This window comes from Mesoplodon mirus, assembly GCF_964341445.2.
Source record: "Mesoplodon mirus genome assembly, chromosome: 10".
Classification (NCBI taxonomy): domain Eukaryota; kingdom Metazoa; phylum Chordata; class Mammalia; order Artiodactyla; family Ziphiidae; genus Mesoplodon; species Mesoplodon mirus.
In genome coordinates, this window is record NC_138986.1 from 88,536,801 (window position 1) to 88,680,979 (window position 144,179).

Consider the following 144,179-nt stretch of genomic DNA (forward strand, 5'->3'; position numbering starts at 1 on the left):
AGGCTGAAGAGCTAGTGAGGAGCCGATGAGTGTGGGAGAAGCTAGTTAGTGTCAAATATGTGTGGCAGTACATGGTGTTAATTTGCTTTTCATAGACACTATTTTCCCCTGGATATCTTCCAAAATTAGACAACTCAAAGCCATGAAATAATGCTATTGTTTATGAAAAGGAGGCTTTAAAACACTTTTATCACAAACCCAAAAGATTAAAATTCGTACTTGGTTTCTAATTTAAGAGTAGAGAGCATGTTTCTTTAAAAATAAGGATCACTAGATGGTAATATTCTCTTATAAATGAAAATCAAATCATCATAATGGTGAGCCCATAAACGTCTCAGACTATCCCGGTGAGGTTTAAGAAAATGAATTATCATAGCCTAATTGACATTATGTAAGGAAACATAACAAGATTTTTTTTATTGGAATGGAGATTTCAAAATATTTTAAAGGAGTCACAAATAACAAAATGTTTTTCAGCTACAAAGTAAAATTTTAAAACTAGATAAGCCAGAATACATATATCTTGTGCAAAATTAAATCTTCATGTTTCCAACATCAAAAAATCTAGAAACAATAAATGCTGGAGAGGGTGTGGAGAAAAGAGAACACTGTTGCACTGCTGGTGGGAATGTGAATTGGTACAGCCACTACGGAGAACGGTATGGAGGTTCCTTAAAAAACTACAAATAGAACTACCATATGACCCAACAATCCCACTACTAGGCATATACCCAGAGAAAACCATAATTCAAAAAGAGTCATGTACCAAAATGTTCACTGCAGCTCTATTTACAATAGCCAGGACATGGAAGCAACCTAAGTGTCCATCATCGGATGAGTGGATAAAGAAGATGTGGCACATATATACAATGGAATGTTACTCAGCCATAAAAAGAAACGAAAATGAGATATTTATAGTGATGGATGGACCTAGAGTCTGTCATACAGAGTGAAGTAAGTCAGAAAGAGAAAAACAAATACCTCATGCTAACACATATATATGGAATCTAAGAAAAAAAAAAGGTCATGAAGAACCTAGGGGTAAGACGGGAAGGGAGAGGCAGGCCTACTAGAGAATGGACTTGAGGATATGGGGAGGGGGAAGGGTAAGCTGTGACAAAGTGAGAGAGTGACATGGACATATATACACTACCAAATGTAAAATAGATAGCTAGTGGGAAGCAGCCACATAGCATAGGGAGATCAGCTCAGTGCTTTGTGACCACCTAGAGGGGTGCGATAGGGAGGGTGGGAGGGAGGGAGACACAAGAGGGAAGAGATATGGGAACATGTGTATATGTATAACTGATTCACTTTGTTATAAAGCAGAAACTAACACACCATTGTAAATCAATTATACTCCAATAAAGATGTTAAAAAAAAATCTTCGTGTTTGTAAGAAGCCCCTAACGGAGCTATAAGCCCAGCAATAATTTATCCTTAGTGAGTGTAACTCATAGAACTGAGGGATAGGATGGTCCTAAATGAGATATTTCCCCTCAGATACTGTATCATCAGACTACCACTCGTGTGTGTCATTGCCTGTGCCAGCCCACTGCACAGCCCAGTGTGGCATCTCAGAAAAGGAAAGTTAATATCAAATGAAAACATTTGCTCTCTCTACACTTATGACTTACATTCAGTCTCTTGAAAAAGTACCAGTTTTTTCTAGCTCTTGAGATAGGCTTATCTACCAACCTCTACTCAGTCCCCTTCAGTTCTTGTAATTGTTTGGTTTGGAGGTACATTGTGAACTCAAAGGCAAAGGCAGATGGTTTATGCCACGTGCCCTTTCTCCCCTACAACCAACTAATAAAACAAAATTAACAGTGCCCAGGAAGTGAATCTATTTGAAAACCAAACAGCCCTGCTACTTCTGTAACTCATTGGACTCAACACCCAATCTGATGATGGGCATCTCAGTCCTTTGATTTCGGTGACTCAGGGATCACTCTGGGGTTTTAGAGCTGGAGGGAATTGTAGAGATTATACAGATCAGTGGTTTCCAAAACTGACTCTGTTTCAGAGTCACTGGAGGAACTTTTAAAAAATTCATACGACTGAACTCAGGTCAGATCTGGTGGAGTTGAGTTCTCAGGCGTGGCTCTGGCAATCTCCCCTGGTGATTCTGGTTTGGGGACCAGTGATCTGGGCTTACATTTTTACTTAATAAAGGTCTGCAGAGATGGGATTGTGTATCATGGAAAAATTTAGATTTAATGGAATTAAATGACTTGTCCAAGGGTTGGTTAGGGGCAGAACCAGGACCAGAACTCATATGTCCTTGATTCCAATTTTCTTTTCATACCACCATCCACTCCTATGGCCAGCATCACCAGAAAGCACATAATTTGTACCCATTTGTGAATAAAATAAGTGTACACACACACATACAGACACACACACACCAGACCTTTCTTGGGCTTTCTGATTACCTTTGACACATCTTCCTCCAATTCTATCCCTCGACATTTTAATCATCTCCTTGACAATGTTCCTTGAGCTCCACCTTCTCTTTGGCTGTTTAACTCAGTCTCCTCTGAAGGCTTCCAAAGGCCATTCATCTGTTTCTACTCATTTTCTGCCAAGACTGTTACTCATGGTAGAGCTGGTCTTTACCTTGTCTCACCATCTTCCATTCTGTTCCTGTCTTCCATTCTGGAGGTGTTTAGGTCTCCTGTATCCATCTTCCAAGTGGTTCATTTTCTCCCTGGTTATTTCTATATCTTTATCTGCTTGCTTTGAGCTTTGGGATATGTCTTCCACCTAATTTTGTGATTCCCTAACCTGGTTCTCCAACAGGACCTTCTTCCTCTTCAATTCACCTACAGAACGTTTTAGTCCTTAGATGCTTAGTTCTTAAGTACATATATTTATATTTTCTCTAAGGAATTGGCTTATTTGACTATGGAGGCTGAGAGGACCAAGATCAGCAGTTGACAGGCTAGAGACCCAGAAATACCAATGGTGTGGTTCTGGTCTGGTTTGAAGGCTTGATGACCAAGCCATGCGTAAGTTACAGTCTGAGTCTGAAGACAGGAGAAGACTGATGTCCCATCTCAGAGAATGAATTCTCTCTTACTCAGCCTTTTATTCCATTCAGGTCTTCAAAGCATCGGACGAAGCCCACACGCATTGGGAGGGCAACGTGCTTTACTCAGTCCACTGATTCAAACGTTAATCTCATCAGAAACACCCTCACAGACACACCGAGAAATAATGTTTAACCAAATATCTGAGTACCGTGTGGTCCAGTCAAATTGACACATAAAATGAGCAAGTTCACCCCCTTGCGTACTTGGCATCCATACACAGCTCCTTAGCCCACACTCAATCTCCAAAAAAAGACAACGAGGTCATAATTCTGCCTTACAGGATACAACTTACTGAGTACAACTGGAAACTCACTAACCCCTTCTTCAGAAGCGATTATTCCCTAACCTCTTCCTTTCATTTTACCGAGGATCAAACTAGAGCCTACGTACAGCTGTCTTTTCAACAGAGAATTAGATTCTTGCACCACACCGTAGTGTCAGGAGTAGATATGCCGTTAGTATTCACAGCAAATGCAGTGACCAGCAATCATATGTTTACTAGGTCACTAGGTCTTCATTTCAAATACAGGACGTCACCTTTTAGCTGTTCCTCCACAATGACCTTTTTAATGTATCCCAATTAATTAATGACTTTTATAATCACCTGCCCGATTATGATTCCTTGCCCCATTCTGGAGTCCCCACCAACTGACAGTGACAGCGGTTAAGAGGTCAGTGTAGGATGACCTCTGTGCTGTGTGGGGGTGGTCAGGATGAGCAGTGGTGGTTCCAGCAGAACCAGTGGGCCTGTGGGCTCTGGGCCCCCAGTGTCCCTGCTCAGTGACAGTGCTAGGCCCTGGGTACCATTTCCATCCCATTTTGCCTCTTCAGTCCTTCCAACATGTCTACAAACAAATCACCGTCACAATTCTGTTTTCATATTTTTGTTACTAATCACTCCGTTTGAAATAACCGGAAAACGTTCTCTTTCCCTGGCTGGAAACCAACTGACATATTTAGGTAATGAGACTTCTAGAAAAGAGTCTTGTTTACAGTGAGCTTGACCATGTTATCAAACAGAGCCATGGGTCTTTCAAGCCATACTTGGTAGCAATTCCTCCACGAGCGGATTCTTTTCCCATGGGTCAGTCTAAGGTAATTGCCCCTCGCAGAGGCAGCTATGCAGTTTCCAGGGGCTGATCTCTTCACATGGCAGCTCTGCTCTCTGTCCCTTCCCCTGTTGGGTAACTGCCCTGTCCCTCATGGAGGCCGTTCAGGCCGAGGTCTCTGGCTAGCTGACAGCTTGCATCCAACAAAGCAGTGAAATAGGAGAAAACGTTGTGTCCGTCATCTACACTCATGATCTGACTGGTTAATGTAGCAATGACTTTCAGTGCATGGTAATCTTCAGTAGGTATTTTCTTTTTAAGCGTTTAGTCTCTGATTTGGAATTAAAACCTTTTTCCACTGAAGGCATTTTAGGCATCAGGCAGAGGTTTTTCATCAGTGCACACTCCAGGGATACTGTGGTACCACACTACTGGCCAAGCCAGTTCTGAGTTTCACCCTGAGGGGTCACTGCAGTGTGAATCCTTTTGTGGGAGAGAGGGGTTGATGCCCCAGGAAGACTGGGAAGGTGCCAATGGTGACCTTTTCTCACTGATTCACTCGTGAGAAACAAATATTTACTAATCTTCATATGCAGCAGGTACGTGCTGGGCACTTTTTGTTTTGCATATTCAAGGTTATATGCAGCCCTATTTGATGATAGTTTTCTACAAAGACTCCTGTCCTCATATCTTAGACTTCATTCCTCAGCCTCTTGCATTATTTCTACCTGTGATAATGAAGCTTCTCACAAAGCTGTATTCAACAAATTCTCTTTACTAGTAATGATATTCCTGTATAAAAATTATTTTGGGGACTTCCCTGGTGGCACAGTGGTTAAGGATCTGCCTGCCAATGCCAGGGACACGGGTTCGACCCTGGTCCACGAAGATCCCACATGCCGCGGAGCAACTAAGCCCGTGCGCCACAACTACTGAGCTTGCGTTCTAGAGCCCACGAGTCACAACTACTGAGCCCGTGAGCCACAACTACTGAAGCCTGCATGCCTAGAGTCTGTGCTCCACAACAAGAGACGCCACCACAATGAGAAGGCTGCATACCACAACGAAGAGTAGCTCCTGCTCGCCACAACTAGAGAAAGCCCGCGCAGCAACAAAGACCCAATGTAGCCATAAATAAATAAATATATTTATTAAAAAAAAAAAAAAGAGTGGCGATGGGGCGGAGAGCTGCGAGCCTTGAAAAAAAAAGTTATTTTGCCAAGATAATGCCAAGGCACTGCTTAGTAATCAGATAATATTCATAAAGAAGTCATCTTTGACGTTTCCCGATGTAAGACAAAGTCTAAAACAGCCATTGTATCTGGTGTAAACTCTATCTGCTGCCTGATCCCCCAGTATAGCACATTTTTGGATTTAACACAGGATTGCCGAGGAGGATCTGGGGGAATGTCAGTGGCAGCGACACAATGACGGCTGTATATTCAAAACTTCCCCAAACAGCCTTTAAAATAATAACAGAAGGAAATAAAGTCACACTGCTGCTGGGAATATTTATATAACACTACTCCTTTTCTAAATTAAAATGTGTCCCTTCTATAATATTAGAATATTATAGGTCATAGTTATAGATTTTTATGGCTATTTGACATCACTTTTATTTGCCAAAATAGACTCTATTTCCCTGTATTTCAGGGCACCCCTGAAATCAGAGGCTGAGGAAAAGGGGTTAAGGTAGTCTATGTCAGGAGTGAGCTTGGAAGTGAAACAGGGAGAGGGAAAGCCCAGGCGAGGATGCAATCCTGAGTCAGTGCTGCGAGGGACTGAGGATGCACCACTGCCATCCTTGGGCATTGCAGAGGGTGCTGGTCAGAACTGCCTCCTGGGGAGGAAGGGGAGGGGCGTCTGATCATCTGTGCTCCCATTGGCTGAGGGTCGCCAACCGGGTGTTGAGTCCCCCGCAGGTGCCTGGGGGGCTTGTGGGGGCTGAGCGAGCCCGGACACTGGGAGGTGTTTGGGGGAGAGGTGCTGTGAGGTGGGGCTGGGCAGAGCCCTAAGGGGCTGCCGGTGGTGTGTCTGTTCCCCCAGGGGGCACAGGAGGCCATGGGGCCGGGTTCCAGAGTGTCCAACATAGGCTACCAGCTACCAGTTGAAAAAAAAATTAGATCAAAGGACAAAAATTGTTCATAAGGAAAACGATCCCACTTGAAGATTGTCCGCTTTCCTTAACTGCTAAAATCTGTATTTCCATATTTCCATATAAAGACAACTCATCAGAGTTAGAGAGATTAGAGTTAGAGTTAATGAAATATAATAAATCTGCTGTTTGAACACCAGGTAGGGTGATTAATTCTGTATTCCCTAGTCTAGCCTCATTTGAAACAGACCCCTGGGACACTTCGTTCTCACATTTATAAATTATGAACTCAGTGAACCTAATGTTTTGCTGATAATGGGATATAATACATTAAGGTGTGCTTGCGTAAACAGACATTCTTCTTCGGACCAGTTAGGACGGGGAATGTCTCTTGTGGTGGTACATCTTATTTTCAGGCTATCTCGTAATTTAGCTTGGTAATTATAGGATCGTTAAAGCAATGTGAATGCATTAACCCTCACAAATTTGAACAAAACAATTATAAAAATGAAAAGAGGAGTGAAAACTGGAATGGAAAGATATGGTGAGTGAGAAAAAGAGTGTTTCCCAAGATCCACGTAAAAGAGTGGATTCGGAGGAAAGGACGGCTCACACATCGGGAGAGAGGTCTGTGTTACTCTGCCTTTTACACCATTCAAAGTCCTCAACAGCTTCCTGTGGTTTTTCAGAACAAGCCCAGGGCATGTCATTTCAAGGACCTCAGCAAGCCGACCCCAGTTTACCTTTTCAGACCGGATCCCAGAGCTTGCTGGCAGGCACTGAACCTGCCGAAGCGTCTAGGAGGTGCTGAGGGGCATACAGGTGAGTGACCTGACCCAGATCATCAGCTGGTCGCTGGGGCAGCCAGGATGGGGACCCAGCCTGACTCCGGAGTCTGGGGTCTTCCTGGTCACATCCCTGCAGCGCTGCTTTCCTCATGTAGATGGTGGTCCTCCCTCCTTTCTGCCTTTTGAAGCCCACTGGTCCTTCATGGCTGAAACCAAGTTCTACTGTCCTCCAGAAAGGCTCTGAGGCTGGACGGCTCCTGGTCAGCCATTCTTCCTTGGGTTATAGAGACTGCAAGTGGGCATGGGTCCCCTGGTCCCCATCACCCCCACCACCACAGAGCAGGATCTGAGTCCCGGCTCGTGTGCATTTCTCCCTAATCTGGACCTGCCCTTGTTGAAGGGAGGCCAGAACCTTATTTAAAACAAGTCGCTTTCACTTTGCGGCAGAGTTGAAGTTGAGGACACCAGGACCCCAGAGGACAGGGCTTTGGCAGGGTCACCTCTTGGGCTTCCTGTCACGCCCACTGCCCCCTCTAAGTTGTGCATAGTTAGTGTTCAGAATTCATGAACGTGAAGTGGAGTCGGGAGCTGTGATGATTCGGGCAGCCACGGCTCCATTTCTACTATTTATTCAAATGAAAGTTTAATATGCGTTCCAGATTCAAAATAAGTGCAGAATGGCAATTTGAATACCAGAAATGACAGGTAATTTTAAAAGTGCTAAGAGTTGCAGTGTGGGCCTGGAAATGCTTCCTTACTCTCCTTTTCCAGGGAGAAATTGCACTTTCACAGCAAGCGGCCAGTGGCCACCATAACAGTAGTAATTAAAAGTATGCAGGCTTAATGTAAATGAAAGACAAATATATATTCAGACACTCAGATTTCCAGTGGCTTTTCTGAAGGGAAAATGGAGAGAGTTGAAATACACAAAGACAGCATCTCTTGCTCATTTCCTGTCTGACACTCTTGGTCCAAAAGCCAAAAATGCATATGTGTGTCCCACGCCTGGCATCTTGGTGGGTCCAGTTTGCCTGTCTTTTTTCTTGGCATCAGCGTTTCCAGGGAAAGGGAAGGCAGGTGACCTCGAGAGGGTGGCAGTGGATTTGGGAGGATGCTTTCCTCACAGAGATTACTGTTTGCATCTCAGCCCCTTCCTGGCTAAACCTATTTATTGCGCCGCATCTGATGAGAGTAACAATGGCACTGATGACCATCGACTCCCCCTGCTTTGCGGGGAACCACAGCACACGTTCCAGACCTGGTCTCTGGTGCCCGTTCCCTTCTTCCTTCACTAGAGAACCTGGGAGAGGGCTGCTCAGACCACCTCTGTCAGGCCCACCTAATCCCCAGGCCCGGGTGCAGCGGCCAAGGTCAGTTACTATTTTGCTAAGAAGTGACTCTCTCGCTGGTAATTTCCAGACCTCACAAATACGTGGTTAAGGCTCCTTTCCTCAACCGATGTTTGCTTTTGTCCCTTTTCCTCTGCCTCTGTAGCTGTCCCTCGCAAATTATATCACCTTCTAGATACAGTGAGCTCCCTGAATGCAGGGTCTGAGCCTCCTAGTTTCCCCTCCCCTTTGTGGGAGAGGCTCTCCAGAGAGAGAGCAGCCTCGCAGATGTGTGGGGTGGGACATATGTCATTCCCAGCTATGAATTTCAAGTACCATCAATGGAGTAAGAGAATTTTTTTATTAACTTTCCACACGTTTGGTAACTTGTAGGAAATAAAGTTATCTTGAAAAGCTTTTCTTGGCGGTGGGGAGGTCAGTATGATTTTTCTTTTCTTTTTTTTTCTTTTTCTTCTTTTTTTTGGCAGGGGGTGGGGTCAGGATTGCTGACCTCAGGAAAGAGTGCTTCTCAGCCATTCTGACAAAAAGATGTTTTCCACTTGTTACCGGGTATGTGTATATATGTGTGTAGGGGGGCAGTGAGGCTGGGAATTTATTTCACCATTTCCCCTTAATTAAAAATTATACTTCTTAATTCTATACAAAATTTAACTGGATACAGAGAAAATTTCTTAGAAGCAATAGGCATACCTATTTAAAAAAGGCCACTTGTCATATAACCAAGAGATTCTCAAACATTACTGTTGATATGACTCACCTGGGATCTCGTCAAAACGGTTTGGAGTCTGTGGGTCCAGCATGGAAGCTGCGATTTTGCATTTCTAACAAGCTCTGGGTGATACTCCACCCTGAGCAGTAAGAAGCCACACACGAGCCAGCATAAGCCTTTATTTTAAAAGAATTTCATCATTATGGCAGCATTTGTGGGTTTTTTTTAGCCTATCTGTGGTGGGTTTTGCATAGGTAGTAACAGTCCGCCTTCCTAGGTTTGCGGGAGGACTCAGTGATGTCAGCCCTTGGTCCGCACAGTGTACTCTGCAGGTCAGGACAGTGGAGATACTGGGAGCCTTCCAGAAACTCTGACTCCCGGACCCCGCATGGGTGGATGGACCCACCCGCCTTTCAGTAAGATGCCCAAATCTTGTAGGCACAAGGATGCTTGGGAAGCATGGACACAGTCCAGATGCATAACCGGTGCCTGGGAAATGAACAGCTATCCTCTGAGTCCTTATAACCATCTGAGTTCATTCATTTCTCCATTTACAGGTGAGAAGACTGTACCCCAGTTAGTCACAGGACTAGGGCTCCAACCCTGTGCCCTTAAGAGAAGTGAGTGTCCTGAGCAGCGAAGGCCTGGGTGACTCCCCATTCTTCCAGCCCCCTTTGGCCCCTGGGAGCTCAGGCCCCTGACTGGTCCAAGTCCAGCTTCTGCACACGGGGTCCTCCATGGAACCCTGTCCCCCTTTCCCCAGGCGGAGACACCTGTGCCTTGTCCCAGAGTTGAATATTGCAGTGGACTTTGCTGAACACTGACTAGGTCCTGGGCTCACCTCCCAGTGAGTGCGCTTTACACAGGGTTTTCTGAATATAACCATTTTGCTCAAAAGAGGCACTCCTGGGGGGGAAATTCTAGACTTTGTAGGACTGGTGAGTGTGTACTTTAGGACATAGGGTGTGTGTGTGTGTGCGTGTGTGTGTGCGTGTGTGTGCACTATGTGTGTGGAGTGTGTGTAGTATGTGTGGGTGGAGTGTGTGTGTAGTAGGTATATGGAGTGTGTAGTGTGTCGTGTGTATGGAGTGTGTGTGTGTGTGTGCACTATGTGTGTGGAGTGTGTTGTGTGTGTGTGGAGTGTGTATGTGTATGTGTGCGTGCGTGTGTGTGTCATGTGTGTGTGTTGTGTGTATGTGTGCGCGTGTGTGGGTGTCGTGTGTGTGGAGTGTGTATGCGTGCGTGCGTGTGTCTGTTGTGTGTGTGTGGAGTGTGTATGTGTGCCTGCGTGTGCCTCGTGATGGTTGTGGAGACAGCTCCTAGCGTCCCTGCACCCCAGCTGGTGGCAGGCACCTGCCCTGTCATGTGTGTCTGGCCTTGGGTGTCCAGATGCTTGGAGAGAAGATGTTTTTGCAGGAAAAGTCAGAACAGAAATGAAGATAGGGGGCGAAGGGAAGAAAGGACTACGGCTCTGAGGTCTGAGCAGCAACATCCAGGGCGTGAAGGACGTGATTTGGGGCCAGTGCTCTAGGGGAACAGATGTATCGTGAAGACTCTTCGTCCCACCCCAAGTATGCCATTTTCAAATTTAAATGCCATTTTTGTTTCTGGTTTTGCTTTCAAGTTTTCAGAAACAGGCTAATCGGCTGTAGGTGCACTGTGATCTGTTCAGCCATGTCTCATGGTCTTAACTGCTTTTTATCTAAACTAGAGGTGCTTCCCAATTTGCTCATGTTTCTCACCTCACGGGCGCTGATTGAGTTCATTTCTTTTTGCATTTTTGCTAATAGGAATCGAATGAGCTTGCTGATTCTCATTAGGCCTGTTTTGATAGCTTCATTTAAAACTGGGCTTTGACTCAAAATTTTGGTTTATTCTATGGTTTTGTCTCTTGGATCAAGACCACTTGCCAGATGATGAATTCAGAGCCTGGAGGAAAACAGGTTAGGTCTCCAAGTCTTTCTATCCCTTTTGGTTTTGTTGTGATTTATATGTTGATGTGTCTTTTTAAAAAAATAAATTTATTTATTTATTTATTGGCTGCGTTGGGTCTTCGTTGCTGCATGTGGGCTTTCTCTAGTTGTGGCAAGCATGAGCTACTCTTCGTTGTGGTGTGTGGGCTTCTCATTGCGGTGGCTTCTCTGGTTGCAGAGCACAGGCTTGAGGTACAAAGGCTTCAGTAGTTGTGGCTCACGGGTTCTAGATATGCGGGCTTCAGTAGTTGTGGCTCATGGGCTCAGTAGCTATGGCTCGTGGCTCTAGAGTGCAGGCTCAGTAGTTGTGGTGCACGGGCTTAGTTGCTCTGTGGCATGTGAGATCTTCCCAGATCAGGGATTGAACTCTTGTCTCCTGCTTTGGCAGGTGGATTCTTAACCACTGCACCACCAGGGAAGCCCTGATGTGTCTATTTAGGAGTTTGCAAGCATGTCTTGGTGTTGGTGATAGCATACGTGGAGGAAGAGATCATTTCGCAGGTATATTTGGGCAGGTATGAGGTATGAAAACCAGTTCACTACCCCTGTCCTAGATCAACTTGGAAAGGCATTTATTTAGGACTAAAATGTAACAGTACAAAAAGCTTGCCCTCGGTGACTGTGAGAGACTTAGGCAAATCTGCTGGTCCGCATCAAACTACTCTAGTTCCAATGATTTTTTTGTGAACAAGGATGGCCTAGGCCACCATAATGAAGAAGTGGAGAGAACCACTTAGTGTGCATTCAGATTCTGAATTAAGGGACTCAGAGGCGCATCTTTCTTCCCCTGACATCTCTCCTCCTCCAGCCCCCATCAGCACCTGTATACATATACACAGACATATGCATATATTCACTCCTCTGCCTTTAGTACAAAGCATCTTATAGGCTGTTTGAATTCAGAAATCTATGGGAATTACTTTAATGATGTAGCACATTGGACCTGTCATATAATGAAACATGAAAAGAACTGTCATGTGGCATGCACACACACTGTGTGTGCATGTGTTTATTTGTGGTGGGCTGAACCTCAATCCATAATCTCAGGTGGGCAAGGAATGTAACCTTGTATTCTACAACCCAGCTTCATTTTTTGATCTTGCGCCCTGGTTTGCTGGGAGTAGGTGAAGTCTCGACACCAGCCCTTCCTGGAGTTCTCCCTGCTTCCCTCCCTGGTGTTACTCCATCATCCAAGGTCCTTCCAGTTTCAGGAGCTGAGCAGCAAAGGGGGATGGTCCCTGGCCCCTGTATTCCCACTGAAGTCTCAGGGTCCTGGAGCCCCTGGCCTTCTCACATACAACTTCCCGCTGCCTGGTGCCATCAGTAGGGAATCTCCCCTGCCTTGTCCATGGTCCTGTTTCCTAGTTGCACAGCGCAGCCGCCATCTCTGGGGTCTGGCCATTTCTCTTTTCTCTGGGGACTCCCGCTCTCTGTTCTCCTTGTCCCTCCTTCCAAGCTTGGTCTGAAATCCATCTTTCTTCATGGTATGCCTGCTCAATCCTCTGCTCTTGGGCTTTTGGGAACTGAGGCTGGGGTTTCAGTGGGAGGGCCCATTTGTGCCCTCCTGAGGCACAGGACCTGGATGTAAATGGGACTGGGCCGGAGTCGGTGGGAAGAAAGGTTACCCCAAACAGAGGGAAGACAGCTCAAAGATCAGCTCTGTGCAATCGTGTGTGTTTCATTCTGTAACAGCTATTCCAGAACACTGTGCTGATGACTTTTCCTTTAAGTTGCAGTCTACCAGCAATGAGAAATCAACAAGTGTCCACACACCCTTTGTCACTTATCAGATAGCCTATTTGGTAGAAGAGATCCAAATTGTAAGCTGTGCAGTGAAATTACCTTTCTATTGTAAGTTTCTAAGGACAATTAATTTTAAAAGGTGGCTGGCAAATACACTGTGAAAAGAAGTGGATTGTTAAGTACCTATGTGAGGCCAAGTTGTTTTTTTTCTTCTAATAAGGCACTTAAAACCTTACCTTTTAAATACACTGCTTGATCAATGTGAATTATATCTGCAGCCTGACAAATATTTTTCAAAAACAAAGAATATTCATGGAGGGAAATAAAAGCAGAAGTAAATGGATGGGTGTGAAATTCTTTCATTACTAAAATAATAGGATAATTTATGCAACACCTCAAGCATCCAAATCTTTTAATGGCTTTTTTGAAATATAAAAGACTGAAAAAAAATCAGTTATGCCCGTTCTCTCCTTCACTGAGTGTTTGTTTGAAAAACTCCTTGTTCAGTTAATGTTGTCTTGAAAAATAATAGTGGCCCTGTCTGGAAGAAACAGGGAAGGATTGAATTCTTGTGGTTTTCTTTTCAGAAATTTCTACAGTTGTTTTGGGGAAATGTTTTCCCAGTTAGTCCTTTTTTCTTCCAGTATTCCGATAACAGCTTATGATGTACATCCTAGTTCAAATCTTCAGCATGACTTCAAATCTGACGCACCAACTTCCATCAGATTTCTTTTTTCACTTTGAGACCCACAATGCTGCACGTCTGGATGTCCACGGTAGCTTCTCAAGCAATCCGTGGTGAAGGACCAAGTTCCTAAACCTGAACTGCTGTTCCTGTACTAACCTCCTTACAGATTGGACACAGCAGCTGTCACTGGTGCCTGGCTACACTTGGGGTGTTCCGGGGTCCCATTCTGGAGCCCACTGTCTCTGCCTTCCCCTCCTCCCCTGCCATCCTGGATACCTCCCCCAAAGCACTGCTTTCTGAAATGAAATCCTTGCTCAACCCTGCCTGCAGCACCTGACAACACTTGGCCTGTGTCTTGGCCATTCACCCCGACCTTCTCTGTGGCTCTTCCCTTCCCTGGGGAAGCAAGCCCTCAGCACCCAGCTAGAGAGAAACCTGTGTCCACTACACTTGGCTGCTGTGATTTCCAGATGGCCTATAACATTCTGAACCACAAACGCCGCTCTCTAATTGCCTTATGTTTTCAAATGGATTGCTTATCTTAATTAATGAGTCACTAATGAATTTGACGGGGAAGAAATATGTAGTGTTTCCAGTCAAGGGCGGAGTGGGGCAGGAAGCAGACCACTGTCTGTACAGGGGGCAGGGGTGGTGGTGTGAAGATGGACAGGAATTCTTCACCTGGGCTCCTTAGGACGGCCCCAGGGATAGTCTGGGGAGAGTCCACCCCTGATTTGAAGAGGCGTGTGGGGCAGTTATGAGGACGTGCATGACAACTGGTGTATAACCTTTTCTTAATTGCATTTTTATTGACATAACTAGACTCCCGTCTTGGCTGTAATGCCAAGACATCCCACTCGCCCTGCCCGGCCCCGAGTGCAGCTCCCTGGCTGGGCAGATGTAACACAGCTACACTCAGTAACATGAACAGGACGTCACCGTAGATTCAACCCACCAAGCAGATGCAGATTTCCCCAGGTTGATGTGCACTCACTTTTGTGTATGTGTATATTCTATGCACGTTCAGCACATGTGTAGGTTTGGGTGGCTACGATCAGAGTAAAGATATAGAACAGCTTCATCACCACAAGGACCTGTCCTGTTGCCATTTTAACCCTCACTTGGTCCCTCCAGCCTCACCCTACTCCTCAGCCCTGGCCCCTGCTGATCTGCCCTCCATTTCTAAATTTGGTCGTTCCAAAAATGTTACGTACATGGAAGCATTCCGTCTGTAACCTTTCAGGATTGTCTTTTTTCACTCAGCATACGTCTTTGGAGATTCACCCTAACTGTTGTATATATTGATAGTTTCTTTATATTGCTAAGCAGTCTTCCATGGTATGGATGCATTAGAGTCTGTTTAATCATTCACCTGCTGAAGGACATCTGGGTTGATTCCAGTTTTAAGCGGTTACAAATAAGGCTTCAATGAGCATTCATGTACAGATTTTTGTGTGAACATGATTTTTTATTTCTCTGGGTTAAATGTCCAAAAGTGCAATTCTGGGTCACACAGTAGTTGCATATTTTGTTTAATCTTTTAAACTCATTATTTAACGTTGTCTTCCTACTGTACATTTTTGTATCATGATGCAAAGTCCAGTTGCTGGAGCAGCTATGGCTCTGATGTTAATCCCTGGATAAAACCTTCTTCCTTTCTTAGTCTTTTTGCCTCTTGGAAAATAATCTTAAAACTTAGATCTCATTTTATTCTTAAAGTAAATCTATAAGCTCAATGGCATTTTACAGGAAAACTGAGACATAGAAATGTTAAGTAACTTGGTCATACAGGGAATTAATGGCATGGTCTGAAGAAAATCCCCAAAACCCCTAAAATAGAATTCTTTAAACCATACCTGACAACATATTAATGGGTCATGAAATCAACAAAGTCAGTCTCAAAAAGAATGTTTTTATAAAGAAAGCGACTAGACTAGAATACAAAATACCATAGTGCATCACACATAATAAGAGTATGTACTGTGTACTCTTTGTTGCATTTTTACAAGACTAGTGTTCTAACCCCTGAGCTGTGGAGCCACTTTGTTGCATGTATATATGTATATATAGTATGTGTATGTGTGTATATATATATAGTATGCATGTGTGTATGTAAGTATATACATATATACGTATATAGTTGGCTGATAGTTAAAATATATGTATATAAATCAGCGATGGTTAAAATCTATATATTTATATAAAATCGAGCAGTGGTTAAAAATGTTAGAAACTCTATCCCTATAGATTCACTTTTTCCGTTAAAACCCACATATATTTACCTTACATTTTCCCTTAACAAGGACTTGAATACTCCAACTAGAATGGAGGTTTAATTAAGAATTCCTGGTTAATATTGGTATAAATGTAGGTTTGAAAGGAGATCTTATCCGATGGGAATTTGTCAAACTCTTATTTGTCACTTTATAGAACTTTATTTTCTTCATCACTTGAGACAAGCCTCATGTACAAACCCTTCCATATTATAGGAAAAAAGAAAACTCCACCCAGCACATTTGATAAAATTACCTTCACATTGATAACAAGACATTCTGATGGCAATACAAGGAGTCAGAAGTTAGAGGACGTCCCCAAGGTCACACATTTAGAAATGACTGGAGCTAAGACCCGAGTCCGAATGTCCAACTCCCAATAATATGCTTCCCCTGAGATCTTACCCTGGTTCTCTGTTGTGGTATTTTCAAAGTAGTTACATTGATTTTGTTATGAGTAGTCTGCATGTGCCAGGATTTTCATACAGAGATTAAAGCTGCAACCAAGAAGCCTAGGGAAGACAGACGGACACTCTGCAGATACCGGAAGGGCTGCCATGTAGGAAAGGTGGATAGAGCTTCTGTCTTACAACAAAGGCAGAAGTAGGATGAGCGTTTGGCAGTTAGGACGAGGGAAATGGGTCCATCCCAAGGAAAATATTTCTAAGTAAACTATCCAGGAAAGAGAGAGCTGCCTAGCGTGGTCTTGAACTAGCCAAATGAAGAAGTACTCATGGACTCATCAGGAAACCATCTACTCTAGCTGCAGGGAGACAAAATTCTGGGATTAGACCAAATGTTTTTCAAGACCTTTTCCAAATGCAACTTCCTAGGAATCTACTGCTAAATGACTTTCTACTCTGTGAGCCACTTGTCTCTGCAAATTCTGCCCACACACCAGATTTCCTTGCAATCTGTTTAGAGTTAAAGAAATTATTTCAAATCAAAACCTTAACTACAATGATTTTATTTCAAATAGACATCACTTATCAAAAACTGAGCTTGGGGAATATGGTTTTTTCCCTCGTTGTATTTTGAATTGGGTTATAAATCAATTAACTCATATTGTGGAATGGAATAGAACAGGATATGTGGAATTCGGTGTTAATGTGAAACGGAGATTTGCCCCATCATAAGCCTCAAGAAGTAGGTAGTGGCAGGGCTTCCATGGTGGTGCAGTGGTTAAGAATCCGTCTGCCAGTGCAGGGGACACAGGTTTGAGCCCTGGTAAGGGAAGATCCCACATGCTGTGGAGCAACTAAGCCTGTGCACCACAGCTACTGAGCCTGTGCTCTAGAGCCTGTGAGCCACAACTACTGAGCCCACGAGCCACAACTACTGAAGCCCATGTGTCTAGAGCCCGTGCTCCGCAACAAGAGAAGCCACCACAGTGAGAAGCCCGTGCACCGCAACGAAGAGTAGCCCCTGCTCGCTGCAACTAGAGAAAGCCCGTGTGCAGCAACGAAGACACAATGCAGCCAAAAAATAATAATATAATAAGTTAAAAAAAAAAGAAGTAGGTAGGGGCAGAAATTCCAACAGGGGGAGAAAAAGTCAAGGTCATGGAGCTAATAGGTGATCACACAGCTAATATATTGTCATACAGCAAATGAGTCCTGGGCTTGCTAACTGCTCTTTGGTGACTTCTTGAATAAATATTAAACTTTCCACAGGAGAATATGCGTGAAGGACACTCTTTACTTCTAATAAGAGCATTTTCAAAGGGTTATGAGTCCAACTGTGAGTGAGTTATTGTTTACATAATAAAACTCACCCCTGCTTTGCTTACTAATATGTTGCTAGAAAAAAACAGAAGCTACTCTCCCCTTCCATGGGGTTTTGCCTTATAAACAGACTCTTCTATTCCGAAAGCAAAACACTCTAAATCATAAGATTTTACTTCGTGGTTTTACATTTCAAGTCCCTATACAAAAGATATTGAAGTTCACGTCAAGTACTGTCAGGAAAAATGTGAGTATATAACTAAAATGTTCAAGTAATCCAATCCGCACCTTTTTACACTGTAGTGTCAACTAGACAACAATATTTTCATTTCTTTTTCTCTCACTTGGTTTCCATTTCATCTAGTTGTATTTGAGCTCAAACTCCTGTGTGCTGGCACCCGAGAAAAGAGCAGGTGTCGGCTCCAAGGTCTGACAGATGTTTTTCATAATGTCTCCGGGCCTACAGTAATAAAAGGAGGTTTGGTTAGCTCTGATTTAGAAAGTTCTAGAGATTTGATTTGAAAAAGCCTGCACGGAGAGATGAGGGAGTTGTATTGTGAGAGTGAGTGATTACTGTATATGTGCAGGGAGTGACCTAACAGAGAAAGGGTGGCCAGGCTCTGGGGAGAACCCTATTTTCTGCCGTTGGACTCCCCATCTCTACCCTGGCTGTGTGGCCCCTTGGACATTTTAAGACGTGCACAGGCAAAGGGGGAGACGGCATGGAGGCCAATTTGGAAATCAAGGCTCTGCTGCTGCTGTTTGAGCCTGTCTTCCTAGTAAGCGAACCGCTGCTGAGGGCATCATAGGTCTGGGCCTCTGCAGATCCCTTCCAACCCTGCCTAGTGTTGGGGGAATTTTCAGAAATTTGTCTTTGGGGCTTAAGTCTGTGAGAGGTTTAATAAATCCTACATGTTGCCAGCAACCCCAAGAAGCTACTTAGGCAGAGTCCAGTGGACACAACTCACCAAGAACTGACTTTCAGGGGTTGTTTCGGGGGCTTTTGCACTTCTTTGCATCAAGAGCTGTAAGGAGAGTGAGTTCTGTGTGTCTGGGGGGAGGGGTGCTTAGCTCCCCTGTCCTCCCAGCCCACCATCCCCATCCCCTATCCCAGCAAAACCGGAGCAGCGGTTTCCACGTCTTACTTTTTGCAGGAGGAATTTTGGTGATTAAAGGAGGGAGCAAAAGTGGATGCTTATGTTAAATTCTTTTGTCTTTACCCAGAAATTTTACATAACTTCTAAAAGTTCCCTTTAATTTTTAAACATTCTTGATCATTTTTATAGTCTCTTCTTTAGTCTACTCTATTCTATTTATTTAAATTGATTTGTTTTTTAGAATGGCAGATTCACAAGAAGTTGTAAGAAATAGTAGAGAGATCCCAGTTTCCTCCAGTGAAAACATCTTATGAACCTCGAGCAGAATATCACAATAGGATATTGACACGGACACTGTCAAGATAGAGAACATTTCCATCACCACAAGGAGCCCTTGTACAGCCACTTCCTACCCACCTCATCTCCTCCTCAACCCCTGGAAAACACAACTCTGTTCTCCACTTCTGTAATTTTGTCATTTTCAAATGGAATCTTATATAATAGAATCATATGATATGCAACTTTTGGGGCTGGCTTTTTCACTCTGTAATCCTTTGGGAATTCACCCAGGTTGGTTGTGGGTATCAATAGTTTGTTTCTTTTTATTGCTGAATAGTATTCTATGATATGGATGCACCACCATCCGTCTGTGGAAAGACACCTGGACTAACTCCAGGTTTTGGCTAACATGAAAAATCCACTAGAAACACTTGTAGACAAAGTTTGGTATGAACATAAGTAGTGTCTTGCCAAGTTTTATCAATCTTTTCAAGCTCTTTGGGGTGTTTGCTTTTTCTATTGATTTCTTTTCTCAATTTCAGTGATTTCTGATTTTACCTTTATTATTTCCTTACTTCTACTTGCTTTCAGTTTATTTTGCTTTCCTTTTTTTTTTCCTGGGTTCTTGAAATGGGAGCTTAAATGATAGATTTGAGACTTTTATTCTTTATAATATCTTCACTTAGTGCTATCAATTTCCCTTTCAATACTGCTTTAGTTATGTCCCACAAATTTTTATATATTGTATTTTCATTCAATGTATTAAAAATATTTTCTTGAGACTTCCTCTTTTACCCATGGGTTATTTAGAAATGTGTTGTTTAGTTTCCAAGTGTTTGAAAAATTTCTTACTCTTTCTATTTTTGATTTCTAGAGTGATTCGAGTTTGAGAACACACTTTGTATGATTTCAATCATTTTAAATTTGTTGGGGTATTTTTATGGCTTGGGATATAGTCTATATTAGCATATGTTCTGTGGGCACTTGAAAATAATGTATTTTCTGCTGTTGTTGGGTGGAGTGTTCTATAAATGTTGATTAGATTGTGATGATGTTGAGTTCTTCTATATCTTGCTGATTTTCTGTCTGGTTGTTCTATTAACTGTTGAGAGGAAGAGTTAAAGTCTCCTACTATAACTACAGATGATATACTTCTCTTTTAGTTCTATTAGTTTTTGCTTTACATATTTTCCAATTTTTTAATTTGCTGCATACACATTTGAGATTTTTATATCTTCTTGGTGAATTTAAGTCTTTTATCATTGTATCATGCCCTTCTCTGTCTCTCATAACTTTCTTTGCTCTGATGTCTATTTTATCTGATAGTAATAGTCACTTATGCTTTCCTTGATTAATGCTTATATGATATGTATTTTCTCATTTTTTAAACATTCAACCTGCCTATATTGTTATATTTGAAGTAAGTTTCATGTGGACAGCACATAGTTGAGACTTGTTTTTAAATCCACTCTGCCAATTTCTGTTGTTGTTTTTTAAAACATCTTTATTGGAGTATAATTGTTTTACAATGGTGTGTTAGTTTCTGCTTTATAACAAAGTGAATCAGCTATACATATACATATATCCCCATATCTCCTCCCTCTTGCATCTCCCTCCCACCCTCCCTATCCCACCCCTCTAGGTGGTCACAAAGCACCAAGCTGATCTCCCTGTGCTATGTGGCTGCTTCCCACTAGCTATCTATTTTACGTTTGGTAGTGTATATATGTCCATGCCACTCTCTCACTTCATCCCAGCTTACCCTGCCCCCTCCTCCTGTCCTCAAGTCCATTCTCTATGTCTGCATCTTTATTCCTGTCCTGCCCCTAGGTTCTTCAGAACCATATATATATATATATATATATATATATATATATATATATATATATATATTAGATTCCATATATATGTGTTAGCATACGGTATTTGTTTTTCTCTTTCTGACTCACTTCATTCTGTATGACAGACTCTAGGTCCATCCACCTCACTACAAATAACTCAATTTCGTTCCTTTTTATGGCTGAGTAACATTCCTTTGTATATAAGTGCCACATCTTCTTTTTTTTTTTTTTTTTTTTTTTTGCAGTATGCAGGCCTCTCACTGTTGTGGCCTCTCCCGTTGCGGAGCACAGGCTTTGGACGCGCAGGCTCAGCGTCCATGGCTCACGGGCCCAGCCGCTCCGTGGCATTTGGGATCTTCCCAGACCAGGGCTCAAATCCATGTCCCCTGCATTGGCAGGTGGATTCTTAACCACTGCGCCACCAGGGAAGTCCTGGGAGTCGTTCTCTTGGTACCTTGGTACATCAGTGTCTGTTAAGATGATGCTTTGCTCCATCCAGGGTTCTTGCCCTGAATTCCAGTCTGCTCTCTGACATGTGTCCTGGAAGGTGCTGCCTGCTTGATTTAGTGGTCTTGCCACCTCGGGGCTCTGGCTGTGACTCTTGTGGGGTCATCCTCGCCTCCTGGCATTGGACTGGCAAAGCCAACCACCGCCTCTGTAGTGTTTCATCATAAACTCTACTGGCCACACTGGTCTTTCTCCCAGAACTGTGACCATTTCCCCATCACCTTCAAGTCCAAGACCTGCATCTGGGATCACTGTTAGGAGCCTTGACACCAGCTGTGTGACTTATGCAAGTTACTTAACTCCAAGCCTCAATTTTCCCATCTGTGAAATGGGGGAGAAATGTAGGCAATCACTGTATTTTGTCTCGTTTGGTCATAATGAGGACTGAATTAGCAGGAAGTGTAACCTGTAAGTTTCGCACCCAGGGTTTCTGGGCTTCCCTGCCCATCTCAGCCCTCCAAGCTGCTCTATACCCTTGAGCTCCCATAACGCTTATTCTCCAAACCACTCATTTTGGATTTAAAGGTCCTCTCTGGCAACGGTAGTTTCCATTTTTTAGGCCCACATCTCACATCTCCAGCTATATCGTCAGCTCCTTTAGGTAAAAACAGTGTCTGGTGCCACGTTGTATCTTCCAAGCCCAGCCCCATGCACTGCATATACCAGGTACATCAGAAATGCTTACTCTTTTTTTTTTTTTTTTGCGGTACATGGGCCTCTCACTGCTGTGGCCCCTCCCGTTGTGGAGCACAGGCTCCGGACACGCAGGCTCAGTGACCATGGCTCACGGGCCCAGCCGCTCTGCGGCATGTGCGATCTTCCCGGACCGGGACACGAACCCGTGTCCCCTGCATTGGCAGGCAGACTCTCAACCACTGCGCTACCAGGGAAGCCCACTTTTTTATTTTTTAGTACTGAGAATTCTAAGAAATGAGGAAGAAGAGTGAAATATGGAAGCAAGATGTCATGAGAACACATTAGTAGCTAATTTGTTAAGCATGTCAGGTAGTTTCTTATGAGGCTGTTTGTCTTAAGCATGGACTCCTAAAGATGTTACCCCAAATGTTATCTCTACAGAGGGGCGGATAATGAAGAACCAAGGGCCAAATGTCTCTCAGAGACAGATAATCTCCAGATCGAAGTGATCATTGTCGGCATGCTCGGGGCTCAGAAAGAAATTGCCAACATCAGACTGTCCACCTTCCTCCAAGAGAAAGTTCAAAAGTAGCGTTCAAAGAAATAGAGTTCAAAGAAGGCATATAAATAACTGACCCAAATAATAGCCTTCGGGGGTCTCCAAAGAGGCTTCCTTAGTGAGACATGCCTCTAACACTTTTGCAGAAAACTTCATCTTTCTTAACGGTGATAATAACATTAAAGCTTCAAGAAGTACTTCTAAAGTTTTGGGGAAAAGCCCACTCATCCAGAGGCAAGAAATAGCTCATGTTAGATGATCCATTAACCCCTGAACCAGGCCTATAAATGAAATGGTTTGCAGAGAAAGGAATTAAAGAATTTACAATCTTTGTCAAAACCCCCAAATAACTCCCGTTATTTCTCTGTTTCAAATAAAGATTCATAGGCAGATCCAAAGAGTAATGATTTTTAAATTAAAAAATTTTATGAGCTTTTCAAGCAGAGAAGTAAAACTAGAGGGTCAGGCTCTTTCTCTGCAGAGAAAAAAGAGAAGAGTGGGGAGGGGAAGACAAAAGCCATATTCAGAGAACAACCATATTTTTCGGAGAGCTCCTGAGAACATATTTATGGTGGACAATAAAACCACTGAATCCTGACTTTGTGTTACTTAGAGAACGGTTCCCTAAGCAGATTAACAGCATAAAGACCATTCCAGGTAGGACCCAGAAGTTAATTATGAGAAGAAGTCATGCTTATCATTAACAGCACAGTTTGCAAACCAAAAATGTCTCACTCGGTGCTTCTGTGTTGACAACATAAGGGCTGGGAGCAATGCTACTTGACCACACTTTGGAGGGTCGTCAGTTGGAGTTACAAGTTTATAACAGGAATCATAGATTTTAGAGAGTGGGGGACATCACAGAAAACCTAAGTTGATTCCACCTCTCCATGTGTAGGTGAGAAAATGTTTAAGGTTACAGCTAGTTGGTTAAAAGGGTCTAGGATTACATTTTAGAATGTCTTGCTCAGGTTTCTCTTCTCTACCATAATGGTGGTCTAGGATTACATTTTAGAATGTCTTGCTCAGGTTTCTCTTCTCTACCATAATGGTTTACTTAAAGCAGTCATGGAATCAGAGCATTTCACTCAGGTTGGAAGAGGTCTTGAAATTCGTCCTTTTGGTAACCTTCTCATTGATGTATAACACACATACAAAAAAGTGCACAAGTCATAAGAATACAGGAAACACATCCACCTCAGAAGGGAAACAAAACCTCACCCCGACTCCAGGAGATAACTTGGGCCTCTTCAAGTCATGGCCCACACCCAGGGTCAGATATCTCTGTGCCCAGTTGAGGAATCAACAAATTGAGGTCCACATTGGATAAACGATTTGCCCAAAAGCACACTATTAGTGATTTTGTGCCACCTATGTCTGTACTTTTCCACTAAGTTAATTCCATCTAATTTAACTAAGAATACAAAGCTTAGCACAGTGTAACACTGCAGTAAGAGTCTCTCCAACGTTTGTTGAATGAATTAATGAACTCAATCTGGACGTTCCTTCTGTTTCATACGTCACTTCTGTGTCCTCTGTGTGTTTTGACATGGCCTCCCCCCGACATGGCAGGTCTCATCATATCTCCTTGATGATTCTGGGCCATCCACATGTTTCTGTGAGAGAATTGAAGCTGTGTGCATGGCTGGTGTCACCCTTTGTAGGGCTTTTCTCTAGGGGGTGGAATGTGACCCATTTCTCTGGGTAAACTCCCATGTTGGGTCTGAAGACATTTTCTCTGGGGTTATTTTACTTTGATAGTAAAGAATCCTTCCATTGCCGGGGGACACGAGGACTGCTAGTATTTTACAAGCAGCATGGGAGAAGGAGTGGTGACCTGCTCCTCAAGCCGGAGATTTCACTAAACCCTGTTTCCATTCCTCCCTCTCCTTTCGCTTTCCTCTGGGGGAGACCAAAAGTTGATCTGCTTTTTATTGTTGCCATGTGATAACAGTTCCAAACAATGGCAGTAATAAAACACCCTTCTGCCCTCAAACATTAAATTGATCTGGTTCTAAATAACTGTGGTTGCTATTCATTGTTTTTAGCTTTATGGAGATTTAATTGACATACTGTAAAAGTCACCTACTTCAAGTGTACATGTAATGACTCTTGGACCTTGCACACAGTTTGATGAATTTTGGTAACTGTACTCAAGATATAGAACACTTCCATCACTCTGAGCAGTTTCCTTGTGCCCCTTTGCACTGGAGCCTGTGCCCCGACTTTCAGTCCCCGGCAACCACTGATCTGCTTTGTCTCAGGATGCTTTTTACCTTTTCTAGAATTTCATATAATGGAGTCAAGTGGTATGTAGCCTTCTGTGTTTGTTTCCTTTCACTTAACATGGTTTTGAGATCCAACCATCTTATTGTGTGTATTAGGATTTTATTTCTTTTATTGCTGAGCAGTGTTCCATGATATGGATATCTTACAATTAGTTTATCCATTCACATGTAGGTGAATGTTTCAGTTGTTTCCAGTTTTTTTTAAATTAATTTAATTAATTACTTAATTAATTAATTTTGGGGGCTGCATTGGGTCTTCATTGCTGTGTGCTGGCTTTCTCTAGTTATGGTGAGCGGGGGCTACTCTTCATTGTGGTGTGCGGGCTTCTCATTGCGGTGGCTTCTCTTGTTGCAGAGCGTGGGCTTCAGTAGTTGTGGCACGTGGGCTCAGTAGTTGTGGCTCACGGGCTCTAGAGTGCAGGCTCAGTAGGTGTGGCACATGGGCTTAGTTGCTCCACAGCACGTGGGATCTTCCCAGACCAGTGCTCGAACCCATGTCCCCTGTATTGGCAGGTGGATTCTTAACCACTGAGCCACCAAGGAAGCCCTGTTTCCAGTTTTGGACAATTGTGCATAATGCTGCTGTGAATGTTTGGTACAAGTCTTCATGTGGATGCACAATTTTATTTCTTTTTGATAAATGCCTAAAAGTAGGATTGCTGGAACTTGTGTTTAACTCTGTAAGATACTGTGATATCAACTCAGAATGGCTGTGCCACTCTGCATTCCACCAGCAATGGATGACAGTTGTCATTGCGTCATCTACACGTGGAGTTGTCAGTATTTTTAATTCAAGCTATTCTAGTGGTGTGTAGTGTTATCTCATCATGGTTTTAGTTTCATTTCCCTGATAACTTGTGATGTCATGTTCTTATTCGTCATTTATCTTCTATTGTGAAGTGCCTGTTCAAGTCGTTTTTTGTCTTCCTATTATTGGGTTGTTTGCCTTCTTATTACTGAGTTGAAAGAGTTCTTTTTATACTTTGGATACAAGCCTTCATCAGACATATTTTGGAATATTTTTTTCCTAGTCTAGACTTACCTTTTTGTTTTCTCAGTTATGTCTTTCTAAGAATAAAGTATTAAATTCTGATGAAATCTATTTTATCAGTTTTTTCTTTCATAGGTCATGCTTATGGTGTCCTATTTAAGAAATCTTTGACCCAGGCCACAGAGATTTTCTGTTTTCTTCTAAACGTTTTACAGTTTTGCTTCCAATGTTATGGTCTATTACTCATTTTTGAGTTAATTTTTATTGGTGTAATGTCTGGATTGAGGCTAATTTTTAAAATAAAGATATCCAGTTTTTCCAGCATAATTTAAAGACTATTTTTCCCTGTGGAATTACCTTGGCTTGAAAAGGACTTGGCATATTCCATAGATAGAAAGGAGGTCAGTGTGGCCTGAATAGAGCAAGAGAGGAGGAGATGTTGTATCGTGTTTTTGGAGAGAAACACAGGTGCCAAACCTTGTAAGGTCTTATGGGCCTTGATAAGAAATTTGGATTTTATGCTGAAAGCTACACAATTGCCTCAAGGGTTATAAGCAGGGGTGCTGGAAGATCTGATTGATAATCTAAATGAAAATTCTTTATCTGTCTGTACGAATCCATTGCACCCACTCCAAGTAAGGTAGGTCATTACTGACCATGCAACAGTATGCCGAGTTTGATGAAGTTTTATTGTTTACTCCGTGGGACAAAATTTGACCCATACCTCAGCAGTTCTTAAACTGTCAACTGCACATTCGCCTTTCCCCCTCTCCTTGTAGGAGTCTCTATAAAACCAGAGCTAATGCACTTTTCTGAATGTTAGCTTATATGCTGCTACTGCCAGGAATTTTTGCCAGGGATATTAAAAACGCTACCTGGTGTTTTATGTCCTTTGGTTTCTCATTTTGCTCTTTCTTTATCACCAAGGTAAACACTGTGCTAATGCCAACAGGAAAAAGCTTCAGGAGACTCTTTAGTTATTAGAGATTGCATATCCCTTGGTGATTATTACCAGCTTAAAGTATGTGAAATTAACTAAACATGTGGATAGCATTCCTAGAATAAAGAATATTTATGATGTACTGTGAACCTGAAAATGATTAAATTAGCTTAAATAAAAAGAGAGATTTTGATACAGAAAATTTTTCTTCTGTATTAGAGCAGGTTATGAGAAAAATTATAGAGATCTCTAACAATAGAATCGTTTTGGGAAAACTTGGTGATGAATGGTTAACCAGTTAAGTTATATCTAGATACTCTTTTCAGCTCAATTCTCAAAGTCTCTTTATTTAAATGTATATCTGTGCCTAATCTATAGCAGTGTTAATAGATGCTTTATTTTTAGAACATTTTACATATTGAAGTTAAGAGAGAAGAAATGAAAGTTAAATGAAGTTGTATAAATAGGTTATTATTATTTCTTCTTCCACTGAATGAGTTCTATATGATTAATATCACAGGTTGGGCTGATCAGTTCAAAATTTGCATCATAATTCATAATTTGTCTAACACTGTGAAAATGCTGGCTAGGAGGAAGGACACTTTATTCAATAAAATGTTGCTACTAGTCTTAATAATCCTGACATTCCTTAACTTTACTTTCTTGATATGAACTCTACAATAATTCAAATTTCATTCAAAAGATTTAAAATCATTACATGTGGAATATAGTTTTAGTATTCTCATTTATTGAGATAGCCTTGCTAGAATGGAGTTGAGAAATTTTGTAATTTAAAGAGATGTAGAGAAACTCCCACTTCTTTTGGGCTAGATATTGTGAAAATTCTCCCACTAATGGCATCTGGAAGTTATGAGATGGATATCTTCAAGGAGAAAATGGAAATTAGAGTGGTAAGCTAGCACAGAAACTCTGATTTCCCTGGCAGTGTTTACAATACCAGAAACATAGACCAGGGTTTTGATAGCCTCATAAAGAAATAGGGTGCAAGAACCTTTGTCTAGCAAGATGAGCAAATAACTAAGACTCAGGCATAAAGCTAGCATGCTTAAAGGGCTAGACCCCCAGTGAAAGGCTGAGCTGGGAAAAATATCCATATCTTGTTGAAGGGATTCAAAAGGGAATTTTTAAATTTTTAGTTCTTGAAGGGCATAGAATTGCTTCTCTATTCCTAACAATATTCTCCATTGTGTTACTGAAAATGCAATTTTAGCAAAGAGGTAGGTTCTGTTTTCCAGGTGAAACTTTCAGCTCCATGACAGGCCAAAATAGCCCATAGTTATCTGTGTACACAGTTTACAGCTACAAAAACTGACTTTGGTACTTATTACAGAAAAGTGCTCAGTTAAATGTAAGTGTTATTCCTTCAGCTAAATATTCACTGACCCAAAACCTTGGGTGGCATTTTGCAGAGCCCACAGTCTGATGCATGTTTATACAGGTGGGTTTACACTGTCTTAAGAGGATGAGGGCCTGCCCCTGAGATATTACCTCATTATGCAAAAATAACATATCCTTCATGACTATTTTCACAGACGTTTAAGACACATCTGATGAAGTTCAACTTTCAGGAACCAAGGACTGCCAGAAAATATTAGCCTCTACATTATGCATGCATTTAGAAGCTTACCTGAAATCTGTCTTTTATAAAGGATTAGTATGGATAAGTTGAACTATACATTTTTTTAAACTCCACTGCCATTAAAGAAGAAATTATAAGGTTGCAACAACAACAACAAAAATAATAAATAAATTCTTAGTCCTTGGCTTCAGGGGGGAAAATATCTTGCCTGAAAATTAATTACCAGCCTATCTATACATGATAATTTACAACACACATACAGTTAGAGAATCACCATGCTAACAGTCTAATTTAAAGTACTTCCAGGTAGGTAGTGTATCAGTGTGGTAGAGCAGCAACCAGAAACAAATATATATTCATTTGGAGAAAGGCATTCTTAACTTGTTTTCTTCAAATTAAGGTCAGCAAAATAGGAGGAAACAAACCACAGTGAGCAGAGTCAACAAACTAGCAAACAGTGAATTACAGACCTGACTTAGGACCTGATAGAGCACATAAGATGTGGAGATTACCTAATGCAGAATGTAAAATAAGTATGCTTAAAATATTTCTGTAAATAAAAAATGAATATTGTAAATATGACCAAGAACTAAGACTGAGAGAACACTTTTTACAATTATATACGTTTGGAAAGGAACTGGAGAGAATTTGTAGAAATAAAATGTATTCATTTAAATTAAAACTCTGGGGATGGGTTAAACATTAGATAGAGCTTCAGATAAAGCTGAAGAGAAATTAATTAAATAGAGAAGAGATTGGTAGAATTCTGCAAAATTTAGCAGAGAGAGAATAAGAAAATACAGAGGACAGGTTACGAGGCATGAAAGACAGGATAAGAAGGTCTAACACATGCTTACTTAGAGTTCCAGAGCAGAAGAGGGGGGAGAAGAGGAAGAGAAAGTATGTTTTTAAAATATTAATATTTTAAAAAATGAGACTTCTCCACGTTTGAGAAAGACCCAAATTCTTAGATTTAGGAAAACAATAAATCCCAAGCAGAATAAACAAAAACTAGTCTTAATCCTGTCATATTGTAGTCAAAGTGAAACCATTAATGACAAGAGAAGATTAAAAGCAACCTGTTAAAACAGGCAACCTACATTCAAATAACAATTAGATTGATGTCACAGCAGCAACAATGGAAGTTGGAGAGAATAGAAACATATCTTCAATGTGCTGAGACAAAATAAAAGTTAATTTAAAACTGGAAAGTTAGTTATCTTTCAAGAATGAGGACAAAATAAAGACATTTTTCAGACAAACATGAATTATAGGAATTAACCACAATAGACTTCACTAAAAGAATTCCAAAAGGATGTACTTAAGGCAGGAGTAATATGATCCCAGATGGAAGGTCTAACATTCAAGGAAGAATGGTACAAAAAAATTTGCTAAACATGAGGGTAAATATAAAGATGGACTGGATAAAAATTGAAATAACTTTTATTTGGGGGTAAAGGTATAAAAATCTCATAATAATAACTTTTAAGACGAGAGGGAAGTTACATGTTGAATTGTATTCCCCCAAAAAAGATCTGTTGGGGCTTCCCTGGTGGCGCAGTGGTTGAGAGTCTGCCTGCCGATGCAGGGGACACGGGTTTGTGCCCCGATCCGGGAGGATCCCACATGCCGCGGAGCGGCTGGGCCCGTGAGCCATGGCCGCTGAGCCTGCGCGTCCAGAGCCTGTGCTCCGCAACGGGAGAGGCCACAACAGTGAGAGGCCCGCATACCGCAAAAAAAAAAGATCTGTTGGAGTCCTAACCCGCAGGACCTCAGAATGTCATTTTATTTGGAGATAGGGTCTTCACAAAGAAAATCAAGTTAAAATGAAGTCATTAGGGTGGGCCTAATCCCGTAGGACTGGTGTTCTGATAAAAAGAAGAAATTCAGACACAGGCAGCTCACAGGAAGAGAACCATGTGAAGATGGATGCGGAGATCACAGTATGCTTCCACAAGTTGGGGAGCACGAGATTGGCTGCAAACCACCAGAAGCATGAGAGGCATGGAACAGACACTCCCTCACAGCCCTCGGAAGGAACCAACCCTGCTGATACCTCGATCTGCAGCTTCTAGCACCAGAACTGAAAGACAATACAATTTTGTTGTTTGAGTCACCTGGTTTGTGGAACTTTGTTACAGCAGCCCTTGAAAACGAATACAGAAGTGTTCAGAGTCAAATTTCCAATGTGATGAGAGTTCTAAAATCTTTACATTATTTACAAAGATAGGACTATATATTTTTAAGCAAACTATGTAGGTTAAATTTTTCTTGGAAGTCACTAAAAATGGAAATATAATATATATCTTCTGCAGCAAGAGAATAAATGAAATTTTTAAAAAGTATTCCCATTGGAAATATGGCTGATTCTACTACGTCTGGGACAGAAAATGTACAAGATGATTCTGGAGTATCTTCATACCAGAAAGCAAAGAAACTCAAAGACAAAAGGATTTGTGAACTAATCTGATTAGGCTGCACTGCCCAAAGATGGGAAAACTTAAGTGTCAACAAAGGTAACAACTGTGATGGATTGAAGCACATCAAATTATTTAAATTCAGAGATTCAAAATGATACTAATTATTTTTGATTTATAGAAATAAATAAATAAATTCATTGGTCGCCTTTGGAGGGTGCTAGAGAACATTCTCATTATTATGGAAACTAATAAAAAAAGAAAAAAATCAATAATTAATCCTAAAAGTATTTCCTAAAAGATTTTCTGAGTCTTCAGACTGTGAAAATTTGTTGTTCTTTATAAACTTATTCTAGAAAATAAATGTAGAAGTTAAAACAATTTTAATGGCATCATTTAAAAAACTCCTGATGAATAAATTCATGTAGGTAAAGATCATCAATGGTAGACAAGACCATAGAAAAGAGAGAACCCAAATGTCACATGTGACAGTAGAAGTGTATGAGGTGGCCTTGCCAAAGTGGGGAAATTGAACCAAAATCTGGAGAAGGCTCTAGCTCTAGAGAACAATTTGAGGAAACACAAAGGGATGGAGGGATGTGTTGAATGCACCACGTGATGCAATAACAAAACCACGCCATAGGAAACCAGAGGACAGACGACTAGCTTATTCAACACATTAAATTAAATTAAATTAAAGGACGGAAAACACACAGATTAAAAGAGACTTAGGAGACATACCAACCAAGAAGTATAGACCCTTGTTATTATTATTATTTTTTTGCGGTACGCGGGCCTCTCATTGTTGTGGCCTCTCCCATTGCGGAGCACAGGCTCCGGACGCGCAGGCTCAGTGGCCATGGCTCACGGGCCCAGCCACTCCACGGCATGTGGGATCTTCCCGGACTGGGGCACGAACCCGCGTTCCCTGCATCGGCAGGCGGACTCTCAACCACTGCACAACCAGGGAAGCCCTAGACCCTTTTTTGATATTTATATTTTTAAGAAAAAAATGTATAAAATCATCAGGGAAATAGGAACATCGGCTAGATATTTTATGATGTTAAAGAGTCAATTTTAAAAGTGCAATAATGGTATTGTGGTTTTGTTAAAGGAAGAGCAGTTTAAAATAATCTGGAGATGGAGCGTTTGGGGGGACAAGTAAAAGTCTAAATAGAGAAAAACTGGCCATGTATTGATAATTATTGAAGCCAGGTTACATTGGGTTAATTATATTATTCTCTCTATTTGTATATATGTTTGAAAATTCTGTGATAAAAAAGTTAAGTGAAAAAATAACAATCCCTACTTCACAGGGTAATAGGAAGAGCAAAAAGTTAATTATTGTATTTATTAGCACAGAGGTTCCTGTGTAACTTGTAACCAATTTTCTTTTTTTTTTTTTCAGTACGCGGGCCTCTCACTGTTGTGGCCTCTCCCGTTGCGGAGCACAGACTCTGGACGCGCAGGCTCAGCGGCCATGGCTCACAGGCCCAGGCGCTCCGCGGCATGTGGGATCTTCCTGGACAGGGGCACAAACCCGCGTCCCCTGCATCGGCAGGCGGACTCTCAACCACTGCACCACCAGGGAAGCCCCAACGCTAGTATTTTTAAACCAGTGTTTTCCTTGAGCTGATACACCGTAAGAACTTCTCCAAGTTGCTTTATATGTATAAATATTGATATCTCATTATAGCATATATTTTTTACTATGAATTTGATGATTACTTTGCATAATGTGCTACCTTGGTGTGACATAACTTTTTCTAAACTACTCCCAAGGATTAAACCTTATTAAATAAAATTTTCAGAAAATCTACTAAGTACAATACTTATACTGGAGTCCGTGTGATTAAAAAGATCCCAATATATTCCTATTTATGCTCACTTGTTTGCAATAGCGACTTGAAATTTAGGTGACAGCCTTGGTATTACATGAGCTTGGCTGAAACATATTATAAAAGGTACACTCTCTGCTGCCCTGTGACTAAAAAAATTTTTTCAATGTTGCCGACACCGTATAATCTCCATTCACATACACATTTAAGAAGAGAGTGGATCAAATACCTTAAAATCATAAAAACCCAGATGAATTTAGTTTTCCATTATCCTACTGTGATGGGAATCTGCCTCTAGCCCTGAGACTTGCTCTCACAGAGGCATATCCTATTCCTATTGCCAGGACCTCTATGGCTTGACTTGACCACCTCATCCACACAGAGACAGGAAGACAGCAATTTGGTGCATGTAATTCAAAAGGATTTCTCCAAGAAATTTCTCCAAGACTTTTTTGAGGTAATATCAGAAAGTTCCCATTACTTCCATCTCGAAAGAAAATTGGATCTTAAATTTAACTCCACAGAAACACATCTTCTCTAGTGTCACAAATAAAGCAGGTTTCCTGCCTGGGGACACCTGCTTATTGCTCTAGCAGATTTCACTCACTGTACTATGGAGAATAGAGCATTGCTACATTTATCTGCCTCAAAAACTGCCCCAAGAAGGATGCCCTCGTCTCCACTATTATTTCATGTCAAATTGGGAGTGTTAAACATTGCATTCAGACGTGACGAAAGGAGCAGAGGTATGAGAATTAGGAAAAATAAAGAAATAAAACTAGCCTCATTTGCAATCGATGATATTCTTGGAAAACCCGAGAGACCCATAAGTTAACACAACATAAGTTCTGTGACGTACAGAACACAATTCTAACCTACAAAAACAATAACCTCATATAAATAAACAATAACAAGCTAAAAGACATAATAGAGGAAAAATTCCATTTGCAACCATAAAAAATAGAAAATACTTACATATAAACTTAAAAAGAAATGCCCAAAATCTATATAAGAAAAGCTTTAAAATATACTTGAAAAGCACAAAAGTACATTTTACTTTATTTTTTTTCCCAAGTGAAAATTTATTTTATTTAAAGTTTTATCTGAAGTTGAAAATCATATGTACATTCTACACACACACAGACATACACATATACATATATCTTGCTATATAACCAATCAGAAAGAGGCTCTTGTTCCAAAGCCTTAAGGCTGATCAGAAAAAGGAGCTATTTTTTTCCTCTTATGTGCATTTTTTAAAACAATTCAGATAACTATTTCACTGACTTCTATATACATTGAAAGAGTCTGGATCACTCCTCTTTACATTTTCACTGTTACTGTAAATTACATCATTAATGTAATTAGTGTAAGAGTAGGACATTTGAGAAAATGCTGAATTAGAAAAATTTTATTGGATTATAGTTGATTTACAATGTTGTGTTAGTTTCAAGTGTACAGCAAAATGATTCAGTTATACGTATACATATATCTGTTCTTTTTCAGATTCTTTTCTCACATAGGTTATCACAGAATACTGAGTAGAGGTCCCTGTGTTATACAGTAGGTCCTTGTTTGTTATCCGTCTTACGTATAGTAGTGTGTATATGTTAATCCCAAGTTCCTGATTTATCCCTCCCCCTACATTTCCCCTTTGGTAACAATAAGTTTGTTTTCAATATCTTTAAGCCTGTTTCTGTTTTGTAAATATGTTCATTTGTATCATTTTTAAAAAATTAGATTTCACATTGAGTGATATCATATGATATTTGTCTTTCTCTGTCTGACTTACTTCACTTAGTATGATAATCTCTACGTCTATCCATGTTGCTGCAAATAAGTGGGATTTATCCCAGGGATGCTAGGATTCTTCAATATGTGCAAGTCAATTAGTGTGATATGCCACATTAACAAACTGAAGAATAAAAACCATATGATCATCTCAATAGATGCAGAAAAACTTTTGACAAACCTCAACACCAATTTATGATAAAAAAAACTCCCCAGAGAGTGGGAATTGAAGGACCTCAGCATAATAAAGGCTATATATGACCAACCCACAGCTAACATCTTTCTCAATGGTGAAAAACTGAAAACATTTCCTCTAAGATCAGGAATAAGACAAGGATATCCACTATTGCCATTTTTATTCAACATAGTTTTGGAAGTCTTAGCCATGACAATCAGAAAAGAAAAAGAAGTAAAAGGAATCCAGATTGGAAAAGAAGAAGTAAAACTGTCACTGTTTGCAGATGACATGATACTATACATAGAAAATCCTAAGGATGCTACCAGAAAACTATGTGAGCTCATCAATGAATTCAGTAAAGTTGCAGGATACAAAATAAATGCACAGGAATCTCTTGCATTCCTGTACACTAATAATGAAAGGTCAGAAACAGAAATTAAGGAAACAGTTCCATTTACTATCTAATAAAAAAGAATAGGGCTTCCCTGGTGGTGCAGTGGTTGAGAGTCCGCCTGCCGATGCAGGGGACACAGGTTCATGCCCCGGTCCAGGAAGATCCCACATGCCGCAGAGTGGCTAGGCCCGTGAGCGATGGCCGCTGAGCCTGCGTGTCCGGAGCCTGTTGTTCCACAACAGGAGAGGCCACAACAGTGAGAGGCCTGTGTACCACAAAAAAAAAAAAAAAAAAAAAAAAAGAATAAAGTACCGAGGAATAAACCTACCAAAGGAGACAAAAGACCTGTGTTCTGAAAACTATAAGTCTCTGATGAAAGAAATCAAAAATGATACAAGCAGATGAAAAGATATACCATGTTCTTGGATTGGAAGAATCAGTATTGTGAAAATGACTATACTACCCAAGGCAATCTACAGATTCAGTGCAAACCGTATCAAATTACCAATGGCATTTTTCAGAGAACTAGAACAAAAAAATTCTAAAATTTATATGGAAACACAAAAGATCCCGAAGAGCCAAAGCAATCCTGAGAAAGAAAAACAGAACTGGAGGAATAAGGCTCCCTGACTTCAGACTATACTACAAAGCTACAGTAATTAAAACACTATGGTACTGGCACAAAAACAGAAATATAAATCAATGGAACAGGATAGAAAGCCCAGAAATAAACTCATGAACCATGGTCAACTAATTTATGACAAAGGAGGCAAGAATACACAATGGAGAAAAGAGGGCTTCTTCAATAAGTGGTGCTGGGAAAACTGGACAGCTGCATGTAAAAGAATGAAATTAGAACACTACCTAACACCATGCACAAAAATAAACTCAAAATGGATAAAAGACCTAAATTTAAGCCCAGACACTAAAAAACTCTTAGAAGAAAACATAGGAAGAACACTCTTTGGCATAAATTACAGCAAAAGCTTTTTTAATTTTTTTTAACAGTAGGTCCTTGTTGGTTATCTATTTTAAATATAGCAGTGTGTGCATGTCAATCCCAAATTCCCAATCTATGCCTCCCTGCACCCTTCCCCCCTAGTAACCATAAGTTCATTCTCTAAGTCTGTGAATCTGTTTCTGTTTCATAAATAAGTTCATTTGCATCATTTTTTTAGATTCCCCATATAAGTGATATCATATGATATTCGTCTTTCTCAGTCTGACATACTTCACTTAATATGATCATCTCTAGGTCCATCCATGTTGCTGTAAATGGCATTATTTCATTCTTTTTTATGGCTGAGTAATATTCCATTGTATATATGTACCACCTCTTCTTTATCCATTCCTCTGTTGATGGACATTTAGGATGCTTCCATGTCTTGCCTATTGTAAACAGTGCTGCAATGAACATTGGGGTGTATGTATCCTTTCGAACCATGTTTTTCTCTGGATACATGCCCAGGAGTGGGATTGTTGGATCATATGGTAGCTGTATTTTTAGTTTTCTAAGGAACCTCCCTACTGTTCTCCACAGTGGCTGTACCAATTTACATTCCCACCAAAAGTGCAAAAGGGTTCCCTTTTCTCCACACCCTCTCCAGCATTTATTGTTTGTAGAGTTTTTGATGATAACCATTCTGACTGGTGTGAGGTGATACCTCATTGTAGTGTAGATTTGCATTTCTCTGATAACTAGAGATGTGGAGCATCTTTTCACGTGCCTCTTGGCCATCTGTATGTCTTCTCTGGAGAAATGTCTATTTGGGTTTTCTGCCCATTTTTCGGTTGGGTTGTTTTTTTCTTTTGATATTGAGCTGCATGAAATATCTGTAAATTTTGGAGACTAATCCCTTGTTGGTCACATTGTTTGAGAATATTTTCTCCCATTCTGTGGGTTGTCTTTTTGTTTTGCTTGTGATTTCCTTTGCTGTGCAAAAGCTTTTGAGTTTCATTAGGTCCCATTTGTTTATTTTTGTTTTTATTTCCATTTCTCTAGGAGGTGGGTCAAAAAGGATCTTGCTGTGATTTATGTCATAGAGTGTTCTGCCTATGCTTTCCTTTAAGAGTTTTATAGTATCTGGTCTTACATTTAGGTCTTTAATCTGTTTTGAGTTTATTTTTGTACATGGTGTTAGAAAGTGTTCTAATTTCATTCTTTTACACATAGCTGTACAGTTTTGCCAGCACCACTTATTGAAGAGGCTGTCTTTTTTCCATTGTATAGTCTTGCCTCCTTTGTCACAGATTAACTGATCATAGGTCATTATTCTGAATTCTTTTTATGGCAGGTCGCCTATCTCCATTTCACTTAGTTGTTCTTCTGGGGTTTTATCTTGTTGCTACTTTTGGGACATATTCCTCTGCTGTTTCATTTTGTCTAACTTCCTGTGACTGTGGTTTCCATTCCACAGGCTGTAGGATTGCAGTTCTTCTTGCTTCTGCTGTCTGCCCTCTGGTGTATGAGGCTATCTAAGAGACTTGTGCAGGCTTCCTGATAGATGAGGATGTGTTCCTGTCCTGTTGGTTGTTTGGCCTGAGGTGACCCAGCGCTGGAGCCTACAGGCTGTGGGGTGGGGCCAGGTATCGGGGAGAAAATGGTGGCCGCCAGGAGGGCTCATGTCAGTGAGTACTTCCCAGAACTGCTGCTGCCAGTGTCTTTGTCCCCACGGTGAGCCACAGCTGCCTACCACCTCTGCAGGATACCCTCTAATACTAGCAGGAAAGTCTGGTTCATTCTCTTATAAGGTCACTGCTGTTTTCTCTGGGTCCTGGTGTGCACAGGACCTTGTACATGCCCTCTAAGAGTGGAGTTCCTGTTTCCCCATCCTGTGGAATTCCTGCAATCAAACCCAGCTGGCCTTCAAAGCCAGATTCTCTGGGGGCTCTTCCTCCTGTTGCCTTTCCTCCAGGCTGGGAAGCCTGACATGGGGCTGAGGACTTTCACTCCTGTTGGAGGGCCTCCATGGTATAATTGCTCTCCAGTCCATGGGTTGCCCATCCAGTGGGTATGAGATTTGGTCCTATTGCTTTTGAGCCCCTCTTACTGTCTCGTTGTGGCTTCTTCTTTGTCTTTGGCTGTAAGGTATCTTTTTCGGTAGGTTCCAGCACTTTTCTGTTGATGGCTGTTCAGCAGTTAGTTGTGATGTTGGTGTTTCCATAAGAAGGTGTGAGCCCATGTCCTTCTACTCTGCCATCTTGAGCTCAGCAATAGCTTTTTTGATGCACCTCTTAGAGCAATGAAAATGGAAACAAAAGTAAACAAATGGGACCTAATTAAATTTAAAAGCTTCTGCACAGCAAAGAAAACCATAAACAAGACAAGAAAAAAACAACATACAGAAAGGGAGAAAATATTTGCTAATGATGTTTTTTGGAGACCCATGTTTTCCTTAAGAGAGGAGGTACTAGTTTGGAATGAGTAGAGGTGTTGGGATGGGATTGTAGCTATCAGCGTGAACTCCTGATATATATATATAATATATATGATATATATACATATCAATATATATTCATATTTTAGCTCTATGCACTGAATTGGTTTAGAAGAAGGACATTCACTAGCCATCCACACACCCCGCATCCTGATCTCAATTTCTAAGTACATTCCCCACTAAAAGGAATCAGGGCTGCTCCTTGCAGAAATGCCTGGTTCAGAGAAGGATCAGGAAGGTTCAAGGTGAGTCTGGGACATCTTTTGCCAGAAGTATGAGGACATGTCAGAAGGACTCAAGAGATGTTTTAATAGAATTTTACTTGTCACATTTTGGACAATTAGAGTATCAAAAAGAATAATGTAGGTAATGGATTACAAGGTAGTGAACGAAAGAAGAAGCCATGAATCCATTGCAGTACTGATAATAAGACAGAAGTGTATGAAAAGTACTTCTTTACAAAAGAATGCCAACTAATTAATGTAGAAATAATGAAATAATTAGATATTTTTCATTTTTCAAACACCAGTATAATCATTTATTCACGCAAAAATCATGAATGAATGGTAAAAAAATTGAGTGAACATTCTTGGGCATAGTATACTTACAGGGACTCCCTGACACATTATCTCACAGATTATGTATTAATTTCAAAGTGTAAAAGATTCTTTTAAAATGTGGAGATCTGAGGAACACCACCATAACTAAGTAATTAATGTTAGTATTTCCTATAATGGGACAAATTGACATTCTATACTTCTTGACGTGAAGCAGTGAGAAGTATCCTTACAAAGTATCCTTGCCAAAAATGTCTAACATGAATTAAATCATAAGGAAACAATCAAATTGAAATTTGGGACACTATATAAGAAAATTGGCCTGAAATGTTGAAGAAAAAAGAAACAAATGTCATGAAAGATGAATGAATGAATAAATGAATGAATGGTGAGGAGGAGTTTCCTGTACTGAAGGAGGCTAAGGAGAAAGGAACATTACTTCAATGAATGGTTCTTGATTAGATCTTGGAAAATAAAACTGATATAGGAGACATTTTAGAATAATTGAGGACATTTGAATATAGATTTCAAATTTGATGGTGTTACTGTATCAGTGTGAATTTCCTTGTGAGTGACAGTCTCATGGTATTGACACAGGCTGGGACCTGGGACCCTTTGCTGCAGTGCTTGCACCTGGACACACCTCTCCTCAAGCAACAAAATACACAGAAACTACATGGGACTAAAGACAACGGTGTGCATGCACAGTTAGGGCAAATCCTGGACAAAAGATACAAAGAGACCAAAAAACCCAGCTGCCGCTTTTGAAGAGCCTGGAGCAAAAGCAGGGTTCAGTGCATGCCCCCTGCTCACAACACCACCAAAGCGGTGTGCACACCACCTAAGTCACCCCTCTGGCCCGACCCCTGGACACACTCTTACCCTCACCCCATACAAGGAACAAGCTCGCCTCCCCTCAGGGAGCGAGCAAGCAAGGGAACCTGTTGTTTGTTCTCGCTCCCCCCTTGCTGCAGCAGGGGCCCAGGTAAAACCTTGCCTGAATTTCTTGTCTGGCCTCTAGTCAATTTCTATTGATTGCAGAAGGCCGAGGACCCTGGTTGGTATCAGTATTGTCGTTGGGAAGATACTGTGCTTATGAAGTAAAATGCCTGTTTTTAGGTGACACATGGCAAGTACTCAGTGCTGAAGTACTGACACAAGTGGAGAACTGCAACTTATTCTCAAATGTTTCCAGGAGGCTGAGGTGGAGGGGGGTAGGGGGAAGAAATACATAGGGAGAAAAAATGAAACAGCGAAGTTGGCAAAATGTTAAAAGTTGGTGAATCTAAGTGAAGGGTATATGGATATTCATTGTTCTCTACTTTTAACATTTTTTTCTTGGTTTGACTTTTTTAAAATAAAAAATCGAGGAAAAACAAATCACACTGAAAAAATAATGTTTTTTTTTTTTCTGAGCGTGTTTCTATTCTGTTGAGCATCCCAAGACAATTTCACATCATTTACATTCAAGAAGTATGTAGCAACTTTTCCTTAGAGACTGCGTTCAGATTGGCCCCATCCCAAATTACAAGAGTGGAAATTTATATTCTCATGTTTGTGCTTCCTTTCCTCAGTCCCTCACCTCTGTCTTCATAGACAGCAAGGCCCTCTTCAATCCCTAATGCCCAGTTCTAGTTAAGGAGGGAAGCTATGTGATAGAATTTCCCTAAAATGAAGAACCTTCATTTCTTGTCATGCCTCTGAAAAGGTTTTACATCTTCAAAGAGACTGTGGAAAAGATAACAAATGACTCTTAGATTGGGAACACATTTTTGAGTGGGTCCAGCTCTTCTCAGTGTGCCTTTAAACAAAACACCCATATTGGAAGAATTTTACATTGATTTAAGTATGCTTGTCTCTTTGACGCATATTTCTTACCCCGTAGGGGCAATTAAAGTTGATTAGATTAGTAGTTTGCACTTTAGAAAATCATGAGCTGTTCCATGACAATATATGGTCTCTGAGTGGCTGGTTTCCCTAACCTTATTTCTTTAGGGTTTTTCCTTAAACGTACTCATCACTTCTCCAAATGGCAAAGTGTATGATATGAAGCCCATGTAACTCATGACCAGGGCCAAATTCATGTGTGTGGAAGAAGTGAGCTGTCCTTTTGTAATTAGTGACCACTAGCCTCGCCAGTGAGATGAACCAGCAGGTAGACTACGCTTCAATTGTTTTCCCTTTACCAATCTTCTCAGAATCAATTGTGATCATCTTCTTTGTGAGAAATCAGATAAAATGTAAAACATTGTTAAAATGCAAAACATCGTTAAAAACTTTGAGACTGTTTTTATTCTACTGAATCTCAGAGTTTCCCTTTTTGTAAATAAAGTAAGTCCTCTACACACGAACAAGTTCCGTTCCAAGAGCACTTTCGTAAGTCCAACAAAGTCAGTCTAGGTACCCAACTAACACAGTCGACTGTATAGTACTGTACTGTAATAGGTTTATAATACTTTTCACACAAATAATACATAAAAAACAAACACAAAAAATAAAGCCTATTTAATCTTACAGTACAGTACCTTGAAAAGTACAGTAGTATAGTAAATCAGCTAGCATACAGGGGTACGTTCGCATCTTTGAACATGAAGGTTCTTATGTAGGGGACTTACTGTAACATACAGTCCCAAAGCATGGTGAGGGGTGGGGAGGAAGTCTCTTCTAGTCTCTCTTTTAATTTTTGTCTTTTTGTCCAGGACTGTGCCTAACTCAAAGTAGAATGTCCATCTGGGCTAGTGGAGATGTGTTGTCACCAACAGCATCAAGGTTTTCTGGAGCCTGAAGTTTATACGATTTTTGTTTTATGATTCATTTTCAGAAAAGTAATAAAAAATTATGAATAGAAAATTAGGTACAAATATGCATGTTTATTTAGGATGGGAAAGAAGTCACATCTAAGTATAACTTTTAAGAGCTAACTAGTAAGGGGACACGGGTTCAAGCCCTGGTCCAGGAAGATCCCACATGCCGTGGAGCAACTAACCCTGTGCGCCACGGCTACCGAGCCTGTGCTCTAGAGCCCGCAAGCCACAACTACTGAGCTCACGCACCTACAGCCCGTGCTCCGCAACAAGAGAAGCCACCGCAGTGAGAAGTCTGCGCACTGCAACAAAGAGTAGCTCCCTCTCTCCGCAACTAGAGAAAGCCCGTGCGCAGCAACAAAGACCCAACACAGCCAAAAATAAATAAATAAATTTATATAGAAAAAGAAATGGAAAATTTAAAAAAAAGAGATAACTAGTACCAACAATCGGAAAAATCCTGAAAATAATATTTTTATTAGTCAACTGCATAATGCATATTTTTATTCTTTGGCTGTTATCTTTTAACCACCTTTTCATGGAACATCAATTTTGGAATATTTTCTACAAAGACAATAGAAAGTTGAATTCAGTCTTTCCTTAAGCACTGCTGATCTAAATTCATATAATTCAATTTCTCAAAAATGTTCTGCTTCCACAACTTGTTATTGGTAATGTCCTTAAGTTTTAAGATTGCTGTCAAGCTTGGAAACATCTCTACCAAGTTTCTCTTATGTATGACTTGTAAGATATTAGATCATTACTGAGTACACTTTGGATAGGAGAGAACTTGTGTTTTGACTAAGAGTTAATAAAAGCCAACCCCTCACTCATAGTTTTATTGCATCTTGTTATTGGAAGAATCTGCCTCAGACTAATTTGTGTTTCCAGATGTCTCAAACCTCATTTCTCCTTCACTACCCACCCAGTTCTGGACTAGGAATTGTGGGCAGCTTTGTGAGTTGTTACAGGAAATGATGGGAGTTTTTCTGGAAGCAAGTCCTCGGCAGGGTAGCTGGTGGTGACTGGGCATGGAGTTGATCGTGAGTCACGGAAGTCTATCCCCTGAACCGGACACCTTCTACAGCGGCTCTAGGACCTCCTGCCAGGAGGGAGTGTATGATGCAGGGGACACTGAGGCAGAAAATGACAATAGTCTTAACTGATTATAATACAAGTAGCTTACATTTGCAAATTTTTCTAAAGCATGTCACCATGTGAACACATTACTAAGGGTTAGTCTTCATTATTTTCGCGGTAAACCTATCTCTGGCTGTCACTGCAATACAAAACGGTCCTTTCCCAAGTCTTCAGTAAGATCTGCTGAGCAGCCAGGGATACAGGAACCATGATTTGTGGCCCTCTCTAGCCACCCCACGCCATGCACAGTTCCGTAAGAGTAAGAGGAAAAGATACTTTTGCTATTCTGTTACTGTATCTTTCCTTAAGTTGGCCCACTTGCAGAGGTAGGGATGAGTGAAATGAGCAAGCTTTGGGGGTTACATAGTGGTTATAGGGCCTAACAGAACATTGTTCAGAAAATTTTAATTACAGAATCACTTGGGTGCTTTATAATTATACAGAAAAACATTTCAAAGAACATTTTCAAAAATAATAAAATTTACTATCCAACATAAAATTAAGTAGAAGGGATTCATTACGATCTCAAAGAAAAATGGGAAGGATTAAATACGACGACAAAGGCAGAACTATGTTAGCACAACACTACAAAGTCCAAGAGAAATATTTGTAAAAAATAAGGGTAAATAACACTCTGTGCTTTTCCCCTCATCCTAGGACAGAAGTAATTTATGTAGAGTCAAAAATCTGATGGGATATTTTCTGTATGAAGGAGGTGGCAGGTGGCTGTCTGTTGGAGTGTGAAAAACATCCAGAATCATTTGGATGCAACCTGAAAAAATTAATCAAATGACAAAAATTCAAGTGGGGAACGATCTTCCCCTCCTCTTGGAAATTTTTCTGTGTAGAAATTTACAAAGGTATTGGAATTAGGGGAGACGATTAACTATGCACCTAAGATCATAATTGCCAACATAAAAAAAGATGAATTGTTCAGTAATATAGACAATGAAAAGATTCTTATCTTTCACAATACATTCAATATAGTTTTTTTCTTTACCCATGCATTTACAAATTACACAAGTCTCCTGAAGCACAGCACATGCAATACTGCAATATATTCTCATATTACAGCCCAAAGAAACTGGATTTCCTGATTTCAAAGACCAGGATTTTACTTGAAATCAGTAGAGTCTGATAAGCCCTTTCTGATTTTTTTTTAAATGCAGGGAGCATGTGTGTGTGTGTGTGGGTGTGTGTGTGTGTGTGTGTGAGAGAGAGAGAGAGAGAGAGAGAGAGAGAAGAGAGAGAGAGAAAGCCCCCTCAGACCCCATCCTCTCACTGCTGAAACTGCAAAAATACCTGCATCCTTTTCTTCTTCTTTCCTCTTGTTACAGTGTACACGGTGTCCCTTCTCCAGTGAAAAGCAACCCTCTTTACTTGGGTTTGTAGCCCCATCTTACTCATATTCTCAAGGGCTTCAAGGCTTATAGCCTCTTCCCTCAGCATCCCTGAAGCCACACACTCCTGGAATGTAATCTACAAATTGTTCTCTTTCTCCTCTCAATTCCTTTCCAGGGTTCCCTCCTCCCTCCAACCTGTCATTTTGGGGCTTGGTCCAAGGTCCTATTCTATTTTTTTCAATCCCTGTATCTAGGAGATTTCATACATTCTCATAGCTTTACATCCCACCTATTTGCTGACAAATCCCAAATTTATATGCCCATCATGGACTTATCTGAGCTTCAATTTGTGTAAGAAACCAACTGCATGATTACTACTTGTGTGTTTCTCAGATATTCAAGGTTAGGTCCTATAAAGCCGAACTCTGGACTCCTCTCCACCTCTCTCAACGCGGACACAGAACAATACATTTCCATCTCTCTGTGGCCTCCAAGCTCTCAGGAGCTAGAGTGAGGAACCTCAGCATCACCCTTGATTCCCCATCTGCCTACCATCAATGTTCGAGCCAGTGAGCCCTGTTTATTCGCCCTCTAAAACCACATCAGGAATCAGGCCGCTTTCTCTTTGTTCCCAGTGTAAGCACCTAGTCCATGCCACTACATTTTCTCAGGTGGGCTCCCTGCTTCCACTTTTATCCTTTTATAACCAATTACCCTCCCAGCATCCAGAGTATAAAATAATGATGTCACTGTTATAAAAGTGATATAAAGGTACAAAGTATCCATAGAATACAGAAAGATACCAATAGCAATGTAAAAACTCTTCTCAAGTCCCACCATTTGGAAATATTAGATGAATATTATTGTAAATATCTCTTGATACATTTCTTTAGGTAGGTTAAAAGACAGCAGAAATTATTTTATAAAAAGAGATGCTGTTTAATAGGATTTTTTATTTTTATTTTTGGATGTTTAAAATACTAAATGATTAGTCATGAGATTTTGGATTATCTATTTTATTTTTTATTTTTATTTTTTACTTTTTTATTTTTTTGCTGTACACAGGCCTCTCACTGTTGTGGCCTCTCCCGTTGCGGAGCACAGACTCTGGACGCGCAGGCTCAGCGGCCATGGCTCATGGGCCCAGCCGCTCCACAGCATGTGGGATCTTCCCGGACTGGGGCACGAACCCGTGTCCCCTGCATTGGCAGGCGGACTCTCAACCACTGCACCACCAGGGAAACCCTGTTTCTACTTTTATATTGGCAAGACTGAAAAAATTGCCTTCTGTTCTATAACTACAGTGAAGTTTTCCATGCTTTGCCTTTGTCTAGATTTTAAAAGTTGAAAACTTGACAAGTATTGCTTCACATGATCATAACTATGTCAGTGGGGCTTGTTACAAGCAGTGATTACATGATAACATGTAATTCCTCATTTTCTTTCTTCTTTTTCTTTATGCAGTCTTTAGATTTGTTCTTCCAGTTTGAAGGATACTGTCAAGTCCATGGAACATTCTCCCCTCCTTTTTAAAAAAATTTTTTTAACTGCATCCCTATTTCTAGAGCCCACTTGGGGACCAATGCTGCTGCCCACTGATCACCTGAGGGCTTCTCCTCAATCCTGTCCCAGGTTAGAATCATTGTTTCCTGCATCTTTTCTCGTTCTTCCTGATTTTCTCATTTTCTGACCCAGCCTAAGGAACCTTGTGAAAAAGGATGCATGGGAGATAAATGTTTTGAGTTCTTAGATATTTGAAAATACTTTTATTCTGTCATCATACTTGATTAATAATTTGGGTAGCTCAGGAGTTTTAGGTTCAATATTGGCTTTCATTGGAATTTTGTAGGCAGTGCTCCTTGCAAGATTGTGGTCAGTGTTGCTGTCTTTTCTCTTTGAAAACTCCTAGGATCTTTTCTTGAATCTAGTTCTCAAATCTCTCAATATTATATTTAGGAATGGATGTTTATTTCACTTGTGTTGGACGTTTCCTTGGTCCTGTCAATCTGAACACCTACATCTATCCTCAGCTGTGGGGCTTTCCTGCCCACTACAGTTTTGATATTTTTCTTCTCCCTGGTCTCACTGTTTTCAATAGCCATATATTAATTTTCTAAGTGTTCTGTTTTGCTGTTTCACTGTTCCTTTTTCCTAGATTCTATTCTTCCTATATGCATGCAAAATCTTCTCTTATATTTCTAGTATATTGATTAGAATATTTTAAAAGTTCTTTTCCATTTCTTAAATTATGTTTGTTTATCTGAGGTAGTTTATCACGTTTATCTTGGTCTTGTTCTTTAACCATTTTCCCTCACATGTCAGATAATTCGTAATTGTTCATTGCTTTAGAATAATGGAAAACTGGACTGGAAATTATGTTTAAGTTGTTTCCTTAAAAGAGGAATGGGTGGTGATCTGGCATTCAAGCTGAGGAATTCATAAATGAGAGATAGAATAGGTTTTATCGAAAGTGTGGACATCTCACTTTGGGTTTCCCAGACTATTTAATTTTTTGGAAAAGAAGCGTCTTGTTTAGTTTTGACTTGTTTTGGGGCTGAGAGTAGGGAGGAATATGAGGTAGCTATCTATCTTTACACAGTTGATTTACCATGTTGTGTTAATTTCTGCTGTGCAGCAAAGTGATTCAGTTTTACACACTCACACACACACATTTTTTTCTTTTTCATATTCTTTTCCTTTATGGTTTATTACAAGATATCGAATATAGTTCCCTGTGCTCTACAGTAGGACCCTGTTGTTTATTATCCTATATATAATAGTTTGCACCTGGTCACCCCAAACTCCTAATCCAGCCCTCCCCCAACCCCCTCTCCCTTGGCAACCACAAGTCTGTTCTCTATGTCTGTGAGTCTGTTTCTGTTTTGTAGATAAGTTCATTTGTGTCATATTTAGATTCCACATATAAGTGTTATCATATGGTATTTGTCTTTCTCTTTCTGACATACTTCACTTAGTATGATAATCTCTATGTCCATCTATGTTGCTGAAATGGCATTATTTCATTCTTTTGGGGGGCTGAATAATATTCCATTGTATATATGTACCACATCTTCTTTATCCATTCCTCTGTCCACAGACATTTAAGTTGCTTCCATGTCCTGGCTATTGTAAATAGTGCTGCTAGGAACATTGGGGTGCATGTGTCTTTTCAAATTACAGTTTTCTCCAGATATATGTCCAGAAATGAGAATCCACTTTAATCCAGTTTTGGGAGAGACAGTTGACCAATACAGGTGCTCAGCCTGTCATCTTGAACAGCACCAGAATATACATTCTGCTTTTAATGAAAAAATAATTAACTTCACTTTACTTGATATTAAGACACTGAAGTTAAACGTTTTAAAGTTTTATGACATATTATGCTTATGCTTTGTAACCATAAATCTCACCATTCTTTCCCCCTACATCTTCATTCCTAAGCTCCAGATTTTGATTCTCCTCTTACTGGATGGATTTTATTTCAAGGAGTTTATTTTAAAAAATACTATAACACTATTCCCTGAGTTCTTTCATGCTAGAGCAGACATGTGTCTATTGCCTTTCTACCTGAAGAACCACTTGGCAGGTTACAGAACACGTGGGTCACACTTACTTGCTCCAGGATGCTGTGGAATTCAACATGGTGGAACACCTCTTACCATGGGTCTCTTGTCAGCTCTTGATTAGTTAGATTCTATCACCTAGTCCTTTTTTCCTCCTCCAGAAAGCTGGTGTATGATGTAACCCTTGTATTATTCCCTATTTAGAATATCTGTTTGTGGTCTTTATACTTGAATGGAATCTTGGTTGGACACAATATTTTTCATCACATTTTTTTCTTTAGAGTTTGGTAGGCATTGCTCCCAATGCCTCCATTCTGGAGTCCTATTCTGGAGAAGACTGAGGCCAGTCTGTTTTTGTTCTCAATTATAAGAGACAATATTTGTGTCTGAATGTCTGAAGGATTTTTTTCTCATCCTCCAAATGTAATAACAAGAATATGATTTAGAATTGATAGTGTTGAATGTATTTGTCTTTGAATATATCGTTTTCAATATTCCTGTTCCTGTATTTCAGAATTATTTTTCTATTTTCTATTGTTCTGATTCATCCATTGAGTTCTTCACCCTTATCATCCTGTGTAATGTCATCTTTGTCACTCCTCTATATCCATTAACTTCTATTTCCATTAGTCTTTTTCCTTTGATTTTATGGTGCTTATCTCAAGTCTTTCCTTTGTGTATTTTTAGCCATATCCATTCGACTCCTTTCTGTATGTAATTTGTTTATTAGTTCTGTAATGGTGTTATTTGAATTTCAATTTCCTTATATTTTCAATTTCCATTTTTATTTCATTCTGTTGTTATCATCTTACATTTAAACTCTTATTTATTCAATTCATATTCTTCATAAGCTTTTCTATAGTATGAAACACTGGTGAGATGTTTTCCTGTGTTCTTTAGACTCTGGTTGCTATAGAATTTCTTTCATAATTATTTTTTGTTCCGGTTGCATAATTCTCAGGTTGTTATTTCTCACCAACATCATGTTCCCAATGAGTCCTATATCCAGACTTTGTTTTTGTTATTCTGGGTGAATTCTCCTTAAGTCCCTTCTCACACTCTCTGAATCTGAGAATCTTTCCTTACAAGATATAGCTTGAGAGCTGGTTATGGAATTCTACCCACTTCTCAGTGACCTGAAGGTTTGGGAAATGGGTAGGAGTAGGGAGCGAGCTAAGCTGGGCCTGGGTACAGCCTAGCTGTTAAAATATTCTATGTTCTTAATAGTTTTTTCTACTTGAGCTCTATATTTCTTATTGAACGGTTTGGCACTTCCGACGATAGTTCTGGATTTGTCAATTGTACTTTGTAATCCTGTCAGCTTGCTCTGTCTAATGTAATATTAGGTGCAAAATTGTTTTATTGTCTTGGTGATTATTGTCTACTTTTTGTAATGAATCTTACTATAAAAGCTAGTTAGTTTTTCAAAACCTAATGTTCAAATTTTCTTTTTGGCTTGCTGTTAAGTATGCCTTTTATAGCTGAATTTATATTATTGTTATTCTGTCTGATAATCTCTGTCTTTTAATAGGTGAATTTTATTTATTTATCAGTACATTCACTCTTTGGGCTTATTTCTACCACCCCTTGTGTTTTCTGTGTACCATCCATTTTCTCTTTCCCCCCTGCTATCCTACCTTCTGTTCCATTGATAAAGGGCTTGGTATTTTTTTGTTTCTTCTTTTTTTCTCCCCTCCTCTTCTTTCTCCTGCTCCTCCTCCAAATCCTTTTACTCTGTCCTCCTTTGGATTCATCTAGTGGTTTGGAAGGTATCAAGATGATTTCTACTTCTATATTGGTTACCTGGGGTTTGCCTTTCCCCTCTTTTATATATAGCAAATATACAGAAATGAGCATATTTATATGAATAAGTGTATGTTAATGAGTTTTCACAAAGTAAATACACCTGTGTAACAACGCAGATCAAGAAGTAGAACATCAGGGCTTCCCTGGTGGCACAGTGGTTGAGAGTCTGCCTGCCGATGCAGGGGACACGGGTTCGTGCCCCGGTCGGGGAAGATCCCACATGCTGTGGAGCGGCTGGGCCCATGAGCCACGGCCGCTGAGCCTGCGCGTCCGGAGCCTGTGCTCCGCAACGGGAGAGGCCACAACAGTGAGAGACCCGTGTACCGCAACAACAACAACAACAAAATCTGCTTCCCAGAAAAACTAAACTCACTCAGTTGTTGGGATCACAGGGCAGAGGAGTTGCCCACAACTTGCAGCTAAATGTATATGAATACAAACCTACCTAGACAGTGTTCCAGGTGAGAAGATGGGAGTTGCTCTGACCTCTTTTATTACTTTCCACGGGACAGAAACTATGGCCACATGATGACATCCCATCACTCAGTTATATCAGCTGTGTCATGGAGGGGAAGAGTAGGCTTCTGTTTTTTAGAAACATAAAAAGCAAAGCAGGGCTTCCCTGGTGACGCAGTGGTTGAGAGTCAGCCTGTCGATGCAGGATACGCGGGTTCGTGCCCCGGTCCGGGAAGATCCCACATGCCGCGGAGCAGCTGGGCCCGTGAGCCATGGCCGCTGAGCCTGTGCGTCCGGAGCCTGTGCTCCGCAACGGGAGAGGCCACAACAGTGAGAGGCCCGCGTACCGCAAAAAAAAAAAAAAAAAAAAAAAAAAAGTAGAACATACCATCACCAAAGGCCCCCCCCATGTTCCCTCCCAGTCTCTCCCCTCCCCTTCCTAAGGTTAATCACTGCTCTGTCTTCCTTACCATAGATTAGGTTTGCCTGTTTTGAACTTTATATAAATGGAACAGTAAAATATGAACTGTGTGTCTGACGCCTATTGCTCCATGTCATGTTGCTCGGCTCATCTATACTGTTGGATGTACCACAGACACACCTCACTGTTGTGGAGCATCCCACTGTATGAACACACCACAGTTTAGGTATCCATCCTGCAAGTGCTGGCTATTTACACTGTTTCCAGTGTTTGGGGATTATGAATAATACTGTTTTGAATGTGCTTGTCTCTGTCTTTCATTCACATTTATGTTGGGTAAACCTGTAGGAGTGAAGTATTGGAATTGCTGGGTTATAGGCTACGCATATGTTCAGCTTTAGTAGCTACCACCAAAGAGTCTTCTGAAGTGGTTGTACCAATTTATAGTCCCATACATAGTGTACAATCTTCAGTCCCCTGACGAACAATAATGTTGAGTGTTTCATATGCTTATAATCCATTTATCTAATGTCTTCCATGAGTTAGCTGTTCAGTGTTCAAATTTTTGCCCATTTTTCTATGGCTATTTCATATTACTTCACAGGAACATTTTACATATTTTGGATAATAATCTTTTGTCAGATAAAATATTGAAAGTATCTTCTCCAGTTTTTGGCCTTCTCTTTCATTCTTTTACTGGGGTCTTTTGATAAACACAGGTTCTCAATTTTAATTATGTCTCATTTATTAATATTTAAAAATGATTTGCCTATCCTGAAGTCAAGATATTCTCTGTTATTTTTCTGATGTTTTATTATTACCTTTCACGTGGACATATATCTGCCTTCTGCTCTGGAACTGGTTTTTGTGTGTTATGTGAAATAGGATATCAAGATTATTTTTTCCATATAACCAATTGACCCAGCATCATTCTTAAAAAAAAAAAGTTATTTTTTCATTTGTCTTATACTTTATCATCAAATGGTCATATGTGTTTCTATTATGTTCCATGTGTCTATTTGTCTATTCTTGTGCTCATACCACACTGTCTTATGTATTGTAGCTTTGCCAATATATATTGATAACTCTCAGAGCAAGTTCTTTAATTCTTTATTCTTTAAAATTATCTTGGCTGGTCTTTGTCCTTTACATTTCCATGTATAGATAAATTAGATCCTATTTGTTAATTTCCATAAAATAGCTTAAAGTTTTCAACATACAAGCTATAAATTAATGGGTAAAATTTATTAATTATAAGTAAACTATAATTTTTTTCTAAAAATATCTTAAGTTATCTAGAATTATCCTCCTCTCAACCTGAAGAAACTAAGAATGTCGATTATAGGTTGAATATCTATTTTCCAGAGTCTTGTTTTTGTTGCCTAGTTAAATGGGTATGATATTCTAAATTGACAATTCCCCTCATTATGTTGAATATATTTCCATATTGTTTTATGGCATCTAATGTTGTTTGTGGGAATCCTGCTTGGTTTAATGTTTAATTACCATTTTTGTTGGTAATCTCCCCTTTTCCTGGTAGCTGGTAAGAGTGTCTCTTAATCCTTGATGTCTTCCAGTTTCACTGTGATGAGTCTAGGTGTGAATATATTTTAATAGATCCTTTTGGCTCTTATAGTTCACTTTCAATTTGAGGACACACATCTTCATTCAGTTTTGGAAAATTCACAACTCTTTTTACTTCAAATATTACTTGTCGGTGATTCTCTCCATTTTTTCATTCTGGCAGTCTTATTTGTCTTTCCATCTGTGCTAGATATTTTTAACACTTGGATGTCCACGTAATTTATTGTCTAAACTGGGACATATTTAGGAGTTAAAAGGAGTGTCACTAATAATGACATCAGGACACAGGTGTAAACTGGAACTCTCCCAGATATGCTGGGGTGTATGATCTCTCTACCTAACATTCTCTCATAATTTATTCCCTGTGCTGTGAACCTGGTGAAAACCTCAGTAATATTTTCCAATTTATTATTTTCTCTGTTCCAAAATGTACTCAATCTTTTGATTTTTTTTTTTTTTTTTGTGGTACGCGGGCCTCTCACTGTTGTGGCCTCTCCCGTTGTGGAGCACAGGCTCCGGACGCACAGGCCCAGTGGCCATGGCTCAAGGGCCCAGCCACTCTGTGGCAAGTGGGATCCTCCCGGACCAGGGCACGAACCCGTGTCCCCTGCATTGGCAGGCGGACTCTCAACCACTGTGCCACCAGGGAAGCCCCATCTTTTGAATTTTTTATTTCAATCAATAGATTTTTAATTTCTAGGTTATCTAGTCATTCTGCTTTTGATTTACTTGATTTGTTTCATTTTTTTCATATTTTTGTTTTCTAAAAAAATTCATGTAATGTTTTTCATTTTTATCGTTAAGCACTGAAAGCATTCTTATTCTAAAATTTTGGCTAGACAGTTTCCTAAAATTTCACCTGTAATGAAATTATGTTGCAATTGATGATTTTTGGCTGGATCACTTTCACAGCATTAGAATTCTCCATGCTTTTTGAAATTTTGTTTTGCAGCCTCATTTTGAATGAAAGATTTCCCCTTCTTTCTTTTTCTTCACACTTCTCTGTCTAGTGGATTTGCAGCTTCAGTCTCTCAACTTCCTCAACCCAGATATTTTATGGATTGCAGAGCACCTGCTCACTGTCTGAGCAGAGATATGACATCAGGTCCCAGGTGAGGGGCATTTGGTGCAGCTCCTCGGGTGCAAGGTGTGGTTTATCCTGTTGCTTGTGAAGCATCTACAATATCATGGCCCCAGAAGTGGGTGGTTGCGGATTTTCACCCTCGTTTCACCAGAAGGAGCCCCACCTAGCCCCTGTTTACAAGCTGGCTGCAGTCCTCTGATTTCCACAGGACACCCTCAGTTTTCCTTCCCTTGAATTCCAGCTGCCTCTGCCGTCTTCAAGACTCGAGCCCAGCACGGCTGCAGCCTCAGTTCTGCTCAGCTCTGTGTTTCTCCTCTGTTCCTGGTGCACAAGGATGCTTAATAGGCTTTGAACCCAGACATGTGTTTTGGGTTTTTCCTTTTATCTTTTTATACTTTTGCTATGTGTTGGACCAGAGGAGGCATATTAAAGCATGAACTAACTGTTCTATTTTGACCAGCGTACATAAAATTTATAAGTGAATAAGTAAATTGCATTTTTTCTTAAGCTGAAACAGGTGATCGTAAAATATCCAGATTTACCAAATTTTGTAGGACATTCAGAGACAGATTTTTTTTTTGTACAAGTCCCTGAAACATTTTTTTAAATGTACAATAGTGGTGGTACTAATGAGAAGAACAGATACTTTTGTCCATACGGTCATTTAAAATATTTTTTGCTTATCTGCAATTATTTATTTTTCCTAAATTACATCATATAGAAATCTTTTCCTGAGCTGAAGCACTTTTTGTTGTTATATGATATTGTGACTTGTCTATTTTGAAATTAGACATATTTCACTCAGTTAAAAAAGACAAAAGATTAAATTTTCCACACACAAAAAAATGTTGTAACGTGCAGAAAAACCAAACACAACTTCCCCCTGCCCCCCAAAAAAAGAAAAAAAGAAAGTGAGGAAGAAAGAGCACATTCACTGCAGTGCTTTGAATAGTGCCTGGCTCTTAACAAATATTTGTGGCCAAAATATCTGGATAAGTGTCTGAGCCTCACCCATTGCTGGTTGGCACCGCTGGAGCAGAGGGAAAGGGTCAGGGAGCATGCTGGGGGTGGGACGGGGTAAGGACAGAACAGCCTTGGGGCTCAGACATAGGGTAATGGATCAGGTGAGAGTGCAGAGTGAAGTGAAGGGTACAGTTAGTGTAATTGTCAGGGTGTTGGTTGTTTTATAACCTGGTTGTAAAAAACAGTGATTTTTTTGATTTTGACATTTTTATGTGGTGGTGAGTTTCCTGAGTCACATTAAAACCATTATGTCAACTCAGCCATGTCTAAACATTCTGCCTCCCATTTTGAGCCTACTTTACTGAGCTCTGCTCATCACTCAGAGGTGAGGAGAGACAGGCCACAGTGTGAGGTTTACGTGGACATCCTGCACGGTGTACAAGGAACTGGCGTGGAGGAAACAGTGCATGAGTCATCCCCCTGAGTGTGGTCTCTGGACTGTGGGTCCTGCAGAGAAGGTCCATTCAGGGCTGTCTTGGAATGGGTAGTTAGCCGTTTCAGGCAATTCAACTTTACCAGTCCTTCTCCCACTCAGGCCCCTAGAGGAGAAACAAGGAAATAAGGCTGGATCTTAGGGAATCAACCAGACAGAATGACTATGGCCGAGTCACTGTAGCCCAGCCTACGCTCTGCTGCCATCTCAGCCCCTGTGCCTGAGAGCAGGGGCGCCACCCTTTCTAAACTGGCCTGTGGGAAACAAGGACCTTTCTTTGGATTGCTTATTCTTAAGACTCACTCCCAGGAAAAGAGCTGCTCACTCAATACTGACTCAATTGCCTTATCATATTAAAAAAACCCAAAATTTAACAGTAGGGGGTGTGACAATATTTTGATGAACAGGCTCACTCAGAAGTACAAAGTTTCCTCCGAATTCTGAATTGTAGGCTCTAAGCCACAGTCTACTCTGCAGCCGAACAGAAATGTGTTCCCTTTCATTCCTCTTCATAGGTTACACTGCTCTCAGTTTATCATTAGCCAAAGATTGTTGCTAGCAAACAGAACTTTGAGAAATTCCCTGAATAGGTGGAAAAACCAGTTCTAGGAGGTTCGAATGCCTGGTTTCTAGGGGCTAGAAAGCCACAAACCCTCATTTCCGTGGGCTTTGTTGCTGTACCATTAACACTGAAAAGGGTCACAGCTGCTTCTTTAATTTCCATGTCATTGAACAGGATTAGCTGGGGTTTACTAGCCATGGTTTACTCTTCCCCCTGATTCATATATTATCTCAACAGGGAGGAGGAGAACTTACGTTAAAGCCCCTTGTTCATGGAATTTTCCTTACACTGTCTTATTTTATCTCGTATCAATTTTATCTCCCTTTTACATATACAGAAATCATGGATGGGAGGTAAATAAATTGGCCGAGGTCATCATCTACAAGTGTGAGCTAGGTCTGAAACTCTGGAAGGCCATAGAGCATAACAGGTAAGAGAGGGGTCCGGGGAACACAGCTCTCACTTTAGTCACTTAATGCTGTGTGACTTCTGTCGAGTTGCTTCACCTTGTGCCTCAATTAACTCAGTTTTAAATTGGGAATAATTCTCATACCTCCCCCTAAGGTCTTTATGAGTTATTTAAGCAACACATTCACAGCATAGTTGGACACATAAGCATTTCATGTCATTGGTGAGAGTATAAATGGATGTTCCCTCTTTGGAAGGCAATTTGGCAATTGCTTAAATGTGAATTCTGATATACCAATATTATTATAATTGTTAGAATTAGCGATAGAATTGAGAAATGTATGGAAAAATTAAAAATTCTAAATTTCAAAATCTAAAATGCATATCTATTTTGACCCAGCTGTTTTGATTTAGGAATTTATCCTCAAGATATACTCACACATGTGCACAAAAGTATTTCCACAGGATGTTCACGTCATCATTGTTAATAATAGCAAAGATCGGGAACACAAATATCGATGGGGGAACAGGTTAAATAAATTAAGATAAAATGCACTGTATGACCTCCAAGATACAGGGTGATTGGAATAGAAGGTGGCATAGGATATTATTTGTACAGTTCTGCCATTTGGATTTAAATGTGTGTGTAAATACAATACAAATATTGGTACATGTTGAATTATTGGTATATGTTGAATTATACATAAAAAACCGTTTACCATCGGTAGCCTTTGGAGAAGGAGGTTGGAGACTTTGGGACTGGAATTGGCAGAAGAATTACTTTACACTGTACATTTATTTTCATTTAATTTTTTATGCGAAAAAAATTCTTTTCAATAAGAAGGAACCAATTAAAATGCTACCATATTGCGTTATGAACTAACGAGAACTGTTGGCTTCTCATATGTGGGGGGCGGTGAGATGACCCCTCAATACGGGGCGACAGGACCCTTTGTGCAGTCTGGGGGCTTGTGAGAATCAGGCTGCTCGGTGCAGGGCAGCTTGGAGTCCCTTCTGAGACCCAGAGAATCCCTCTGAGTGTGAGAGAGGGACTTGGACTCACTCCACTTTTGTCCGCAGTGTAATCAGGATTTAGAACAAGTATCTGGAGCACATTTCTGTATTTCTTTCCTATCTTATGACTCTCCTCTCTAAATCCTCCTCTCTAAATCAGCCCCATCTTTGTGTGAGTCAGCTCTGGCTACCATAACAAAGTATCACAGACTGGGCTGCTTAAACAACAGGAATGTGTTTCTCACAGTCCTGGAGGCTGGGAAGTCGAGGATCAAGGTGCCAGGTGCTGGCTGACTCCACTCCCTAATTCCGCGGTGAGGGCCCTTCTCCTGGTTTGCGCATGGCTACCTTCTCACTGTGTCCTGACTCTCATGACCTCATCTACACCTAATTACCTACCAAAAGGCACATATCCAAATATAGTCACCTTGGGGGTTCGGGCTTCAAATATGAAATGGGGTGGGGGATACAATTCAGTCCATAGCACGTCTCTAAACTTCACTTGACCTAAAACATTGGTTAAGCTTATTAATTTTTATAATAGGATATTAAGCTAATCACCAGCTCGTTGAAATCTCCTTAATTAGTTGTACAGAATGTCTGCACTGCAGGTCAACTGCCTAGAGTGCATAGTCGTAAACACCCTGCTTAGATGATGCACACTGAAAGTCTGGGAGAGAGGCAGTGGGGAAAGACTGTCTTGGGTTACGCATCATTCACTGCTCTGTGTACCCCAAAGTCTCCTTCTCATGTCATTTCTGCAGAAAGTTCTTCCCTGATACTAGAGTGAAACAAGAGGATGCCCCTCCACCCCTTTAACTCTTGACAGCAGTGTTCATTTTCTTCTTGGCATCTCTCACAGTTTGTAATTATTTTATTTTTATATCTTTTAAACTTTATTTCCTGACTCCCCTGCCAAAATGTAAGCTTCTTGAAGGCAGGGACTATGGCTATTTTGTTCACAGATGTGTCCCAGGACCCAGCGTCAAGTATGAACCAACGTCCTTGGATCAACCATATCACAAGAAGGTTACCCATTTGGACCATGCCATTTTGTCATTGCTTCTGTAGAACTGTCTCTCAGTTGCTGGCCATACGTTTTTATCTTAGGCTGTTCTCAAAACTAGTCAGGCAAATTTATCTATTTGCTGTGAAGCCAATACTGAGGTTATTATTGATTATATCTTATTCTATTGTCACCCAGGAGCCATGTCTCTAACCATTTTTAATTTTATCCCCCAAATATTTGAAGGCGATTATTTCAGCTGACAGTAGTTAATTAATATTTTGTAATGTATACAGTCTCCCTCTTCATCATGGCTGGGAGGAAGCTCCAGGTTTTCTGCTCAAACGCGGCCACTCTGTTGACCCTAATGGTTGGCATATGCTTCTCCCTCCCTCTTTTGGTTGTTTTATGAATCTTATTGTAAATATCTCCTCCTTCTCTTTTTGGATAATTCATCTCAAATACCTTCTACATGAAATAAAATGTAAGTACATTAAATGGATGTAGATAAATCCTTTCTTTTTCTATTTGTGTTATTATTTTTCCATTCTACTAGGTCTTTACGGCTCAGATTTGAGTCTGTGACATTTTGGTTTTTGGCCCCATGCTATCACCATCTGGTCTCGCTGTCCTAAATATTTTCCCACCCACCAAAACGCTGTCACCAAAGACGTCTTTCTTTCCTGTGGTACCGCTGCTGCTGCCGCCTTCTGCATCACACGCTGCCCCACAGGAACTTGCGATGCGCCACGAGCAAGGGCTCCTCCAGCCGTTGCCCAGCTCTGCTGTCTCTTCTTTGTCCTGTTTATAGCATCCTCTCCAACTTCTTTATTTTACAACACATCCAATATTCCTGGAACAAACACTACTCCCAATATAAAATCCCATGTTATTTGTTTCCCCTCTTTAATAATCCTTGAAATCCATTTACTTATAAAAAATCCTCTTAAGCCTCAGGAATAATACTCATCTATCACTACACAAATGTTTTGAATTTATAGATCATCATTGTATGCTTTATTTTATTAATTGTATTGGCAAATAGCGGTATGTAACTGTAAATAAAGCATTAGAAGTAGTCCCTTAAACCCCTCCACCCCGACCAAAAATATAGTTAAGTAATTATATAGGTGTGTATTTTCCCCAAAGTCCTTTCAGGATGATGTAATGTAATAAATTTAGAAGAAGACAAAACCGGGATGGTGAGAGGCAATTAGAAAACTGAAAAACATAATGTCAATTTGGCAGGTGATGAACTACTTTTCTGGTGAGTAGAGAATGATAAGTGAATAATCAAGTCTGAGAAGAACCAAGTCTGAATCTTCAGCACTGTTTCCTCAAATGTGCATATATTAAAGTGAATTATAATTGGGCACAGTGTTCCAAACTTATTACTTAGTACAGAACATAGCAGGTACTAAATTGAATTGAAGAATGAAACTAAAGGAGATATTATAGGAAAATGAAGTGGAGTCTTGTAAAATTAAAGACCCTGTTTTTCATATAAATTGTTTGACTAGGAGTGTGCGAGAAAATTGTGAAGTCTCTTTACTTTAAGGGACGGTTGTATTCACCGACATGCTTCAACCTGGTAATAAATCAGCTTGGGAACCTTTTACATAAAGAGACATCACTATAAATTAGCTTTTATGTTTTATCTTAAAAGTAGTATCATAAAATATTTAGTCAAGGCACTAAAACTGTCAAAGTAGCTGGATAATTTGAGACCTGGTGTTTAAAAAAATCTAATTCTTTCATGTTGGGATTTTTCCTTGTATATAAATTTTGATATGAGTTTACCCAAACTTGCCACAGTAAGAATCAATAATTTGTTCACAGATTATAGCTATCGCAAATGTTTGGCCATCAGATGCTAATTAAACACTTTGGTTAAAAACTCACAAAAGCGACTAAATTTAAAGAAAATAACACCCCAAAGTGCTCTGTTCTATTTTGTTCTGCCACAAAAAAGAAAATATTCTCACCATGCAGCTTTTTTTTTTGAGTATTTTAGGTTATCTGTCCATATATTTCTCAATTATATCACATATATATCATTTTAACAACTAATAATGACAGTTAGACTTCACATACAGGACTGAACTAATCTTTGCCACATCCTTATAAGCAGGGAGAGTAGTACACAGGTAAAGAAACTGAAGCCTCAGTGGGTCCCTGGGTGCCCTGTGGCCTGGCCTTATACTTCACAGGAGGGCACCAGCTCATCTCTCGGCTGTTTGCCAGGGTTATGGTCTTGCTCACCTCTTCCTAGTGGCGGGTGCTGGTTCTCACTTTCACTGACTCTGACCCACAGGCTGTACCAGTTAACCCACCTGAGGTGAGTCTGTTGCCCACCTCAGGCTCTTCTTGCCTTGTCGATTGGTTTAGCCATGCATTTCTGACTGTGACCTTTCACCCTGCTGTTTGCTCTTTGCCTCCATGTAACCACAGAGGCCATAAGAGCCACTCCTGCCAGCCGCCCTGGTCCCTCGAGCTTCTTTGAGCCAGGCCAGCTCTGTCCAGCCTCCTGCCACAAGAGAGAGATCAGACACCCAGCTGGGGAGCAAAGAAGTCTAAGTAATAACTCAAGTAAAAGCACTTTTAGAAAATGCCATTAAATTGTTGAAAATGACAGCCATCACTAATTCTTGACTATTATAAGTCACCACCAGGCTGGCTACATTGATTAAAAAAAACTATTATTATGAATGCAGATCTGTGAATTCCTCTTACTTTTTAAAACCAAAGTCATCAATTCCCCAGGTAGAGACTTCAAGCAACATCTGCTATATTAATTAGGAAAGAAATGCTTCAAGGATGAATTCGTTCCCTAAACTTGGTTGTCTTTCCGAGAACACATCTGAAACCATAGGTAGGGAGCAGGTATGTGATGGTCTGCATGTTGGCTTGCATTTGGCAAAACTCTGACTACAGAGTGAAACCATTAGAGATGCTGTCAGTGAGACTGATAATTTTACACATTTTGAAACTGTCCTTGACAAACTGTATAAAATGCACAATTCTCCTCCAAAGACGTATCATGAATTGTAGCAAAATGTAATACCCTTTCTCAGGGGCAAGGGTTTTATCAGTCAGTGAGGCACATTCAGGTTGAGTTAAGGCAGGTTCTGAAATAATTCTACTAAAATATGTCATTGTAAAGAGAGTCAAGTGAAAAGAGAAGCATGAATGAACCGAGAGGGGCTGTTGAAATCACAGTTGGGCTCTCCTGGTGTGTTGGAGGGGGTATGTTCCCAGGTCTGTGAGAAGATCATGGATAACAACCTGAATCCAGACGGCGGGTCCAGTGTGTTGACCCGAGCTTCCTAACCAGGAGTGCGGTTGTATACGAAGAAACTGAGGAATGTGTTCCTAGATGGAGGGTCAAGTTCTTTACCCTCCCCCTCATTCCCAGTGATTGATAACTTAAAATACTATTTTATATTAAAACAGAAACAGATATATGATATAGTTTTAAATTTCCATAGATTTTTTTAAATGAAGAGTAAGAATGCAAAGAAATCTTATGTTTGCATTGATGTGGCCACCCCTCTGACGGATGGTAGACATCGGCCTGCCTTGAATTACATATTCTTCCAGGGACTTGCTGGAAGAGAACGAACAGACATCAAGGAGGTGTGCATCCAAGTCAGAACGGGCAGCCTGGAGTGACTCCAGACGCCAAGGCTGACATCCACGCGATGTGGATAAATACGCTACTTCCCTTCCTCATTCCCTCCCACCTCCTTTCTTTTCCTAGAACTGGAGCAGAAAATCACTGAATTTCAAAAGGGTTCAGAGGATTTTTCATGACAATTAAGTCCAATCTTCTTATTACATAAACATTCACAAGAGTTTAAGGAGTGGTTTTTCGAGCATCTTCTGGACACTTTCAGTGATAGGAAACTCATTACTTGTAAGAAAGCTCTTTCTCTCTTCCAAGAATATGAATTGTTCAGGAAATAAGGGCTTGGTGTGAACACTGGTCCCTAAGGTCAGACGGTAAGAAGGAAAGTTGGACTTAGAAATCTATCCTGGTTTTGGACTTAGAAATCTATCCTGGTGTTGAATTCAGTGCTCTTTTCACAAACCTTTAGTAGAAATACTTGATTACAAATTGGTCTAAAGGAAACTGGCTTGGCAGAGCCTGGAAGGGAAGTCCTAATTCAAGCTGGGGGGAGAAAACAAATGACATCCCAGGAAGTTGTGAAATCTAACTCAGTACAGAAATATGCAAAGCTACTGACCACACCCTAAGACTGTGACACAAACTTCTTACTCCACATTTGGGTCAAAAGGCTTGTTTACTGAAGAATATTTCCTCTATTTTTCCTCATCCTCCTCTCCTGGCTTCCACAGTTTGCAAGTGGCCCAGACACACACCATTACCTTAGGGAAAAAATTTTTTAAAGCTATTGTCCTGTTTTTGAATCAACAAAATTACAGGATCTACAATAAATCACAAGTGATCTTAGAATTCTAGAAAAAATCACAGTGAGTCTATAATTACCCTGCACTCTAGAGAGTCAAATTGCAAGTCACTTTCCAAAAATCTTAGGACATTATTTCGAAGTGATAAAAAAACACTTCACGTGTAGTTAAGCCATTGATTCTTCTCTTTTACCTAAGTGCAGGACTTCTGTAAAGATTTTATTTGTATTTTGTACTTTCTGTTCACAATATCCACCACTTTAGGATATTATTATCATGCCCCTTTAATGCCATATTAATTGAAAATCTATGAAAGGGATATGATGTGTATGAAAGCCAATCGTATTTGGGGATCCACAGCCTGACATTCCTCTCCTGTTCACCAGCCCCTAAAGTGAAGGCTCATAGTGGATGTGCCCTGTCACTCATGTGCATGGAGGTCTGGGTCAGAACTCTTCTCATCCCATTCATACAAGAGCAGAAGAAACTCTAGTGAGTAGACATCCAAGGATGAGGAGGCATGTGAGAAATACCAGCAGCATTAAAAAGAATAAGCAAGGCAAATATGCAGAAAAACTGACATGAGGAGCTACAGATAATAAAAACTAGAAATATACACTTGGAATAAACTATTCTAAGTTTACATATAAGTTCAATCATTATACAGCTTATGAGGTAGGCACTGTATTATCCCAGTTTGTTGTATTTTATTTTTACATTTTATTTTTATCGAGCTGTAATTGATGCACTGTATTATGTTAGTTTCAGGTGCACTACATAATGATTCGATATTTGCATACATAATGAAATTAACACCATAAGCCTAACAGTCATCTGTCCCCATATAAAGTTACTACAATATTACTGACCATATTACTTATTCCGTATATTACATCCCCCTCTTATTTGTCATGTAACTGGAGGTTTGTACCTCTTGATCCTCTTCACCTATTTCTCCCTCCCCCAAGTTCCTCCCCTCTGGCAACCACCTGTTTGTTCTCTGTCTCTATGATTGTTTTCATTTTGTTTTGTTAGTATGTTTTTAGTTTCACATATAAGAGGAATAAAACAGTATTTCTCTTTTTCTGTTGGAAATATTTCACTTAGCGTAATAGACTCTATGTTGTCGCAAATGGCAGGAATTTTTCTTTTTTGGCTATATATATACCACATCTTCTTTATCCATTTGTCTATTAGTGAACACCTAGGTTGCTTCCATATCTTGGCTACTCTAAGCAGTGCTGCTATGAATACTGGAGTGTATATATCTTTTCAAATTAATGTTTTGTTTTCTTTCCATAAATATCCAGAAGTGAAATTGCTGAATCATATGGCAGTTGTATTTTTAATATCTAGAGGAGACTCCATACTGTTTTTCATATCAGCTGCACCAATTAACAATCCCAACAGTGCATGAGGGTTCTCTTTCATTATTGCCAATGCTTATTATTTGTGGTCTTTTTGATGATAGCCATTCTGGCAGGTGTGAGCTGATATCTCATTGTGGTTTTGATTTGCATTTCACTAATGATTAGTGATGATGAGCATCTATTTATAGGTCTGTTCACCATCTATATGTCTCCCTTGGAAAGAAGTCTATTCAGGTCCTCTGCCCATTTTGTTGTTGTTGTTTTTCTTGATGGGTTGTTTGGGTTTTTTTTTTTTTTTTGATGTTGAATTGTATGAGTTCTTTGTATATTTTGGATATTAACCCCTTACTGGATATATCATTTACAAATATCTTCTCCCATTCACAGGCTGCTTTTTTGTTTTGTTGATAGTTTCCTTTGCTGTACAAAAGCTTTTAGATTTAGTGTAGTACCATCTGTTAATTTTTGCTTTTGTTTCCCCTGCCTGAAGAGACATATCCAAAAAAAAAATACTGCTAAGACCGATGTCAAAGAGAGCACTGCCTATATTTTCTTCTAGGAGTTTTATGGTTTCAGGTCTTACATTTAAAATCCTTAATCCATTTTGAGTTTATATTTGTATATGGTGTGAGAAAGTAGTGTAGTTTAATTATTTTGCATATAGCTCTCCAGTTTTCCCAACACCATTATTGAAGAGACTGTCTTTTCTCCACTGTATATTCTTGCCTCCTTTATCAGAGATTAATTGCCCATATTAGCATGAGTTTATTTCTGGGATCTCTATTCTGTTCCATCAACCTATGTGTCTGTTTTTGTGCCAGTACCATTCAGTTTTGATTACTGTAGCTTTGTAGTATAGCTTGAAATTAGGGGATATGATACCTCCAGCTCTGTCCTTTCTTAATATTGTTTTAGCTATTTGGAGTCTTTTGTGTTTCTATACAAATTTTAGAATTATTTGTTCTAGTTCTATGAAAAATGCCATTGGTACTTTGATAGGGATTGCATTGAATGTAGATTGCCTTGGGTAGTATGGTCATTTTAACAATATTAATTCTCCCAGTCCACGAACATGGTATATCTTTCCATTTATTTGTGCTGTCTTCAATTTCTTTCATCAGAGTCTCACAGTTTTCCAAGTACAAGTCTTTTACTGCCTTGGTTAGGTATATTCCCAGGTATTTTATTCTTTCTGATACAATTGTAAGTGGGAATTTAAAAAATTTCTCTTTCTGATTCATTGTTAAAAGAATTGCAACTGATTTAAGTATATTCATTTTGTATAAAGCAACTTTACTGAACTGATTTATTAATAATAGTTCTAATAGTTTTTTGGTGGCATTTTAGGAATTTTCTAGATATAATATCATGTCACTCTGCAAAAAGTGACAGTTTTATTTCTTCCTTTCCAATTTGGATTCCTTTTCTTTTTCTTGACTAATTTCTGTGGCTAGGACTTCCAATACTGTGTTGAATAAAAGTGGTGAAAGTAGGCATCTTTGTCTTGTTCCTGATCTTAGAGGAAATGCTTTCAGCTTTTCACCACTGAGTACGATGTTGGCTGTAGGTTTGTTATTAAACATAAATGGATGTTGAATTTTGTGAAAAGTTTTTTCTGCATCTATTGAGATGATCATATGATTTTTATTCTTCAATTTGTTAATGTGGTGTATCTCACTGATTGATTTGTGGATATGAAAAATCCTTGCATCCCTGAGATAAATTTCACTTGATCATGGAGTATGATCCTTTTAATGTATTATTGAAATTAGCTTGCTAATATTTTGTTGAGAATTTTTGCATCTATGTTCATCAGGGATATTGGCCTATAATTTTCTTTTTTTTGTGGTGTCTTTGTCTGGTTTTGGTACCAGGGTAATGCTGGCCTTGTAGGATGAGTTTGAAAGTGTTCTTTTTGCTTTAATATTTTGGAATACTTTAAATGTTTGGTAGAATTTACCTGTGAAGCTATCTGGTCCTGGGCTTTTGTTTGTTGGGAGTGGGAGTTTTTTGTTTTTTTTTTTTAAATTACTGATTCAATTTCATTACTAGAAATCAGTCTGCTCATATTTTCTAATTGTTCCTGATTCAGTCTTAGGAGTTTGTACACTTCTAGGAATTTGTCCATTTCTTCTAGAGTGTCCATTTTACTGGTATACCATTTTTTATGGTAATCTCTTGTAATCCTTTGTATTTCTGTGGTGTCAGCTTTAATGCCTTCTCTTTCACTTCTGAATTTATTTATTTGAGCCCTCTCATTTCTTTTCTTCATGAACCTGGCTAAAGTTTTATCAATGATCAATACTTTATCTTTTCAAAGAACCAGCTCATACTTTCATTTTTTTCTATTTTTAGTCTCTTTCATTTATTTCTGCTCTAATCTTTATTCTTTCCTTCTACTAACTTTGGGTTTTATTTTTCTAGTTCCTTTAGATGTAAGGTTAGGTTGTTTATTTGAGATTTTTCTTGTTTCCTGAGGAAGGTTTTTATCACTATAAACTTCTTAGAACTGCTTTTACTCTTTTACAGATTTTGCATCATTGTGTTTTCATTTTCATTTGTCTCCAGGTATTTTTAAAAATTTCCTCAGTGATCCATTTTAGTAGCATATTGTTTAGCCTCCACGTTTGTGTTCTTTGCAGTTTTTTTCTTGTAGTTGATTTCTAGTCTCTTAGAGTTGTTGTTGGAAAAGATGTCTATATAATTTCAATTTTCTTAAATTTGCTGAAGCTTGTTTTGTGGCCTAGCATGTGATTTATCCTGGAGAATGTTCCATGTGCACTTTAAAAGAATGTATTATTCTGTTTTGGGGTGAAATATTCTATATATATCTATTAATTCAACGTGGTCTAATGTGTCATTTAAGGCCAGTGTTTCCTTTTTGATTTTCCAGATGATCTGTCCATTGATGTAAATAGAGTGTTAAAGCCTCCTAATATTGTTACTGTCAATTTCTCCCTTCACGTCTGTTAATATTTGATTTACATAGGTGATCCAATTAGGTGATCCAATGTTGGGTGCATACATATTTACAATTGTTATGTTTTGTTGGATTGATCCCTTTATCATTATGTAATGTCCTTATTTGTCTATTACAGTCTTTGTTTTAAAGTTTATCTTATCAAATATAAGTGTTGCTATTCCAGCTTTCTTCTTATTTCCATTTGCCTGGAATACCTTTTCCCATCCCTACACTTTCAGTCTGCGTATGCCTTTAGATGTGAAAGTGAGTCTCTTGTAGGCAGCATATATATGGGTCTTGTTTTTGTATCCATTCAGCCACTGTATGTCTTTTGATCAGAGCATTTAGCCCATTTGTATTTAAGGTAATCACTGATCGGTATGTACTTATTGCCAAAATGTTAATTGTTTTTGGTTGTTTTGATAGTGTTTTGTTCCTTCTTTTGCTCTTTCCTCCTGACTTGATGAGTATCTTTAGTGTTATGTTTGGATTCTTTCTCTTTGTTTTGTTTGTATTGATTATAGGTTCTTGATTTGTGATTACCATGAGGTCCCTACATACAAATGATTTCTGCTCTAAGACCACATTCGTAAGTCCAATTTGTTCATAAGTCCAAGAAGGTTAGCCTAGGCACCCAACTAACACAATCGGCTATGTAGTACTGTACTGTAATAGGTTTATATTACTTTTCACACAAATAATACGTAAAAAACAAACACAAAAAATAAAGAAAACATTTTTAATCTTAGAGTACCTTGAAAACTACAGTAGTACAGTACAACAGCTGGCATACAGGGGCTGGCATCAAGTGAACAGGCAAGAAGAGTTACTGACTGGAGGAGGGAGAGGAGGTGGGAGACAGTAGAGCTGAAGGATCGTCAGCAATAGCAGATGGAGGGCAAGCTGCACTTTCACTCATGACTGACGTTCAGTACCAGCGATATCACTGCTGCTTTTACACTTGCTTCCAGACATCCTGGGCTTGAAATAAAGATACTGTACTACTGTACTCTGTACAGTACTATAAAGTACACAAAAGCACAACCACTTGTAGAGGATGCACACATGTGACAATGTACACCAGGCACGTCAGCTAGCTTATGTGATTGGACGTGTGAACACAGGTTTGCATCTCTGAAAGTTTGCAACTCATATGTAGGGGACTTACTGTATAAATATGAATGATTATTTTCAATTGATGAGCTCTTAAGTTCAAACACATTCTAACAACCCTGCACTTTTACTCCCCGCCCCCTCCAGCCATGTTTAATATATTTTACATCATATTTTATATCTTTTTGTTTTGTATTATCCCTTAACTATTTATTTGGGATACCAATTCAGATCATTTCACTATTCACTATTTCACCTATAAAGGTCTTTTAACCTTCCTACTAGCTTTACAAGTGGTTGTACTACTCCTTTGCTGTATGTTTACCTTTACCAATGAGATTTTCCTTTTGTAATTTTAATATTTCTAGTTGTAGTCTTTTCTTTTCCACTTAGAGAAGTCCCTTCAATATTTCTTATAAAGTCAGTTTAGTGGTGCTGAATTCTTAGCTTTTCCTTGTCTATAGAACTCTTTATCTGTCCCTTCAAATCTGAATAACAGCTTGCCAGGTAGAATATTCTTGGTTCTATTATTCTTTTTCCTTTCATCACCTTAAAAATATGTATCATCTAATCTACTGTTGATTCCTTGCAGTGTATTTTCTATTTCAGTTATTATATTCTTCAGCTCTGTTTGGTTCTTTATGTATCCAACCCTTTGTTAAACTTCTGTGTCCCAAGTTCATTGAGCATCTTTATAATTCTTACCTTGAACTCTTTATTGGTAGATTGCATATCTCAGCTTCATTTAGTTCTTTTTCTGAGATTCTGTCTTGTTCCTTTGTTTGGAACATATTCCTTTGTCTTGTCATTTTGCCTAATTCTCTGTTTATTTCTGTGTATTACATATATTGGTTATGCTTCCAATCCTTGAGAAATGTCCATCTTATGATGCCTGGCAGCACACTTCCCTCTGGTCACCAGAGCTATATGCTATAGGGTGCCCCTGTGTGGGCCCTTCAATTGCGGTGGAGCCAATTATTTTGGATGTGCTGGTAATGCACGGCTGGCCTCTTGCCCAGTTTGCTACCAGGTTCTGCCTTGTGCAGTGGCTTCCAAGCCACTGATAGGCAGGGCCAGGTCCTGGAGCAGCTGGCTGCGAGGCTCAGGGGGCCCCAGGGCTGGTGACAGCCCACTGGTTGGTATGACCAGGTCCTGGTGTATTGCCCCCAGGGTTGATGCCAGCTTCCTGGTTGGTGGTGCCAGGTCCTGGTGCAGTGGACTGTGTGGCCTGGGGCATGCCAGAGCTATTGTCACCTACTGGTGGGTGGGCAAGTCCCTAGTGCTAATAGGCTAAGAGAGGACTCCAAATGTTACTTGGCAGTACCAGCTTCCTCATGGTAGAACAAGCTCCCAAATACGGATGCAGCCATGTCTATATCCCCAGGGGGGTCACAGCTGTCTCCTGCCTCTCTGTGACGCTTTCCAAAAACAGCAAGTGGGTCTGACCCAGGCCACTTACTTTAAAATTACTGCTTCTTCCCTGAAAGCATGTGAGATTTTGAGTGCGCCCTTTAAGAAAGGAGTCTGTTTCGCACAGCCCTCTGGCTCTGCCATATACAAGTCCTTCTGGTCTTCAAAGCCAGATGTTCTGGGGAGCCTGTGGTGGGGTTTGTACCCCTTGCTCCTTGGGGAGAACCTCTGAAATTGTGGTTATCCCCTCATTTGTGAATCACCTACCTGGGAGTGTGGGTCTTGACCATATATAGTGTCTCCTCCTCTCTTAGCCATCTCGCTGTGGTGCCTTCTTTAAACCTTTAGTCATGGAAAGTCTTCAGGTCATTCTCATCAACAGTTGCTCTGTATGTCATTGCAGTTTTTCTGTGCCTGTGGGAGGAGGTGGGCTCAGTGTCTTCCTGCTCCTCTTTATGAATGAAGAAACTAAGGTACAGCTCTCCCTCTCCCTCTGGCACATCCACAGTCCCATGTCTGCATGCAGGGAACTATCTGCTGGCTCTGTACTGCTCCCTGTATGATATCCTAGGCTGTGGGCCCTCTGTGGCCCCAGTTACTCTACCAGAAAGATGGCCACACTCACGGTAGTCATGACACAGAATGGTGGATGTTTTAGTACTTCGGATGGAATTCAACCTTTACAGCTTCAAATCTAAAATCAGAAATCTAGTTGGACTAAAAAGCAAAAACCATACATGCAGGGCTTCCCTGGTGGCACAGTGGTTGAGAGTCCGCCTGCTGATGCAGGGGACATGGGTTCGTGCCCCGGTCCCGGAAGATCCCACATGCCGCAGAGAGGCTAGGCCCGTGAGCCATGGCCGCTGAGCCTGCGCGTCCGGAGCCTGTGCTCAACAATGGGAGAGGCCACAACAGTAAGAGGCCCACATACCGCAAAGAAAAAAAAAAACAAAAACCATATGTGCAGCAGAAAATTTTAAAAATCAAGTTATTAATAGAAAAAGGTAAACGGTTCTTTCTACCACCAAAAAAAAAAAAAAAAAAGACTTCATTATTGGGCATAGTGTGGTGGAAGAATTTTAAATAAATTATCAGCAGGAAAAATTGAAAAAGCAAGAATCCAGCAACAATTGGCCAAAATACATAATGATGTAAAGAGACTTCAGCATCAGTTAAAACAAGTGACACTTAGACCTGATTTTGCTGAAAGCTCAGAGAAATAATAGAATAAATGGAAAATGCAATAAGCACTTTTAGATAAGAGCAGAGACTGATATATGAAGAGCTTATTAAAGAAAACAACTAAAACTGAGTTGACTGCCATATCCAGAAAAATTGACATGTGGACTTTGGGTCACTCAGAAATGCAGAGAGCTTTCAGAACAATGTCAAGTAAGGTTCATGTAAAAGTACCATCACATACTCTTCTAGCAGAAATGGTAGATACTGAAAAATTCTTTCAGCAAACAGGAGGGCAACAAGGGCACTGGATGACTTTGATCATCAGACCTTTGTAAAAGTGAGAAACAAACATAAAGAGAAGACAATATTTATGGGAGAAATTCTAGAAACTTATCCTGAAAGAACACAGGATTAAGTGCAGCAACACGAGAAATTATACAAAAATTTCTGACTGTAGAAAAAAAGAAAAAATCTATTCAGAATTGGAATGCTAAAAGCAGTAAAAAAAAAAAAAAAGAGGAAATGGTCAAGTTAAAGATAGAGAATATAACTATGCTTTTCCACAATAAACAATAAGATGATGAAAGGAAAAACAGGAAAAAAGAAGAATCATACATTGTCAGTTGAAGCTTGGGAAGAAAAGAAAAGTATCTAAATGTCAATGAGATATGTTTCTCATATTTAAAAGAAGTTAAAAGAAGAAGAAAAGGAAGAGCAAAAGTAGCAGAAGAGCACCAATGCCAGTTTAGACTAAGATTACTATTATTACGTTACACTGAGAAGAAGAATTAAAAAGAGGAAGAACTTGTGAGGCTTGAAAAAGAAATAAGTGAAAAGTCATACAAGGCAGAAAAAGGAAAACTGTTGCCGATGAAATTTTCAGGTTTCAAGAAAGAGATTTACATAAACTTGAACTGAAAATTCTAGATAGACAGGCAAAGGAAAATGTAAAAGTAGAACAAAAAAGACTGGAAAAATTACAAGAAAAGCAAGAAAAGAGTGAAAAAATGTTAGTAGATCCCTCTAGGCTTTACAAAACTTACCAAAGGTTGGAAAGAATGGCCCAAAGATGTAGGATCATCAAGTTCTGGGCCACTGCTTCATATTTCACATGGGGCTATTGCAATCTGCAGACAAAGAGACTAGAGAAGAATATGAGATAATGAACTTGGCATACAGTTGATGAGAATGTTAATATTCAGTTATTCTGGGAAACACAGTGACAACTATGTTCTTTAAATATCACTAGCCTAATCGATTGATTATTCATTACATTGCATGTGAATTGGGAGATATTACATTCCACACTGACATTGCTGTTATTATTTCCTGTTTATACTAAGAGGGCAGTTAGTTTACAGGTTGGCCTATTACTGATGTCAAAGCTATTTAAATAAGTTTATGTTAGAAACATTATTTCACTTAATGCAAAAAACACTTAGAAGATTTTTTTATGGCATATCAGAATTAACTGGGACAATGTTAGAGTGACGTTTCTTAAACCCCTGATTCACAAATTTTAGAACCCATGTCAGTTAGCTTGTCATAGAAATGTAAAGTTCTCTTTTAGAGTTGTAAAATAAGTTAACACTTTTTCTAAGTTTAACAAACTGGTAGCTTGGCAATTAGTGAACTTCTGTATAACAAGCATTATCTATTTGTTTGAAGAGAAAAAAAAGAAAATGAAAAAGAAAAAAACCTAAGACAGAAAGTTCCCCAAGTCCACAAAGTCATAACAGAGCTGAGATTCAAACCCAGTGTGTCTGGTTCTAGAGTCCATCCTCTTAACCACTATGCAGATTGCTCCCCACAGCAGAAAACTTTAAAGATCTAACGAATATTTTCACGGATTTTGAGAAAGTATTACTGCCTGAAAACAAGAAAAGGATGCTCTGAGAGAAGTATAAACAGAGACCTGGAAAGTGCTCTTAGCTGTTAAAAATTTGAATGAGGAAAAACAAAACAATAAAAGGACCAGACCACAATATCCTAGTTACCAAAATAGTAGTGGCACGGAAACTGGCTTATGCACCACCCCCAGGGCGACTGGCGCTGTCCCATGGTTATGGAATCAGGTCGCTGCTGCTGCTGCTACTACAAAGGGGCCTGCTGTCACCCAGGCCCCTCAGGTCCCCCACGGGCACAGCTGGTTGCACCGTGTCCCCGACCCCAGGGATTCCTTGTAGTTGCCAAGGGACTCCTCGGCACCAATAAATACGTGACCTGCCATGGTGGAGGCGCTACCCCATGGGACCATTCTTGACTAAGAGGAGCTGGGACTGGGCAATACACGCCCCCTCCAGAGGGACCCTGTGGAGATGCACAGCTTCACGCTTCTTCAGTGCAGATGCCCCGTAAGTCCCAGCCGTCAGCTTTGCGAGTGGCTGCGGCCTTCTCAGTCATGCTCCCCCAACTTGCTCGCCACACGCCGTCTTCTTTCACCTGCTTCTCTGGCAAAACACTCCCCAGCAGTAAGTTTTTACCTAGGTGTCGTGTCCTGGGAAATCCAGTCCAAGACAGGAGACTTCAGAGGATACCGGTGTCAGCCTTGCGGAAGCAGCAAAACCACTCTCCCGGAGAGAAGCCAGATCTCGCGGGATCGTGGGAGTTCTCGTGGGATCGCGGGAGTTCTTGTGGGATCGCAGGGCCAGGTGGCGCCCAGGAGGAGAAGTACCCATGCTCCCGGCGCGATTCCCGGTTCCAGCACTTCTGTCAGGAGCGTGGTCACACCACCCATCAGGCACACCGGAGTGCTCCCAGATGCCGTGGCTCGCTCCTCCTCCGAATCACAGTGCGGCAGCGCCTCTTGTGAGGAGGATCAGACTGGTGTGGGGGAATGGCTCTGGCCCACCGGGCCAGCGCCGGGAGTGAACTGAGCCATCCGCAGCCCCAGGAGCCTTCCAGGACCTGCTGGAAAATGAACGAAGAAGACGGTTCTTTAGACATATCAGCATGAAATTTCGAAGCACCAGATAAAGAAAGATTATAAGAGCTTCATTTGGGAAAAATTTATTTAGAAAGGAGCGAGAATCGGTCTGACATCCGCAGCCCCGGAGGCTAGAAGGCAGAGGAGGGGTGCCTTCGAAGATGACACTCAGCCACACTCCCGGGCAAGGGCAAAAGCAAAGCAAAGCAAACCAGACATACCGACACGGAGAGAATCAGATCATTTGCCCCATACATACCTTTTTGAAATAAATTACCTGAGAATGTATACTTCAGGAAAACAAAGGCATAACCAAGAAAAAGGAAGACAGACTTGGGAGACTGATTTCACGGAAGGACAAGAAAGCGAAGTTCTGGGATAACAGGTATGCAGGAGACTAAAGACACAGCCGGCCAGATCTGAGCAGGAGAGTGGAGGTCTGGGGACAAAGGGAGTGTGTGGACTAATAGGAGGTCGAGGCTGAAAATGTGAAGGCAAGGCAAGTGATGCAAGGAATCAAGAAAACAGTTCAAAATTTTAGGCAAAGATATATAGGAAAGTCATTATTTAAAAATGAAGGCAATTAGAATCTTGCATAATTTTTTCAACTGAGGTAAAATTGGTAGGTAATATTATATAAATTTCAGGTGTACAATGTTAATTCGACATCAGTATACACTACAAAGTGATCACCCCCAAAGGTCTAGTCACCTAATGTTGCAGAATTTTAAGTAATTGGGGTCAGTAATCCATCTGACCTTGGTGCTTGGGATTGTCCAGCAGTGGCATAGAGGTCATGAAATTGGAGAAGGAAGTAAAATTCCAGCCCACTATTTGGCTCAACTGTGAACAATATTTACAGAGTAATGGTAATACAATGTTTGGTTTTTGGTCTCCATCCTTTAGCATGAAGCTATAAATGAAGCAAGAGATTTGGTTATGGTGGAAAGGTTAAAACGTGTAGTCCAGTGTAGTTGGTGCAAGATGGGAGGTGGAAGGGGAGGGGAAGGGAAGACAGGATCACTCATCTTCTGATCTTACAGAATGGGGAGTTAAGAAATACCGTTGACGTTTGATGGAAAAAATTTAGAGATTTAATTCTTATTACTTAAAGCTACAAGGATAACCGATAGAAAAATGTGATTAAAAATGATGGATACAAAAGTGAAGAGGAGAAAGAAATAAGGGTTCAGTGAGCCTTATTTTCGTCTTTCACATTGGGAAATTGTCTAAATGTGATAAATCATGACTTAGGAATAAAATGATACTATTTAGAGTGATGGAGATAACCAACATAAATAAAGAGGGTGCTTCTGATCTGTGGGGCTCTGGGTGAGAGTCATGAAAGAGAGCAGAGAATTTTCTTAAACTTTCAGAACTGTTTGATTTCCTGTGCATGTCTCACTGTTAGAAAAAAATAAATACAAAAGTATTTCAAAAGCTATCAGCATACAGATGGCAAATTAAATCACAAGAATTTATTAAGTTACTTTGAGATAAAGTGCAGTGAAAAGTGAAGAGAGATACCAGGATAGGATCCCAAGGCAAATCAAAAGTTAAAAGGAAGGTGCAAAAAGGGGCACAGGAGGGCAAAAGAAGAAGGCATTTGTTACCAGGAAGCCGTAGGGCCAGCATGAGAGCAGCTGTATCCAATGCTGCAGAGGTCAAGCAAGCCCGGTGGGGATGGATGCTCCCACTGGGTCTGGTGACACAGAGGTTGATGGGGGCTGGAGCCAGAGAGCAGTGTGTGGACTAGGGAGGCGAGGCACAGTGGCAGCAGGCTTGGGGGATGCCGAAGTTGGGGGTGAAGGAGAGGAAAGTAGGTGGGTAGCAACCCAACAGTGACACCAGATCAAAGGTCCCTTTTGTAGTGCTCAGGTATAGAGGGAGGAGGACGTGTTTGTGTTCAAAGACTGATGGGAGGGTGGCTGTGACGAGGGAGCAGTTGGAGAGGAAGGATGTGGAAAGGAAGACGCCAGAGAGCAGGGAGCGATTCCACAGAAGAGGGCACTTCCCCCGACACAGCAGGAGGAAGGAGGGGGCAGGTGATGTACTTACGGTTGGATGCATTGGGGCAGGAATTTGGGGAAGTGCCTGTGACAGCTTCTCATTCCTGTGAAGGGAGGAAGAGGCCTGCCCCTGTCTGTGGAAAGAGAAGAAGCAAGCGCTCTGGCACTCGGTTTGTTTCTGTTGCGTGACTTTATTTTTTCAGTGCTCAGCAATCCAGGGCAGAGGCCAGGCAGGTGGAGGGTTGGCTTCATCCAAGATGGTTCTTTTTTTAAAAATTTTTATTTTATATTGGAGTATAATTGATTAACAATGTTGTGTTAGTTTCAGGTGTACAGCAAAGTGATTCAGGTATACATATACATGTATCTATTCTTTTTCAAATTCTTTTCCCCAAGATGGGGTTTTGCCAGGTGGTGCAAAAGGTGAATAGGTATTTTCTGGGAGCGCAAGGGGAGGAAGGCAGAGGCAGACCAATTAGTAGAAGAGTAATTCGTCAAAAGCTACATCTGTAAATAGTGAAAAGAATTTCAATTATATAATGAACTAAACCTATTATTTTTTTAATGAAAAGCAAGAGGCAAGAGGGTTGTAAGCTGCATTTTGAATAACCTTTCAGGATTTATTAATCTAACTTGGGGCTAGAGGAAAGTCCCGAATGCCCCCTTCTAAAGCTGGGGCAATTGAGGATTCCAGAATGTAGGGATTCTCTCCTATTTAAACTAAGTCTTAGCAGGCAGTAGAGAAGCATTCTAGGGAAGTAGGTCCAGACAACAAAGAGATGGGCCCACTGGGTGAAGAGGCCTCATGCGTAGATGCCAATTCGGGCAGAGAAACATTGGACTGCACACTGCTGTGGAACTGCTCCACTGTGATGGGAAAGATGCATGAGAACGTGGATTGTTCTGGAAAAGGACTTGAGATTACTGGAAGCGGCCAACTGGGCACAGGGCTTTCCTGGCCTCAGCTCCACTCAGCTTTTCTAGGAGGGCGTTTGGCAGCTCAGGTCCCTTCTACAGGCATCTGGGGGACATAGAGGATGGTGCTGACTCAGGAGGAGAGGTGATGCTGAACTCTGGTCCAAAGTCACCATCTGTTTGCAGAGGCTCCAAGAGCTGCTGTTGACTCAGGTCCTCTAAGAATGTCTGGAGTCAGGATTCTCAGGCAGGAAAACCAAGGGCTTCCCATGCTGGGGTGTGCTGGGAGATGCAGGGCACTTCTGTGGAGACAGAGGTGAGCAGTGGTGGGTGCCGCTGCCGTGCACCACAAATGGACCTGACCCCGGTCTACGATTGGAGACGAATTCCAGAGTCTTCTTTGTTTGCTGCTGTTGCTGGCAGGCTCGGAGCAGCATCCAGCGACACTGCACTGACCTGTGCTTTCTGTACTAGAAGTGAGGCTGAGAGGAGGAGGAGAGTTTGGGGGGGTTCTAAGTGACTCCGGATGACGGAACTACCAGAGGACTGTGTGACAGTGTCAGCATGGTGCTTGACGGGTGCTGGGATGGCTGCTTGGTCGTGGACTGTAGCATCGCTCCTTTCCCTCTCAAGGACATACAGAGATATACGTTCCCTTGTTTGCTCCTTCCTTCATTTATTCATCTCAACATTTGTTTAGGATTTTTTCCGTGCACTGTGCTGGAAACCAGAGATGGAAACCCTAGTAAAGACAAGGTCCTTATTCAGGAAGGCTCAGGGTCTGGTTCCTTTCTCCTGAACCTCTACAGTACTTTACCTGGGTCTCCTTTGAAATGTTTATCTCCCTTCACTTTGAACTATAGTTGTCAACTTAAATGTCATCTCTTCTCCTGGGCTTTTGGCCAGAATTTGCGAAATGGCTATGGTGGGTCCATTTGACCTGCAGATACGTTTTTTCTTTTTTACCTCACATACAACGTAAAAACAAAACAACTTGAGATCACTTAACCCATATGAAATTTAGTAGACTTCACGAAAATTACGTCCAGGGTAAGATATGGAACCTGGCACTGCAAAGTCGTTGTGGCTGCATATTTAGGTCTTTCACAGGGACGGGAACAATTCAAGAAAGAGGCGGTAATCAGTGTCAAGCGCGAATCAAGTCTTCATTTTTTCAATGTAAAGGAGCTGGCATTTGTCTTTACCTCAGTTAGGTACATAACCCCAGTTAGTCTAGATCAGTGATTTTACGATCCCTTAGTAATGTTTAGGCAAAATCCCAGTTAGTGAGTTTTGTTCATTGCTAGTAGGTAGGTCTAGTGGAAAGGATTAACATTTGATTGGGGAGGAAGTTAATGGATTCTGTTTATGTCTTCTGTATTCTATTGCCAAACAATTGAGTGAGCCACCCGATCTTCTTTTAGAACAAGGGAGTGTGCAAAATAAATAAAATAATAAAATACACTTACGAAGAGATTTATGCCTCTCTCTCTTCATGACACTGATTATATTAAAAAAAAAAAAAGAAACAACCAAAGCAGACAAAAGCATTCAGATGTTCCAAAAGGCCACACTATTTACCTTTTCAAATACACTTCTCCAGTATCCCAAGGAAACTGGCTTCAAATGCTTTAAATCTTGGTTGTCTAATTTCATTCCATAAACCTTAATTATAGCTCTTTATAACATGCTAAATAATTCCTCCCCTACTGGATGTTTATACTTTTCAAATATTTATAGACTGTCATAATTCCTTAGTCATCTTTTTGCAGAGTTGCACATATTTTGTTCCTATAATATTTTTCATAAATCAATTTCCTCAATACTAAGCTGCTTTTCTTAGTTCCCCATTCAGCTTGTCTCCATCTTTTTGATAAATTGCTAATCAAAGGTAAATGAGATCTCCTGGGTGCAGTTTATCCTAAGGTTGTTTGAGAGGGTTTAGAATTTCCTCACCTAGATTAGAGTTCCTCATTTACATCCTCATTTATATATAGCTCAGAAGAGTGCTGACTTTATCAGTGTTTCTACCATTTCCCTTTGAAAGCTCATAACTAATTTCCCATGTAATGGCATTCTAAGTCTCTGTGCCACACCGTTTCTTGCCTGATCTTGGAACATGCAGGAATTCAATCAGTTCAGAATATATTTCTGTAATTTGCTTCTTATTATGCAATATTGAATCACATTTCCAGCTTCTTTATATCCATAAACTATTATCATTTCTCAGTGTCCTTCGAAATCAGTAACACCTGGAAGCTTAAAAAATATTGTTTTCACTCTAGATTGTTCAAAGAGACATTAAAGTCTTACAACTGCATTTTTAGTCTTTCAGCACAATGATTTCTTTCCAACAACATGTCAGTTGACCTGGTTGTATCATTGTTGTGGATCAGTCCTTTTGCTGATGATGTCTCGGGCATCCTACTGGTGGCATACCATACATATACTCTTCAGTGTAGCAGATGCATAAGAATAGCATTAAATGCTCAGTATTTTCTTCTTCAAGTAACGTTATTCCTATATTTATATATTTCAAGTTTTAAAACGTTCACATCCCTTTTTAGTGTCTTTTTTCCCCCCCTTTTCAGTATAAAAGCCTCATGTAGCTTCCTAGTGCCATAAAGGATAGTACTGTGGGTCTGGCCTCTGAGGTCCCACTCAGTCGGACCCCCCCTCCCCCTTTCTGGCCCGTGAACCCTGTGCTCCGCTGCATGCAATGAGTTGTCTGTGAGGCCTTTGGAAGGATCCCCACAGAATTCATTGCACCCTCTTGCCAGTCCTTGTTGCCTTTACTTTTCCCTGTACGATAGTGAAAGGTCTTGATTCACTCAGAGCTTTCCTGTTGTTTGTACACATCGTTGTCTCCCACATATCATTATGTGAGCTTGTTGTATCCCTGCCCAGTGCTTCACAAAAGAAGGACTTAATAGATGTAGAATAGAGGCAACTCCAGCTTTTCTACTTGCGCTTTGGGGCGATAGTCCAGTTGGAGAGAGACCTGGGAGCTAGGAGCCCTGTCCTGAAGCTGCATTGGCAGGGTGAACACGTGGCATTTACTTAGGTCGCTTATCTGGCGTGGCTGTGGGGGGGCTTGATAGAGATGGTGCACGGGTGGCTATGGGCCTCTGTATACCCCTTGGTGTTGGAACAAGCAGGGAGAACAGTGAAGTGACCGCAAAAGTCACTCCGTGATTGATGGGGATTAGAATCCTGGGCTCCTGTTTCCACTCATGGTTTTGTTCCCATGCTTCATTGTTCAATTTTGCTCTGGAAGTTTCTCATAATGTTTACTTCCTGATTCATACGGACATCAGGCAGACCAGGTGACACTTCTCTACCCTCATGCCATCTCTTTTTGTGTGCGGCTGAGCCACACTGACTGCATTTTGTCAGCTCCATCTTAGTGCCCAGTCACACCCGCACCCCCTCTGCATGACTGAGCTTTAGCCTAACTCATGAGGGATCAACCAAAGCCAGGTAAGTTCCCCATCAACCTTTACCTCTGCCCTCATCTGATAGGAAAACTGGAAGAGTGCCTATTGCCGACTCAGATGGTTAATAACCATGAGAAGCCCCAGGAAGAGGAAAAGCCCCTCTTCCCGTTGGTGCAGACACGGGAACTTCTCTGGAGCAGACAGATTCTGATTTTAGCTTTGGTCCCTTTAAGTCCCCCTGTACCCCTTTTTGGAGGTGCAGGGACTGCAGCTGCAAATGCCTCTGGGTCATCGTCTGCCCAATCCTGCCCCTATGTAGTTCTCCATGATAAGCTTCATAATTGCACTTTATGGGGTTGCCTGCTTCATTTTCAGACTTAAAGTTCTTTCTAAGTTTGGGGGATATTATTCAAGATATTTGCTTCCCAACGGTTTGGAAGATAGAATCCCCTTTTCCCATTCTGACCCCATACCAATCAGTGTTAGAACTCACTCTAGGTATTTCAGATGGAGGGGATTTCACACAGGGTATCGGTGTCAACAGTGTTGGAAGGTCTGATGGAGAAGAGGCCGAAGGCAGAGGCTAATGAAGAGTCAGTGACGACGACACAAGTCACTCCAGGCCCTGGCTGGGGGGACACAAGGGAGGGGGCAGTGCTGCCAGACCCGGCAGGATGCTCGCAGCGGACACTGCTGAAGGCCAAAGCCACGCCACTGCAAAACCCATTGTCGCTGCTGCTGCGGCTGCTGCATCTGCAGAAGGCTGAGGAGGGCACAGCTGGCCAGCTGATCTGTGCTGTTGGACCTGTGGACCGTACCCAAGCTGCAGCCACCAGCCGTCATCCACAAGGCAAGGGAAGCCCGAGGCCACTCACTGCTGTCAGAAACAGAATTAAAAGAAGTTTCCTTTTCCTTCAGCTTTCCCAGTCTCCTTCTAGCTCCTCTTTTTGGAAGAGCCCATCCAGAGAAGTCATCTGGCTGAGAAGTCTGGAAAATTTAATTGTAAGTGTTTCAGCCCCAGAATACGGAAAGGTAGAAGGGAAGCTGAGAGCAAAATGGGCCAATGAGGGTCACACACCCCTATCCCCCCAAGTCTGTGGTATGATTGCAATTCTCTACTTTCTCTACCCACAAAATAATGATGGCAGATTAAGTTTAAATATCAATGCAACTTAAACTTTATAACCTGGTGAAAGTAGTGTCAGCGTAAACAACATTTCTGGGTGTTTCTTTAGGTCATTGTTTTCTACAATGTACTCTACAGGATACATCTTAAGAAAGGGTCTATTGGTCAGATGAGTTTGGGAAACTCTGTACTTTATAACCCTCTCTTGGAATTGCACAGTTCATATTAGCACAGTAAAGTCTCCGAGAAATTCATTAGTCTCCAATAGAATTTGACATTTTTGACTTTGCAATTGGTATGCATTAGTGAAAAAAGAATGGTCACAGTCCCTGCCATATGGAGTTTACAAGGAAGAGGCAGGGGGCAAAGTAAGCAGAGAAACGTGTGTGTGTGTGTGTGTGTGTGTGTGTGTGTGTAATTTAGATAAGTGTTATGAATGAAACAAATAGGATGCAGTGATAGAAAATGTTATAGAGGGAGGTGGGCCTAGTTAGACAGCATGGTCAGGGTAGATTCTTGGAGGAAGTGACATTTAAGCCATGACCTTAAAGACCAGATGGGACTAGTCATACACACAGTGACTCAGTAGCCCCTGTCAGCAAACTGTTCTTGAACCCTAATGAGATCTGTACAGAAACTGAGAATAACCATTTGAACACATTTATAGTAATTTGATAGACTACGTTGATGTCTGTTCAACCTAAAAATAGAATGTCTTTAAAATTTTTTTCTGGTATTTGATTTTTACCATATTTTACAAAGTGTAATTCCGTGATAGATTGAGGGGGGCAAGAGATCTGATCTTTTACTGCAGACAATTTAAGAAGCTGTGCTCTAGCCAAAGTACTGAGGCTGCGGAAGCCCTAAAGAAGGGAAGAGGTAGCTGAGTCTGAGAACTGACAGGAGGCCCAGGACTGGGCATGTAGTTGTGTGCAGAAACTTGAGGACAAAAAATAAATAAACAAATAAATAAATAAAGTGACTGGATTTTACTCTAAGCACGATGGGAAGCTACTGAAGAAATTTCAACCGATGCCTGATACGATGTAGATTTTAAATAATCCTTGTAACTGCTTCATACAGAATGAGTTGAAATGAAATAAAGAGTGTAATACAGGATGATCAGCCCCAAAGCCTTCAGAAGTTTCAGGGAAAGACTCTGGTAGTGGTGGACCAGAGGGGGTCACTGGGGAGAACTGGAAGAGAGCTGGCAAGGCCCTCCTGGTGGAGTGGAGGTGGGTGAGGAGCGAGGGGTGGGGAGGGAGCACAGGAGGATGGGGAGAAGTTAAGGCTGGATGTGTACATTCAGGGTCATCAGGATTGCCTTTTCATTCCATGGCCATCAGCACCAGATGGTATTGAAGAGAATGGGAAGAGTTGAGGGCCCAGGACTGAAGCCTAGAGGGTACTTTTGGACTTTCTAAGGCCCTGGGCAGTCTAGCTTAAAGAGAACTATTACCCCAAGGCACGTTGATTCCTAGACATTCAGATTGGCGTATAGACATCTCTGCATTGAATTCCATTCAGGAAATTTTCTGAGGACCTGTATCATCTAAGAGATCATGGGTGTCATAAAAGATAAAAGTCCAGCAAGACCTTTCAGAGTTTGCTCTCTGGAAGGACATGTAACATATGAACAAAAGTACAATGCATGTCTGATCAGTGCTGTAAGAGCTATAAAGTGCATGGAATCTACAAAGTTATAACTGGGACGCTTCATGGAGAAGGTGGCACTGAGCTAGAGTTAAAGAGACACATGAATTGGAATCAACAAAAAATAGGTAATATGTAGGTACATATATACGTATGTATATACGTAATATGTATAATATTAACCCCCACATGCACACTTATAATGAAGATACGCATTTATACATGTGTAAATAAACACATTTATGTTTAAATCTCTATTGGCCTGTATATAATATATTAGTCTATCTATCATCTATCTATCGATTGATCGATCCTTCTACCTTTCCAATCCAATTTCAATCCAATACCAATACGACAGGGTTTATTCTTTCCCTGACATTTGGAAACCTCACTCTCAGGGTTTACAGGGTATTTACTTTTTTGTTCACTCTAGCTCACACAAGTATGTGCAGAATTGCTAACTCATATCTCTGTGAAGGGCACATTTACTAACTAGAGTATGGCAAATCTGTACAACAGTTTTTGTCTTTAGCCTTAATAGCATCAATCAAAATACTGCTTTCCAAAGTTATTGGGTTGGGTCTTTCCTTCCCCCCACCACCCCGTGTTAGGTGGTGATGTGACATATTCATAGGTTAGGTGAGCAACATTTGTTAGAATTTGTATTCCATTTGGGGGTACCCTCCCACATCCTGGTCTCTTTTGGTTTAGAGTAAAATTCACTCGTCGTGGTGTAGAATTCTCTGGGTTTTGACAAATGCTTCGATCCACGTACCCACCACCGCAGCCGTGAGACAGCGTAATTCGCTTCCGCAAAGTCCCCTCGGGCTACCTATTTGCAGACAACCACTCCAGTCCCTGGCAGCCATGCTTCTATTTTCTGTCTCTATTTGGACTATTTCCAGTTACTTAGTTAGAGTTATATACTGTATGGCCTTTGGGGTCTGGTTACTTTCACTTGGCACATATATGTGAGAGTCATCGGTGTTGTTGCCAATGTGAATAGTTCAGTCCCTTTAATTGCTGAGCAGGTTTCCAGAACGTGGGTGTACCACGCCTTGTTCTTCTGTTCACAGACTGGAAATTATTTGGGGTGATTATGAATACAGATAGGATAGGTGTTGGTGTGGACACAAGTTTCCAACTCTCCTGGGTAAATACCTAGGAGATTCAACATGTATTTCCCTCTTTGTGTTTCAGTTTAGGTAATTTCTACTAACCGCTCATCAGGTTCACTGGTTTTCTGTTAAGTTTGCTGATGAGCCCATTGAAGGCATTCTTTTCCTCTGTTACTGTGGTTTCATTGTGCATTTCAGTTGGATTGATTCTTTCTTATAATTCTCATCTCTTTGCTGAAATTACCCCTCTGGTCTTGCATACTGTCCTCCTCTTCCACTAGAGCTTTATCACGTTACTCAGTTATTTTAAATCCCCTGTCAGGTAGTTCTCACCTTTCTGCATATCTGCATCTGGTTCTGTTGTTTGCTTTATGTTTTGACAGTGTGTCGTGTTTTCATACCTTTTCGCATGCCTCATAATTTTTTGTTGAAAAACAGACACCGTGTTGAGGACACTAGAGGTGAGAAAAATCGTTTTTATGCCTCGGAATGCACACACCTGTCGTTCAACTAGAATTTCAGTGTGTGAATTCGAGTTGGAATTGGAGGAGCCTGAGCTTCCCTCTTTGGTGTGCTGCACGCATCAGATCCCTTCAGCGACTCCTTGTGTTTCAGCTGGGGGTGAGTTTGCTGGTACTTTTTCTCGATGTCTGCTCCACCCTCTGCTGTAGTTTCCCTCTTTGCACTGCACCTCTGGCAGGGTCTGTCTGCAGCTGCAGGCTCTCTTCCAGCAGTATCCCCGTCACCTGTCACTCGGGTTGTGAGCCTGGGGGTGGGAGAGGGTGGGAAGTGTGTTGTGAAGCCTCCGTGTCAGGCAGGCACTGTGTCTGGGGCTGTGCTCCTGTCCTGCCCTCAGTCACACTGTGGTCCTTCACCCAAGAGGGATTCTAGAGCCTCGCCAGGCTTTGCGTAACTGCCTCCTCCCAGTTTGCAGGGACTTCCCCAGTTTCAGTGCTGAAAGTCCCCTGTCTGTCCAAGGCGAACTGAAACTAGGGGTGCAAGGATTATTTTCTGTTCCCTTTCTCAGCTGCAACGGGTTTCCACCCATGTCCTAAGGGTGACAGCGTTTGTTCCCTGCCTCTCTTAGACCTTAAGGCTTTTGTTGCACAGGTGAGATGAGGAAGAAGTGTCCGGGTGGGGTGCTCTGACCCCTCCAGGAGAGGCTGCTCTTCTGGCAGCCAGGGGCGCATTCTCAGTCCCCTCTGGGTGGGGATCGTGGAGAAGACACATGTGGAGAGCAAAGGTGCACGCCGTCCACCTCCAGTCTTCAGGGGCTCCACGTCTCTCACCACCCCATGTTCAGCCTCTGCCTGTTAGTTAACTAGTCTGGCTGAGGGTCTGTCGTGTCTGCCCTGGGGAAGCAGGTGGCCATGGCTCGTCCCTCCCTGCAGAAGCCTGTCTCTCCCTAGATCTGGGGCTGGTTGGTTGTCTTGCAACCTCAGCTCTCTGATGAGTTCAAGAAAAACTATGGATTTGCGGCCATTTTGACAGTTTTTTGTCATGAGCGATGAAGAAGTGACCTTCTTTTAAGTTCTCTACATCCTTGAGCCAAATCTTTGATTTGTAACAGTTGTACTAACAAAAAACTTCAGCTGCATACACACACACTGCATGCACACACAGACTCCACAAACCCAGCTCACCACTGCTGTACGTTGGCGAGCAGACTCGTAATTGGCTCCCATCAGTCACATGTCCAGTTCAGAGCAGGCAGGTTTGGTTGTAGTCTCCCTGGACTGCCCTGAAGAAGAGTCATATCCATGTCTCTTTTACATGCAGACCAGGAAGACTGCAGAAGGCTCTTGGCATCTAGAATGCAGTCACCATGGTGATGTCCTATCTCCCTACACATCAAGGCTTCTTTTTTTTTTTCTCACAGTTCAATTTGTATTGTTTACTTAGCTTTATATTTGTTGCAGTAGATTAATTCAAATGTATTCAATAAATACATATTGAATATCTTACAGAGAGTAAGGCATATTAGAGATATAAAGTGTATATTGAGTTTTTATGAAAAACTTGATATCTTCTTTTGGGGGATCAAGGGTGATCTTCTGTGATTTTCAACTCTGTGCAAGCCTCTGTGTTGGGAAGACCTGTACAAGCAAATTCTCAGAGATTTTTCTGCTCTCTGTGTCACCTGGCATTTCTCCACAGTGGCACATCCTCAAACATGCACAGGTTTTCTTTACAGTCTGTATCCTCACTGAATATTTAACATAACATTTTAAATTAACTAATATGATGGACTTTATACCTACAATTGATCTTTTAATTCATAGCTATTTTAAGCACGATCATAGTTATTTTTATTACCTAGTACTATGCACGTTGTTTCTGTCTCATAATTATCATTTTAAACTGATAAATATCAAAAAACCTCATAAGTATTTGCATTTTGCAAACAAATATTACAGATATCATTTGCTGTATTTTTGTAGTTACTCAGAAAGTGTTTATTGAACATTTGCATTCCTTATCTCAATATAAAAGGCACTAAATATATTTATAAAGAAACTATCCTTTAAGAGAGGACTGTAAGATTTTTAACTGCCATAAGAATAGTTTTTACTAAACACATTCATTAGGATTAATTTCATGGGCCTTTTTTGGCTGCGTTGGGTCTCTGCTGCGGCGCGCGGGCTTTCTCTAGTTGTGGCGAGCGGGGCCTACTCTCCGTTGCGGTGCATGGGCTTCTCATTGCAGTGGCTTCTCTTGTTGTGCAGCACGGGCTCTAGGCACGCAGGGTTCAGTAGTTGTGGCCCATGGGCTTAGTTGCCCCGTGGCATGTGGGATCTTCCCGGACCAGGGATCGAACCTGTGTCCCCTGCATTGGCAGGCGGATTCTTAACCACTGTGCCACCAGGGAAGCCTGGTATTTGTGAATTTTTAACTTTATAAGAAACTGCCCGCCTGTTCCAGAGTACCTGTATCATTTTGGATTCCTCCTAGCAATACGTGAGGGTTCCAGCTGCTCTGCATCCTCATCAGCACTTGGTATTGTCAGTGGTTTTTCGTATGTTTTAGCCATTCTTGCAGTTCCATAAATGGCTAATGATATGGAGCATCTTTTCATGTGCTTATATGCCTTTTGGCCATCTGTATATTTTCTCCGGTACAGTGCCTATTCAAGTATTTTGCCGATTTAAAAAATTGTGTCTGTTTCCTTATTGTTGAATTTTGAGGGTTTTTTAAAAAATATATATTCTGGACACAAGTGCTTTTTTTTTTCTGGGTATATGACTGGCTAATATTTTTTTCCCAATCTATAGCTTGTCTTTTCATTCTCTTAGCAGTATCATTTGCAGAGCCAAGTTTTAAAGTTTGATCAACAACAATTTATGACTTTTTAAAAGTGTTATGAATTTTGCTTTTGGTTTCACACCTAAAAATTCTTTGCCTAACCCAAGGTGTCCATGAGAAGAAAAATGGGCCAAGAGTAAGCAATCATCAGCTTGAATGGGAGATAAAGACAGATCAGCAAAGACAAGCACCCATCCTAAAGAGATGAGCAGGGAATGAGCATCTTTAAATGGACTCTTATGGATGACAATCCTGGCAATGATATACTCCATGGGTTAGACGAAGGGGAGAGGGTAGAACCACAAAGAGCAATTGGGGGCTTCCCTGGTGGCGCAGTGGTTGAGAGTCTGCCTGCCGATGCAGGGGACTCGGGTTCGTGCCCCGGTCCGGGAAGATCCCACATGCTGCAGAGCGGCTGGGCCCGTGAGCCATGGCCGCTGAGCCTGCGCGTCCGGAGCCTGTGCTCTGCAATGGTAGAGGCCACAACAGTGAGAGGCCCGCATAAAAAAAATAAAATAAAAAAATAAAAGCAATTGGGACACTATCAAAGTAATCTAGGTTTGCAGTGTCAGGAGCTTAAACTAGCATTGTGACAATGGGCCATGGAAACATAAAGGAACAGTTAGGACAACCACTATAAAGAAAAAAAAGAAATGAACCCAATATTGAAGATTTACCAGTATGAGAAATAAACAGGAAGAACTAATCAAGGATAATGTCAAGATTTTTAACTTGGGTGATTTTTAAAAAAATATTTATTTACTTATTTGGCTGTGTCAGGTCTTAGTTGCAGTGCACGGGCTCTTCGTTGTAGTGTGCGGGCTTCTCTCTAGTTGTGACGTGTGGGTTTTTCTCTCTCTAGTTGTGGCGTGCAGGCTCCAGGGCGCGTGGGCTCTGTAGTTTGCCGCATGCGGGCTCTCTCATTGAGGCACTCGAGCTTAGTAGTTGTGGCACATGAGCTTTGTTGCCCTGCGGCATGTGGGAATCTTACTTCCCTGACCAGGGATCGAACCCACATCCCTTGCATTGGAAGGCGGATTCTGTACCACGGGTCCACCAGGGAAGTCCCCAACTTGGGTGATTAAGAGAATGGCAGAGAAGTTAGGAAAGCCTCTGGTTTCAGAAGAGAAAGGTCATGAGTTTGGATTACGGTATCTTGAACAGGGCTCCTGCATCATTCATCTTTGTGTCCCAGCCCCTGGCCCAGCACCTGCTACCCAATGCTTGTTCTTCAAAGAAATGTCATTGAGACTTTGAGATGGTGGGAAGTAACCCATAGGAATTATATCGTAATCGTTCAAAGGTACAGTATAGGATGGCCATAAGGTCTGTAAACATAAGCAAATATGCATAATGAATCATTTAGGGTATCGTAATACACACAGTAGCATTTAATGATGTATCCATTGTATTGCTCCTTGTGAGAAGTGCATGTTCCATGCACAATGGCGGTGAATGTCGCACAGAATGCAGCGTTTCCATCAATGCGCGTATGCCTGTCATATATTTCCCTGGAAGATTTGTGTCCTTGGTTTTCACTAACCAACTTTTAACTTACTCAAGAAGTGATCAAGAGAGTTCAACCTGTGAAAAAATTAAGTAACACGATCTATTTCCAGACTTTTGGGCCAACAATAGAACCCCAATGAGAGGATGAGACTGAAGGTATAGAATGGTGCCCATCAGCAGAGAGGTTAGATTTTGAGAGGTGATATTGTCACAACGGATGACTTTTTCAAAGGAGTCAGTACAGAGAGAAATAAGTTGGTATCCAAGGAAATGAGAACTAAGGAAAGACTGGGTGGTGGTACAAGGAGAGCCAGAACGGGGTGGGATCCTGAACAGGGTTAACGATGGAGCAGGTCACCCAAGAGGTAAATACAGCGAGCAGAGTGACACGTCAGAGAAATTACGAAGCTTATGCAGTAACTTCTTCCAGTTTCAGTGGAGTGGTGGGGAATGGAATACAGTTTTGGAGGGAGTGAATCATGAGGATGTGGAAGCACGTAGATCATTTGTCATTTGTGGAGAGGTTTGGTAATGAGTGGAAGGTAAAAACTAGGATAGTAGCCATAGCGGTATCTGGTCAAGGTTACTGGGGAAGATCTGTGTGTGTGCGTGTGCACGTGGGCTTGTGTGTGTGGGGGCGTGTGTGTAAGCCAGTAAAGAGGGAGAGGTTGACAGTGTTGGAAGAAGAGCAGGAGGAATTATAGCGAGGTCCCTTAGGTCTTGGCTGGAGGGAGATTGCAAAATTCGATTTTCCCCCTCAGGCTTCACCTCTGGATTTGTAAGCAAACTGTACAACTGTTAGCGTATTTATATTCTTCTGAAGTGGAATGAATGCTTCTCGATCAATTTCCTCTATTGAATTTACCCAGGTTTGCTTCTCCTCACCTTAAAACATTTCATGTAATATTCTCAGTCACCATCAATTAATATTCCTTGAGAAACTCCCTTCATATCAGGGATTAAAGCCAGTGCAGCTGATTGGTTGCTACTATAAATTCCTAGGAATGGCATTTTACTTATTAAGGTAGAACCTTGAAAACGCCCTCTTGGGAATTATTCCATATAGATTCCCACGACTCTCAAGTGCAAGCCCAGAAATCTATTAGACTCTGAGTTTTTTGTTCCTTCTATTTTACAAAATATAAAAGAAGAAATTAGAGGGGAAAGTTTCCGCTTAAATGGATTGCTAGATGCAGCGTTACATGAATAGAAGAGCTGGTCGCAACCAGTGAGTCATGCCGTTACTTTGGGAGGAAAAATGACAAGATGACAATAATTATTCTGAAGTGAAAAAATGCATCTATTTTTTTATATTTGGCAGTTGTGGTTCATGTACTTGGGTCAGACTGGGCTCTGTCTGTGATCCCCTCAAGGATTTGTGAATGATTGAACCTGTAGCACAGACACAATTAAATGTTTGTCTCATTTAATTTTCGTTACACTTTTGAAACTCAAAACAAAACTCACCCCTTTCTGTGCTTTCGTAGTGGCAAAGACAGCGAGAGGTGTCATGTCATTACAGTCAGTGAGTGAATGTGTTGTACTTGCAATCCGGGCCCTGCTAAGAGCTCCCAGTGACGAGGAGCTCGGCGAGTTAACTTTGTGTTAATACTCTGTTCGTTAACAGATTTTTTTTTTTTTTTTTTTTGCGGTACGCGGGCCTCCCACCGTTGTGGCCTCTCCCGTTGCGGAGCACAGGCTCCGGATGCGCAGGCTCAGTGGCCATGGCCCATGGGCCCAGTCGCTCCACGGCATGTGGGATCTTCCCGGACCGGGGCACGAACCCGCGTCCCCTGCATCGGCAGGCGGACTCTCAACCACTGCGCCACCAGCGAAGCCCTCGTTAACAGATTTTGATGGAAGTCATAGATATTGGTTTAAAGGAACACACCGCTACTGGGTTAGGCTTGTTTTTTCATTAATCTAATAATTTGTCAGAGAGCATTTAAAAATGCCTATAATGTATCACCTACTATAGAGAGCTCTGAGGAAGAAAAATATCAAACCCGTTGCAATTTGCTGCCTTTTTTTTTTAGAAATAATAGCTGGGGCAACAATGGAGTGTCTTCAGGAACTTAGAGTTTTCCTCTGAGAACAAAATTCTGACTCAGCATTAAATGGACTTGTGTTGAAATGAGCGGTTACCATAAAGAGAAGGACTTCCGAGGGAGCCTGTCCCCCACCAGGGTGTTCACATAATCGAGGGAGATTGACAGTCAGCCTGACCGTAGCTGGAAACTGAAACCGTCCCGCAGTTGTTATGTAGTCACGATCCACCCCTGGCCCTACCCAGGCCCTCTCCCAGCCGCCCTGGAGCTCCCACAAGCCAGCAGCTGACGGACCCTCCAGCCCTCCTGTGCGCGTTCAGCCTGGCTACAGCCCATGTTGGATGGGCTCTCAGAGATTTGGAATATCCTGCCTGAATAATCCACCTGGATCGTTTGATCCCTGATGGATCTTCAGATAGAACGAGTGTCTAAGAGGCACAGGGGGGCTAAAAGAACAGTGCCTGGATTAGAGGGTGCCCAGCTCTGTCCCCATCACATATGAGAGGAAGCAGTGGGCTTGGACCCCAGTACCTAGTGTCCCCTGCCCTGATGTCATGCTGTCTCAGTCCTTAGGTCAACTGGGTGATGCTGACAAGTTAGAGATCCTGGGCCTGTGTGGCTGGGCAAGCCTCTCAGCCCTGCAGACTTTGCCTGAGCCACCCAGGAAGTTCTCAGAGTAAAAGCTAGCCAGGCTTTCCAATGATCTCAGTCTGCTGACCATGAAGAGGCAGTGACCAGCATGGGGTGAAACCAGTAGAGCTGGCAGAACCCAGGGTACAGGCGGGAAGGAGAACCAAGCTCTTGACCTTACTGTCTTCCTCAGCCACTAACCTTTCTGAAGAAAAAATTCTACCCCAGCAGGCTCAGCTTCCTCTTTCTATTCTAAGTTATTATCTATTTTCACCATTCTGCAGAAACTGCTCTCACTAAGGTCACAGTGTGCCACATTCAGCTACCCGTCTTCACTTTCCTTCCCTATGTTATCTCCTCAGCCTGTGATGTTGGCCTTGAGAGTAGGAGTGAGTGTTTTCACCAGTGTCTATCACAGATCACAGTGACTGGTTCCCAGAATGCATGCAATACACTTTATTGAAAGAATGAATAGTTCTTATTGACAAAGGAAAGAAAATCATCACCCCTTTTTTGGACTCTTAGGATTTTGTTATAAGATCTTCTGTGGCCATTTGTATTTACTCATCTGTGTTCCCAAGGGATTGAGAGCATCCAGTGTATCCTAGCCTAGCCCGGGGCCTGGCATATAATAGATGCTCAGTAAAAGTTTGTGGCATAAAAGAAGCTGGGGACTGGTGTTGACTCGGTGATGGTGCTCCAGTTACTCCAGGGATTTGTAATAAATCACCCCAAGATGTAGTGACTTAAAACAATAATCACTTATTTTTTCTCACGGTTCCTGTTTTGCCAAGAATTCAGGAAGAGCTAGGCTGGATAATTCTCATTGTTGGAGGGAAGCCTCAGCTGACACCTGGCTGCAGCTTTAAAGTGGTCATTGTCAGCGGTCAGCTGCAGGAATCTGAAGGCATGGCTGGGCTGGATGACCCACGTCCAAGTGGCTCACTCACGTGGTGGCACATCTGTGCTGCCTCTTGGCTGGGTCTCTGTTGCTCTCCTTGTGGGCCTCTCCATAGGGCTGCTTGGGCATCCTTAGGATATGGCAACTGGCTTCCCCCAGAGCAAGCGATCAAGATCAAGGTGGAAGCCCCAATGCCTCTTGTGACCTAGCCTCAGGAGTCACATGCTATCCCATCTGCCATATTTTATTGCCCACACAGGGCCAGTCCTCATCCAGTGTGGGAAGGGACTTTGCAAGGGCACGAATATCAAGAAATGAGGATCATTAGAGCTGTCTCGGAAACTGGGTAGAATAGATGATTAAGCCATCAGAAAACAAAGTTTCAAACTGAAACAAAGCTATCCCTTGGCATTCATCTAAAGGTGGTTGTGAGCTCTGAAGCCTGGAAGAAACAGTTGTTGCCAAATAGGATGGTGCCTCTCTGTGAAGGGATGGCCATCTGGATGGAGTGTGCCTTGTCACCAACACCCAGGCCCAAGTTCTCTCCCAATGGAGTTGCTGACAGTCTATGAGAAATGATGCTTCAACCTCCCAAACGGCACAGCCATCTCATGGAAGGCCAGACCAGAGTCCGGGGTTGGTTAAGGCTTAGCCAGCCTATACTTGTCTTTGGGCAGAAGCAAGATTCGTTTCCTCTGCTATATTGAGGCGCCATCAAGTCCTGGGCTAGAGCTCCGAATGCTTGCCTTTTGGCCTCTCTGCATCCTCTCTGGCATGTCCCTGGGCTCAGTGACAGCACGTCTGCTGGTTCTGATGTGTGCTCATAGGGGCACCTGTGCTCTGAGAAGCCTGGAAGAGATCCATTCCTACAACATGCCTCGGGGAGTCTTTTCACAAGGTTAAGAGTAACTGTAAATGCAAAGGGCAGAAACTCTGAGGAAGACTGGAGGAATGCACAAGACTCACACATTCCTTGGCTGTCAATTTAATAACAAGCACCCTTCTGAGCTGGGGAAAAGTCCAGAATGTGTTTACATATCCACTTCTTATTCAGTTACTGTAATGCGTTTAAGTGACCAGATAAATTTAAAGGGCCACAAACAAGAATTATATAAAATAATAACAAATACTTAATGGTAATCATTGGAAAAAGAGAATGTGGGGGATACACACCTATTTTTATTCATGGAAAATAAGTAATAACTTTGGAGGTGATAGGCAACATTTCTTTTCGTTTTTTGATTGACGTCAAAATTCCTATATTTAATAGCTTTTATACTAATTTTCTTTAAAAATTTTGAATGTTTTGCTTAATTAAAGTATGGCTAGAAAAGATCTTTTCAGTTTCTATTTTCAGCACAGCATCTTAAATCACAACCCAAAATATGGGTCTAAATGCTGCTGAATTGTTCAACTAAGGACTCCAAACATTGTTATTGAACAAACGTTATTACTTTTTAAACATGGCTCTATTTTTAGTCTACAGGCTGAATTTATTTGTTTAGTTATGCAAATGATGATTTATTACCAAATTCTTATCACTTTAATTTCAGCTTACCTCCACTGATATCTTATTATCCACTAATTCAACACTCATAAATTCTATGAACATTTTACCTTTGCTTTATTAATAATTTTCGTGCGATTGGGAAAAAGGGCTTTAAGCTGTGAAAATACCCAGTATTGGATATGAATCTAGAGTTGGCCTCCGAATTGTAAACTGTTTCTTAGAAATAAATGAGTCCTTTAAAAATGTTAAACCTCTCTTGTAGCAAACCGCCATATTGCGTGAATTGTAGAACGTACAGTTTTTCACATTTAAATATCTCTGGAATAAGATGCATCTTAGAATCATTTGCTTCTTAGGTTCCTTGAATACGGTACGTTCATACTTGGGGTTTTAGCCAAATACTCCAGTGGCCTGGAAAGGGCTGCAGAGGACACATGACGGACACCGCCAGGGCAGCTCCGACTCCCCACTTCTGTTGAGGATGTCATTTATCTACTCCCTACACTTTTCCTCTTAATACAAAATGATAAAACAAAAAGTGTCCCCTCGGAAGTAATGGAAATAGAGCTGCTTTTGATAAAAGGGTGATTTTTTTTTATAACATTTTTTTTTTCTCCATGGGTCTAAAATTCCCAGGAGCTACTGAGAAGTTAACTCCTGAGGTTGGATAAACTGGCCTTTGATCTACCTTTTCCTTTTATAAGAAAGGCTCTCAAAGGAAATTCTATAACAATAAACCTTCTTTCTTAAAGTCCCTAAAACACAATTCACTATAAAAAAATTTATGTCACATGTATCTTGGATTCTAGCCAAAAAAGTTTAGTTCCTGAAGTACCAGGTCCTCCTGACAACGGCCTCACCCTTCAAGGACATGGTTGAAGCCATGACAAGGTTGAAACAGTTACACTGGAGCATGGCTATAGTATCTGGAGAGCTTAGGGTAGATTCTGGGTACAGGGAGTCAGAAGTTGTACTTTGTAATAGGACATTATGATAGTAGTTTCTTCTCGTTCCATGTATATCTATTTAATTGCTGAGTTCAATATTCTTTGAAGATATACTGGTGAATAATGATTAGAGTTAATATGTATTGATAAATCAGTATGTGCATGGCCCTAAGTGTTGGGTTTTTTATTTGAAGCAAAGACATACTTCTTTAGTGTCAATGCGGGAATGTTAAATGCTCTCAAAGGTAGGGATAACGAAGAAATTTAGGTTTCCCGGTAGGGTAACTCCTATACAGAACCTGGAGATGAGAGACCTCCAGAATTAACTTTCTTAACATAGATTGGACACAGTGTGATCAGTTATTGCTCCAAACTTACCTTAAAAAATCACTACTTAAGGTTTTTGGTAATACTTCATGTAAAATTATATTCTTTAGAAAATATATTGCACAACTTGGCACAAAATCTATTGCCCTATAAAAACTGATACATTTGCCGAAAGGTGGTGGAAAAGGTAAAGATCCAATTGCAGCAGTTACATGTACAAATACATACGGGCTTTCACAGACATTTGTCATTGTGCCATCGTTTGGGTAACTACTGCACAATTGAGCGACTTAAAACAGTAGCCATTGTATTGTTTTCACTATTTTGAGGGTCAGGAATTTGAGCAGGGCTCTGCTGGGTGGCTCCTTTGTTCCGTATAGCAACAGTGGAGGTCACTGAGAGGTATTCAGCAGGCAGATGGGCTGGCCTGGAGTATCCAATAAAACCCAGCAGGATGCAGCAGGGGATGCTGGAAGGCAGCACCTCGCTGGGACTGGCGACCAAAAGACAGACACAGCGGCCTTTCCCGCAGTCTCCGGGACGTGGAACTTCTTATATGGCAGCTCAGGGCTACACAATAGTAGGTTCCCGAGACCTCAGGAGAAGAGGCAAGATTCCTTATAGCTTTACCTTGCAAATTCCAGATATTCTGGAAAATCCTCCACAGCCTGTTTTCCAAAGCAAGCCCCTGTGGTCAGCCTTGATTCAAAGGGTAGGGAGTTAGACTGTACCTCTCAAGGGGAGGTGAGCAAAGAACGTGAGGCCAATTGTAATCTACACACAGCCAGACCAGAAGCACCCGGGCACAGCAAGCATCACTAGACTTTCTTTTCTGGGATGCTTACGGCTAGACGGACAGCATTTACTTCTGCAACGTGTTCTGGTCCTCTGCCATTGGATGATGACTCCAAACTCCCAGATCGGACCAGCTAGATTCGTGTGGCCTACTCCTGTCCCATGTTTTCTTCACTAAGCCATTATGACCAACAAGTCTTTTTTGTGTGTCAGGTCTATTTGTGTGTCTGTTACTTATTAGTTTTAGATCATTCGTGGAGCATAGTAAGTCAGGGCTGCAAGGGACGTGGAAGAGAAAATCGGGTCCTATTTGATAGGAAATTTAGGTTTAAAGTAGCTGTGTGAGCTGTCCAAGGCCAGAAACTGCTTAGGGGCAGGGGCAGAGCCACAGCCACAGTGCTTGAAGACGGGCCGTCCTGATCTACCTGTGGAATGGGCCTCCTGTTCACCTATCCTCACCCTAGAAACAGCGCACCGTCCTTGTTGCGGTCTCCTATTTCACCGCGAAACATTTAGAAAGAAGCTTTAGACGTGTACCTCGAACCTGTCAGCCCACAGTCCGTAGATGTGAGCTGAGCACCCGCCGGGCTGCGCACGTGCAGGCGTGGCCCCCTGTAGCCGGAAGGCCACAATGCAAAGTTTACAGGAGTCACTTTTTCCATCGTGCTGTTTCACCTTCAGGTACTTCTAAATCACGTTTTCCCCTGCTGTCCTTCCATTTACAGAACAGACCAAGGGGCCGAGGTTTCTGAGTTTTTCCTCCGAGCACAGATGCGGAGTGGGTGTTAGTGAAACCATCCACGGATGCAGGTGAAAGTCTGATGGTTACTGCTGCTTTTGCTCTTTGGATGAGGTAGCAGACAGCGTTGACTCTGTGGTCCGCGGGGACTCTGGGTGGCTGCCCAGATGCAGTCTCGGTAGCTCGGGGTTTCTATTGATGTGCTGCCCGGTCACCACCAGCTTTGTCTTCTGCCGTGGCCAATCCGTCTTCCTCCCGGACCAGCCGGGAGAGGGGGCGGGATGTGGACGGGACTCGCCCGCAGACGGCGACGCCTCCTCGGACCCCGATCCGCCCCCCAGGCACGTCCGAGGCCGAGGGAGGCGGGCCTTCCGGGGGGCAGAGCGGCGGGCGCGGCGCGCGGGGCCGGGGAGGCGGGAGCGATGGGCGGGCTCGGGCGCGGGCGGCGGTCCCGGGGCCGCGGGCTCCTCCCCGCCCTGCGCCCGCCGCTCGCCGCGCGCAGGCAGAGCGGGCTGGGCGCCGAGGTGCCGCCCAGCGCCCTGGCCGCGGCCCTGCCCGGGCCCTAGCGCCGCCGCAGCCGGAGCCCGGAGCCCCGCGCCCGCCCGCCCCCGCCTCTCCGATGGGCAACCTGCTCGGCGGGGTCGGCGTGCGCGAGCCCACCACCGTGGAGGACTGCGACTCCACCTGGCAGACGGACTCGGAGCCCGAGCCCGAGGAACCGGGTCCGGGCGGCGGCGAGGGCCCGGGGCGGGAGCCCGCGCAGCCCCCGGAGACCCCGGAGCGAGCCGGCGGCCGGCCCCGCGCCAGCCCCGCGCCCGATCGGGACACCGAGGCGGCGGGCGCCGAGCAGGTACGCGGCCGGGGGGGCCTCGGGCCGGGATGTGGGGGACGCCGCCGGGAAGGGGGCGGCCCCGGGCGACTCCCGCGCGCGGGGCCTAGGCGGTGGCTGGGCGGGGGCTGAGCGGGGCGGCTCGTCCTCCCCGCGCCGTCCCGCTGCCCCGGGACCCAGGCCTGCACGCGGAGGTCGCCCGGGGCCGTCAGCTGCCGGCCTGGGGCCTGAGCGCAGGCACGACGAGGCGGCTCCTTCGGGCAGAACCCAACTTGGAGGGGTGTCTTCTCTGCCTCCGCAGACGGGTGATGGAAGGCGGGGTGGGAGGAACCTGCCTCAGAACAGAGGATTGTGAAAACCCATCTAGTGCGTGTTATTGGTTAAAAAAAAAAAAAAAAAAAAAACCGGAATGAGGTGGGACTGCGATGGAGCAGCGAGCCGTCTCCCTATGGCAGGAGTCCCCATCCGACGTTAAAACACCAGGGCTCCTATTCCAAGTCAGGCCTTCTAACCCAGGAGTTCAGGGCACGCTTCAAAATTCCTGTTTCACCCAGAAGACTTGTTGATCCAGCTGTGCTGAAGTCATTTGCCCACTACAATTCGGAGGAGGGGTTAGTAAGGAGATAAATATCCCTTTTAACCTCTGATGGACTGAAAATAATCCAGAAAACTTCAAAAGGAGGAGCTGCGTGGCCAAGCCTCTGAAGACGTGCGCCTGGCGGAGCTCTGACAGGCTGGTGGTCCCGGGTCAGGCCCTCCTTCCCATCAGCCATGGGGGGATGAGGGTGGGATGTGGAGCCCCAAATCTGATGTAACCACGGGCTCTTGGGTTGAGGAGAGGAATCAGCGGTATATTTTATAGGAAGGCTGCCTTCTGCATCTTGACGATCACCTCTTTTTGGGTCGGGAGGAAACAGTCTTAGTGCAGGCTCTATGCTATCCAGGTCATTTCCATCAACTGCAGTTTCAGGGGTGGGGTCCGGTGGGAGTTGCTGTTTTGAGTCCCCACTTTAGAGAAAACTGAGGCTTAGGAGAAGCTTGCCCAAGATCATCCAGGGAGAGAGAGGTGCAAACCCAAGTATGCCTGTCACCAGCATCAGAACTTCTGACGTGCTGGAGTCGTGAATGTCACTCTGCCCCTTGCTGCTGGGTCATCTTGCCTCGGGAACTCAACCTCAGGGAAGTATGAGACACTGTATTCCAGTGTTCTTCTCTTCCACTTGTCTTCAAATGAAGAAACCTTCTGAAGAAGTTTGGGATGTCAAAAAACACCCGCTCGGATTCAGTCCAACTAACCTGGTCCATCTACATAAAACAGTTTTATAATTAATGTTTCAGTCAGTTAATTGCAAGCCCAGTAAATGGTAAATGGCACCAACCCTTCCTTTTCCCCTTGAATGATTAATTTTTCTTCTCAGTATCAAACCATGTAACTTCTACTTTTTAATGCTGCTTTTGACTGTCCACCTCATCTATTCCCTACACCCCACAGTCATTTGCAAGAACTACTGGAGCGACCTTTAAAGTCTATCCCAGACTGACTACTTCTTACCAGCTCCACTGCTGTATTCCTAGTCCAACTGAATAGCTGACAAACGACAGTGCCATTCACTGAGATAGGGAAGTCTAGGGGGAAAGCAGCATCCGAGGTTAAGTCAAGCATGCTCTTGGGTTTAATATGAGACATCCAAGTGGAGTTGGTGAGTAGTTAATTACGAGTGGAGCCTCAGTCCAGGACTGGAGTCATCAGCATGTAAGAGTGGAGGTATTTAGGGCTTCCCTGGTGGAGCAGTGGTTGAGAGTCCGCCTGCCGATGTAGGGGACACGGGTTCGTGCCCCGGTCTGGGAGGATCCCACATGCCGCGGAGCGGCTGGGCCCGTGAGCCATGGCCGCTGAGTCTGCGCGTCCAGAGCCTGTGCTCCACAACGGGAGAGGCCACAGGAGTGAGAGGCCCGCGTACCGCAAAAAAAAAAAAAAAAAAAAAAAGAATGGAGGTATTTAAAGTCCTGGGAAGATACGGGGTCCTCAAGGAGCGTGAGAAGTGTGGTCAAGCCCTGGGCACCTCTCCACTGAGAGCACGTGAGGAGGAGGAACCAAAGGCTGACCAGGGGTGACCGATGAGATGGGAAGGAAACCAGGGCAGCTGTGGCAGGTGACAGTGTTTCAGGAATAGCTGGCCCCATGCTGCTGGGAGGTTGCCTGAGTTGAGCACCAAGAAGGATGCTCAGGGCCTCCCTGGTGGCGCAGTGGTTGGGAGTCCGCCTGCCGATGCAGGGGATGCGGGTTCGTGCCCCGGTCTGGGAGGATCCCATATGCCGCGGAGCGGCTGGGCCCGTGAGCCATGGCCGCTGGGCCTGCGCGTCCGGAGCCTGTGCTCCGCAACGGGAGAGGCCACAGCAGTGAGAGGCCCGCATACCGCAAAAAAAAAAAAAAAAAAAAAAAAAAAGAAGGATGCTCAGTGAGACGGAAATTTGTTAGGTGACATTCACAAGAGTCGTTTGGTTGTGGATGGAATGCGGAGGACGAAAGCCTGGTTGGGGTGGTAAATGGGAAAAGAGGAGACGGACGGGGACTCTGGGCAACTCTCCGGTGAGGCTTTACTGTAAAAGGGAGCGGAGCCATGGATCTGTCACTCAGATGGGGTTTGGGTCAGTTCCAATTTGCGTGTGTTTGTTTTAGGTTGAGAGATACTACAGCATGTTTGCTGAAGGAAATGACCCAGAAGACAGGGACAGGGCTTCCCTGGTGGCGCAGTAGTTGAGAGTCCGCCTGCCGATGCAGGGGACGCGGGTTCGTGCCCCGGTCCGGGAGGATCCCACGTGCCGCGGAGCAGCTGGGCCCGTGAGTCATGGCCTCTGAGCCTGCGCGTCCGGAGCATGTGCTCCGCAATGGGAGGGGCCACAGCAGTGAGAGGCCCGTGTACCGCAAAAAAAAAAAAAAAAGACAGGGACATTTTGGTGACACAGGAACTAGTAATAATATGTTAAGGAAGAAAATTGGTGGCTGAGCAGGTGAAAGGGGGTGGGATAGAGAGACCAAAGGAGCGGGAAGTGGGTGGGAGCAGGGACACTGCCTGCAGGTTGGCACATTTAGAGGATGGAGGAGGTGGGCGTTCCCGTGATCATCCTGGGAAATAGGGTGTGAGTCATTCTCGTCACTTCAAAGATGATCAAACTAGGATTCAGTTAAAAGCCTCACAAAGCAGCAGCAGAGTGAAGACTCAGCCCAAGTGTCCTGACTCCCAGTTTGGGGCTGTTGACATGAAACCACGGTTTCTATAATGATCCTTCGCATTTGGTGGAGCTGAATCTGATTCAGACCTAATTAGTTAGACTTGGAGCCCAGAGCCTGGGGTTCTCATTCTCCCGCTGTCGCTGGGCTCTGGGTGTTGGTGAAATTCTCCGAGCCTGCGTTACCTTGTTTCTAAGATGGAAGCACTCCTAACTGCCTGCCAGGTGTGTTATAAGGATCAAAGGAAATAATATATGTGCTTGTACATGGAAAAGTGCTTTCTGTACACATGTCGGATGATGAGTCATGGGGTTGTAGCTCAGGCTAAATAGATTCAGAAACCCGCTAGGCAGAGCTATTTTGAAACGTGTGGCAAGGACCAGAACGTAAGCTTTGCCTTGCTTATGTAATGTGACAGAGTAGCCTGTGTTAAACACCAGCGAGTTTGATAACTATCTCTGTACTTGTAGTAATAGTGAGAATCACGCCACTTCAGAAACGTGTGAAAACTGCTTAGAGGATGCCAGTCTGTCAGCACAGATGGGGGTGGGGGCTGAGGAGAAGAGGGTAGGGGCGAAGCTCTTAATGAATATTCAGACCTAAACTTTGTCATCTGTTTCATCATTGTCACCAGTCTTGTTGCCCTTCTGCGTGACACTGGACCCAAAGCACGTTCCTGCACGTTATGATAGTATTGATACCTGGAGTTAGATAATGCAAACTGATTATATTGACCTGTATCTTATATTTTCAAAATTATGTCATGGGGCTGGGAGTTTTGTTTGGAATTTAAATAATGTGAGTAAACTACCACATATAAGTTACTACAATGTAATGTGAAGTTCATTCCAATTTAGAGCTTTTATTGCTTTGTGTGTATATATTTGAAACTTTCTAGCTTTAATCACATTGTATTATCACTGAATTAATGGAAGGTTATTCATACCTTTGTGTACTTGTTATGGTGCTGTAAAGGGTGGAACTTAGAAAGCTATTTAATTTGTGTTAAAAACCCCCTTTCCTTGCATTAATATTACTTGACTTCCAAGTACAGCTAAACATTGCAAAATTAATGACAATTTTCTTTGAGGAATTGATTTATTATCTTAACACTTTTTTTTTTAGTGTTATATAAAGTATTCTAAAATAAGTTTGGTCAAAGAATCACTTGTGTAACCTCTGATAAAATATAGGTCTTGAATTCATTTTAAGAATTCTAAGGTTTTAAGGTTTCTACTGGATACCGATCCATAACATTTGGCCTCTATAGGCTTTTGGTGAATAATAAAGTTTTTTATTTAGTGAAACACCTTAGGGCAAATGTTATTGGCTTCAACTCAGGAAACGAGAATGCCAACAAATGTTGCTAGTAAGCATTATTAAGAGGACATTTATAATATCTTCATTTATCTGGACATCTTGATACTTTTCAGGCTTTCTTTATGGATGTTCATTATTTTAAGTTTGTTCTGGAAACTTCTTGGTGAAATTATCTTGCTTCAACATGTAAATGGAATTTCATTTTTTACTTTAGGGGGATGATTCCACTGAAGTATCTGCCAAACCAAAGAGAAGTTTTTATGCTGCGAGGGATTTGTACAAATACCGACACCAGTACCCAGTAAGACTATAGAATTTTTTTTTCTAAAATGTAAAATATTTCCCTTCTGTTTTTGTTACTTTGTGGTGCCAGTGAGCAAATGTGCAAGGAAGGTCCCTGTGCCTTTTTTTTATATGTCCATATGCTGGAGATTGATTTATTTTTTCCTTTAGCAGAACTTCAAAGATATCCGATATCAAAATGACTTGAGCAATCTTCGTTTTTATAAGAATAAAATTCCATTTAAGCCTGATGGTGAGTAATCTGCTACCTTGGTAAAAAGCCAACTTTAAGTAGTAGTACCGCTAGTCATTCTTCGTTCATTCCATGGTCAGTGCATTCATTGTTCATTGACTGGCTTTACTCTGCCCTGCCGTCCACTGTGTCCCTAGAGTCCTAGACCCTTGAGCTGTGAGCATCTGCTCAGCAGATTCTGGGGGAGTAACTTGAGGATTAGCAATCCTTCCCACCACCTGTTTACAGTGGTGACTACTATCTGAAAGGTAGTGGGGGCCATTTTTGTGAGAGGAAAAGAGGAGCTTTTGAGAACCATAGAATATTAGATTATTAAGGAACCATAACGGAGATCAAATTCAGTTTCCTCATTTTAAAGATGAAGTTGCTGGGTCTTGATGACCGACTTGATCATAGACTTAGATCTGGGCTCCAGAGTTCGGTGTTCTTTTCACTGTGCCAAACCCGGAAAATTCTTTGGAATATAATTGAAAGGTGGTTTTTCTATTAGAATAATCTTTCCTGTCAATTTTCAGATTCAAGGTCAGGGAGCTAGAGCAGCCCCAGTTCAGCGTTTCAACATCCCAGGGAGGGAACTGCAGACACTGTAGATCTCCACGCAACTCTGTCAGATATACTGGCCCTCCTCCACACTCTACAGTTGCCCTCCCAGGATCTTTCCTAAACCTTTAGTGAGAGGGTGCAGTCTCCGTGGTAATATGCATGATTCACCCAGGCAGCAGGCCGTGGTTCGTGGTGGGCGTCCTCATTTTATCCAGGTCAAACCAGAAAGCTGGCTGCTCCCCGTCCGCAGAGCCCTTATCTCTGTGAGGTGACCAGATGGCCCTGGCTGCTGCTCTTTACTCTCAGTGGAGACCCAGCCAAATCCCCAGCAGCGTGAGTCAGGGAACGAGGGTCATGGATTGCAAAGCTCTCCAAGTGGCAGGACCTTGCATTCTTTGATGAACTAACTGGCTGAAGAATATCTAAGGAATTCCCTATAATTGTGCACTGGCAGATGCACCAGTTGGAAATTAAGATGTAAGAACATTGCTGCAACAGCCAGATACCCTTATCTTTAGTTGATTTCTGGTGTCCCAGAAGTCTGCCCTGTTTTGGAAGGAGCCCTCTAGATAAAAAGGCCCTGTTGTATTGACTAACGGTAGAAAGGTACTGCTTTATTTACTAATTGAAATAGTATTAATTAAATTAGTTAGTTTTTTAGGACATGGAGTAAGAAAACCTTTTGAAGAAATGCAGTGATAGATAGCTAATTTGACTCTGATGTGAATTTAAAAAAATTTTCCCAAAGGAATGCCTTCAAAATATTAAAAACATTGAACATAGAGATAGTGACAGTATTTAACTCAATTATTTTTGTGTTTCTAACAGTGAATTTATTTTTGAGGTGGTAATTTAGAGCAATAACTTAAAGCAATGCATTAATTTTTTGTAACCTTTATCACAAAAGTTATTTGGAAATCTTATAAGACTGGTGGAGGTCAGAAGTTTTAGCTAAGGTCACATAAAATGTTATCCTAGTTTATTATATAAATTATATCAATTCTCACTTTCCTTCCCAGTATGTGTAAACACACACACACACACACACACACACACACCCCACGCTTGTCAGTAAGCATAAGGCTGCAACGATGTATGTTACTTATTAAGTAGGAGGAGGGATAGATGGAAGGGGAAACAAATGGGAAATTATGGAGGTAAATGGCTTCAACATGCTGATGATTAAAAAACAGCCTTTTACCAAAAACCCTGAGTGTGGACCTCTAGTACAAACTGTTGATCTCTGGAGGAAACGAGAAGGAGATGAGTTACATTTAGAAAGATATTAAGTTGTTGTGTCTTTTCCTATAAAATTGACTAAGTGGCTGCACAGTCAGTTGTGATTAGACAGATTTGGGAAGCGGAGGGTTTTGCCGTGATAAGTTCTTAAGGAGAAGAACTGGATGCGGTGAAGAAGGGAGCTTACGTTTCAGAACCAGAAAGACCTCTGTTCTACTCCTGGTTTTGTTAGTGTGACTGAGCAAATCACACCATGTCCTCAGTGGTAAAGCGGGGCTGGTGACGCTGGTTTGAGACAGTGCTGGGTGGATTCAGCGGGCTGGATACACCCTGTGTAATCCCGGCCCCCGCCACTAGGAGGCGCTCACCACCATTTCCTTTCCCTTTTCTCTCCTCCCTTTCCTCCTTTTCCCTGCTTCTCTCCTTTCTCTTCTTCTCATCTTTGTCTCCTTCCTTTCTTTTTGCCTGGCATACATTTCATTTTTATTTGATACAGTATTTCAAGAACTCTATGGCCCTCCAGGGCAGGGGTTGGCCAACTTTCTCTGTACAGAGCCAGAGAGTAAATATCCTCAGCTTTGCGGGCCACGCAATCTCTGTTGCAACTACTCAACTCCCCTGTTATGATAGAAAATACGTGAATGGATGTGCCGGCTGTGTTCCAATAAAGCTTTATTTATAAAACAGATGGCAGGCCATAGGTTACCAGCTTCTGCTTTAGAGTAACTGTCCAATAGCGCTTTCTCTGATCTGAGGTGCCATAAATTTTTTTTAGAATTAGACTTATTACATAACAGAGTATATGGCATAGGGTATTCATCTTACAAAAGCATTGTTGTTGTGTGCTGTTGTTAAGTTTTAACATAAGGCTTAAGGGATTCAGTCTTAAAATGCCTCCAACAATGTTTTACACGTCTGGTTCATGTTCTAAATCTTTACTCTTTAGGTGTTTACATTGAAGAAGTTCTCAGTAAGTGGAAAGGAGATTACGAGAAGCTGGAATACAGCCACACCTACATCCAATGGTCAGTCGTGTGCTCTCTCTCGCACCTGTTTCATCATGTGTGTCTCCCAGGCAACATTAATATAAAAATATTATTTTTCTAAAACATAGGCTTTTCCCCCTGAGAGAACAAGGCTTGAACTTTTATGCTAAAGAACTAACTACGTATGAAATTGAGGTAAGGCAAGCTCACTTCATTCGGTGTGAATTAGCCAAATAATATTGCCATTTGATGGCCCTGGTAAGTCCGAGTCACCCAGCTGACTTTTCTTGTTTCATTAGGAATTCAAGAAAACAAAAGAGGCAATTAGAAGATTCCTCTTGGCTTATAAAATGATGTTGGAATTTTTTGGAATAAAACTGATAGATAAAACTGGAAATGTTGCTCGGGCTGTAAACTGGCAGGAAAGGTTTCAGCACCTGAACGAGTAAGTAAAGCCCCGCAGTGCGAGCAGTACGACCCGGGCTGGCGTGGTGTTTTTCCCCGGGTTGGAGTTCTCTATGGCTCATAGAACAAGCTACAGATGGACTCAGGAATTTGAATTCAAAAGCTCGTCTGAAATGCATTTTATTCCTGTTCTGTATTCTAAAGCAAAACAAAGCAGCAACCAAAAAAGAATGACGTTCCAGGTAGAAACGCGGTGGCCCTGTTTCAGAGCCGTTTCTTCCTGAAGCATCTCCGCTGCCCCGGCCAAGTGTGGCTTCACTCCCTCTTTACACCACGTTGCTTGGCCTTCGCGGTTGTTGTTTGTGTACCCTTTTCCAGACCCATCCCCTAGGTTGTGAGATTCTGGTAGCTCAGCACGCTCCTCGGGCACAGTGCCTTCTTAGGTTAAATCCATGAACTAAGCCTATGACATATAAAAATCATTTCATAAGACTGACAGGTACTCATACATGTTACTAAGGAAGAGGGAAAATTAGAATCTTCGCCATTTAGGTCAAAACCAGAAGCCCATTTTTGTTTAATAAAGCCAAACACCTGGAAGAAAATTTTACCAGTTTATTTGAAATTGATTTGCTATATTCTTTTGCTTGGATATTTATAATTTTCATTAACACTTATGCCCAAAGTTGGGTTTTTTTATTATTATTTTCTTTGCATGCAAACTGGCTTTTTTTTTCTTTTTAATTATAGGGTGACTTACGAGCACTGGACTATAAAACCAACTTTAAACCTTTTTAGCACATTGTAATTAGCTGAACTGGGCAAGTACTAAGAGAAAAAAAAAAATAAACGAACCTAAGAAATTTTTCTTTGCCCCAAACAGAATTTTTTGCATTGCTTAACTAAATTTTTTGTGTTTTCCTAGAACTTTTATCTTGCTTGTATAAAATGAGTATGAGTATAGTATTAATGTTTAAGCCTTCCATTTACTTTATTAGTTATAATCAACGCTGTTAAAATGGTAGCTTGCACTAAAACATGCAGGATATGGGCATAAAGCTTTATGATCTTGACCAGAAGACCCATTAACTCATAACTCAAGTTCACTTTGATTTCTGTAGAGCGCTTATAGCAGAAGTATATATGCCTCTGCCTAAGCAATGCAGATAGCTATCTCCGGACAGAGTTTCTAAGCACTTATGTCAGACTGTCACAGAAAGCTGTGTGCAAGTAGCCTGTCGACATGAAGGACGGCAGAAGGCAGCCTTTGAAGAGGATCTGGTAGCATCTCATCTTCCATGTACCCACGACTATCGTTTTAGAGAATCTCCACCTGGTTTTGTTTTGGTCAGAATAGCAATCATACTTAGTAAATGTTTGTTGAATGAATAATGAGGAACAAAACAGGTTTGTCTGCCTAAATCCTCCTTGGGGTTTTATTGTCAGATCCTCAAATTAGTAGCTGGAAGCCACCCTTCTGAAGGCTGTCGTTGAGTGATGTCCTAGCTTGGTGCGGGGAGGGGAACCTGACCCCTACTGCCCCATGCTGCTCCCTTTCTTTCCACCATCATTTTTCCTTTCCGTGGGTATTGCTTACGGCTTTTATTTGTGTTTTAATCTGTATGACATCTTGAGTTTTTCACGGTAAGCAGGGAACTCAATACATTTATCATAGCCTAGCGGATAAAAAATATTGAATGAAAATCAAATGAAATAAAGTTTAGTGAACAAGTGACCATGACTAAAAGAGGTAAAACATTTTCAGACACGAGAGTGCAGATGTATAGACCAACCACTAAGATGGATCTCCAGTTTTATTTGTAATCACCTTGGATTACAGAGCTGTATTTTAGACCCTGGAATCTACTCTCACTTTTACTTTCTGTTTCCTGGTTCTTGGCTTCTGTGTGTCCTTTCCTCGCTAACCTGCTCTTCCTGACAGCTTCAGCCCTTCTTACTACCCTTACCGCTGTCTGGAAGCCCAGCTTCTCTCTTTTTATCTGCTACGTGACCCCAAAGTCTACTCACAACTCTAGGAGAGTGGGGGGTTGTTTTTGTATTTCTTTGTGACATTTCAAATCATACTGAAGCACCCCATTTCTTTCTTGTATGATTTTGTCTATAATCCTGATCTTCATTCTCTTTAACCCAAGTGTTTGTCCTTTTCTTCTTTATGTAAACTTTTTAATTGGAGAACGTGTTGATACAGATACGTGTGCACAGACATTTTATCTTGGTCATTCATCCTGGACTGGATATGTGAGATTGAGCTGCTTGCAAATATAGTAAATTTTGTTGTGTCGTGTAACTCTTCTTTGGGATTTTTAAAGGAAAACATTCTTCCACTTTTCCATCTCTCTCTTTCTCATAGACTTATGAAGCAGATGTTGGGATTTTACCACCAAGTTTTTAGAGTATGCAACCTCTACATTGGATCAGTCTTGCTGATAAAGACATTGTCTTAACTTCACTCAAATTTGTATTGTCTCAAAAGACTGGTACTTCCTAACTATTAAAAAATACAGATTCATAAAACTGAAATGTATCTGTGCTATGTTGTGCCCTTTGGCCTTCAAAGAGTCGAATAGTAAGAGAACACTATTTTGGTAAACACCCAGAAGGCTGGAGATAATGAAAACTGCTGGACTTGTCATTTCTAGTGTCTGGGGAGCCCACATCATTAAGGGTTTAGTTTTGTCCAAACTAACTCTCTTCTTAAAATATAAGGCCATGGAACCACACACTTCCATCCCTCAAATAATTCAGTATCCTTCTCCATGCTTCCCAAATAACTTGCTAGTTATTCCTAAGTGAATACCAAGCACTTGTGGAAGCTGAGGCAGGTGTATGCGATGCTTGTCTAAAGTTCAGTGTCTGAGGTATAGACAGGTTTGGGGAAGTGAGGAATAAGTGGTGCAATATTGGGTGAGTAACTAACCCGGGCTGTTGATGACACACGTGATTCATACATGGACCTGAAGGTTCCCATAGGATGCAGCCAGGTATTTGTAATAAAGCAACTCTTGGGCTGAGTGAGGTAGGGGGCAAGATTATGAATCGTGACAAAATAGGTTTGGAAAGTTTTCATCTGCTAATGGCTTTAGTTTGGGGACAAAAAAAGAAAGATGTTAGTGCAATCTGGGGAAAGAGGCGTCTTTGCAGTCAATGCCCTTAGAAGCAAAATTTTAAATTCTGTGATAGGGAAAGAGGAGGCGAGAGAGAGGCCACAGACGGAAGAGAATGTGATTAAGGTGGGATAGGTACACATATGGTAGACCTGAGTACCAAACCTGAATAATACCAATACCAACAATTATATTGATGTTAAATAGTGTCTGAAATCTATTGAGTTCCACATGCTCTGCATATATGTCAGCTAATTTGATGCTTACAAGTGCAGTGAGGTGTGGGCCCTTTTCCCCACGTTACAGATGAGGGTACTTGAGCCTTAGAGGTGCCATGATTTCACGTAGCTGTTGGTGGCCCAGCTAGGGTGTGAATTCAGTTCTGACTCCAAAGCCTACACTCTTTGCTAAATACGTCAGTTCTGCCTCCTTTGTCAGAATTGTTCTAGCAAGGTAGAATGGTTTCTGCTGCTTTCCTTCTGAGTTGGTTGATACGGCGGGTTCTGCTGGCCCGCTGACCCTGTAAGTCGTACATTTGGCTGGGAAACAATGCTCAGCACTGCTTACCTGTGACAGGTACGATACATTTGTGTAGTAGATAGTCATCCTCAGTGTATTAAACAAACAAACAGCAATTCGACATCCGTGGGAATACATTTAAAATCTAAATGTTTTTCAAGTACGAAGAGCTAAAGGGAAAAGGAGAATTTATTTTATGCGTTGGAGTTTTACATAGATTGGCATTACGCTGAGGTACAGGGGTTTCACATCTTCTGTTTTATTCTTCTTAGCGGTGTCTACTCCGACTTTTAGCAAAGTCATTACAAGGCATGTTTTCCCACCTTTCGCTTCCATCAGAAGTAGTTTCCCAGTGGTTTTTATCCCCCCGCTTTCCACCACCTAATTTTCCTCCTTCGTTGTATTCAATCCTCTTCCAGGTCTCAGCACAACTATTTAAGGATCACCCGTATTCTGAAAAGCCTCGGCGAGCTTGGATATGAAAGTTTTAAATCTCCTCTTGTAAAATTTATTCTTCATGAGGCTCTTGTGGAAAATACCATCCCCAATATTAAACAGAGCGCACTGGAGTATTTCGTGTACACAATTAGAGACCGAAGGGAAAGAAGAAGACTTCTGCGGTTCGCCCAGAAACATTACACGCCCTCGGAGAACTTTATCTGGGGACCACCCAGGAGGGAACAGCCCGAGGGCAGCAAAGCCCCGAAGACCCCCGCCCCGCCCACCTCGGGGCACCACAGCCAGACGTCTCTGCCCAAAAAACCCAAGGACTCCAAAAATCCCTCTGCAGCTGCGCGTGTAAGTAGCAAAGCTGCCGAAGACAAAAAAGTGGCCCCTAGGGAGCCGGGGGAGGAGACAGACTGGCCCAGCTCAGAGGCCGGCAGTGAGGCTGCCAGGCCAGGAGACCCAGAGAGAGAGGGTGATGCTGACAATTCCAGTCCTCAACCAGAAGAGACAATTGCTCATGCGCTGGAGAAAAAGGAGAGTGCGTCTCCCTCTGAAAAAGATGAAGAGCGTGAAAACCATAACAAGGACTGTGAAAGTCCTGGAGAGACAGGTTCCCACGATGACGCACTATTACAGTGAATTATCAGGAAGCCCACAAACCCGTGTGGGTGAGGAACAGAGGCCACGTTTCGGAGGGTAGCCGGCCGTTGGTGATCTCTGTTGTAAGCACTTAGTTGTCACTTGGTTTTGCTTTTGGATGACAATGAATTTAATATTTAACCGGAAGTCTGAAGACAGGACCCAATTAATGAATGTATTCTGTAACACTTTGGGGATGTGAGTTTTCGAATCCTGTACACAACAATTACTTTTAAATTATTTTCAATGTATCTGGAAATAATCATGTAGTCTTCGATATAGCAGATTCGTTCTTTGGAGAGACTCCACTCTACACGAAGAAGATCAAGAGGATCATTTCGTGAGGTTGCCACCCCTTTGCCTGATTTATGGATTCCTTTTTTTTTAAGCTGCAAGAAAGAATTTGGTCTTCTCAGATGTATTCGGAAGAAATTGGGAGTTTTCTCATTACAGCACCTCAGCATGCTTATTTTTACTTTCTGGTAAGTGGGATGGATGTTCCTGGGGAGATATACCTGCCCCTCCCCGTTTGCCGGTCCTGCTGTTTTTCCTCTTCCCCTCTCCATTCTCTCCCTCATTGGCCACCTGTGTCGGCTGGCACGTGCATTTCTAGTGTACATTCGGATGATCTACTACAGTGACATTTACGTGGCATAGAGGAGACTGTCGGCTGTATTATTTCAAGAATTTGCTTTGTTTAAAATAATAAAAATGGTTTTCTGGGTTAAGTGCTTAAAAACAAATGTTGATGCAAAAGTCCAAGAAGAGAATTTTGCCTTCTATGGCTGTTCTGTACAAATTTGGTGCTTGTTTCTGAATGCAAATGACTAAAGAATTAAAAAGAAAGGAAATTATTCGTTTTCAAAAGGCATGCATCTGGCACTGGCAACAAGGCAGTGGTCTCTAAAACCATGAATATCTCAGTGTTATGTGGACTGTGATATTAATATGGCTTAGTCCACAGTGTATCTTTAGAAAAAATATAATCTGCTGCATCTGTAAGTTGTCAAAGCTCGAAACTGAGAACAGACTGGACATCCCATATATTCAGTTTTAGTAAGCACTGAATGTGTTAATATTGGGTAAGAGCAAATAACTTTCTTGCTTATACTATAATTACTAATTATTACACATTTGAAAGCAATCAAACACTGTGGTGAGAACTTCAGAGCATACGTACAAATATAGTGAAAGCAATTCACAGAAAAAATTTTTTGCACTTCATTTCATTTAGAAAGGAATTGGCTTTTGTGTGTTTCTTAGGCTCTTAAGGGAAGTTCTATTCACTTTAACCCTCAGAGAATTTTTACTATGTCCTATTTTAAAATCACATTATGTCATCTTCTGTTACCTTTATTGACCAGAGGATTTTTAGCAGAGGGTTTCTAGAAAATAAACACACAAGTAGTATGCTTTAGAAGGGTTTCATTGCCTTGAAGTTTACGTGAAACATCATTGTTGCTCAAATCTGACTTATTTTATATGAATGTTAGTAACGCTCGTGTTATATATTGTATTCCAATAAATATAGAATATTTTTTCACTACCATTTCTCATAATATGACAGTTTTTGCTTTCTACTGTTTTGTGAAGTGAGCATTAGGATTTGGGGAAACAATTCTGCTCTTGCATTTCAATTTCTTTATTTTTTCACATGGACCTTCTAATGGCCCCATCGAGCTCAATAAACAGTTTTACAGCTTAGGGCATGAGAGTAGGTTGTCACATTGGGCTGAATTGTAGGAAAATGATTCATTTGAAATACCTTACCAATTTTGCATACATGATAAAGTGTTCACACCACTTTCTAAGTGCATAATGTTAACATTTTGTGACCAGATATTAAAATATTAATAAGTGGACAGATACTAAAAGAAATGGATATAATCTAAATCACTTAGAAACTTAGTAGTAGATCAGAACCCTTAGAAGTAAAAATGTTTCATTCAATAATTTAACTTTTAGCATATTCCTAATTAGGGATTTGATTAGATTGTACTGTTTAATTTGAGAATATTTAGTCTCAAGGGAAAACTGCCTGGCTTCCACTTAAAACAGTGGCCTTTTTCTACCATGTTGTTTTGAAATGCATACTCACATGAAACATTATGATTCCTACGTTTAATCTGTAAATAACTTATGAGAGAATTCTTCAGTGGAAACAAGTGAGAGGATGGCATTCCTTTTGCAGATGAAAATTATGAACGTCTAGAGTTTTTTTCTATTAAGAATACTCTGTACAATCAATAGTTTTAAAATAAGATCTATAGGTGTGTCTTTAGGTGTGTGTGTTACGACATGAAACAACCCTCTGGGCTTGACTGTGATGTTTTGTATTTTTAAGAACTACCATGTGCTTGCAGAAACTTACTAAGAAGCTGTTATAAAAATGCAGTGGAGCATGGCCAAATAACTAGAAACTTTATTGAATTTTTGTGAATATATAGACTTTATCATTGTACCATGGACTGTGAAGATACTAAGTATTGGCTATTGATAAAATACTAATTTGCCTTTCAGGCAAATAGATGTTATACCACTTGGTTAGTCTAGTATATTTCTAATATTTTGTGCTTTCATATCCCAAAGGAGACATATGTGAAAATATTTTGAAATACTGCAAAGTGATATATAATGACAAGATATATTTCTGTAGAGAAAAAGTTTATAACATTAAGAGTATTGTACCATTATACATTCTCATGCTCAATCTCATAAGAAACTGAAAAGAATCATGACAGAACTGAAAATATGTCTGCTTTCTCTAAGTCAGGTCCAGTTCTCAGTTCAAAAATTATTTGGTATAGTTTTACTTTGAATTTTAGTTTTGAGAAACAACCTTTTTCAGTTTCAAGGAGAAAACAAAACTTATGACTCTGGAGTTACCAGAGAAGTTCTGAGATTTTTTGCTAAGTATTAAAAATATAAAGATTATGTTTAAAAATTATCTACTTTGTTTCTAGTTTTTACACTTTAACCTGACAGAAGGAATGCTCTGGTGAAAAAGGAAAAATATTCTAGTACAGTATTACATTTAAGTTACTCTCTAAAAAATCATTTTAGAAAGTAAACTTCCTTATCAAGTTGTCAACAATTGGTATAACTGATGGAGAGAGAATATTTGTTTAATTGTTTAAAGTTAAATTTCCCAAGTTTATAGTAGCGTTATGGTTGAGTGTATAATCTACTGAGTAACTAAATCAAGCCAGTTTTTTTTGTCTTTCTATAATTGAGGCTCTTCTAAAAGCTTTATTTTCTAACCTGAGAAAAGAAGGGCATTCTTGATCTTGCTTGATTGTAATTGCATCTGTGGGTCTCTCAAGTTTATTTGGGGTGAGTGGGGACTCTTTCTTATAGGAGTAGTTTTGAAGATTTCTGTTTTGTTTCCCACTTAAAAAGTCCCCCCCCCCCTTTTTTTTTCCTTTGGGGTCTATCCATTAAGTGTAAGGTAGGCTGAAGTTACACAAGCAAGAATCATTTCAAATGTAGGTGCCGTTGTAGAAAATGATGGCCTGGGTCAGTAGGATCTGGAAAATTAGGGGTGTACAAAGGGTTGACTTCTTTCAATTTAGAATTCTTTAGTGTTTATTCCATGAGCATATTTGTTGAGTAATCTCTAGGGTAACAGTGAGTACACCCTGCCTCTTTGCCTGTTCATCCCACCCAGCAGACTGTGCTTAGGGACAGACCATGTTTTAGAAATTCCTTATTACTTAAGTTAATAATATAATAATATAGTTATAAATATGAATGCCTGAGGTGTCCAGATGTGCCTTAACTAATGTGAATGCTTTTCATTCAGAAGTTTAAATTTTTACTCCATTATAAAATCTTGCCATAAGAAACATTCCAAACCATGAAGATCAGTTAATTTAATGAAATTTACTTTCGTGCTTTTTCATTTTGGAGACATTTCCATTTGTATCAATAGCATCAGTTCAAAAGGAAGTGTACTAGCCACAATGTTCAAAAATGTGTTACATTTGACGAAAGAAGTAAGATATTTCAGCAGAAAGATTAACTTCATTGTTACATTTATTTATGCTTCTGTCTAATTTTGCTACACCCTGTAATTTTCATTGTAAACGTCTCTCAGTTACTACAAGTAATATTAATCTGTGTTTTACTTTTGCTTTTAGATACAGAGAGATGTAGAGAATGGAATTCTATTGGAGAAATGATTTAAAAGTTTAATTCCAGTAGATAGTTGGAGGAATCTGAAATTAATTTGGACTTTTATGCTGTAGTTTTATTAGAAACATTTAAACAGTACTTGTTCTTGCTTTTTCCCTAGATTTGAGAGAATGTTTTTTGTCATCTTCTGCTTTTTCCCTCATCTGTTGAGAAGTGTATTGTTTTAGTTACTTGGGGGAAATAACTTCTTATTATGTTTGTTTCCTTGAATTAAAGTGTTTATGTGGAGGATACAATTAACTGCTTCGTTTTATGGCCCAAACTCTGCCTGGAGGTTGAGTTCAGAGATGGGGAGGTGGCTGAGAACCAGAGTGGGTGTCTTGGTGAAGGGGCACGTACCCTGAGCTGCATCGTCTCCAGTGGAGGAGGGGTCTCCGGGGCCTCCCCTGGATGACGAGGGTGTCGGACCCCGTGATCGCTGTCTTCTGAGGAAGGTGGGCCACCTTGGACTTCATGCACAATTTCACTGGGTATCAATTTTCATAGAGTACCTGTTATAATTCATTCGTCACCATTTTGCAGTTGTTTAGGAAATTGTGAGCAGTTGGACACCTGCTATGTAAATTACAGCTGAATCTTTCTACCTCGGGAAACATTGAAATACCAGTTCTCCCTACCCCTTTCCCCGGTTCAAAACTTCTGGTCTTCCATCAAAAATTATTTGGGGTTGTTCTTTCAGAGGTCTCTATATAAAATTCTCCATAAAATGAGTTAGTGTGAAGACGAAGTGAAAGGGAAAAGGCACCAGTGCTCACTTGTTATGCTGAGAGACCTCTTTTAGAAAAATCAGAAACCTTATATATTTTAATATGAAAAATATGTTGATGCTATAAAGTTTATCATATTTTTGTTTTTAAATTATAATGGAGTTTGTGGAACAGTTACATTAACTAGAGAGATTCGTTGTGTAATAAACTTTGGTCCTAAGAAGTGTCCAAGGTCTGCACTCATTGGTCAAATGAACACCTTTTTCAGTGCTGGCGGGTTTAGTTTCGTGTGGAGAAGAGGAAAATAACAATCGAGACAAAAAATTAGAAACCGTAACTAGAAACTCACTATAGACATAAAGATGTAACTGACTGTAGGTTTGTGGAGTGCCAGAATTTACTGGAGTGAGGAATAGACGAGCATGATCCACAGAAGCTTTGCGGTGGGGACGTGCTCGGTGTTATCCGTGCCAGGGAGATCCGGACTGGTGTGAATGGGAAGCGATCCCATGCATGCTCTCATTTGCAGCCTGGATTCGGCTTACTCCACAGTAGATGGAAACCTTTCACAGACTGAGAGAAATAATCACATGATCCGCCACCAGGTTTAATTGCTCTGCCCGTGGTTCTACTGACAGGAAGTGAAGTGGAGGCAGTGGCTGCAGAGACGGGAAGGAGGTCCCGCGCTAGGCTGTTTCTAACGATGTGACTGTCTACCCCGCGCCAGCCAGAGCGATGGCGTCTTCCTCGTGTGGCACCACAGTTAAGAGCAACAAACCAGAGCAGGGGTTTGACAAGCGTTTTGTTCTTTGTCCTTTTTATAAGAAGGTCGTTTCCTTGTTTCCCAAGTGAGCTGTCCACTCTTCTTCCGTGTTACCTAAGAAGGTAGACGGCTAACCGGGTCCAGTCACCGTTCCAACTGGGAAACTATTGTGTCCTCTGTATTTTGAGTATTTTGGGAAAATGGGTAGATTCTTAGGAAGATGTGTGCTTTCCTTCCTACACGAGCGCCGACTCTCCAGCAGCCGTGGGCCTTCTCTGTGCTCTGTCATCTCCTGCAGGATGAATTACAGAACGCCGTGCACGTCTGTGCACACCAATACCATGTGTATGTGGTAGGAGTGTAACCAGTTTCTGGATCTGTATGGTACTATGAAGCACTTATTTTATAATCCTGTAACTGTATGGCAGTGTTATGCCAGAAAATGTATCAAGTGCAGTAGTCTCTGTTGTTTACTGCTGTATTTAAAAAGATCATTTCTGAAACCATATATTTAGAGTTCTGTTATTTTTAATAACTATTGCCAAATATACATCCTGTAACACGACCAAAAGCCACTTCGTCTTACTTAACATTTTAGCATTATGCTGAGTTTGCATGATTAAAATATTTTTAAAGAGCTGGAACAAATGACTTTGCTGCTTTTCTATGATTAGACTTTTTTTATGGTTATGGTATGAGATCAACATGATTTCCTTTTTATCCCCTAAAATAAATACTATATTTTGAAGAGTGAAATCTTATTTACACAGGCAGTTATTTTTGTCGGGAGATTTTGGAGGGCAGATCACACGTGTAAGTACCTGGATGTTTACTGTTCTCTCTTTTTTTCATTTTTCTCTAATGCAAAGTTTTAAAAGTATATTTAATATAGATGACTGAAAATGAATAACTCATGGAGGGGACAGATTTTTTTTCACTTAATAGAGCTAGTCTTCTAACAACAATTTTTTGATTAAGAAAAATGCCGCTGTGAGATGCAGTTGAGGATGTTGCTCGAGATGCCACAGGACAGCGGGGATGAAGGCGAGGAAAAGCATCACGTTGGAGCTTGCCTGCGCTGACCTGTAGAGGCGGGAAAAGAGCGTATGAAAGAACTAAGAACAAACTAGTAAGAGTCAGAATGAAATCCCACTGTGCATAATTGAGAAACTCAGAGAGAGAGAGGGAACAAACCACAGCCATGGTGGTGAGCAAGCATGATTTTAACTGCAGTCTTTGGGGTGAGCTGTTTAGGGAGAGAGCAACGCACACAAGCCATTATCGTCCTAAGGGAAGAACGGACACATTCTGGTAACAGAAAATAGAGATGTTTGCTTTTCCCCTAAGGTCAAATGTCAGAAGGCAACCTAAGATCTGAAAAAGATGGAGATTCTCAGTACAGTGAAAAAAGCAGGACTGAGTCTACATTTCTTTAAGAATGTAAAATCTAAATAATACGGGAGACAGTTCGCAGAAGAGATTTAAAACACGTTCCTTATTTTAAGCCTCAAGTGGATGCAGAGAAGGCCAGCTGGTGTTCCAGGGGTGGCAGGAAATCCCAGCCTGGAGAAAAGTGTCAACGGCCAGGGTGGCCTCTCGTGGGCGAGTTTAGGCTCCGTGATTGTGACTGACTAAGGAGTTGGGTTGATTTCAGGGAACATGTAAGGATGATCCTGCCCTTGGGATTATCCCAGTGAATATGTGGGATTAATTGGAAGAGCGTTTTAAAAGTAGGTTATTCACAAGAGATATGAGAGAGCCAGCGTGGATCTGACTTTACTAAGGAAGGCTGGGTTTATTCATTTTGCTATAATAGTTAGCATTCCACTGTTTTTATAACCTTAATGTATGTCCAGCACCACCGAGGAATATACAAATATGTTCTTCTCAAATGGTGTGTAACAAATTTTGTTGTGATTGAAATAGCTTATTTGTTCTACTCTCAGCTTGAGAAAAGGAAGAGGGTAGAGGAGGAAAGAATAAACAGAGAAGTGGTGGATGATGCGAACCAAAGGAGCCCTGGGGGCTCACCTTAGGACCCGGAGGGTGTCTGAGATCTCTGAGTGGATGATTTCACTGTTGTCAGGAAGAGAAGTTCAAGAAAAATCCTTGAAGGAGGAAAAAGTACAGGCAAAGAAGCGTTTTGTCTAACCGGGGAGAGCTGGTGGCTTGGAGGCCAGGTGGACTTGGGTCCGTGTAGCAACATGGTCCCTTACAGTTGGCTGCGTGGCTTTGGGTGAGTCACGTAAGTTCCCAGGTTCTCTGGTCTCCTGTTGGCAACAGTGTCTACTTTGTGATTTTCCTGGGAGAATTAGAGTGTGGGTGAAATGCCAGGGACATATTCAAGACACTTCTGTATAGTGGTTGCTAGAATTCTAGAGAAAATCTAGATGTTTGGTCACCACAGACATTATGCAGCATTTGTCTCAATGGAAGTCAATCTAACCTAATCTATGTTTACAGGGTTTATAGATCAAAATAAACATCTTAAGCTTTGTTTATTATTTTAATGTAGTTCTCACTAGAAAAGCTACCAGGTATAAAATGGATGATTTTATATTAGATACACTGATATTGACAGGATAGAAAATTTCCCTCATTGTGAATGTAATGAATGTACAAAGTAGCCCTTTATTACTTCCTGAATAATTTTTTGAACTGGTTTCCGTTCTCTGCCAAGAGAGAGCTGGAGTGTGGGACAGAGCTGAAGCCTTTTGATCAGGGTCAGAAGATGATCTTAGTTTATTTTAGGACACCATCAGCATCGATTCTTATGGGAAGCAGGAAATTTTAACTTAAAACCCTCCAGATAGACATTTACGTCATACCTTAGTAGAAGGCCACTTAACAGTTAACACTGTTTAAAAACGTGTGTGTGATCAGTTCTGTGAACTTGGTGGCCTTCTTGCCATTGTTTTCTAACAACCAGAACTAGGAGGATGAATAATCTTCTGCTAAATAAATATTCATCTTTCAAAATTCTAACCTGTAAGTATCTTCATACCGTGAAATTAAAATGGGGCCGCTGTCTCCTTCAACCGTAAATCCTTTCAGAATGCGCCACACAACGCTATCAATAAGATAAGAACTAGGGCTTCCCGGGTGGCACAGTGGTTGGGAGTCCGCCTGCCGATGCAGGGGACACGGGTTCATGCCCCGGTCTGGGAAGATCCCACATGCCGCGGAACGGCTGGGCCCGTGACTCATGGCCGCTGAGCCTGCGCGTCCAGAGCCTGTGCTCCGCAACGGGAGAGGGCACAACGGTGAGAGGCCCGCGTACCGCAAAAATAATAATAATAATAATAAGATAGGAAATAAATTCTCATTGACGCCGATGGAAGCTGAATATTTTCTTTTTCCTCTGGTATTCATTTCAACCAATTCCCCCTCGTTTTACCTGTTTTCCTGTCCAGAAATGGGAAGGGATATTATAGACTTCCGTAGCTGACACCGAGTGTGAATCCTAATGTCCTAGAAAATGAAGAGAGTGGACACAACTGTCCTCCCTCAAATGCTGCAGATGCAAGAGCTCGAGGTGGCACTGGAGCCCGGGCTCCCAGCTCAGTGTGTTTGCCCTGTAAACCTTGAGCGCCCTCGGAGACCTGGAAGGGTTCAAAAGCATCAGCCTAGACAGGGGGCTGGCCCGTGCAGTGGTGTCACCCGAGACTAGAGTCCTGTCCGTGAGAGTGGCTTTCTCACCGCCCCGAGCAGTTTCCACTGGCCAGTGTTCACGTTGACAGGCTCTCAAGTTGGTTCAGACATTTCCACTGGGGAAGAACCCACCAGGGCTCTGCCAGCGGACTTTGTCGTCACTTCCCACGTGTGCCTTTCTGCACAAGCCGTTCCTCAGAGCTCACCTCTGGGATGACACGCAGCTGGCTGGGCTGAGCCCCCGACGTTTCCAGGCTCATCGAATGGCATCACCTGATCCCCCGAAGGAACTGGAAACCAGGGAGCTACGTGGGAATGTTCATTTGTCAACAACTCATCCCGGTTGGCAACAAGTTCTGTTGATTCTACTTCTGGAATTTGTCTTCAATCCACCCCCTCGTTTGCACCCCTGCTGCCTCTGCAGGCCTTTATCTAGTGTAAAGACTCCTAAATTTCCCTCTGCCTTCAGAGAGAATGCAGCCTTCCCAAGGTGCTACGGTGTGTCTTGTATCTCGGGTGCCTAACCTAGGGTCCAGCGCATAATAAGCAGTCAATCAACAGCCACTGAATTATAAAAGATGTTTAGCAGCGGTATCTTGAAACAAGATGCATGAATATATGGACAGCTATTTCTGGATCCATTTCTGAAATTAGATGTCTTCCACAAGACAAAGAGCTTTCAAAATGAATTATTTGTATGACAGTACAAAGATCTATATTGAAACATTTCCTAAGTATTTAATGCTTTGTTTGACAAACTTGGATCATAATTTCTTCCTGATTTGGGGTCACTTAGTAACAGATGTCATTAATTGCTTTTAAACTGATTTAAGTTTAAAACAGTTTAAAGTTTAAAGTTTTTTTAACCTCGGAAGTTTCAAATCCAAGGTTAAAAAAAAAGAAAGGGAAGTACACGGTCCTACTTTTCCTGCTTGGTTTGAAATCTGAAATAAGATGAAGTAATTTAAAAATCACATTTGGTGGATTAACAGAGTACCTGTTTCCGTGCCTGGCTGCATTATGCGTGTGGAAATAAACAAGTGAGAGCATGAGACAGACGTGTTTCTGTAAGAAAAGCATCTGGAGCTTTTGGCAGAATAAAGGCAATTCCTTGGCAGTTCACAGCAGAGCTGACTTTTCCCTTCTGGTTTCACACTTTAGACCAAATTCTGATTGACCGTAAAGGCTACACTTTAAGAAATGGCTTTTCACCTTAATGTTTAATTTTCCAGTTGTATTGCTTCTTTGATGTGAGCTTTTCTTTTTCCTACATGTTGACAACAAATTGAAACTAAGAACTCGCTTATCTTAAGGTTTCATTAAATGGAAACCCTATGGAAGTTTTCATGGATGGAGTAAATGGTCGCCCAAATTCCTTTAACCTCCATGAATATTTTTTACAGGCCATCCTAAGAAAGGCTTGAGTGTGTTACATACTTAGAAAAACACTTAAGCCAAACATGACTTTGTGAAGAGGGCGGTTCCTCATTTTGTTTGTCCTTTTTTAGCTTATGGTAATGAACTCAAATTCTAAAATTGTTTGAGGTCACAAAACCACTCACAGTGAAATGAGATATGTAGAGAAAATGGAGCATCTGTTTCTCGATAGCTCATCGGATCTTCCTCACGAGTCCCACCCTGCTGACTGATAGGGACCTCTTAGACTTGTCAATGGGAACTATCTCTGTCACTCTTGTTCATATTTCTACTTTTGGGTTAAACATCCAGACTGTTCAAAATCTGGATCATGGCTGGAGTGACAGCCTCTTTGGAATGACCCTATTTTTTTTGGTAAAGGGACTAGTCATTGGGATTTTATAGCTTCCTCTCTTTTCTTGCTCAGGAAGGCATCTGTGGGCATTGACGTGGTCTCGCTGCACATTTGTGGCAGCAGAGGAGAACAGGTGAGAAGATGCCTGGGGTGTCCTCTGGGCAGGCCTGTGGAGAGGCTGGACTAGGCTGCTGCTAAGGTGGTAACTGCTGAAGTTCAAGGTCTCAGCTGGTGATTTGAACTGAGGCCAGTGGTGCCGGTGATGGAGCTGACAGCCTTCAGTTTACAGCAGCAGGCACACCATTTAGACCCCAAGCCTCCGTGGGTCATGGACACATCGGCTCCCCTGGGCCCTCGTGGTCACCAGGAAACCAGAAGTACTAATACATACGGGGTCAGTTTCCTGTCCGCGGTCATCTCAGGTCTGGGCTCTGGGCTGTGGTGGAAGCAGCTGCTAAGCAGCGTCTCCCGGAGGCTTCAGCCCACAGAGGTTGTCCAGAAAAGTGGGGCACCTGCCCCGATGACTCCAGCCTCCTTAGAAGTCTATGGTGTTTCTAAAGACTCTGGTCTGAGTTGAAAAGATCACTTACGTAAAACTCAAAAGAGAAAAGACTATTACCCCTGTAATAATAGACACAAAGTTGCTGTTGCTGGTGTTTGGTAGAATCTAGAGTTGGAATAGACTTTAGAAAGCATGAAGTCCAATGCTGGCATTTACTCATGAAGAAACACGTTTAAAGAGTTGCTTCGATTTTGTGACAATTTGCTCTTTGGTTTAGCTCGAATCTAGCTCCCAGCCCCTAGTCCTGTGCTCTTTCCGTGATGTGGTGTCACCTTTTCTGTATGTGTATTTTCCTAAATAGATGCAGGTGGGAAGATCTGTTAAACTAAATGCTAAAGTCTCCCTTTTTATTCACCCTTTGGTTGAATTAATTAAGTAAATATTTTAGTTTTGGAGTCATCTGTGTGATAAACGTTGGGTTCTGTGATTTGAATCCCGTCTCCACGGTTGGCCATGTGGCCTTGGGGAAGGTCACTGATACTCCATGAGCTCCAGCTTCTTTGTCTGTAAGGTGGGGACAATAATATTCACCTTGGAGGAAACTGAAAGTTATACAATTGCATTGTTTTTTCATGGCACAGAGCAGTTAATAAACTATAATTGTTGTTGGTATTTCTTAAATATTTGTGGTTTCTGAGTTTTTCTTTGAAAGGCCAACATTTAAAAGAGAGAAAGATGGAGGTAGAGAAGAAAGGGAATAAAGAAAAACACAGAACCAGATCTCTGTATAACATTTTAGATTGCTCTTTGCTTTGTCTTTAGGGTTGGGTTCCTGATTAGATAACACCTAATCCTTCTTTATCTAATTTGATGGTTAAGAGGAAAAAATTGATATCCCAGAAGAAGCATTGTGTAAGTTAATGTGTTATTATTATATTTGTAACATAATTCTTTCAGGAAGCTTGGAATAATCTACTTTTTAAATGAAGGAAAATCTATAAACTACCCAGCAGGGGATTTGGTGAGACGAATAAATAATATAATATCTGATGGTTCAGAAGGTTAGTTTCCTCTTTATCATCAACATTTTTGTGTGCAAAGCAAAAAGATCAGTGGGTAGTTACAGTTCCCAAAAGTGTTTTCAAGAGAATTTTGTGCATCTAGGTAAAACTCCACTGATAAACATTTCTCTTAATCTTTAGCCTCCTACAAATGCTCTGTAATTGCACAAATGCTATTGCCGATTCAAACTAAAGTACGGGAATTCCGCGAAAAGAAATATCTAGACGTAGGAAAAAAATTTCTAAGTGCCCATTACTATCATAAATTAGATAATTTTTGAGTGGTAACTCCACATAGATCTATAGATGGGGGAATCCATAAAAGAGCTGTTTTCAACTTTAAAGATCTAATTGTCTTAGTAAGTAGCTTCGTTATTGATACCAGCGAGACTTGTTCACGTCTGCAGTCTCCCTTGAATGGGGTGGAGTGAGTGTTTATCCAGAGATACCTTTTTCTAATACAGAAGGGAATTATCTTGCAACTGGAAATGCTTCCCACTGGGAATGACCCTTCCCCCATTACCACCCCTCCTCTACCATCAATTTGAAGAAATCGTTATTCTGGGAATTAAGCTAATAAAACTACTAAATAATGGAAGATTGCTTTCTGCAGTAGACAACTTCTAAGGCAGGCTGTTTGGAGTACTGAGGGATAAATTTAACAAAACGTGCAAGATACGTACATTGAAAACTACAAAAGATTGTTAAGAGAAATTTTAAAAGACAATATAAAGGAAAGATATTCTGGGACTAGAAAACTCATTGTTAAGATGTCATTTCTCCCCAAACTGATCTATAAATACAATGGAAGCCCCAGGACTTCTTCATAGAAACTGGCAAACTGATTATAATGCATATATGGAAATATAAAGGACCTAGAATTGCCAAAATAATGCTTAAAAACAAAAATAAACTTGGAGGACTTCCATTTCCTGATTCTAAAGCTTTACTTCAGAGCTAAAGAATCAAGACTGTGGCCTCAGTGTAAGGATAAACAAATAGGTCAATGGAATGCAAAAGGGGTTCAGAAATAGACCACCATTTACAGAGTCAATTGATCTTTGACAAACGTGCCAAGGTAATTTGATGAGGAAATAATAGTACTGTCAGTAGGTAATGCTGGGACATCTGGACATTGAAATAGAAAAAAAAAAAAAAAGTGAACCTTGAATGTTACTCATACTGTGCACAAAAATAAACTCAAAGTGGGTCAGAGACCTAGAACAAAATCTAAGCATATAAAATCTCTAGAGGAAAACGTAGGGATTTTTCAAGATTTGGGGGCAGGCAAAGATTTTGTGAAGAGAACATAACCGTATCTGTAAAAATTTATAAATTGGACTTTGTTAAAATTAAAACCTTCTGCACTTCCAAAGATACCACTAAGAAACTGAATGAAAATCAAGGCACAGATCAGAAGAAAATATCTGCAATACATATGTCTGAAAAAGGACATATCCAGACTGTGTAAAGAACTCTCACAACCCAAAAATAAGACAAGTGACAATAAAAACTGGGCAAAAGATTTGAACAGACACTTCACACACACACAAGGTTTGAACAGACGCTTCACACACACACACACACATACACATACACACCATATATATATATATATATATATATATATATATATATATATGTATATGGTGAGGACAGGAAAATAAAGACATGAACACATCATTAATCATTAGTGAAATGCAAATTAGAACCACATGAGACACTACTACAAACCTACCAGAATGTTAAAGTTGAAAAAGATTGATGATATCAAGTGTTGGAAAGGATGTGGAGCAACCAGAACTCTCCTACACTGTTGGGAATGTAAAATACTATAATACTTTAGAAAACTTTTTGTCAGTTTCCTATAAAATCAAACATAAACTTCCATATGACTCAAACTTAGGTATTTCCTTAAGAGAAATGAAAACCTATGTCCACAAAGAGTCTGTACACTAATGTTCATAACAGCTTTATTCATAATAGCCCCCAAATCGAATTAACCCAAACATCCAGTTACAGATGAATGGATAAACAATTTGTGGAATATTCATACAATGTATCCAGTCATTTACAAAGAAGAAACTGTATATGTAACATCATTGATGAATGTCAAAAACATTCTGAGCAAAAGAAGCCAGACACAAAAGAATGTGTGTGTATGATTGTATAATGTTTCCATGAAGTTCTAGAACAGGCAAAACTAAATCCATAGTGTCAAGAGTCAGGTCAGCAGTTGCCTGAGGATGGGTTGGAGTCAGTTGCAGAGTTAGGAGGGAATTTGAGGGCCAGTTGGTGACAGGAGTGTTCTGTATCTTTTTTTTAAAAATTTATTTATTTATTTATTTATTTATTTATGTTTGCTGCATTGAGTCTTCATTGCGTTGCGGGGGCTTGTCATTGCAGTGGCTTCTCTTGTTGCAGAGCACGGGCTCTAGGCACGTGGGCTTCAGTAGTTGTGTCACACAGGCTCAGTAGTTGTGGTTCATGGGCTCTAGAGCGCAGGCTCAGTAGCTGTGGCACACGGGCTTACTTGTTCCCCGGCATGTGGGATCTTCCCAGACCATGGCTCTAACCCATGTCCCCTGCATTGGCAGGCAGATTCTTAACCACTGCGCCACCAGGGAAGTCCAAGGAGTGTTCTGTATCTTAATTATGGTGATGACTATATAGATGTATATATTGCCAAACGTATCAAACTGTACATTGAAAATAGGTGCATTTTATTATATGCAGAATATAGTTTGAGCAAGTAAAATAAATAAATAAATAAATGAAATAGACTACCTCCCCATTTAAAATCAGGAACAGTAGTGCCTAGACGGTCCCTCTAACTTGGAATAAGTGTGAAGGAGGACAGTAATTCTCTCTCTGTCTATATCCTCTTCATAAGCAGGAGGCTCCTGCACCCTTCTCAGAGTTTCAGGTTACTGCCTGTTGCAGCTTACAAAATAGTTAAACATCTTTATAAACATCACATCAAATGGCTAAAATTCAAATGCATTACCAGTCATTTTCAATTTCATTTTCTGTTTTCAGCTGTGCCCTGCGAGGCTTGCAGGATCTTAGTTCCCCGACCAGGGATCGAACCCACGCCCCCTGCAGTGAAAGCGCCGTCTTAACCACTGGGCCACCAGGGAAATCTCCTCATTTTCAATTTCAAATGTTCTTTGTTCTGTCAACTTAAGTGTTATATTTTGTTGCTTCACCATTTTTTCATGAATGGCATCTCCAATATAAGTGATTGAATCATGTTCAACACAGGGAAAAGAATTCCTTGGATTTGTTCTTTATGGGTAATCTCTTCCACATCTGTCTTGTTGTCCTAGCTTTCTAACTAGTTTCTAATTAGTCTCCCTACCCGCACTCCAGTCTACAAATCACCGTGTGAGGAATCCTTCTGAAGTCTGTCCTTGATCAAATCACCCCCTTCTCAGGACCCCTCACTTTGCTTACTGATTAACAGCAGACTAGTTTGTTTTCCCAGTCTGGGTCCTTACTATCTTTCCCAACTAATCTCTCACTGCTCCCCTGTGAGTGCCATATTCCAGCTGAGCCTGACACCCAGTCATTCCTTCGTTACATCCTTTCCTCCCTACCCCTTTGCTTATGCCCTCTTTCCACATGGGATGCTTTTCCTCCGACCTGGCCTTTCCACCTCTCACCAACCTTCCATGCCAGCTGGCAGGTCATCTCCTCCGCCATCACTCACGGCTGATGTGGCTGCACCTGCCAGAGCATTTTCCTTCCTGCTGCAGCCTCTCCTATGTTTGATTATAAACTCTTAGAGGCTGGGGCTCTGTCTCTGACATCGATCCAGTAGGAAGAACACACAAATTGAATGAATATGAGGAAAGAATCACGCAGGCGCTGGTGGCTGAGAAGCAGAAGAGTGAAGACCAGACTTCTATCCCCCTATTCCTCACTCTATTACTTTTTACACCAGGGGCATTGGGAAAATCCTCCACAGGACTTTGAATTGCCTCCAGGACAAGGACGAGGAGAGTGCATTACTTCAGACATTCAGAACTGAATCCAAGAAGGTAGTGGAACTTTCTCAGGGAGCCATCCTAGCAGAAAGATTAGCTTAGATGCCTTTTCTTCTAATCTCATAAGGTAGTGGAGCAAATGGACTGTAAAGTCCCCTATGGGAATTGTGACTATTCATTAGATCTTTTTATATACACTTTTTGTTTTCTTTTTAAATGGAGCTTGGTTGGAAACTTATAGAATATTTTGCCTGTGGTCTGTATTTTTAATTTTTTAATTTTTTAATTTTTATTAAATTTTATTTAATTTTTATTTTATTTTTTTTTGCGGTACGCGGGCCTCTCAATGCTGTGGCCTCTCCCGTTGCGGAGCACAGGCTCCGGACGCGCAGGCTCAGTGGCCATGGCTCAACGGGCCCAGCCGCTCCGCGGCACGTGTGATCTTCCCGGACCGGGTCGCGAACCCGTGTCCCCTGCATCGGCAGGCGGACTCTCAACCACTGCGCCACCAGGGAAGCCCCGGTCTGTATTTTTTAAATGGGCCTCAAACTCTTTTGTGTTTAAGGAATGGTTTCACAAAACAGAATTTTGGATGGCACCTTTTCCACCTGCAAACTCACTGGCACACTCCCAAGGCCGCCCTCTGACACCACGATGCTGTTTGGGAAGAGCCATGTTCCGTCCTGACCAGCTTGCTTACACCCTCTCATGTCCCAGTAGAAATGTCTGTCTTGGCATTGGCTCTACATTCCCTAGACCTCCCCTACCTTGCACCAAATTGTACCTCATCAACCTTCTATCTGACAATCGATACTAGAAAGTGTATAGGCTTGGTTGTAGTAAAAATGCATTTCCTGTGTGGATAAAATGTGGTCATTTGCCTATGACGTGACACACATGGATAGATGTTACTTTTAAATGATTAACATTAAGGCAAATGGATGAAACAAACACCCCGTGTGATGGAGGCTGTTGGCTGTCCTCGAAACTTCTCCCTTTGTTCCACTGGCAGCAAGTGGTAGCTGGACCCACGGTTCAGCCAGAGTCTCATGTCTCAGACTCTTTACCACCCCGTGAGTCCAGCAGGGACGGGGCTGCTCTGGGTGGGTGTGGGGCGTGGGGCGTGACCTTGTACTTGGGCGTGTGCTGTCTGCCTGTCACAAGCTGGAACTTCCACACGCCCACGACCCAGCTTCCATGACACAGCCAGGTCCACACCCCAGAGCAGAGGTGGGAAACATCTTCTGTCAAGGGGTGAACAGTAAATATTTCCAGCTTTGTGGCCAGTCTTTGCCTCGTGTTGTGAAAGCACCCAAAGATGACACATAAACAGATAGGCATGGCTGGATTCTAATAAAATGTTCTTTACAAAACAGGTGGCGGGCCGGATTTGGCGCCCAGGCCTGCAGTTTTCTAACTCCCGCCCTACGATGGACACTCTATGGAAGGAAAGACGTGGCTCGATGAGGGTCCGGAGCTGCCCACGGAACAGACCCCTCACCTCGGTGGCCATTTTCCCAACCAGCACGCGAGCAGACTTGCTGCTCTTCCTCAGAATCACTTCACAAGGAAGCTGCAGCTGGGCTTCAGCCTTCTGAGATGGACTGTCACCACCTCTTACTTCTCCCAAGCAGCTAAGTGATTCCTTCCTCTCTAGTCATTTTACTTAAGGAAGAGAGACTAGTGTCCTCAGACACCACGTGTCCATTTGGCCTTTTGTCTCACACTTTCTTGAAACAGATGCACGGATTCCCAGGGGCTGTTCTCATGTCTCCCCAGCTGCCTGAGGAACAGGGTCACATCTGGACAGAACATGTGAAGGAGGTAAAATCTTGGCGGGGGGGGGCACTTTTTGGTTGCTCCTCCATCCAAAGGCCTCTGCCCTCTCCTCGATGTCTCTTCTATATTCTTGCCTTGGAGCATTGCCTTCTCCTAGCTGTGAATTAAAGTGATGGCTCATAAAACTTCTCCCCGTTTGTTTTGTTTTGTTTTTTCTGATTATAAACTATAGGGCCTTTAGAGAAAATTAGGAAAATATAAAGTTAAAAGTTATGCACGGTACAAGTCCTACACATAATCATGGCTAACAATTCTGGCATAGTTTCTCTTCCTTTTTGGCTTGTATTTAGGCATAATTTAAGAAGACTCTTCAAAATCCAAAGGGATGAGATTCAGTTGTTAAGGCAAATGGAATTGGTGAATAACACCCAGCCTTGTCAGTTATTTCTGTCTGAGGGTCAGACACAGCTTGATGGAAGGGATAATATTTCAGTTTGGTCCTAGATTTTAGAAAGCATTTTGAAGGACAGAGAATAAGGAAAAAAATCCTATGATAAAAGAAAAACATAGAAGCATTAAAGTATACATGTATATGAATAATTTAATGGCTGACTGTGGTCTTGAGGAATATATTAAATTTTTGTGCTCCAGTTTGTTTATGCACTGGGGATAGTCATATTGCCTTTTCATCCTCCTAAAAATAGAATATCTTAAGATCATCCATTTTCAACCACTTCAAACGTTTCAAAGGAACGGCACCTAAAAATCTACTGCGTAATTGAGGTACCAGATTTTTGTCACTCTTACTATCTATTATGATTTTATTCACTATAATAATATAAAACAATCCTTCTCTGAGTCATTTCTATGAAAAATGTATAAGAAAAATGTATTGTAAATTTTTAATAAATATTTGTTTTATTACCCAGACTTTTATTCATAAGGAAAAGCTATTAGAAAATCATACTTATTTTAGGTTAAATGAGAATAACATTAACAATTCTTCTCTGTGTTTCTGGATGTTTCTGGTTGTGAGTATAGTGCCTCACAATAACTTCGAAGTTAATTCTCATTTTCAATCATGATTAATTTGGGTCTCTCAAAATCAGGCTGTATATTATTCAACTACCACTCTTCAGTGTCATGAAAACACTTTACTGCTGTGTGTTCAAAAATAAACATTTCAGCTGCAGACACTTGCAGATAGTTCAGAGTAGGTGCTAATGTGACAACAGTTATATTTCTTTCAGGTATTTCTGCTTCTCACGTAAAAAAAAAAAGAAAAACAAACAGCAATCTAAAAAGCAGTGGAACAAAGAGAAACCATTGATAAGCAATCTTCTTAAATACACACGTGAATACTTGGAAATGTCAGATCTTTACTCACTATGATCTTGAATTCCCCATGTTTTATGTGATGAGAATTATAGCCTATTGTTAAGAACAATATCATATAAAAATGTACGGGATTACATTCAAATTTAAGATTGCATTCGAACGTTCACATGGGCTAAATAAAAATCTTCTTGTTTAGACCTCCACAGGAGTTATCTCACTGTCACTCCGCAAGTTCCATTTTATAGTTTCACTAATCAAAACAGGTTTATTTGGAAAAGGAACTTCATGTGTCACAGGTGTGGGAAGTAAACTCAAGTGTACAAGAAACAACCCAGTTCTTACTGCCTTTAAGTCCAATGAAAAAGACTGACTCCAACCGTATCAGACTCCAGGACTCCCATCTCAGTCAGTGTCGGCGTCCCAGATGCTCCTCAGATCAAATCAGCATCCAGGGGTCACAGGGAGCGGGGTCAGGAAAGGGCCTCTAGTTGCCAGGCCACCGTGGTCCCAGCTGACACATCCTAGTTAACCTTCAAAACCGGTGTTGCCTTGAATGCTCCGGGCTCCGCTCCACAGCAGTGGGGCAGGGGGGCCAGCACCCGGGGTGCCACCTCCCTCGGTGACCAGTGACCATCCCCAGATCTCGCGGCATCTTCCTGGGTCACTGGGCAGTGGTGCGCTTCGTGTCCATCTGCACAGAAGGCTGGAGGGAGGGCGAGGGGCGCAGGGTCTGCATGCTCACCAGGCCCCGACTGGGCGTGGGCTGGACAGAGGCACGTCTGCTCAGAAGCCTCTTCCTCTCTGCCCACATCACTGGGGGTGGGTTGGAGGGGGGAGTGGGGCTGGAAATGGGGGGTGGAGCCAAGGCTTTTCCCTCCCGGCCTTGCATCCTCCTGCACTTCCGCCTCCTCCCGCCCCTCCCCCTCCTGCTCTTCCTCCTCCTCCCGCCGCTCCTCCTCCTCCCGCCCCGTCTCCTCCCCCCGCCCCACCTCCTCCTCCCGCCTCCTCCCCCAAGTCGTCGTGGAAAGTGGTTACCAGGACAGGCCACCAGCTTGGAACAGGGGACAGGGGAAAACTAAGAGTGCAGCACGTTGAATCCCCACCACACAGGTAATACGGGGCAATGTCCAGGTATAATGTTTATGATCTGCAGCTCCTCCCACCTCGAGGGAGGAGGGACCGGTTTTTGGCCAGATGGTCTGTCGTGGACTCGGGGGGTGCTGTCCATGGTGAGGAGGAGGGGGAGAGAGCCCCGAAGTCATAAAGGATGGAAGAGAGACAGGAAGAGCCCAGCGGAGCGGAGAGCAGAGGTGGAGTCCTGAGGAAGGAGGGCTTGACGGGCGGCGGGGCTTGGGAGGGGCGGTCCTGAGTGTTCCTGCAGGACATCCTGCTGTGCATCGTGTGTCCTGATTCTCTACCTCCTACTCAAGAGACTAGGTGCAGGCCTTGTTGCTTTTCCAGGCTTTTGGGGTGGGATTTGTTGTTTTTAGGCCATGTCATTTGTCCTCCAGGTGGCCTAGTGCAGTTGGGCAGGTGGTGATTCTGTACTATCGCCAGGGAACATGCTGTACCTTGCAGCCATGGAGGAAAAAGTGTGGGTTTAAGAGTAAGGCAGAGATGAGCTAAAATCCCCTTATGAGAATGGCTACAGTTTACAAAATGGAAAATGTCAAGTGTTGGTTTGGCTGTGGAAGAACTGGAATGCTCCTTCTCAAACAGTAGGATGTAAACTGGTGTAACCACTTTGGAAAACAATTTGGCAGTAGTTGCTAAAGCAGAACATATGTATACCCTGTGGCCCAGCCCTTGCACTCCTAGGTGGATGCCCAATGGAAGTGCACATATGTGCACCAAAGGACATAGGCTATTCATAAGAGCCACACTGCCCATCAAACTGCCGCTAAAAGTTGTAAATAAATTGTAGTGTATTTAAGAATGGGCTTCTATATAGTAATGATTGGGCTGTTTACAACTGTACATGGCAATAGAGCTGATTCTCACAAACAGAAAGTTGAGTGAAATAAGTCAGATGCAAAAGGGTTTACCCTCTGTGACTCTATCCCATAGAGACAAATACAGGCAAAACCCTGTCAGTGGGGCTGTAGGTTGGGGTGGCGGTTACCATCGTGGAATGGCTGGTGACAGGAAGAAAGTGCACAATGTTGCCCACATTCTGTTTCTTTATCTGGGTGCTGTTTACAGTTTGTGAAAATACAGCAAGCCGTATAGTTATTATGTGTGCATTTTTTCTTACGTTTCTCACGCTTCAAATAAAAGGTAAAACCAGAAAAAAATGGGTTTAAACTTTGCTGTACTTTACATACTGGCTTTTAAAATAAGACAGTAGTTCTCATAAAAATGCTGAGTAGGAGCAGAATTGAATACAGAGTCATTTTGTATCCATCAGCCCCTGATACAAAGAACTGAAAAATTAGTGGAGGAACTTGGGAAATGGAATTATCTGTTCTTAAATAGTCAACATCAGAGGTTGGCTGACATTTCTGTTTCTCCCACAGCAATGCAAAGATAAAGGCAAAGATGAAAGGAGATCGTATAAATGATAAGCACAGTGCCTTGCATACAGTAGCTCTCAGAAAGTGGCGCCGTCTCTGTTTCTAAGGGCTGTAACTATGTGGTCCAATCAGAGAGGCACACATTTACCAAGACATGTCTCATTTAGCCTGATTGCTGTTGCCCACCTGTACCTGAGGGCTTGGCCCTGTCACTAGTTCCAGTGTGTCTTGGGGCCCCAGGCGTGGTATGTTGTAATGAATTTGCTTTTAAGGAATCTCGAAGAGCAGCTAATGTTTGTCCACATTTATCAAGTGTTTTGTGCCAGTCATTGGTCAGAGCGGAGCAGATTGAAAGGAGAGGAAGCTGGTACAAATTACTAGGAGCTAGTGGTCTGCAAGGAGGCCTAGGGTGTGTGGATGTTGTTTATCAGTGCAGATCTTAGATACATTTTTTTTTAGTTGGATGACCCTGTTGATGGGGTCTTTGTTTTTGTTTGCTTGTTTTGGTTCCCAACGTTAGGTAGTATTGTATTTCACAGAGGAGAAAAAGTCACAGAAAGGTTAAGTAATTTGCTCAATGTTACACAGCTAATAAGGGGCCTAGGATCTGAACCAAGAGAGTCTGACTCCAGGGTTTAAGATATTAGCAACAAAACCATGCTGTTGAGCAATGGTTACTTGTTCATGTGTATGTCAACAAGTCCAAACAGAGCAGAATGGCCCAGCCACAATTCAAAGGCAGAAGGGTCCAGATGTTAGAGATTAATCCAGACAGCAAATGATGTCTAGCTCAAGGGGTCTTGGAAATCTCTGGTGAATGTTTTGCTGGAAGGTTTTGTAAAAAAATTAATAAACAGAAACCTAAATTAGAGTGCGGAGGCCAGCAGGGGGCGCTCTAGCACCCTTTGATGATGGCAGAGCCCAATAGGAGGGAGAAAGAGTCCTCTTCTTTCCTGACAAGGACTCAGCCAATGAAAAGCCGTGGATGTTTTGTTTACTCCAGCCCTCCTACCTTCCTTTCCCCTCTATAAAAGCCTTCTCCTTCCCTTACCGTGTGGGGACTTCCACGTGGCTCACCATGGTTGCAGACCCCGAATTGCAATTCTCTGCTGATCCTGAATAAACCCCTGTTCGCTGGAGAAATACCTGGCAGTTTATTTGTTTCAGGTCAACAGTTTCAAATATAATTGAAGTTTATTTCAAAGTCTAAAATAGTTCCTTAGAAACAAAAAAAAGGCTCATTCTAATCAACTGGATACATACTAATAGCAAAAAGTCACTTAGGCAATTCTGTCTTATTTGAACAGTTTAAAATCAATATAATATACTTAAGTTGCCATACTATATCTTTTTGCATTTTTTAGTAATTTAAAGTATTATTTTCCCTGTCAGCCAACATTTAAAATACATTTCTTTCCTATTAGAGGAATTTCATGAGCCTGTTAAGTACCATGTGGAAATAATCAAGTCCCATTATGAACCCAACACCAATTTTCAAAGCAGCTTACCCACTTAGTACCAGCAGCTGTGCGCTTTTCTTTTCTCCTTTTTAAATTTATTTTTGGCTGCATTGAGTCTTAGTTGCTGCACGTAGGCTTTCTCTAGTTGTGTCAAGCGGGGGCTACTCTTCGTTGCGGTGCTCAGGCTTCTCATTGCGGTGGCTTCTCTTGTTGTGGAGCACGGGCTCTAGGCACGTGGGCTTCAGTAGTTGCGGCACCTAGGCTCAGTAGTTGTGGCACCCGGGCTCTAGAGTGCAAGCTCAGTAGTTGTGCACGGGCTCAATTGCTCTGCAGCATGTGGGATCTTCCTGGACCAGGGCTCGAACCCATGTCCCCTGCATTGGCAGGCGGATTCTTAACCACTGCGCCACCAGGGAACCCCAGGCGTGCACTTTTTAATTCACAGTTGAACTTTGGAAATCCCTTTGTTTTCATTTTGAGTCCACTTCTTTGACGTAAGTTCATTGTTTTGGCAGGATCTGGACCATGCTGGGGTTTGCACCACTGGGACCAGCACTCAGTCCACCAGGCAGCCGGCGGTGGATGGCGTGGATGGTGTCTGGGAGAAAAGCTTAGTGTTTCCTGGCAGACAACCAGCTTTCTCTCTTTACTTATGGGTCTCCCATGGACTTTTTCAGATCTCTTATGCTCAGGTTGGGGAGTTATTTCAGTTACTTAGAGAATGACTGCAGATCTCACACTAGCCTCATTCTCTGGTGGAGCCCTAGCTGAGTGAACCTGGTTCCTTGACCGTGGGTACTGAGGTTGGACCTCATGGCAACCTCCAGCTTACTCTCTTTCTCCAATCCTGACCCGGAGTCCAGGGCAAGGGATCCTGATTGCTGGCAAAGGCGACACTCATAAAGGGATACCAGAAGCCTGTCCAGGGCACCCACAGTGAGCCCATGGGGGCCTGAGTAATAACCCCGAGAAGGTCAGGACTCACCTGGTCTAGCATCACCTAATGCCCTTAGTTGGGTGTTACCTAAAGAATTGACAGCAACAATTTCAATGTGGGACATCACATACAGACTACCTTCTGGAAAAGGGCTCAGTCACTTCTTGGCTTGTTTTTGGAGCCGCTGACTTAACTTGTCTCGCACAGGGGAGGCTTGCCAACCAGGGCGCTGGCCTCCAGCCCGCCTTGCTGACTCAGGTGACTTCCTTCTTCCTTCTGAGTTTAAAGAACGCTGTCCTCACTTACAAAGCCCTGTACCTGCATCGTCAGCATAAGGCTCTTCCCATTGTCCACGGCTCTCAGGCTGGAGGCCAGCTCCTTGTCTGCTGACATCTGGTCTCTGTGACTTTCCCCTCTGGACACCCACCCTGATGCTGTCCACCACAGCCAGCTGACCTGCTGTGTGCTCTGTGCACTCTGCCTAGACTCTGGGCACACAACTTTGTCTTGCTCACAGTATGGTATTTTAGAAACTAGGTCTCATTTTGAAATCCAAAGATTCCATAAAAGAACAATCGAGAAAGAAATTTTCCAAAGACTTAGTATTAGGACAGATGAATTTTTTTTTAAAAGGAATAACATTTCCTGGTTAACGAAAAAGTAGTTTCTTTTTTTTTTTTTGCCATTATAAAAGCAATTCACGATCTCTGTAGAAATCTCGGGAGATGCTGGGGGAAAATGGTACTACACTCAGCACAGCACGTGGTCACTCACTCATTCCACTCTGGGAGGAGAGCAGAAAACAAGTTAGGCAACGTCTCCGCCCTCCTGGGTCTTGTATTCTAATGCAGTAAATAGGGAACAAACAAACAGAAGGCTGTCGACAGTAAGTCGGTTGACGAAATTATACACCGTTAAGGAATAAAGAGTGATGCACACCATCGCTCCGCTAAGGGAAGAGGTGAAGCGTGAGAAGGCGGCACTCAGAGACCTGAGTGATAAGAAGGCGTGAGCCGTGCAGGGACCCCGGGCCAGAGCATTCCAGGCAGGGGAAGAGCAGGCAGGAGGCGCCTGGGGTAGGAACGGACCTGAGGGCTTCGAAGGGCAGAAGGAGGCCAGTGTGTGTGTTAGAGTCTAGACGTGAGCTGGGGGCGAGGAGGAGACGGGAAAGGCAGACCAAGGTCATGAGCGCCCGTGGGCGATGGCGATTAGAGGCCTCCGGGGAGTCTGAGCAGGGGGTGACGTGGCGCGTCGTGCTGTAGAAGGTCACTTGGTGTGGTGTATAATGGGGCGTCTGGGGACGTGGTGTAAAATGGGGCGTCTGGGGGCGTGGTGTAAAATGGGGCGTCTGGGGGCGTGGTGGATAATGGGGCGTCTGGGGCGTGGTGGATAGTGGGGCGTCTGGGGGCGTGGTGGGTAATGGGGCCTCTGGGGGCGTGGTATATAATGGGGCGTCTGGGGGCGTGGTGTATAATGGGGCATCAGGGGGCGTGATGCATAATGATGCGTCTGGGGGCCTGGTGTAAAAATGGGGTATCTGGGGGCGTGGTGTAAAATGGGTCATCTGGGGGCGTGGTGCATAATGGGGCGTCTGGGGGCGTGTTGGATAATGGAGCGTCTGGGGGCGTGGTGTATAATGGGGCGTCAGGGGGCGTGGTGCATAATGGGGCGTCTGGGGGTGAGATGCATAATGGGACGTCTGGGGGCGTGGTGTATAATGGGGAGTCGGGGGCGTGGTGCATAATTGGGCATCTGGGGGCCTGGTGTATAATGGGCCTCTGGGGGCGTGGTGCATAATGGGGCGTCTGGGGATGAGGTGCATAATGGGCCTCTGGGGGCGTGGTGCATAATGGGGCGTCAGGGGGCATGGTGTATAATGGGGCGTCTGGGGTGTGGTGCATATTGGGGCGTCTGGGGGCGTGGTGCATAATGGGGCGTCAGGGGGCGTGGTGTATAATGGAGCCTCCTGGGGCATGGTGGATATTGCGGCGTCTGGGGGCCTGGTGTAAAATGTGGCGTCTGGGGGCGTGATGGATAATGGGGTGTCTGGGGGCGTGGTGGATAATGGGGCATCTGGGGTTGTGGTGTATAATGGGGCGTCTGGGGGAGAGAGTTGATGGGGGCTTGGGTGTTAGCAATAGAGGTGGAGGAGATTGGGGTGCATGATCCTCTGTGGAGGGCGAGCCCACGGGAATTGTGATGGGTCGCATGTGGGAGTTGAGGTGTGGAAGGCGCGAACAGAGTGAAGCCAAGGGTGAGCAGCGAGGTGAGTAATAGCAAGATTCCCGAGATGAGAAAAACCGCCTTTGTTCCCCACAGTGGCCCTTTGTGGTGGGTTCTATTATCCCACCTAATCCCATTTTATCCCATCCTAGATCTCAGTGTATCTCTATATCTAACCCCTATCTATCCTATAATATTCCTCTAGCGATTACTACACAGAGAGGAAAATTAAACCTGAGGGCTGGAAGGTAACGTGGCCCAGAACCTGTAATTAGAAAGCCGTGAGCAGGGTCTGAGCCTGTTCTGCCTGGATCTAGGGTCCGTACCTGTCTCCACTCTAAGATTACTTTTCACTTACCAGCCACCAACTGCCATTGTCAACATCTTTATTTCTTTCCTTTCAGCCTTAAGATGCATTTCTGCCTTTTAAAACAGACCTGTGACATATAATCTTATGATCTTTCCCATCAACCATTTTGAGAGCATTATTCAACACTCTTCATAACATCTTCCATGCAAACCATCATCTTTCAAATGTTTCTTTTCAAGAGAAGAAGACTTTTGAGCAACAGTATTTGGGGGAGAAACAGGTAAACGGTCTAAGAAAGTTTCCTCAAGGGGAGGAGTAGGGGGGGAGAACAAATAAATGTTTTGTTTCCTTGCTTAAATGTGTTTCTCTAAGATTTTCACTCAAATATATATACAGACATTTGAAAAATCTGTGATTTTACATAAAGCATCTTGTACATTATGTATTAGTAAACTATTTTAAGATTTACAGTGTTGTGTTAGTTTCAGGTGTACAGCAAAGTGAATCAGTTATACACATGCATATATCCACTCTTTTTTTTTTTTTAAGATTATTTTCCCACATAGGCCATTGCAGAGTATTGAGTAGGCTTCCCTGTGCTGTACCGCAGGTTCTTGTTGGTCATCTACTTTGTATATGGTAGTGTGTATATGGCATGTAGGAGCTTAGTTCCCCTACCAGGGGTTGAGCCCACACCCCCTGTAGTGGAAGCTTGGAGTCCTGACCACTGGACCTCCAGGGAAGTCCCCAGCCTAGCCTACCTTAAACATGCTCAGAATACTTATATTAACTTACAGCTGGGCAAAATCATCTTAACATAAAGCCTATTTTATTTTTTATTTTTTAAAATAAATTTATTTATTTGTTTTTTTTGGCTGCGTTGGGTCTTTGTTGTTGTGCTAGGGCTTTCTCTAGTTGCGGCGAGCGGGGGCTACTCTTTGTTGCGGTGCGCAGGCTTCTCATTGTTGCGGAGCACGGGCTCTAGGCACGCGGGCTGCAGCAGTTGTGGCTCATGGGCTCTAGAGAGCAGGCTCAGTAGCTATGGCACACAGGCTTTTTGCTCCGCGGCACATGGGATCTTCCCAGACCAGGGCTCGAACCTTTGTCCCCTGCATTGGCAGGTGGATTCTTAACCACTGCGCCACCATGGAAGTCCCTAAAGCCTATTTTATAATAAAGTGTTAACTACCTCATGTAAAAAAAAAAGGAATTATTTACTTTAATTCTTCAAAATTACCTTCAAACTTCAAAACAAATCTTTAGGTCTGAGCTCTGAGCCATAGAGTGACTCACCTATTTCTTAGTATCTAGTTTGAACTTATAACATGTACTCTGCGTCACTGTTTGATTCTGGATCCCATTGTTTCAAGTAATGGAGACCCAATCAAGCTAGTTCAATTAATAATAAATAGTAGCTGTCTTAGACCGAGTTATCTACGGATTGAAGCAACCAGGAATTTTAAAACCTGAAGTTGACTTGGGAGGTGCAACCCCAGGGGCGCCAGAGTCGGGAAGAAGGAAGCTCTGCGGAGAATGATGAAGGGTGGGATGTGAAACACTGCACCTTGGTTCCTGCTTCGTGGGAGCCTGACAGACACAGCAGGTCTTCTAGGGACCCCCCCTCCACCCCCAGGCAGGTCCAACGGAGAATCTGCGCCTCTGAGGGTCCAGGATGCAGGAAGGAGGGCTTTGTGTGCCTGGCTCCCGTCATCCTTTGCCACTGATCGGAGTCTGTCCCCTGGGGCGCTGACTCTCTCTTTTGCAGGCTGTCCGGAGGCATCTTCAGCAACTGCTCAGGAAGTCTGGTGCAGCTGCCTGGGGTGGCGAGTTGGCAGGGTGGGCCCTGCCTTCCCAGCAAAGCAGGCTGTGTGGTAGGGAGAATCTAAGAGGTTCGTGAGATTTGTGACTGATGCATCGGAATAACATTGGCTGAGCACTCTTCCTGGATTATCTAACTGAAAGCTCATTGAACCCTCTGATGTAGCTAATTTGCACCTGAATTTATGGTTAGGGAAATTTAAAGAGTAAGAGGTGGAATGAAGGCAGACCCTACAACTCACACCTTAACCACTGTTCTTCCCTTTTGAAAGCTCTGGAAGAGCACACAGGGGCTTACTAAAACGAGGACATTCCAGGGGAGTAGTCAGTGGACTCTCCTGGGACAAAGGGTTGGGAGTTGGGCCCCCACTGGGAACCAGGCCAACTCCAAGGTGTCAGAGTCATGGACCTTTGTGGCCTATCTGCTCCTTTCTGTGATTCTGTGATAAGTCCTTACCCCGTGAGTCAGCTTCCTCTGCCCCTCCTTGTCTCTGACCAGTGCACAATCACAGCCTTCCTTCACTTCTGTGCCTTCTCTGAGCCCTTCTCTAACTCATGGCATCCTCTCAGACTTGACCCTCGCAGACACTATACTGTGTCCTGTTTTTCCATTTCTACGTTTCTTGGGGAAGCATTGGCCTGACATGGTTGTTAGAGTGTGTTGGTTGTAAACAACAGATTATTAAGTTCTATTTAAAATGAATTCATTAGAAACTATGGGTAGATCACAACAGCCCTGTTTGGAACGTACGGGACCGACGCATCTCCAGAGACCCTCCAGAGGGTCTCAGACGCAGGAGCCAAAGGACGCTCCATGTATGTGCCAGCCCTGGAATGTTCTTTTTCTTTTCTGCCTTTGCATAACATAGCCTGAAATTCAAAGTTTTTGAAAAGAGGAACTGATTGGCCAAGTGTAAATGATGTATGTACCAGCCCTTAATGTAATGTAAATGATTACATTACATTAATGTAATGTAAATGATTACATGTAATTACATGATTACATATAAATGATGTATGTGCCAGGAAGTTTTACCAGGAAGTTAGTTGAAGGAGCTTCCAGTGATGCCTGGATTCAGTTTCCCTGCAGCATTGCATGTGAGAAGGGAGATAATTACCCAGGAGGATATTAGGATGCTATAAGGAAGCTGGGTAGACAAAATATGACTGATGTTTCCCATGCCCAGTTCACGCTTTCACTCACCACAGCACACCACTCCTCATTTGTTGGCTGGTCTCTAATGGGCTATTCTGTAAAGCTGTGGCCAGCCTTAATATTGAATTACTGAAGATTGAGTTATTGAATTATTTCTGTCACCACTTCCTTCCGTTTGCACATCCTAGACCTAATCGTGGAAAGTGACTCTGTTAGAACCATTTAGGTCGGACAGCACTTTGGCACTGCATTTCTTTATTTACGAACACCTCTGCAGCATTGGTCTTTGATTCACTACTGCAGTGGGGGTACTGTGAGAGACAGAGAGACACAGGATGCGATGTGATTATTGCTTCCTGGGTGCTGAGAATTGGATATGAGAAACATAATACACAATAAATATATAACGTGGTGATAATACAATGTAATATCAAACAGTGCATAATCTAAGATAAAAATATACGTGTATGGCGGTAGCAGGGTTGAGAGCTTAACTTGTACTAATGTAACAGGAGCTAAGTCTAATGTGTAATTAAGTCTTGAAAGAATATATTCCACACTACTCTCTATAAATAGATAACCAACAAGGGCCTACTGTGCAGCACCGGGAACTCTACTCAATATCTTGCAATAACCTATAATGGAGAAAAATCTGAAAAAGAATGTATATTGAATGTATACGTGTAACTGAATCACTTTGCTGTACACTTGAAACTACCACAACGTGGCAAATTAACTATAATTCAATAAAAAAATAAACCAATTTTGAAAGGATACATTTGACCTGGGAAAGAGATAAATTTGTGTGTGGCAACTAGATGATTTATGTCCAGGCTAATTAATCTAAATTATAACTTTTTAAAATTTTATTTTGTTTATTTATTTATTTATTTATGGCTGTGTTGGGTCTTTGTCTCTGTGCGAGGGCTTTCTCTAGCTGCGGCAAGCGGGGGCCACTCTTCATCGCGGTGCGCAGGCCTCTCACTATCGTGGCCTCTCTTGTTGCAGAGCACAGGCTCCAGACGCACAGGCTCAGTAGTTGTGGCTCACGGGCCCAGTTGCTCTGTGGCACATGGGATCCTCCCAGACCAGGGTTTGAACCCGTGTCCCCTGCACTGGCAGGCAGATTCTCAACCACTGCGCCACCAGGGAAGCCCCTAAATTATAACTTTTGCTATGAATGTGTCCCAGAAGCTAGGCTGGAGATTGGTTTAGAGTCTGTCTCTCTTTCCATGGGCTGGCGTACAGGTGTTGTCCCAGGGCGTCACCTTGGCCGCAGGCCTGCTCTGCACCTAGCAGGGTGGCCACAGCACTGCCATCTGTAAACTTGCAGGCCCGGTCCACCTGCCTTCTGCTGTCCCCCCACTGCTAATATCATGAAACGCCTCTGGCAGGATAAGTAACTTTATTACTAAGCTGTAAAATAGAGCAAGTTATTAATATTGTATGAATTGTATTCTATCCCATTTTCCCCCCTCTAATGGGGAGAGGTCTCACTATGTTCTGGAAAACGTCTCCTTAAAACTTCTGAGTAGCATGTCTTGCGTGCACTGAGTTAGGAAGCCCCATTGCTGCCGGAATTTTGATTGGAAGCTTGTTTTAATAAGTTCAGGTTTACTTCTGAGATGCTCATTTTCTTTCGGAATGCAATTGATTAAGGCAGCCTGAGTCTCAGCAGTAACTCCAAGAAATTAGATTTTGCTGGGAAGTATAAAGAGACCCGCGATGATCGGACGCTGTGAGTGTTGTCAGGCCAGCACACGGCTTTGTTGGGGAGGTTATCGACACCGAAAGCTTTTGGAAATTGAGGTTTACAGGAGCAGGCCTAAGTCAGTGATGTTTGTTTCATCCTAGGTTTTTGAATAAGACGTTAGTTGGCCTGTTCTGGTATCACGTTATGAGGCCCAAGTTCAGCTGGGATACAAACCTCCTCAGCCACAGCAGAAGTTAAGTAAGGAAGAAGAAAAATAAAATCCCCTCCAGGTCAGTACGATTACTCTTTGAGGAACGGAGGCAGAACGGGGTCTGCAGACACCACAGACTGAGCTCCGTGTGATACGGGTTTATGCCCTTGGGCCACGCATAACTATGAGTTCAATTTTCTTCTTTCTCGACGTTTAAAGATGGAGAGTCGATCCTATCCTTTTTCATAAGTTGATTAAAAGACGCAACTCTCTGAAAAGCCTCAGGACGCAGGGGCGAATCCTGGCTTTTCCCCCAGCTCACGTGATTGTCAGCTTTGGGGCCCCAGTGACAGGAGACACCTGACTTATGATACTGACGTGCACAGTCCTTCCCCAGGCTGTGCCGGGGAGGGCACGATTCCCCGCTCACTGGCAGGGAACAGGCTGACACCCTTCTCTCTCACTAGCCAAGTGTCACGGTTGTGTGTTACTGGTGACAAACTTCAGTGACACAGCTCCAGCCGATGGTCATCCACCAGGTATCTTCACCCTGCTGGGATCTGCCCCCCGGGCAGTCTGGCTGACCATGAATGGATCACTGATTTCTCTGGGTTCTACTTTCCTTACTCGTAGGCCTCTCCCAGATTAACAACTCTACAGGCATTGTGGTAGCAGTGACCAAGCCAAATGAGGCCTCTGTATATTTATATCAGGCTAATGTAAGGAATTTCCATGCTTATTAAAATCTCACGGCTCTTCCAACACCAAATTCTGCATTGGACAGTTGCCCGGGGATACGATTTAGAGCGTGTAGTTATTCTCTCTGGTATTCAACTATATACGACAATATGTACTACAGAGTTATGGCTGCTCCCTTGAAAATATTCTTTCTTTAATGTCCATGTTGGATCTACCAGTCGTTAATGCATAATAAACACATCTATATTATGATACAAATATTAGTGTGGGCTAAATAAAAATGAACAGTTGCAATGCATGCCAGCCGTCAGGGCGCTAGCCTATGAGTTCCGTGAGAGTCTAGCCTTTGGTCTGGTTTGTTCACATCCTCAGAGCCTGGCACAGAGGGGTTGTCCAGTAATATCTGTTGAGTCAGTATATAAAGTAATGATGTCTTTTACTTTTTGTTTGATCAGACTCTTTGTTTACATGTGAAAAAAAAACCCAACTTGAATGAACTTAAGCAGAAGGAAAAGATGCCATCATGTCACCAGTCGTGGGATGGAGGGTGGAGGCCTGGCCTCGGGAGAAATACTCAGGGACCCAAATCCACAGGCTTCCTATCTCCATCCCTCATCCCTGATTTGTTCCGTGCCCTCCACGAGGAGACTCAGGGCCACTGACAGCAACTCAGGTCACATTTCAGGTTCACCGTCAGGGAGGGACAAACTCCTTAGCTTTCGTCTGGCTCAGTTTTTACCCAAACTCATAGGGGCAGCGCAAGGTTCAGTAGAAGACCTTTTATCCAGAATTCGCTAGTTCATGTTTAAAAGCAGGTTAAAGAAGGGAAAACTTTAGAGGATATTTCTGAAACATTTCATTTTAACTTGAATTAATTTGCCGATCTTTTAATGTAAAGCCAAGACTTTTTTTTTTTCCCAGTCTGGAAGTAGTCTGGATCTCTATCCTGTTCTTGAAAGAAACCAGACCTTCATGTATTATCCTGTTCAACAGTGATTTCTTTAAGATGGAGCAAAGACTTAGAGATACCTACAGTCAGTCGGAGGACAGAATCCTTCTAGATGTTTGAGTTCCCCTCAGCTGTGTATAGTGGTATTTCTCATTATTTATTTGACAGCTCTGTGTGTGTATGTGTGATTCTCCTTCATCTACTTTTCCCCAAAACTTTCAGGATACATTTCACAAAAATAAATTTTTCATTTCTGCTGCACTCATTTTATATTTGCCTAGTGTTTAAAGAAATCACACACTTACAATAACTGTAAGTCTGGTGGGCATAAAAGAAACTGACTCTTGATTAGTATACAACACAAAAGGGGCGACAAGGGTGTAAACATTGTGAGCAATGCCAAGCAACCACAGTGCATAGCGGGCCCTGGGTACCAGCAGATCTGAGGAGGGGAATGAAGAGCGTTGTTGAGTTTGACAAAGGTAACATCCCTGCCTTTGAGTCCTCACAGCATATGCAGGGACAGACACGCTCATATGAAACGTGTAGCGCAGACTGTAACGGCATCTTAATAAAGAGCAAAGGGGAGGGGATTGCTAATTCTGCGGTGAGGGGGCAGGTCAGTTGGACCTGCTTCTTTAGGAACAGCAAAGGGAGAAAGGAACAGCGAGGACCAAAGCAGGATTAGGGTTTGGGTGTGTGAAAGGGCAGCAGACAGCTTGTGGCCACGTCCAACTACTGAAGGTCCCAGATTATAAAAAGCTGAGGAAATGCCAAAACAAATTTATGAAA

General features: G+C 42.1%; 1 protein-coding gene, 1 long non-coding RNA gene and 1 pseudogene across 5 annotated transcripts; 2 read left to right on the plus strand and 1 right to left on the minus strand.

Annotated features, from left to right (window-relative positions):
* Positions 1-67,022: 67,022 nt before the first annotated feature.
* LOC309811017 lies at positions 67,023-72,521 on the minus strand. The gene is made up of 5 exons (XR_014295092.1): positions 72,435-72,521; positions 70,995-71,093; positions 69,395-69,463; positions 69,037-69,183; positions 67,023-67,227 (listed from the first exon to the last, which is right to left on the minus strand). It is a non-coding gene; the product is annotated as an uncharacterized lncRNA (long non-coding RNA).
* Positions 69,507-70,527, plus strand: LOC309810904 (coiled-coil domain-containing protein 112-like; annotated as a pseudogene). Its single transcript has 2 exons — positions 69,507-69,522; positions 69,868-70,527. The product of its transcript is annotated as a coiled-coil domain-containing protein 112-like (transcript).
* A 23,859-nt stretch (positions 72,522-96,380) lies between the features above and the next one.
* OGFRL1 (opioid growth factor receptor like 1) lies at positions 96,381-114,787 on the plus strand. 3 transcript variants are annotated; one of them, XM_082633562.1, is made up of 7 exons: positions 96,381-96,694; positions 101,440-101,526; positions 101,679-101,760; positions 104,489-104,567; positions 104,657-104,723; positions 104,828-104,973; positions 108,997-114,787. In XM_082633562.1, exons 1-7 carry the CDS (start codon positions 96,464-96,466, stop codon positions 109,661-109,663), a joined length of 1,359 nt encoding a protein of 452 aa, XP_082489688.1. In that variant the 5' UTR covers positions 96,381-96,463; the 3' UTR covers positions 109,664-114,787. The 3 variants fall into 3 exon arrangements, with proteins under 3 accessions (XP_082489688.1, XP_082489689.1, XP_082489690.1); XM_082633563.1 differs by having other exon boundaries at positions 101,682-101,760; XM_082633564.1 differs by lacking the exon at positions 96,381-96,694 and adding an exon at positions 99,826-100,129.
* The last annotated feature ends 29,392 nt before the right edge of the window (positions 114,788-144,179 follow it).

Coding starts and splice junctions, on each gene's coding strand:
- OGFRL1 (XM_082633562.1), top strand. CDS start 96,464: ATGGGCAACCTGCTCGGCGGGGTCGGCGTGCGCGAGCCCACCACCGTG. Junction 104,568..104,656: donor AGCCACACCTACATCCAATG/GTCAGTCGTGTG, acceptor TCTAAAACATAG/GCTTTTCCCCCTGAGAGAAC. Junction 104,724..104,827: donor TAACTACGTATGAAATTGAG/GTAAGGCAAGCT, acceptor TTGTTTCATTAG/GAATTCAAGAAAACAAAAGA.